This window comes from Grampus griseus (genome assembly GCF_964374135.1).
Source record: "Grampus griseus genome assembly, chromosome: X".
Lineage (NCBI taxonomy): Eukaryota > Metazoa > Chordata > Mammalia > Artiodactyla > Delphinidae > Grampus > Grampus griseus.
The window spans coordinates 116,973,615-117,117,793 of record NC_138999.1 but is presented as its reverse complement, the minus strand read 5'-3'; positions in this window follow the sequence as shown (position 1 = coordinate 117,117,793).

Genomic DNA, 144,179 nt, shown 5'->3' with positions numbered 1-144,179 from the left:
AGTAGTGATCATTTAGCTCTTCTTTAATGCAGTCCCCAAACTTCTATTAGACTGAAAAATAAGGGAGATGAATATTTCCAGTTGATGACAACTGTAAAAAGAGCTAGTATTTAAGTGTTCACTATGTTCCAGGCTAAGAACTTTACTTGTATTTAATTATTTAATCCTCATCACAGCCCTTTGAGAGAGGCACTGTGTTCACTCCCATTTTATAGATGCATAAACTGAGGTTCAGGGAACCTCTGCTATAGATGGCAGAGGACTTGAGCTTATGCAGTCCTCCTCCAAAGCCTGTGCCATTAACTACTGGCACAATACCACCAAGTTTATACTTAAATCAGGATTGTTGGGGCCTGCCTGTTTGAGGGTTCCCAGCTTCAGGGGAGAAGAAAAAGAATTGTGGCCCTGGAGGCGAGGACCTCTCCCTGAAGCTCACTTGGCATGGCTCCCATGTCAGGTCCCTAGGCCCAGCATGTAGTGGCAGTCTCCTTGGAATGGGCAAAGGCATGTTCCTCTAGAGGCAGCAGGGAAAGGTCTGGCTGTCCTCTGACCCAGAGCAGTCACGGGACAGGAACTCCTAGACAAAGGTGGTCCTCTTCTCCCCAGCCTGGAGCAGGGGAGATGGTTTGATTTTGCTCCCTCTTATTTTTTATCTGGAAAGTGAAGATGAAAACCAGATCTTTTCCGTTAGGTCCTGTGTCTCATAAACATCTTTCTGTCAAGGTCACAATCAAATTAAGGTGTTCATGGATCTTCATGGATCCTCCACTCCTGGAATTTCTTTCAACTAAAGACCAGAGATAGCTTCAGACACTCACAGCTGACAGAAAAGAATTCAACAGTTTAGAGGAGATGTTTTGTGTCTGAATACCATTGTACCTAAGCAAATAAATAGAAAATGTAGGCAGTCATATGTTAAAGCAGTCCTGTAGTCCCCTGGGCTGCTCTCTAAAAGTAGAGTGCTCTCAGAGCCTGCATGCAACACAGCATCCACTGTTCGTTATTAGGCTGGCTCTGCCGTAAGGGAAAGATTAATTAATGACCGCTACAGTTTAATGTATAACTATCATTCAAACGTATTCACTCATCCTTTACTTCATTTTCTTTGTTGCTTTCCAATAGAAGCGAAAACAGGGTATATATATTCCTGTATAACAATAGATTATTATCCTAATTATAGTTGCCTGGTGTTTTCTACACTTTTACCATTTTATTAAAAACAATTATCTGAGAAGAACCAATTTTTTGTAATACCTACCCTATTGTTCTCATTTCTCTCTGATTCTGATGAGGTCTTTTCAAAGGGTATTTTATTCATAATTATAGACTATAAGGCAATTGCTCAGAAACTGAGTCCAGGAGATATTTTGTTGAGATTAATTTTTTTCTTTCACTTCTTGATCCAATTATGTCTTTAGGTTGTTTCGTTTTGTTTTTTTAAAAACGGGCCACTTAATAAACCTATGCCTTTTCTGTAAGTCGAATATTATCTATTAGGAACGATCAACATTAAAGCCTATAGAGAGAATATTTTAAAGACAGAATATTTTAGAAAAGTATAAAACTTATAAAAGTATAAAACTATAAGTATAAAACTAAAGTATAAAACTTATAAAAGTATAAAAGTATTTTAGAAAAGTATAAAAAGTCATAGTAAGTATGACTTTTTTTGTTTCATAAAATGAATCTAGCCTCTGCACATGAGTAGGTGGGAGAAAAAAGTGCCTTAAATTCAAGCATGGTTCCCTGACTAAAGGGTATTTTTGATAGGTATTTTTATACTGATAGTTATTTTTACGTAGGCTTTTGGTCATCTTGGAAAAAAAATTATGGCATTGGGACTGTATTTTTTAAAAGTCAGGCTCAGTTAGGTGTACAGCAAAATGAATCAGTTATACATATACATATATCCATTCTTTTTCAGATCCTTTCCCCATATAGGTTACTGACACAACATTGTAAATCAACTATACTGTACTCCAATATAAAATAAAAAAATTTTTTTAAAAGTCAGGCCCAGTCAAAACATATCTGGGTGAAGAGGTTGATGAGTCCAAAGCAGCAAACAGGCAGCAGACGTGGGTTGGGGGATTCAAGTGACGATGCCCTGTGGTGTAGTGGGCAGAAGCATCCAGACACAAAACCTCTAGTTCTTCAACTTTCCAACTTTTTGACCATGTCCCAGAGTAAATAATACATTAAATATCACTACCAGTACATACACACACGTACAGGCACACACACAACATACTTGTTCTCTTACTACCCAGGAGGCACTTTCATAGCGTCTGTCCTATATTTTCCTATTCTATCTTAACCTGTATCATTCTGTTCTACTGCATATTTAAACATACTGGTTGTGATGTCATGACCCACGAATGGGTCATGAACAGCAGTGTTCACAACCACAGCTTTTAGTAGGATTTGGGGTGAGAGGAGCATCGTACTGAGGATGACTGATGACAAAACTCCTTTTGGTCACCCTTCTGCATTGCCCTAGTGCCCTGGTCCAGCTGCGTTGGGCTGGGTGCCTCATGGCTTATTGGGAGACGGCAGCTCTCCCCACTACTGGACAGTCGTTCTTCAGGTAGGCTTAAGAGACTCAATTTCATGAAGTCCCCTCAGCAGCTCTGCTGACTCTCAAAGATGTCCATATGTCCATGTTTTCCTCTGCCCTGCCCTGTAAGCTCTGGGGCTCCCCAGCGAGTAGTCTGATGGTGGGACAAGTCAGTAGGATGGCTAGGTCATCTAAGTATGAATGGGATCTAAATATGAGTGTCCAAATAAAATGACAGGACTAGTAACTGGACTTTTCTCTCAGCCTCCTGCCCTTATATGTCAAGCGGATAAGCTAGAAGGATTGCCAATGTAACATCTTTTTAGGTAGAACACAAGGGCTCAGCTTCCACTTCTTTTTTTTAAATCGATGACACTTCATCTCTGTTCCTTAGCCACTTACGATAAGTCCCATTTCAAGAACAAACTGTAACTGCCTTGCATTTCACTCTAGGGCTTCTCTGTGCTCTGAAGATCGGCACGTTAGACTAATAACAGGGCACCTCCTCCTTTAGGTCTTTATCCTGGCTGATCTTTCTTTAGTTTTTGAAAGAATTACTATTTTTAAAATTTTCATAAAAATTCATAGTCATTATAGAAAAATATGAAAATGTGAAAAAACAAAAGTAATTTAAAAAAGCCTCTCTAATCCTCCCATGCAAGGACTAGACCCATCTATCACACCAGACATTTTCCTATGCTAAAAAATCTATGCAGACATATATTTTGAAAACCAGGATCCTACTATACACACTAATTTTTCATTTAACAATATATTGTTAACACCTTTGTAGGTCCACAAAAATAGACTGAAATAACATTTTCCGTGGTTACGTGGAATCCCACTGTACAGATTGCACATCATTTCTTTAACCGGTCTTGTTGCCTATGTAGGTTGTTTCCAGTTTTCACTATTACAAGCAAACTTGTGACAAACATTTTTGTGTAAACATCTGTTCACACATTTAAAATCATTTCCTTTGAATAAATTCTTAGAATGGAATTTCTAGATCAGCAAGTAGGCACACGTTTAAGGCTTTTGATTATTATTTCCAAAATGCCCTCCAGAAAGGATATACCAAGTTTAACCTTATCATCATCAGTAAACAAAAGTGCCCACTTCCTTACAATCTCACCAGCAATGGGTGTTCTCATTCTTTACAGCGTTAGCCAATATAATTGGCAAGAAAAGGTAGGAGATTGTAATCTTGACCTGGTTTTAGGTCATTTCCGCTGAATTTCCAAGTACCCCACTTCGCACCTTCCCTGCAGGACACATATTGCCAAAATGCCTTCTAAAAATTAGTCTTCATTTATTTTCTCCCCAGTGGTGTGAGTGTCCCCTTCTCTTCCCCTCAGCCGCCCTGGGTGTTACTATATTCATTTTCATTTTTGTCAATCTGATAACTGGCCACTTTAGTTGAATGCTTAGTAAAATCCTGTACTTGACAACAATGGATGGGACATCTGAACGTTGCCACTTTCAACTGCTGTGAGTGTTTCCTAACATGGTGACTAGAATTTCCTGCCAAGCCTTTTCCTTGCTCTCTGGCTCCAGGGTACCAGGCTTGGGAGAAGCCTTCAGGTACCCGTGGCTGCCATTGTCCAGGGAGGTTTTGCCCACAGTGACAGGTGACAGGGTCTTTGACTCCTTCTGGCCCTGGTTTGCTTGCAGTGGCACCTGGCATTCAGTCTAGGTGGAACAGTCTGTGTTCTAAGAACACCGAGATCCTGGAGGAGGTGGGTTTTCTCCTCTTTGAGGCAGATGGAAAATGCCAAAAAGAGAATGGATGAGTACTTGACCTAGGATTCTCTGGCGGGCGCTGGACTGTAAGGAAAGGGCAGCTTTGAGTCCTGATTGGTGAGGCCTAGTGTCTACATTTTCCATGAGCCTCTCTTTTGATAGCTAGGTCTCAAATCATGATTGACACCTACCTGTTCAGCAGGCTTCTGGGAACTGGCAAGGAACTCAGTTACCATCTGTGGTGTTGTCTCTATTAGCAAGAAACTGTTCAAGTTTGAGCCAACTTTCTTGGAAACTTTCAAGTCCAGCCTTATTACAATCCAGATTCCCAGCTCTAGAATTTTTGAATCAGAACCTCTGAGGTAAGACCCCCATGCATTTGCAACTGTAAGGATTGCCTCGGGTGATTTGGAAGCACTTTTAAATGTGAGTAAGAGCTCTCTTAAACCTCATCTTAATCTTTCATGTGCATGGGTCACCTTGGAATCAAATTAAAATGCATATTCTGATTCTGTAGGTCTGGGGTGGAGCCAGTGATTCTTCATTTCTAAGCAAACTCTCAGGCAATACCTATGCTGCTTGTCTGTGGACCACACTTGGAGTAGCAAGGCCCTAAGTCATGCTCTACTACTAACTAGTTGGGGTTGCTTTGATCTTGGAGTGTGAGGTACAAAAGGGACCAGAGAATGCACCACAGAAGAGGTGATGTGGCAATTAGGCTCGAGGTTGAGTAGAGTAGAGGAGAGATGGGAAATGGTGTTTCTGAGAGGCTACCTGCTCTTATGAAATTTAAATGTATAACTTACTCCCGCTTAGAGCCTCTGTAGGACTCAATGTTTTCTGTAGGCCCAAATTCCTGGATCTGAATCTTCAAATCATCTTGGTTGAACATTTCTTAAACTGTGTGTAGATCCTAAAGTGCAATCATTTTTTTCTTAATCTTAGGAGGGTTTTTGTTGTTTTTGTGGTTTAGAGATACAGGCTGCCCTCAGAAGACACATGGAGAAATTACTTAAAATATTTTGAAAGTCTGGTTTCTAGGAACTTGGAAGGAAGGTTGTTTATTTATTTTTTGTAATCGAGGTATAACACACATACAGTGAAGTGCATCAAGTTTAAGTACAACTCAAGAAACTTTTATACATACACATATCTATGTAACCACTCCCCAAGTCAAGATAAAGAACATTTTCAGCACCCCAGAAGCTTCCTTCAGTGTTTCCACCCAGTTAACCCCCCTCCCCCAAAGGTAACCACTATGCTGACATCTAAAACCATAGATAACTTTTACCTGTTCTTAAATCTCGTTGAATGAAATGATACAGGATGCATTCTTCTTTGTGTGGCTTCTTTTGATCAACATTAAATTTTTGAGATCCATCTGGGTTGTTGCAGCAGTCTACCCTCAAAGAGATGCCTTTAATTCTCTTAAAATATTTTGAAAGTTTTGTTTTGGCAAGATTGCGGGAAGGTTGAGGCTTTTTGAATGGAGACAACCACAAAGGAGGTGAAGCAGCTGATGGGAACACTTGCAAGTGAATGAGGCAAGATTGTCATTGGAGCCTCTTTCAGCCTCCTCTTTTGCTCCTTCCTGGATTGCATTTATTGGCGCGGCCTAGACCTATGGAGACCGCACCTTAGAGGCGAGACCTGGGGTTGAGCAACCCCAAAACCTGCAATTCCCTTCATTCAGCGACAGAGCTGAATAGAAGGCATGGTTTCTGTGTGCTCCTGGCGTTTTCTATTTTGACTAGAAGAGATGCTCTTGCAGGAATAACTGTAATATAGGGAGTGTGAAAACATTATAAGATTATTAACCACAAAAGGATATAAGAGATGGGAGGAGGCAGGGATAATTCTAACTGAGAGACTTGAGGAAGAGTTCAGAAAGAAGTTGATATGTCAACTGGGCTTGGAAGAAGAAATAAATCAGCCAGGTGAAGAAAGGAAGGAATTTCCAAGCAGAGGGACCAGTGGAAGAAAAGAGAGGATGAGGTGTGGCATTTTCAGAGAATGGCGAGTCAGCCAGCATGGTTGGAGCATAAGGCAGGATGAGGTGAGGTGGGACACGGGGAGATGAAGCTAGTAATAGAAAATGGATCTAAAGAGTAAGTTGAGCCAAACTGAGATGACCTTCAATACCATCCTTAAGATCTTGAACTTTGTGCTAGAAGCAGAAAGACAGCCACTGAAGATTTTGAGTAGAGCTGGCAATATTAGCAAGATGGTAACTCTGGGGGCGATGTGAAGAATTAATTAAATTGTGGCTAGAGAAGCAGAGAGAGACTTTGTCCTGCCTCACTGGGACAGGTAGCATGACAAAGTGGCTACCACATAGACTGGAGTCAGAGAAGCCTAGGTCCCAGCTCTGGTTAGAATTCTGGCCCTGCCATTTACCAGCTGTGTGGCCTTGGGCATACTACCTAACCTCTCTGGACCTGAAGAATGAGGAAAACAATAGCATCTACCTTCTGGTGATATTGTGGGGATCAAAGGAGATTATACATGTAAAGTAGGGGACACCGGGCCTGCCACAGAGTAAGTGCTCACTAACTGGCATCTACTACTGTTATTAAAGGCATTACCCCCGGTTGCCTTTGGGGTGCTGAGGCCTCCGAGAAGGAACACTTTTTGCTAAGGAGGCTGATGCCTAAATTCTTTCTCTGTTGGGTCTGTAACAATTCTTTCTGCTTTGGCACATGTTCTCTTTGGGGCCTTGGACTGTGCTTGCTGGTGCAGAGAGATTCCCTTTCTGTCTGCTGGATTGCTGGCTGCCTAGCTTGGGATTCCCAGCTGTTTCCCAGAGAGCCCTAGGACTGAAGGTTGTGCTTCAAGAATATCTTTCTCTGCTCTCCTTTGTCAAGTTCACTATAGGAATCCCATCCCTGGGGGGCCCAGAGCCCAGACAAAGGGCAGTGGAACCGAGTGGAGCTGTCCCAAAAGCTCAGCCCCGAAGCTCCCTGCAGCTGCTCAATCAGGGAACTCCTAGGACTTCCTGTGGGGTTTCTCATTTACCTAACCCGGCTTTTCATTATTGTTGCCTAAGAAAAATCTGGAGTCCTTTTTCCTCCTGAATATAAGTGACCTCTCAGGGACAGAGGCCCTGTTAGAGGTATTGAGAATTCTCCTTCCCTGCCACTTCAGTGATGAACTTCTGACAGGCACAAAATGCGTTCTTAATCACCAGGACTGAACTGCATTCTATCACTCTTAACAGACAGAAAAGACAGCTCTGGGAGGTAGTGAGTTCCCCATTCTTAGAGGTGTTGAAGCTAGACTACAACTGGTTGTGGTGGTGGTGTGTGTACGTGGGGGGTAATTTAGAGGTAATTGTTTTATGGGTTGCTAGACCAGATGATTCTCTAAAGCCCCATCTAGCTCTGAGATTCTGTGATGTACCTAAGCTCGCCTGTGGGTTTATTTGCTCACCCAAACCAATCAGCCAATCTCTGCACTGTTCAGTCGACAACACTATCTTATATCAGGTCTCCTGTAGAGACTGAACCCCTCTGGTTTATGAAGCTTGTACTACATTACTCAAATTGTAATGATCCTTACAGAAAATTTGATGAGGCAAGTCTGCTCATCTGCTATCCACTCATTAACTCTGCCGTGTGCCCATCAGAGGGCACATGGTGGGGACAATGACCTTCTCCATATGGAATGTGCCCATAGGGCCTGCCACAGAGCAGCTGCAGGGGCCTCTCCTACTGATGTCCACTCACTGACTGAGCTCCGTGGACTGCTCTCAATACCAACAGGAAAGACTCATGGAGGGACCGAGAAGGGACACAGGCAGAGGCAGTAAGGCTTAAGCTCTAGGGCAAGACTTCCTGTGTTTAAAACTTGACTGTATTCCTTACTAGCTGTATGACCTTGGGCAAATTATTTAATTTCTCTGAGCCTCAGTTTTCTCATCTGGAAAAGGGGCTAACAATTTTACCTGTCTCACAGGGTTGATGTGAGGCAAACATTGTTAAGTATTTACTGTTATTATTATTAAACAAGGTTTAATATTTATTTCATTCACTTACAAACTGAAATTAAATCCCAAAGTACTTGGTTTCTTTAGGCTTCCTGGCCTCCTCGTGCTCCTTTCCCCTCTTCCACAGTCACGTCAGAGAAATAGCTGAAGAACATTGCGCTGACTTGCCAGAAAGTCTATGGCTTACCTTTCCTTGAAGAAACTAGTTTAACAGGGAATAACGTTAAGTTAAAGGAATAAACTGGCAATGACGGAATTCTTGGCATCAACCAGAAGATAATGGAGAAGTTTGGGGATGCAAAGGGCTTGCCTGTCGATCAGAAGAAACAAAGTTGCCAGATAAGGTTGGTTATATGACAACTCCAAGGCCCCCCCACTGTGTTTCCTTGACACTGAGTTCCTCCAGCGTTGGGAAGAGTTCTGTCTGAAGCAGGGTCTTGGAAAGCAGGGCTGCATTTCCACACAAAGGGGCTTGGCCGGGTGGATATTGGCGCTAGGGAGGGGGGACCCTAGGAAGGTTTGGGTCAGGGGTCAAACTCTGCTGGAGGTCTTACAAGCTTCATTGGAGTCAAGCACGAAATTCCCTCAGAGTGAGCCAAACAGCCCTTCCAAGGGGGCGTGACCAGGTCTGGAGGCAGTAGCCAAATTTCAAACAAAAGAGCCCAGCGGCAGGCACCTGGCCACTTAGTGAAGTTCTCTGAATAGCATGTTTGTTGCCTTGTTGACCATACTGAGAGGTGTGTGTGGTGCCTGAGAATGAGTGGCCACAGAGCAGGAGGGGAGAGGGTGACCTCTCCAGTTAGCCTTATGCTCCCTGATGAAATGAGTACAAAGTACTTATTTCCCTGAAACAGAAGGTGGGTAACTAACAAGATCTCTGCCCTTTAGTATTTTTTCCTTGGCCCAATAATGTTCACCCTCATTATCACCAACCTATATGAGGAGTTTGAGGGCATGAGTATCTGATTTGCAATGACACAAAGATGGTGGGGGAGAGTCTATATTCTGGATGATATAACCAGGATTTCCAAAGGCTTCTTCAAATATTATCTTCAATAAGTGTAAAGTGAGCGCCTAGGTTCAAAAAAGCAACTGCACAATTTCAAGACTAGGAGAATGTGGATTAACAGTAAGCATAGAGCATAGGAAGAGTTGTAAGTTTTAGTTGACTAAGCTCTATATTAGTCAACAGTATGATGCTGCTGCTGAAACAGATAATTCCCAAAACCAGACAAGGATGTCACAAAGAAAGAAAACTACAGGCCAATATCACTGATGAACATAGATGCAAAAATCCTCAACAAAGTACTAGCAAACAGAGTCCAACAGCACATTAAACGGATCATACACCATGATCAAGTGGGGTTTATTCCAGGAATGCAAGGATTCTTCAATATATGCAAATCAATCAACGTGATACACCATATTAACAAATTGAAGGAGAAAAACCATATGATCATCTCAATAGATGCAGAGAAAGCTTTTGACAAAATTCAACACCCATTTATGATAAAAACCCTGCAGAGAGTAGGCATAGAGGGAACTTTCCTCAACATAATAAAGGCCATATATGACAAACCCACAGCCAACATCGTCCTCAATGGTGAAAAACTAAAAGCATTTCCACTAAGATCAGGAACAAGACAAGGTTGCCCACTCTCACCACTCTTATTCAACATAGTTTTGGAAGTTTTAGCCACAGCAATCAGAGAAGAAAAGGAAATAAAAGGAATACAAATCGGAAAAGAAGAAGTAAAGCTGTCATTGTTTGCAGATGACATGATACTATACATAGAGAATCCTAAAGGTGCTACCAGAAAACTACTAGAGCTAATCAATGAATTTGGTAAAGTAGCAGGACACAAAATTAATGCACAGAAATCTCTGGCATTCCTATACACTAATGATGAAAAATCTGAAAGTGAAATCAAGAAAACACTCCCATTTACCATTGCAACAAAAGGAATAAAATATCTAGGAATAAACCTATCTAAGGAGACAAAAGACCTGTATGCAGAAAATTATAAGACACTGATGAAAGGAATTAAAGACAACACAAATAGATGGAGAGATATACCATGTTCTTGGATTAGAAGAATCAACATTGTGAAAATGACTCTACTACCCAAAGCAATCTACAGATTCAATGCAATCCCTATCAAACAACCACTGGCATTTTTCACAGAACTAGAACAAAAAATTTCACAATTTGTATGGAAACACAAAAGACCCCGAATAGCCAAAGCAATTTTGAGAAAGAAAAACGGAGCTGGAGGAATCAGGCTCCCTGACTTCAGACTATACTACAAAGCTACAGTAATCAAGACAGTATGGCACTGGCACAAAAACAGAAATATAGATCAATGGAACAGGATAGAAAGCCCAGAGATAAACCCACGCTCACATGGTCACCTTATCTTTGATAAAGGAGGCAGGAATGTACAGTTGAGAAAGGACAGCCTCTTCAATAAGTGGTGCTGGGAAAACTGGACAGGTACATGTAAAATATGAGTTTAGAACACTCCCTAACACCATACACAAAAATAAGCTCAAAATGGATTAAAGACCTAAATGTAAGGCCAGAAACTATCAAAGTCTTAGAGGAAAACATAGGCAGGACACTCTGTGACATAAATCACAGCAAGATCCTTTTTGACCCACCTCCTAGAGAAATGGAAATAAAAACAAAAATAAACAAATGGGACCTAATGAAACTTCAAAGCTTTTGCACAGCAAAGGAAACCATAAACAAGACCAAAAGACAACCCTCAGAATGGGAGAAAATATTTGCAAATGAGACAACTGACAAAGGATTAATCTCCAAAATTTATAAGCAGCTCATGAAGCTTAATAACAAAAAAAACAAACAACCCAATCCAAAAATGGGCAGAAGACCTAAATAGACATTTCTCCAAAGAAGATATACAGACTGCCAACAAACACATGAAAGAATGTTCAACATCACTAATCATTAGAGAAATGCAAATCAAAACTACAATGTGATATCATCTCACACTGGTCAGAATGGCCATCATCAAAAAATCTACAAACAATAAATGCTGGAGAGGGTGTGGAGAAAAGGGAACCCTCTTGCACTGTTGGTGGGAATGTAAATTGATACAGCCACTGTGGAGAACAGTATGGAGGTTCCTTTAAAAACTACAAATAGAACTACCATATGACCCAGCAATCCCACTAGCAGGCATATACCCTGAGAAAACCATAATTCAAAAAGAGTCATGTACCAAAATGTTCATTGCAACTCTATTTACAATAGCCCAGAGATGGAAACAACCTAAGTGTCCATCATCGGATGAATGGATAAAGAAGGTGTGGCACATATATACAATGGAATATTACTCAGCCATAAAAAGAAACGAAATTGAGCTATTTGTAATGATGTGGATAGACCTAGAGTCTGTCATACAGAGTGAAGTAAGTCAGAAAGAGAGAGACAAATACCGTATGCTAACACATATATATGGAATTTAAGAAAAAAAATGTCATGAAAAACCTAGGGGTAAAACAGGAATAAAGACACAGACCTACTAGAGAATACGGGGAGGGGGAAGGGTAAGCTGTGACAAAGCGCGAGAGAGGCATGGACATATATACACTACCAAACGTAAAATAGATAGCTAGTGGGAAGCAGCCACATAGCACAGGGAGATCAGCTCGGTGCTTTGTGATCGCCTGGAGGGGTGGGATAGGGAGGGTGGGAGGGAGGGAGACGCAAGAGGGAAGAGATATGGGAACATATGTATATGTATAACTGATTCATTTTGTTGTAAAGCAGAAACTAACACACCATTGTAAAGCAATTACACTCCAATAAAGATAAAAAATAAAACAGATAATTCGATTGTGGATTGTATTAATGAAATACAGTAGATCGACCAGTTGAAGTTGCTGATGCTTGACGATTTTTGACTTACAAAATGGCAATTGTATTTGGTTAAAGAGAACACCAAGCACAAGATGAGGGATCCTAAACCCGGAGGACATTATACTAAGTGAAATAAGCCAGACACAGAAGGACAAATACTGTATGATCTCACTTATATGTGGAATCAAAAACGTCAAATTCATGGAACCAGAGAATAGAATGGTGGTTAGGGGCTGGGGGTGGGGGAAATGGGGTACAAACTTTCAGTTATTAGATGAATAAGTTCTGGGAATCTAATGTGCAGCATGATGACTGCAGTTAATAATACTGGATTTTTAAATGAAATGTGCTAAGAGAGTAGATCTTAGATGTTCTCATCACACACACAAAAAATGGTAACTATGGTTTAGGAGGTTATAGATATGTTAATTAACTTGATTGTGGTAATCATTGCACAGTGTATTCCTATGTAGAATCATCACATTGTACACTTTAAATGTACACATTTTTAAGTTGTCGATTTTTTTTTTTTTTTGGCTGCACAGCAGGCAGGATCTTAGTTCCCCGACCAGGAATCTAACCCATGTCTGCTGCAGCGGAAGCGCGGAGTCCTAACCACTGGACCAGCAGGGAAGTCCCTAATTTGTCAACTATACCTCAATAAAGCTGGAGAAAAAAAGAAGATGAATATCCTTTGTGCTCTGCACTGATTAGACCGCATTTAGAGGACTGTGCTTGGTTCTAGGGGACACTTTATAAAAGGAATTTTGATAAATATGCACAGAGAATTCCTACTATAATTTAGGGATTCAAAACTGTATTACTGAGGGAAAGGATGAACAAACTGCTGACAGGCTGGGGGCTTGTGAGCTGTCTTCAGATATTAGAGGCGCTAGGAAGTGGGAAAGGATTGTTTTCTGGATAGTTTTGGAAAGCAGCAGAAAGACAAATTAGCAGGAGTTACAGAGCAGTAGATTTGTATTCAACTTAAGGTTTCTCATGATTGAGGCTTCTCTGGGTAGCGAGATCTCCATCAAGTGTTCAAGCAGAAGCTGCATGTTGCTGAGGGCATTTACGTACCAGAAAAGATTTGAACAACTTTATCACTTGGTTCCCTTGCAACTCAGAGGAGACTCTGTGATTCAGCTCAAAACGGAACTAAAATCGGTTCAGTCCCACCACAGGGGGTAGCTTTCTTACATCTTAGCATTTTGTTTTAGTGTCAAGCAAACAATAGTAATGCATCAGTAATGCAACTCCACTGGATTCTTCCAAGTCTTCAGCATGTTTTGTTTGAGCAAATTTAAAGTGATCTTCTCGAGATGCATTTTTAATCTATACTGGAGAATCTGGTTTAGAAATTCCATTGCTTAAATTTCATACTGTGTTGGATTTTTGAACCCACTTGAGAACTAGTAGCTAGAAGTGCTGAAAAGAACTCAAATAGGTTGGGGTCGGATATTATTACATTATACTAGTGGCAATGACTGTTTCTAAGGAAAGTAAATTTGAGTGAAGAACCAGAGGATTCTTAAATATCAAATTTTTTTATGAGATAACATTTTGATAAACTAAGTAAAGATGAAACAAAATATTTCATTTCTCGCAAAGTGCAGAAGAGTTTAAAAACTAAGGCACTGTACACTTAAACTGGATGCATTTTATAGTACCTAAATTATACCTCAGTAAAATTGTTTAAAATAGACAAAGGTATTTGGCAAAATATACTTTAGGTTTTCAAGGTTAAAGCCCTTGAAAGCATGCTCAACGAGCACAGTATTAGGCCAGTATAAGAGTATTTGCCGTAAAGTCAAACTGCTTTTGCATTTGTTACCTGGTTCCTCCACTTACTAACTAAGTAAATTTGGTCATTTAACTTCTCCAAGCCTCAGTTTCCTTATGTGCCAAGCCAGCTTACGTGGAGGAGGTGGGGCTGGATTGATGGCTAGGAATTTGATCAGGGTAAAAGAGAGGAAGGCTATTCCAGGCAGAGAAACAGTACGATTAAAGGGCTGAATTTTTATGTCCATGGGACAGAGAGAAACTCACCAGAATGCAGTTGGTGCCGCAATACCTGATGTATACAGAGTCTCCTGTTTTCACGCCTAATGGACTACTAAAAATCCATGTAGAAGTTTGAGAGTGTGGAAAATTGTCTTACATGATATGGGATAGAGTGGGGTGTCCCATTCCCAGAAAATGAAAAATAGTATTGAAAAACCCACATGAACCTGAAGGATACATTCACAGCCTTTTGTACACATTCTCTGTGTCAAAAAACTGAATCTAAAGACTAAGATTAATGAGTCTCTAATTTTCGACCGTGTAATGATTTCCATCTTTATCTTAATCGTATTATGTCTAAGAGACCCGAGCTTCTTCTCACTAGTACCAACACTTTTATTCTGTTTTCTACTTTCCATTCATTTATTACTTGGAATCTGCATATCACTTTATTATTCTTTCCATTGAAGTATAGTTGACATACAGTATTGTGTTAGTTTCTGTTGTACAACATAACGATCCACCAAACACATTATGAACGGATCACTATGACAATTCCAGTAATAATCTATCCCCACACGAAATTATTACAGTGTTATTGACTATATTTCTCATGCTTGTACATTACATCCCCGTGGCTTATTTATTTTATAGCTGGAAGATTATATCTCTTAATCCCCTTCACATATTTTGCCCCTCCCCTCTGGCAACCACCAGTTTGCTCTCTGTATCCATTCACTTTTATAAAGACTGGATGCAAAATGAGAAGTTGCCTGAACCGCTGTATCCAAAAAATTAACGCTGCTGAAATAAGAGGCATCCTCACGAGACACCCCCAAATTCCCGTTCATTCAGTGACTGCTCAGCAATCCGCAGTGGGTGTAGAGATGGCAGCTCTAGGAGACCAATGCAGAATGGCAGAAGTGTTGAATGTGTGAAGGGGAGGACGCTCATGCCTGGAAAGAGGTGGGGTCTGAGGGTGCCATGTATTCTCGAATGTGCGATTGCAGAACAACAGAGCCAGTCATTTTGAAGAAAGCCTTACTAAGGTGTTTGAACAAAACTTTGCCAAGCAGGCCTACCATTTCATTTCGATTGTGAATGGAGTCACCCAGCTTTGGAGAGCTGATATTCCTTAGCAACTGAGTAGCAACCACTTGAGCTCATGATCTTAATTGCAAACTGCCTCAGTTCCAGGGGCACCCCAGCACTTGCCGAAGAATATTTTAAACAAGATTTTGGTATAAAGATTTATATTTATCTAATTACCTTTTGCCAAAGAAAATGGTATCCAAGCCTCTTTCCTCTCCCCAGGCATATTTTTCCAGAAGTAACTGGTGATGACAGAGCCCATTTTCCACTCCCTCCTACCCATGCTGTTCCCCATTCCTCCCCTTTGCCTAGGCTGATCTGGGGGCTCCCTTGGTCATTTTTTTCCCGCCTCTGAAGCACCAAGCTAAACCAAAGCTTCAAGAGTGACCAACTTGGGAACAATGTGAGAACCTGTCTAAAGGACAAACATTACTAACACTTTGGTTAAAGTCACTGGAAAACTATTTAACTTTCAGCAAATACCTACCAAAATGTAGAAATTGTCTAATTCAACACTCTACCTGTAGCATAAATACTATTAAGACCTCAAAGGAAAAGATGGCCATCACAATTACTTTCAATTGTAGTGTGCTTTTAACTTTTTTCAAAGCACTTTCACATCCTTGATCTCATTTTATCCTCATAAGAACCCTATGAGGTGAATACAAGAAGTATTATCTCCATTTTATAGTTAAAGAAACTTAACCATCACACACACACACACACACACACTATCTGTGCATGTGAAAAGGCAAAGATGATGAACTTCTTTAGAACCTGAGAGAGTATGGGAGGAGGGAGAGACAAAGGATAGAGAATAAAAACCAGTGCTTTGTTTAGGGTCAGGGGACTGATTGGTGTCTACTTCTTTATTCCCTCATTTAAAAAAAAATCACAAAATAGACAGAATCACTGCTTGTTCAACAACTAAGAGGAAATCACACTGCATGAACCTCCAACGGTGGCTAAAAGAGGAGAAGCTAGACCTAGCCACTTGTCTTTAAATAGATCTCATGCTCACAAATACAGTCAAAGCACTTAGGCTCCTTAGAGCTCTAGGTTTCTTGTAGCACCAGAATTCTTTCTATTCCCCAGGGGGCAATGGGGGAGGGAAGAGAGGGAGATGCAAATAAAAGGGATGTGCTGTTTAATTAAACTGGTAAATCTTTTTCCTTTGAGAAAAATACGGCTTCTTAATATTTGATTTTGCAACTTTAATATCAGCACAGATGCCAGAGAGTCAGTCTGTGTGTCAGCAAGGGCACTGCTTTTAAGGCTGAGGTAGCATATTAACACCTCCCAGGGGGTGTCTGTTTTACATGTGTCCTGCTCACAGGAACACAGTATAGGCAGCCACCATTTTGCTGTCGTCCCTTTGCAGCAATAAAATGGTGGCACAAATGAAAACTTTCAGATCAAACACATTTCGGCTGTCCGTCATCACCTTTGGCTTCTTCTCAACTTGCATGTTGATTGATATTGAATGTCGTGATACCTAAAATAATTTTAAGGGATTTTCACCCTGGATCTGATCCTGTAATATTTAAAATGCTACAACAGCCACAGGCATGTGATGCTCCTTCTTCCAAAACACATTATATCCTCCCTTCTCAATTATAATTGCATCTGTAAGAAATACTGAGAAAAAAATCGGCAACAATGAAGGCTAATTTTAACATAGAAAAAAGATTTAAAAACATCTTTGAAGATGTCCTCCAGCAAACGTTTAGGACTAAGTCTTAAGGCAATGATTGTACTTCTTTTCTTTTTTTTTTTTTTGTACTTATTTTCTAAGACCCTCCCCCGTTTAGTGGCAGAGGTCATGCTGTAATACGATCCAAAACTAATGCTTTCTAATTTTCATTACTGACTAATTTAAGCCACAGAATCTGGAAGGTGTGCTGTAAATGCCCAGAAATCAATTCGAAAGGTTTTGGCATGCTGTTTTCTGCTGGGTGATGGTGAATTCTGCAGATGCTGATTTTTTTTCTTTAATGGTGACATCATCACTTGAAAAGTGGTTTTCTAAGGAACACTGCTGGTCGCGGGAAGTTGTCTTTCCCTGTAGGAGTCTGAACACATCTTGGGCATTATGGCTTCCAATTGTTGATCCAATGCTGCAAGGCATTCAGAAAGGATCTTGTTCCAAATAAATTTCGACTTTCTATTTAGGCATATAGACTTGATCTAGATGTTCCTGAGTCTTTCTGATTTTCCACTTGTATTTCTCTCTGATGTTTCTTAATCAATGAACATCCCTGAATAAAAGAATGTTTTAAATAGTAGTCCCCCTTTGCAGTCAGCAGTTTCCCCTCCCTTCCTCCCTCCCTCCCTTCCTTCCTTCCTTCCTTCCATGTGTTACACATTTAACGATCCACAAGGCTGAAAAGGAATTCAGTGAACTTACAACTGTGTTTATATCACTCTAGATAACTTTCTGACCCTTTTCAAAATACCAGGTATATTTTTGCAGAGTTGTAATCACTGGGCACATGATGCTTTGTGTTCTGCTTTCTCTAATTACCATTATTTCATGCAGACATTGCCACACGTTGGAACTAACCACCTGCTCGATGCTCTAATGGCTGCGCGGTGAACCACTGAGTTGATATGCTATTCTTGGCTTAGCCAATCCCCTTACTGTTGGACATTTGGGTTGTTTCCAGTTTTCCTCTATTATAAGCGGCTTTGCTATAAATATCCTTATAAAATTAGGTTTTGCCTTTTGGCTTATTTCCATGGGATATAGTCCCATACGTGAGATTATTAGGTCAAAGGGTAGTTGGAGACGCATGGTTTGAGAGGTCTCGTATAAAGCTTTGTACCATTCAGCAGCTCCTGCCTGAATCCGTCATCTACAAGGCCACCCAATAGTTCCACTTGAGTCAATCTGTCTTCCTGCTTTTCCTAACTGAAACATTGTTATTTATGGTTTTAGAGAATTTTTTAACAGAGGTTTTTTACTTTCTTATCCACAAATAAAAATACGAACTTGTGAGTGCTGGGGAGATGAGCATATCTTTTGAGAAAAAACACATTAAAGACTCATTTGAAATGAGTCAACCAATAGCCTCTGCTCATCGCACGTGGGATTGAGCTCAGTCAGAGCCCCACTGAGCTGCTAGCCTCCTGTGTGCTCGTCTGGGACTGGGCTGATTTAGTTTTTCTTTTTCTTTCTTTGGTGAGAAATAAACCTTTACTGTGGTAAGATTGATTTCTTTTGGTCCTCACTCATTCATTTATTCATTCGTTCATTCTACAAACATTTGTTGACTAATCCCCGTTTGCCAAGCATGGTGCTAGATGCCAGGCGACTTATACAGCATCCCCAGGTTACACATGGCTGGTTGGAGGCTCTGGGGCCAAACAGTGTCTGAGATGCACCTTTGGGCACAGCTGGCCAAGTGCTGGCAAGCACAGACTCCATCCCAAACAGTGCATATTTTATAGGAAATTTTAAAATTGCACACACAATTATTTACAAGCTGAGCTGCATACCTTCATGAGGGCTCAAGCTGTCAGCATAATATATCTCATTACAACCATCACTGGGCATGGAAAGGATTATTTTTCAAGGCTGTGAGTGCAAAACATCAATTAGTCATAGGAGAGAACAGTTAGCTGGCATGCGTTCGAGATTTTGCACCTTTGGGAAGGAGGGGAAATGCATTTACTTAATCTTTTATAGCTGAATCAAATGAAAAAGGAGACAACAAAACCACTCAATGTGGGTTAGTTGATTCTTTAATCAGCTTCTCAATTAACTGCCGATGCACACAGTGAACAGAGAACAGAGACAGCTAGGAAGGTGGCCTTTTCAATATGCCTGCAATATTCACTAGGAGAATTACCGCACTTGGGCAGAAGGCTGCAGAAATCAATAGCAGCTTTCTTGGGCTTCAATTCCAGGAGCTGCAGCTGCCCTGGCAAAACTACCTTTCCTTGTGTCACCTTTGATTTCTTTCCTCAAACAAGAGAAAGGCTAGATTCAACAAACAAGTTGAATCTAGGGTGTGGACTGGAAGGGTTGTTCTGTATAGAAAACTTGGTAAGAAGCTCTAACCCGATGTTCCTCCTTGCTCTCATAGAGGAATGATTAAATGGAGTGGTTTGGATTTGGAGGAAACCTGGGAAACGTGAATATGAATTGGGTATTACATGATGACAAGAAATTGTCATTAATTACATTTGCTATGAAACTGGCATTCTGGTTAACTTAGAAAATGCCCATATATTTTTAAAACGTATCCTGAAGTACACAGAGGAGAAATGACACGATTCTGGCATTTGCTTTAACATAATTCAGCCCAACACAGGTAGGTGGTGAAGAGATGAAGCAAGGATGGCAAAATCATAGTTCCTGCTCAGGCTGGGTCAATGGGGCTTAACTGTACTATTCTTTTCACTTGTATATTTCGAAAGTTTTCCTATTAAAAAGAGTTTTAAATGAGTGGCTTAATTGGAACACAGGTATATTTTTCTTATTGAATTCATAGGATTTTGGAGGCAGATCCTTTGCGATGGCTAGTTTCAAAGAATTAAGAGCAACATTGCTTGATGTTATACGACTTTACATTACTGTCTGCTTTAAGCAAACTCACAGTTCTAGAAACTCATCCTTGCAGCCAGCCCACTTAAGAAATGCAGACTTATTAGAGATATACAGGTGCAATAAACGCGTGAATCACAGTATAACACTGCAATACTGGGGGGAGTGGAATGTGTAGGAAATACCAAGTCTTGCTAAATAAGGGATAACACTGAGACCCGCTAAAGGTAGTGGCAAAGATTAGCTATGATTATACCCTTATTTTTGCATACAATGGCAATACCATAGCAACTGTTAAATCACAGCGTAATTAATCTAAAAGAGTTCCTGGTTTAACAAGTGTATTTGTAAATATAATACGGTAGTTCTTCACTTTGGCAAGAAATTGGCATGAGTGAAAAAGTTAAAAACCCCTCTCGGTGACATGGAATACATTCCTTGGGGTCCTTTATAAAACTGTTTCCCCTTGGATTTGGAAGAGTGTTTATTGTTTTTATTTTTTAAATATCTTTATTGGAGTATAATTGCTTTACAATGGTGTGTTAGTTTCTGCTTTATAACAAAGTGAATCAGCTATACATATACATATATCCCCATATCTCTTCCCCCTTGCGTCTCCCTCCCTCCCACCCTCCCTATCCCACCCCTCTAGGTGGTCACAAAGCACCGAGCTGATCTCCCTGTGCTATGCGGCTGCTTCCCACTAGCTATCTGTTTGACATTTGGTAGTGTATATATGTCCATGCCACTCTCTCACTTCGTCCCAGCTTACCCTTCCCCCTCCCCGTGTCCTCAAGTCCATTCTCTACATCTTTGTCTTTATTCCTGTCCTGCCCCTAGGTTCTTCAGAACCTTTTTTATTTTTTAAGATTCCATATATATGTGTTAGCATACAGTATTTGTTTTTCTCTTTCTGACTTACTTCACTCTGTATGACAGACTCTAGGTCCACCCACCTCACTACAAATAACTCAGTTTTGTTTCTTTTTATGGCTGAGTAATATTCCATTGTACACATGTGCCACATCTTCTTTATCCATTCATCTGTCGATGGACACTTAGGTTGCTTCCATGTCCTGGCTATTGTAAATACTGCGGCAATGAACATTGTGGTCCATGTCTCTTTTTGAATTATGGTTTTCTCAGGGTATACGCCCAGTAGTGGGATTGCAGGGTCATATGGTAGTTCTATTTGTAGTTTTTTAAGGAACCTCCATACTGTTCTCCATAGTGGCTGTATCAACTTACATTCCAACCAACAGTGCAAGAGGGTTCCCTTTTCTCCACACCTTCTCCAGCATTTATTGTTTGTAGATTTTTTGATGATGGCCATTCTGGCTGGTGTGAGGTGATATCTCACTGTAGTTTTGATTTCCATTTCTCTAATGATTAGTGATGTTGAGCATTCTTTCATGTGTTTCCTGACAATCTGTATATCTTCTTTGGAGAAATGTCGATTTAGGTCTTCTGCCCATTTTTGGATTGGGTTGTTTGTTTTTCTGATATTGAGCTGCATGAGCTGCTTGTAAATTTTGGAGATTAATCCCTTGTCAGTTGCTTCGTTTGCAAATATTTTCTCCCATTCTGAGGGTTATCTTTTTGTCTTGTTTATGGTTTCCTTTGCTGTGCAAAAGCTTTTAAGTTTCATTAGGGCCCATTTGTTTATTTTTGTTTTTATTTCCATTTCTCTAGGAGGTGGGTCAAAAAGCATCTTGCTGTGATTTATGTCATAGAGTGTTCTGCCTATGTTTTCCTCTAAGAGTTTTATAGTGTCTGGCCTTACATTTAGGTCTTTAATCCACTTTGAGTTTATTTTTGTGTATGGTGTTAGGGAGTGTTCTAATTTCATTCTTTTACATGTAGCTGTCCAGTTTTCCCAGCACCACTTATTGAAGAGGCTGTCTTTTCTCCATTGTACATTCTTGCCTCCTTTATCAAAGATAAGGTGACCGTATGTGCATGGGTTTATCTCTGGGCTTTCTATCCTGTTCCATTGATCTATATTTCTGTTTTTGTGCCAGTACTATACTGTCTTGATTACTGTAGCTTGGTAGTATAGTCTGAAGTCAAGGAGCCTGATTCCTCCAGCTCCGTTTTTCTTTCTCAAGATTGCGTTGGCTATTCAGGGTCTTTTGTGTTTCCATACAAATTGTGAATTTTTTTGTTCTAGTCCTGTGAAAAATGCCATTGGTAGTTTGATAGGGATTGCATTGACTCTGTAGATTGCTTTGGGTAGAATAGTCATTTTCACAACATTGATTCTTCCAATCCAAGAACAAGGTATATCTCTCCATCTGTTTGTATCATCTTTAATTTCTTTCATCAGTGTCTTATAGTTTTCTGCATACAGGTCTTTTGTCTCCTTAGGTAGGTTTATTCCTAGATATTTTATTCTTTTTGTTGCAATGGTAAATGGGAGTGTTTCCTTAATTCCTCTTTCAGATTTTTCATCTTTAGTGTATAGGAATGAAAGAGATTTCTGTGCATTAATTTTGTATCCTGCTACTTTACCAAATTTATTGATTAGCTCTAGTAGTTTTCTGGTAGAATCCTTAGGATTCTCTATGTGTAGTATCATGTGATCTGCAAACAGTGACAGCTTTACTTTTTCTTTTCCGATTTGGATTCCTTTTATTTCTTTTTCTTCTCTGATTGCTGTGGCTAAAAATTCCAAAACTATGTTGAATAAGAGTGGTGAGAGTGGGCAACCTTGTCTTGTTCCTGATTTTAGAGGAAATGATTTCAGAGTTTCACCATTGAGAACGATGTTGGCTGTGGGTTTGTCATATGTGGCCTTTATTATGTTGAGGAAGTTCCCTCTATGCCTACTTTCTGGAGGGTTTTTATCATATTGGGTTTTTTTTTTTTTTTTCCAGTACGCAGGCCTCTCACTGTTGTGGCCTCTCCCGTTGCGGAGCACAGGCTCCGGATGTGCGGGCTCAGCGGCCATGGCTCACGGGCCCAGCCGCTCCGTGGCATGTGGGATCTTCGTGGACCGGGGCATGAACCCGTGTCCCCTGCATCGGCAGGCAGACTCTCAACCACTGCGCCACCAGCGAAGCCGTATCATATTGTTTTTTTTAAGTAAATGACAGAGCAGCTTTGTTTATCCAGCTGCAGCCCTCTGGAGTCTACAGCTGGATTATCAGGTGAGTTTGCTGGCATCTGAGTAACTAACTCTGTGTCCTACAGGACCTTTTTTTTTTCTGAGATGATCCCGTCCCAATACAACGTCTCCTGAACTGAGAAAGGTCTCCCCTGCATAAGAGATAGTGCCCGACAAGGATAAACTCTGACCAACAGGCATCTGCAAAGTAGGCATGTGTCTTTACGAATTAAAGTCACCGTGCTACAACCACGAGTTGGGTTGTAAACTATTTTTCGCCTGGGCTACTGTACCTGTGCTGATCTGGCAGGATATTCAAATGAAGTTTTTCTTTAACAAACTTCTAAGACTGTGCTGGTGGAGGAGGAAAAAATCGGGTCCCTGGGACCATCCATGATATTAAGGGTCATTTCTAAAATCACAAGCTGAGAAGCCTCTGAGTTTGATACGGAATTACATCTGAAGGAGGAATGTCCTGTGTGTTACCTTAGTTGTTAAATGTGTTCCATTGCTCACCTCTCCCTAGATAAATATTTTCTTTGAAAACTCAAAGCATTTAGCTGCCCCTTCTGTAGAGAGGTTTGTCTTATAGGAAATCCCTTCACTGTTTATTTAATTACCCTGTTCAAGGCTGCCAGGAGTTGCAATGTTTGCTCAATGCCCTTTTAAGTTCAGTAGAGAGAAGACATCTTACCTTTTTGCATAGTTGAGGCATCAGATGCTGGCTGAAGGATTATTACCATACTTTGTTACTTCTGTAAGTATATTCCACCTAATGAGTTGTGTTTAAATGGGATCTACTTATATTCGGAAGATATCCATGACCATTCTGACAGTGAAAATTTTCTTAATACTACTTTTTCTCCTCAACCTGCCCCCATTTGTGGGGTATTACCTTACTACTAGTAGGCACCTTTTTCTTATAGCTGTTTCTGAATAATAATGGAATTTAAGTCTTTAGACACTTCTCCTTAGGATTAAAAAAATGTTTAAGTTGTATGTCATGGAAGAACCATGCAAAATTCTTCAGGGTTAGTTCTCCAATCTGGAAGTGAATATAATCTATTATATCTTTATTTAGTGTTTACCCTAGCCTCCCACAACCTCTGCCCCCAAGCTGTATTTTCCTCCAGGTTTCCAACTTACCTGAAAATAGCTTTAATTCGTTACTTTATTTTTTTAAATATTTGCAACTATATTTCAGCTAAAAAATACTCAACAAATAAAATGGAAATGAAGGTATCACTGTAACGTTACCCATTCTCCAAAGGGTGTGTTGTCCTTAGTGTCATACGGAGGCTAGTCAACAATTCTCTAAATCCAGTTTCCCATTTTTTCTTGAAAGTTTGAGCTCTGAAAAACCACATAAAATGAATCAATAAAAAATAATAATCACAATCTAAGAAATATTTTCAAAGAAAAATTCAACAATGCAAATAGGACTCATTCATAGGAAACTTCTCTTTATTCCTAAAAGGTGACGTTTTTCACATCCCGATGTTTGAGAAACCTAACATGAGTCTTTATCTGTGTCTACATCACGTTAAGCATCTGGACTTAAATGGAAAAATATGTATTTCCTAGCTACAGAAGAACAAACATTTGCAAATATCCATAGCATTGACTGTTCCAGTCAACTGAGGTTATGTAGAAAGAGCCAGTGTCACATGTACCAATATGCCAACTATTCAATAACAACCCAGATTTAATTTCCTTCTGAATTAACATGATATTCATTAATTTGACGGTGTATCTGTTGCTGCTTCCAGTGAAAACACTATGCAAAAGACTCCTGGCTGCATTTTAAATGAAAACCTGCAGCATATTAGAATCAATCATTTGCCTAATGTTGGCAAATTCATTGTTTTTCTTTTATTTCAAAAATTTTACTCTACTTATAGCATGGCCTTTCCCTGGGAGTCTGCAGGCACATTGTTAATAAATGCTTTTGCAAATATGATTATGCAAAGAACAAATGAATATTGATTAAACTGAATAATGCATTATTTTCTAGGATAAGTATATTAAATTAACTCTCAGTGAACAAACAGCATGAATTAAACTAGTTAATTTTTTGAAGCTGTAATTAGCTTATTTTGCACTGCTATGAACTTTCAGATGGAAGTTTAAGACAGCATTTGCACTGCTTTTTCTCTTCTTTTTACTTGTAAGTTTTAAAACTGTGTATAAGTAATATAAGTTCCTTAAAGGAAAGTCAGAAAATGCAGGTTTGTTGAAAAAAAAGAAAGAACACCTACGCCCTCATCACTCAGACACAACCATTGTTAGTGTTTGTGCTTTCTAGTTTCATTGTGGATGGCACTGAGTTTGTCTTTCTAAACGTTTGCTCCTTTTCTGCATTATGATACAAACTTTAAAATTTGGTCTTATTGTTTTTCTCCACTTTTTCGTGTTTCCTTAGATTGAGCAAAATCAATCACGTTAGAAAACAAATCAACTCTTTCATAGCTCCAAGCATTGGCTTTTAGGCTAATCTTGTTTGAGACTCTTTATTCCAGAGTATTTAAGGAAGTCTCTAAAAGTGTTTGTTTGCAGCATAAGAAGTAAGATAACAAACACTGGGGGTGGGGAGGGAGTTTGAATTGCCAGATGGTTTCGTTACAGGTTAATAGTAAGTATTCAATAACTACTATTAACATGATGTACCAGGTACTTGGCATGTGCCATCCTGTTCTACCCTCACAACAATCCTGTGAAGTCGGTAATATTAGCATCCTGATTTTCCAATGGGTAAACAGAGGCTCCCAGAGGTTGTGTTAACCAGTGTCACCCAGCTAAGTGGCAGTGTCACGTTTTGAATTCAGGCAGTCTGACTCTTGAGCCTGTGTTCAAAACCTATGCCATGCATAAGGATATGACCCCATGAAGTATTTCCAATGCCCTGAGCAGGTTTTGGACAGAGTCTCCAACCTCCGGACGCTAATAAGCCCTAAAGCACAGGAAACCGCAGAAGGGATTTTGAAAGCATTATTGTCTCCAAAATCTACCCCTATGACTACTCCGCCAGTTAATTATAAACCAGAATCAAATGCTACATTCTTCCTATACCTCCCAGTCTTGAGAGAAATCCTTTGTGTCAACTCGAGAAGATCCAAGCCCTCTCTCTCTGTGGGTCCCCTGACACCCTCCCCCATACCCCGGGACCATCCCATTTCTCCGCCTCCTGCCAGGCTGATAGGAGAGTGGCCCGAGAATGCCATACTGGGGCTTGCAAGCCCACCACTCATCATCCGCAGCAGTAAGTGCTTCCAAGTAATTCAGAAGGTCAGGCTTAGAGGGTTCCGAAGAAAGGTGGGGTCTAAACACATCTTTTTTCCTACGGAGCAGGGACATATTCTCTGGGACGCAGTCTCTTTTCTGTCAGATGCCCAAATGGGCTACGGGCAAGAAAGGATGAGTTTTGGCCTCTTGGCAAAGAAAAATAAGCCACTTTCTGTTGGTAGAAATGACTGTGGTTTCAAAAGGGGCTTAAGGTAGAGTGGGAGGAAGGAAGCGGCAGGTCCCTCCTCCTGCACGCTCGCCGGTCCCTGGGACGGTTACAGCAGGAACAGGGCCGCCTGCTCTCCTCTCAGCCCCTACTCCAACCATGCTGCACCCAGCAGTCAGTGCTCTTTCCCCAGTAAAAATCTGATCACGTCCTGTCCCCCTTAAAACTTCTCAGTGCCTTCCCATTGAAGCTTTACTGGACCTACGAGGCCCTCTCCCGAGTATTCTCCCTTATACTCCCTGGTCCCCTCACCCCAGGCCTTTAGACATGCTCTCTCCCTGCCAGACACACTCTTCTTCCCTGTCCCCCTCCCCACCTGCCCCATGCTGTTTCTCTTTCAGTTCTTGATGTCCAGATCCTGCTTGCAGGAACTCTCCCCTGATGGACTTCGCCACCAGCACCTATGATGAGGTTAGATTTCTCTGTCCCCCAGCACCCTGCACTTCTTTAAGGCGCTCATCCCACTTGATGGTCATTCCTTGTTTGACGTCTGTATTTCCTGGCTAGACCATCAGTTCAAGGAGGGCCTGGACCAGGTGTATATTTCTCATTCAGGGAAAGGCACAGAGATAAGAAATATGATCGGAGGTTAGTTAAGCACCAGGGGCACGAGATGAAGGGAAGTCCTTCCGGGTGGCCGGACTTCACGAGCAAAGGCTAGGATGTGCGAAATTGCTGAGTAGGTGCAGGGCTCTGCATAGAGTTCAATAGCATTACAATATGTCTTACAAGAGGGAGTATCAGCCCTACTGTGTGTGTGTGTGTGTGTGTGTGTGTGTGTATGTGTGTGTCTGTTTTTTTTTTTCTGGGGAAATCAATAGTTTTGATCACAATCCCAAAAGGATTCAGGTGGAGGGACATTTAGTGATGGACTTTCAGGAGGTCCACAGACTCCCCTCAAGCATATTCATGGACCCCAGTTAAGAAGCTCTACTGGAGACCACAGTTGAAATGAGGACAGGGACTGTACCTATTCTTGTCCATCACTTAACCCCCAGTGCCTAGAACAGATATCTCAAATTTAACGTGGCCTGCCCCACCCATGGCTCTCACAGCACACCCCAACCTACCCCACCAAGCTACTCCTTCACCAGATTCTCCTTCTGAGGAATGGCTCCGCCCCCCCACAGTTCCTCTGACCACTGATTCCTTGCTTTTCACTACTCCATCCTCAGTGCATCAGCGAATCCCGAATCTGCCCACCTCACTCTGCCTCCAGCATTGGCAGCTCCAGTCAGAGCTACTTATTTCGATGGCTGCCTGACCCTCTACCTGCTTCCAGCCACTCTTGTTCCCTGCAACTTATTCCCCACCTTTTGGCCAGATCATGTGACTCCCTGTTTTGTCACAGGGCCCAGCAGCGAGGCCAGGGAAGGACCACAGGATTGGAGATATACCAAATGTAGCCAATATTCAGTTCACAGATCACTCAGCTGATTGCACCCAATTAGCACACAACATAGGTTGGTCAGAGTAGGGAAAACAGAAAGGGGGCAAGGGAGCACTCCAAGGAGGAGTCCAGGGAGGAAGCATCTCCGCACGAGCAGCGAGCGGTCTCGAGTCCAGCCACAGGTCTGGCCATGGGTCTCACGGGCGTGAGCTGGAGTCAGCCTCTGCTCCCAAAGAGCCTCGGGCAGTGACCCTCTGCACAGCTCCGAGCAGCAAGCAGCCAGGCCCTCCAGCGAGGAGCCTTCAAGTCAGTGGCCTCAGTGGTCCCTCTTTATGGGTAAGAGTTACTTCAGGGGAGGGGGCCTTGGCTCTATCAGTTGCTCTAGCTGTTCTAATGACATACGTTGCCCATCAAACTTCTTATCTCACATAACACTCTTAGTTTATCACTCTAAGACACTCGCAGTCCTACAGTGGAGGTTTTAATATTTATTTATTTGGTTGCGCTGGGTCTTAGTTATAGCAGGCAGGCTCCTTAGTTGCAGCATGTGGGATCTAGTTCCCTGACCAGGGATCGAACCCGGGCCCCCTGCATTGGGAGCATGGAGTCTTAACCACTGCGCCACCAGGGAAGTCCCCCAGCGGAGGTTTTAAAACAACTAATATGGAGGATCACGTTGGCTACTGTGATAGTTTCCCAGGGTACTTTATAGAATAAAATGCAAATTCTCTACACTAGTCTACAAGGCCCTCCATGTTTGCCTCCCGCCGATCTCTCTTGGATCTCCTCTCCTTTCATTCTTCCCCCCTCATTCATGACCCTCCAGTCACACTGGTCCTTGAACACGCTCTCCTCCTGTAGGGCTCAGTCCTGCCTTAAGGCCTGTTCACTTGCTACTCCCTCTGCCTGGAAACTCTTCCCTTCCTCTTTATCACTCTGCATGGAAACTCTTTCTCTTTTTTAAAAAATTTATTTTATTGAAGTATAGTTGATGTACAATGTTCTGTTAATGTCTACTATACAGCAAAGTGATTCTGTGAGACATATATATACATTCTTTTTCGTATTCTTTTCCATTCTGGTTTATCACAGGATATTGAATACAGTTCTCTGTGCTATACAGTAGGACCTTGTTGTTTATCCATCCTACATATGTTAGTTTGCATCTGCTAATCGCAAACTCCCACTCCACCCCTCCCCCACCCCCCTCCCCCTTGGCAACCACAGGTCTGTGGAAACTCTTCCTCTTCATCCCTCTGCCTGGAAACTCCTTCGCCTCATCTATCACGTGGTATCAGCTCAACAGCCATGTCCTCCTCCTTCTCCTTGGAAAGGTCTTCCCTCTGTTATTGTCTTTCTGACCCTTACTTCTATGGGAAATTAGCTTGTTCATAGCTTTCTGTGCAAGTTAATTTGTTTTCTCCCCTCTCTAGAAGCTATGTATTCTCTAAGGGCAGGAATTTTGGTGACTTTTGTTGTTGTTATTCATCTATGCAACCCCTTCCCCTAGAACAAGTCTAGCTGTTTGTAGGTGTTCAATAAATATGTGTTGACTGAATAAATACATTTCAAAAACATCGTTTGGATACTGGAAGGAAAATACCATTGACTGTGACTTCGAGCACGTCTTCGAAACCTCTCTAGGCTCCAATCACTTCATCTGTAAAATGGGGTTAATCATAATTGTTCTTCCTTATGGGGATGGCATGAGTTAAAAGTTGATAACAATCCTGACTGTATGTTGCATTCTTGGAGGAAAACAGCCCTGAGTACTGAACGCAGTGGGGCTGACTCCAGGCGCTGGATCTCTTGGACACCTGGGCATTCTCAGAAGGCAGCCTGAGAAAATCAGAGTGTAGGACAAGATGAAGCGCACACCCCACATAAGGCCACCGGGAGGCTGTGGTCCTGAAGCCTGCTTGGCCAATTGCCCAATTCTGCCAGGTAAGCCTCTTCCCCGCCAAGAGCCCTGGCATCCTCTCTCTCTCTCCTGCAATTCCTGCTGCCATTTCTGCCTTGAGTAGGTAACCAGTTGGCTCTCTCTCAGGTCTTTCCTTTGGGCAGAGAGAAAAATGACAACAGAAATATTTATATTTCTGAGTTTACAGAGCACTTTTACATCAGTCATCTTGTTTAACCATCCCTCAAAGCCTCCATTATTGGCTTATTCTCACTTTACTGAAGAGGAAGCTGAGGTTCAGAGAGCTTGTGCGACGCGCCCAAGGTCGCAGAGGTTGAAGGCAGTAAAGCCGTGATCTACCAGGTCTGCCTATGGACTTTACATAACACAGCACTGGATTTCCTAAGCGCTGCAGGGTTGGGCTCTTACGGTGAAATTCTTATCAGAAGTCTCACCTCCCTCTCCAGACCCCTCCTTCTGTAGCTCCCAGGGCGATAGGGCAGCAGAATGCGGGGGTGGGGGGGTAGGGGGGTGGGGGGTGGGAAGACAGCCCGAGGCTGCTGGCCACAGCAGCTTGAGGACCCAGAAGTTAAGCTAGGAGCAGGTCACAGCAGGCTGGAATGGCTATTTCTTTGGAGGCCTCTTAACATCTTTTAAATGCAGTAAAGTGAACCAGTATTTCTAGTAAATTGCCCTAAGCCATGAATTTTGTGGTTTCAACTTTTTGGCTGGCTGCCAAGGCCATGAAAAATGTGGTCACCAGCCAGAGGCCTGGCTAGTCGCTGCCCCTGGAAATTTGCACAGGCCTGTGCAAACAATATCAACAGAGATAAGTAAGGTTAGCAAGAAGTGTGTGTGTGTTTGCACATGCACATGTGTGTGTTCACAAGCTCCACTTGAGGACTCCTTGGAGCAGGGACAAGAGCTATTTACTTTTCACCCGTTGTGTTAGGGGAATCTGGTGAAAACCTGTAGTAACTAGAACCATATTTGGATTCCTTCAGGGGTATTTGGTGCCCCTTTGAGATTGTTGCCAGCCAGGAGAAATAGGGCCTAGATAGGCTCTCTGCAGTGGCAGCCTGGGGTCCTCTCCCCTTATCGTGCTTTTCCTGATTTGCTCTCAGGACCCTCCTTTCCTCAGGCTACAGCTCAGTCTCCATTAGCTGGGCTGCACCCATGACCCCTGAGGCCCCATCTTTCCCGAGCCCCTCAGCTCCAGCCCCCATCTCGCCTGCTGTCTTGCTCTCCGGGCCTCCTGGGTCTCACGAAAACCCAATTCCCCTGTGATCTGGCAGACTCCCCCTCACAGCTTCAAGGCCGCTTCTTCCGGAAAGCCTTCCGAGCCTTCTTTAACTCTCATCCAGACTAGGTGGGGATTCCTACCCTGTGCTTCTTGAAGCCTGTGTCTCTCCCAATGGGGACTGTCATTGTCCCTCCACTTGACAATTTCCTGGGCAGGACAGTGAGTTCTCTGAGGGCTGCTGTCCTTCTCCCTGCTTCTGGTGCCCAGCACAGAGCAGGTTGTCAGTAAATAGTCCTTCACTGAATGCATGAAGGAACATATAATCTCTGTGGGACATTTGGGAAGTATGGAGTTTTGAGACTAGCTGTTGAGTGAGGGACTGTATTTGTATTCCCTTAGCACTGGCCATACTTCTGGAGTCCCACGTGCTTGTCTCACTCCTCCAATTGATGACTCTGAATTCTGTGATCAAGGATTTTAGTCACCTTGTACTACGTCACCTGGACAACAGTGCTTAATAAACATTCGATGAATGAATGAATGAACAGGGGTCGGGGGTGGGGAATGAGGTACCCCAGCACCAGTCTCCCACACTCACACTCAGGGAAGGCTTGCTGTGTGTTGGCCTTAATGCCTCAGACTTTCAGCATGAATTGCAAACTGTACGACCTCAGGGGCTTAACTCCAAGCAGCCTTATGTGTCCAAGCTCAGCAAAGACGTTGGCAGGGAAGGGAATGTCACCGCGGAGCCCAGTTCATTGTGCGTGCCCCACTCTGACTGGAACATTTGTTGGGAAATTTAAGTCTAAGCCCCAAAATCTTAGGTCTTAAAGCTAACATTGGGGGTGAGGGAGGGTGCTGGGTTTTTCATTCTTCTGATTTTATTTTGTCATTGAATTCAGTGTCTCTGAAGCCTGCTGACTTTTCACACCTGGAGTTTGACAATCTCTGTTTTTATCTAGCAAACCAGTTCAACCTCAGTCCCCATGATGGATTTAAGAAAGCTATACTGCAAGGACAGATTGCTGAAGAGGCTAGCACTTTGGCCCAGAGAACAAATAAAAATGGGGATCAAATGGAAAGTGATAACTCAGGCAGGTCTCAGGGACTTCTGTGTTTGCAGAAGGTAAGTTGGGGACAAGACAGCAAAGTGATCAATGGCAGCAGTTTAGGACTCATAGAGACTGAGGTCCTTACTTGGACACTTACAGGCTGTGTGTCCTTGGGCAAGTAAATAAACTTCTCAATGCCTTGATCCCTTTATATGTAAATTGTAGATGATGATAACATCTTCACAGAGTTTTATTATTGGTGAATTCAAATAATGCATGTAAACAACTTAGCAAATGGTCTAAGTGCATAATAAAATTAGCTATCATTATCTTATAATGAAAATCCTAACGTTGCAAGGTCAAGGTCCTTACGTTATGAGGTCAACCTTGTGCAATCAGGCTCTGTGGCTTGGAGAGATTGACAAGGTCTCTGAGAACAGGCTGAATTTTTCAATTGCTGTCTGCCCCACATTCTGCCAGAAGGGAGAAGTGTAAGATTACGTAATAGATTTGAGAAGAGCCAGGGAAGAAAGATTTGTAAAGTTTTACTGAAACATAGGAACCCATAGGTCCATCTTTAAATAAATAAGTAAATAGGGAGAAGGAAAAGCTTCTTGCATAAAAAATCTACTAATAAATGTTTAAGGGATGATTAAATTAGGAAAAATATCACCATTTGGCAACCGTCATAGTAATAATTAATTTAGCCAAGAAACATCAATGGATGCTAAAATTAGTGGGTGGAAGTTTGATGAGGAATGGGATATTGGCATAGTCTCAGAGTACCTCCCCTCCCCACAGAATACTTATTAATTACAAAGGGAATAACTTTACTGTGGAGAAGGCTGGCAAATACTGCCACCCTAATGAAGTGATCAAAGTGAACATCATTAGTAATGGGACAAATTGAAATCATGGGCCACCTGATAGGATGCAATGAGAACACAGCATCGCTTCCGTGCTATTCCTGCAAAAGACACAGAACTTGGACCTAATCATGAGGAAACATCAGGCAAACCGAAACTAAGGGGCACTCTGCAAAAGAAATGGTCTGTAGTCTTCAAAAATGTCAAGATCACGAAAACCAAGGAAAGACTGAGGAACTATCGCAGACTGAAGGAGACTAAAAAGACAAGAAAATTCAATGCTACCCGTGATCCTGGATTGGGTCCTTTTGTTATAAAGGACATTCATTGGGGAATTTAGAGAAACTTGAATGGAGTTTTTGGATTCGATGGTAGTGATGCCTCAGTGTTAACATCCTGCGTTGAATGGTTATATTGTGGTTATAAAGGAGAATGTACTTCTTTGCAGGAAAATACACCAAAGCATTCAGGGGTGATAGGGCACCATGTCGACTGCTTACTATCAAATGATTCAGGAAAGAAACATACTGATACGAGTCTTGCAACTTTCCTACGAGTTTGAAAATTTTCTAAGTATATGTTTTTGCATTTCAAATAATCTTATTGAAACATACATTGTATTTACAATTAATTTCCTGAGAGGTAGAGTTACAGATATTGGGTGTACGTATTGAGAGGGGGGCTAGGTAGGGCAGGTTCTAGGAGAAGAGGAAAAGTGTGTTCAAACACAGCCACTGAGGTCTCCACATCCACTTCCAGGAGGCTCACACTTGCCTCAGGAGTTAGGAGAGAACTGGGGCAGAAAAGGGGACCGATGTATTATTATCTCCAATGTATAGCTGGGTAAAATAAAGCTACTCAGAATAAAAGATGATGCTGGAACCAGAAGGCACCACCTATTCTTTTATGGGTGAGAAAATTCATCCAGGAGCTCGGGACTTGCCCAGTTCTCACAGTCAGAGCTGAAATGGAATCCAAAGGCCACCACCACATGGCTCGCACCAAACTGTGTCTCATTAAAAATATGTGAGATATATATATACACACATTTATATGTATATAAATATATATATAGTAAGCACTCTAGAAATGTTTGCAGTTACTCCCACATCACTGGGAGCTTGTTAAATCCCAGGCTTGGGCGTAGTTCACCTCACAGTATTCTCTCAGACTGCCCTCTGGCACATCCACCATCAATGTGTCCTGCTTGCGTGGATTTCAGGGGCAACGTCCAAAGGAGGGGACATTTGAACTAGGTCTTGAAGGATGAGTAACAGTTCACTAGATGGAAAAAAGGCACTGGAACACCCTTCAAAGAGTTCCCAAGGAGTCCAAGTCTCACAGGCCACATGTTCCTGGCCCCTGGGGGCCCAACCTTGGCTGAAAGTCATTTACCAAGAATGGACAGTGCTGTCATCATTTCTATTGACTCAGTGCTTGGGCACACTCTGTGGTTGGCAGTTTTATGTGACTTAAAACAGCACTTTGAAAACCTTCAGAAGCCAAACTAATGAAGTGACTGACAGAGACAGCAGAGTGCAATAGGCTTGAGCAGGGATTGCCTGGGGAAGGATCTCAGCCCCATCATTCCCAGCTGTGCAACTCTGGGCAAGTTCCTCACCTCTCTGTGCCCTAGTTTCTTCGTCTCTTAAATAGGGAGGATGATGAGAATGATACCTGCCTCATGGAGTTATTAGCAAGAGGAAATGAGTTCATATTCGTAAAGTGCTTAGAACAGTGACTGGTACAGAGTACGTGCTGTGTACGTGTCTGTTAAATAGTACATAAATAAATGATGGCAACACTCAATATCGAAACAGAAGCTGAGAGGAACTATCCATGTAAACAAACATTAGAGAGATAAATTAGTAAAACCCTGTAAATGAAACTTCAGATGTCTTCACTGTCTTTCCCCCTCTCGGTGCGGGTGAGGATGGGGGATAAAACCTCTCTCATTACCAAGAAGACAGAATTATTTTTAAGTAAATTATTAGTTACATATTACAGATCTAAGAAAGTTAAATCAGAGGGAGAAACGTCTTTATTGCTGCTACTATTGCTTACAAAGTGAAGACTCATCTGTGTGAATAGGTTTTGGTGACCAATCCACTCGTTTTTACCTCTTTGTAAGCAGCATTTTAGAAACCCTAGCACTGAGTAGAGAAAATCATTTTTCTTAACCATGGAAAGATCAAAATGAAAGGAATGGAAAAATAAATAAAAGCACTAAGTGTATTTTACCACCATCATTACCTCTTAGGAGGAGGAAGAATGCTTTCCAGTAATCGGTATGGCATGAATAAACACCTGTTTCATTTGCTCACATACTCCCAGGATGGCCCAGCTGAGTCAAGATGCTGTGGATTCCAGCACATGCATGCGTGTGCTGTTAGGCCTCTGACGCCACTGGACAGGGCCCCAGGTTTTGTTTCTTGCCCTCCCAAACTGATGCAGATTGGAAGTCACTGTCTGAAGCACAGCAGGGTGGGTTGGGACGGATGAGCTGACTGGCAGCTTCTGCACAGCCTTTCTGGAACCCTTGGTTGTCTGAGGAATTACGTGCCGAGTAATTGCCTGGGTCAATTAGGAAGACTCTGAAAGTCAAGCTTCGTAGGCACATGCCAAAGTGTGCCCACAAATGGGTAGGCTCCGTTGTAGCCTTTTGCAGATGTCACCAAAATGCAGAGATCTTGGGAGAGTTTTCTTTCCAAAGCTGGCAGAGATATCGCTGGTATCAAGTGTTCTGCCCATAAAAATGATAAAGTGTCAGTTAATGTCAGTCCTTTGCTAAGAGCAACAGCTGGGGCCTCTGTGCTGGCAGAGGGGGGTGGATTGTATAATCAAGCCGGGCTTTATCCTCAGGAGCATGACAATATGTGGCTCTCAGTACATTCGCTTGTGACGATGTGTTCGTGCTGCACTGGGACACCCCTCCCCCCGTTACAACTCCACACCCCGCATGGAGTCCACACACCTTTGCCATACAAGGTTTGTGGAACCAGCTTTGTACTTTATGGTCACATCTGTCTAGCTCAGTTTTTATTGTGCCAGCAGTAAGTGTTGTGTCACAAGAACCAAGTTCATCCCATTACGAAGACATAAAGATGGATCTTGCTTCGGTGGCGCCTGTCAAGCCTACTTCACAGGAAGTGAGCGTTCACAGCTATCACATGAGAAGGCTGTGGCCAGGTGCACATTGATATCCAAGTACGAAAGGTGATGGTTATTATCACTTAGTAGGTTCTCAGCAAGAACGGACCTAATGAAGATTCATAAATCTCTGCATGTTTAAGTAATGTCACTTCAAATAGTCCTGAGGCTACAGTAAGTCTGTGTAATCCTAATAGTTCTAAATAAGATTTTAATTGATTACGTCCGTTGGAAAATCAGCTTGGGGTAGTAAATACCGCTTTCTTCCTTCCCTTCACCATTGCACCTCTTGGAAGGGTTGTTTGGATTTCCTGCCTGCGTCTCTTTACATGTGCTCCGTAATCCCTTGTGCTTTGGCTCCTGCCCTCAGGACTCTACTCAAAGTGCAGTGTGTTAGTTACCTATCGCTGCATCACAAATTACCCCCAAATTTAATGACTTAAGACAACATACATTTATTATCTCACAGTTTCTGTGGCTCAGGAAATTGGGCATGGCATAACCGGAGCCTCTGGCTCAGGGTCTCTTCACAGGTGGCAATTATGGTGTCGGCTGGAGCTGCACTCTTTTCGAAGCTTGACTGGGGAAGGATTCAATTTCAAGTTCAGTCATGTAGTTGTTGGCAGGATGCAATTCTTCATGGACGCGGAATGAACGAGGGCCTCAGTTTCTTGCTGGCTGTTGGCCAGAGGCCACCCCCAGTTCCCTGCCCCATGGGCCTCTCCAAAGAGCAGCTCATAACATGGCAGCTGGATTTATCAGCGTGAGCAAGTGAGAGAGCAAGAGAGATAGAATGTAAGATGGAAGTCACAGTCTTTTTAAACTTAATCTTAGAAGTAATATCCCATCACTTTCACTGTATTCTGTTCGCTAGAAAAAAGTCACTAGGTCCAAACCATACAAAAAGGGAAGAGCTTACAGAGAGGCATGAATTCCTGGAAGCAGAGATCACTGAGGGTCATCTTAGAAGTCTGTCTACTACATGGAGATCACTTGAGACCTCATTGCCAAACCCAATGAACTCTTTTATTTTTTTTGGCCACACCGCGTGGCTTGCGGGATTTTAGTTCCCTGACCAGGGATTGAACCCAGGCCTTGGCAGTGAGAGTGCAGAGTCCTAACCACTGCACTGCCAGGGAAGTCCCCTCAATGAACTCTTTATATGTTTTATCCTTTCCAACCTTTCTGGAGCCACTCACTTTTGCAACATCCCCAGCTTGTAATGCTCTCTTCACTGCAACTGCACGGCACTTTACCTTCCCACCTCTCTATCACTACTTTCTTGTCTCCATCTCCCTTCCTCTTCCTCCTCCCGCCCACTAAATAAGTGGCCTAAGTCAAAGTAGGCACACTAACAAAAATCGGCAGACTGACGGAATAAATACAGAGTGTCTCAAGGGTCAGTCCTTGACTCTCACATTTACTTCTTCCCCTTCTACTGTTTTTGCCATGGCAATCCCCTCATACCTCCCCTCTCTAGTAATACCCGTTGGGTCTCATCTTTATAGAAATACGTCTGAAATCTTCACCTACAACTTTGGTGCCTTCCTGAACTTCACTTCTGACTAACTGCTGTGAGACATCCAAAAGGATGTCTGCTCCACCACCATTCCCAATTTCTGACATTGCCATTTACCCAATTACCCAGACCTAAAACCTCAGCATTGTATATGATTCCTCTTTTCCCTCCATCTGTCACATCCAATGAATTACTAAATTGTGTCTATTCTTAAACCGGCATCATCTGTCCTCTCCTCTCTGTCCTTATAGACCACTGTAATTGGTTTCCCTGCCGTTGGGCTCTATCCTTTTTCATGTCTCCTACACATTCCTTTCAAATGAATCTTCCTGAAGTACATCTCTGAACATTCCACTCCTTGCTCAACCACCATCAATGGTTGTCCATTGTTTACCGAATAAAGTTCAAATTCCTTAGCTTGTCAGTCATTCAAGGCCCAATATGAACTGGTCCCATCCTTGGTCCCTACTTATTTCATGCACTTTGTCCTCCAATCATGTGGGGTCTCTATCTGCTCTTCCCAGAGCTCTCATGGTTCCCTGCCTCAGTGGCTTTGTTCCTGCTCTTTGTTCCCTCAGCCTGAAATTCTCTCTTCCCACTCTTTTTTTTTTTTTTTTTTGCGGTATGCGGGCCTCTCACTGTTGTGGCCTCTCTTACTGCGGGGCACAGGCTCCGGACGCGCAGGCTCAGCGGCCATGGCTCACGGGCCCAGCTGCTCCGCGCCGTGTGGGATCTTCCCGGACCGGGGCACGAACCCGCGTCCACTGCATCGGCAGGCGGACTCTCAACCACTGCGCCACCAGGGAAGCCCTCTCTTCCCACTCTTTGCCCCAGTTCTCCACAGGCAGCTCCTACCTGTCCTCCGTGGCCTGCCTCACATGACATTGCCTACGTGGAAGTTTCCCTGAGTGTTCCACCTTCTCCAAGGACTAACTTGAAGTTTATACTTCTGTACTGTGAAATCCCAGAATCCTTTACTTCTCTATCTTATGGCACTTTCTCTAGGTATTTCTGTTCAAATTTGCTTTTTCCTACAACACTGGGAGCTTCTTGATGGTAGGGTACGTGTTTGATTCTTTTTTGTCCTCTTCGTCCTATAGTGTTTTACATATCTGTAGCATCAGTAGATTTTAAATCTTTTTATAAAACCCCCATTATATATGTATGCCCATTAGCCTCATGGTCACAGAAAAAGAGGGCAGATTTAGTTAATGCAGTGCCATTGCTTAAAGGGTAATATTAGATTTGGATGACATCATATAGCTCATTATTTCCTTTTATGTTCTCCTTGATTACATCTGAATTTGTCTTAAAAGGGTAAATAACACGTTTTAATCCTAAGAAATGATGTCTACATTTTCCTGTTGGAAATACTAAGTCAATAAGTGTATCAGTCAAACTTTTTCATGGGAAGACAGTCCTAGTATCAAGTTCTACAAATAGTCATCAGGCATCTACAATGGATGACAGAGAGGTAAGACCTAATTCCTCCTTAGAAAAGCCTTTCAATGGGGGATGGAGATATAATACAAAACAACAAGTAATGTAACAGGCTAAATTTCTCCCCTGCAGTGTCCAAACAGTGCAGCCATCAATTAAGTGCATAAACTCATGTGCTACAGTGTGGGAGAATCTCTAGACAAGAATCAGTCAGTTACAGAGGTAAGTGCATGGGCTCCCGAGATTCACGTGGTTTACCTTAGAGCAGTGGTTCTCAGTGTGGTGCCGGCCCAGCAGCCTCATCACCAGGAGCTTATGAGTGATGCAAATTCTCGGGCCCCAACCTAGACCTACTGAGTCGGAAACTCCATTGGCGGGGCTCAACAATCTGTGTCTTAACAAGCCCTCCCACCCGGGTGATTCTGATGCACATTACAGTTTATGAAGCACTGATTTAGGACATTACTCAGTCTCTCCAAGTTCTTCCAGTTAGACTTGCCCCTTCTTTAAAGAGATTCCATTGGTCTTCAAACTGGGGTCTGTATTTTCCCTGGGAGAACATGAAGACTCTCCCTGAGGTTTTAAGGAAACCAAGTTTCAGATCCTCAATTTCACTACGTACTTTCTCCTAAAACCTATCTGCTTGAGAAAGTGTCCGTGGTGGAAGCAGGGAGCCAGTTTTACATTTCTACCTCTTTTTACCACAAACTTTCTCTCGGTTCACCAAAGAAAAGCTAACTTTTACCCATCCTAACTCTCACTATGGTGCATTGACCCAGGAATGTAAACACCTCTGGGAAAACAAACAAGGAGGCAATTTGAAATACTGTGCCAGTGTTTAAAAAGTGGATGACTCTAATCAAAACTGGGTAACAAGTCTCTTTTCAAGTAGGTGGTATCTAACGCTTCGTTTTTAACAAAATTGAAGAAGGGCCTACTTGTATTGTCAGCTGACTGATCATTAAACAGATTTTTCAATGGAACTCTTGTGCATTGCTGGTGGAAATGTAAAATGGTGCAGCCACTGTGGAAAACAGTATGACAGTTCCTCAAAAAGTTAAAAATAGAAGTACCATATGATCCAGTAATTCCTCTTCTGGGTATAACCCCAAAGAACTAAAAGCAGGACTCAGACATATATGTGTATACTCATTATTCACAATTGCCAAAAATAGGAGCAGCTCAACTGTCCACTGATGAATGAATGGATAAACAAATGTGGTCTATCCATACAATGGAATATTATTCAGCCTTTAAAAGGAAAGGAATTCTGACACATGATACAACATGGATGAGACTTGAAGACACTATGCTAAGTGAAATAAGCCAGATACAAAATGAAAAATATTGTGTGGTTCCACTTACCTGAGGTACTTACAGGACTCAAATTCATAGAGACAGAAACTAGAATGGTAGTCGCCAGGGGCAGGAGGGATTGGGGAGTTAGTGCTTAGTGCTCACAGGGTTTCAGCTGGGGAAGATGGAAAAGTTCTGGAAATGGATGGTGGTGATGGTTGCTCCACAATGTGAATACACTTAACGCCATTTAACTGTACACTTTAAATGGTGGAAATGGTAAATTTTGTGATGCATATTTTGCCACAATTTTAAAAGTTTTCAGTGATAATTATTATGTAATTTGGGGGGCATGTAACACGAAAAGAGGTTTAAAAAATCAGCTGACATTGAACAAAACTTCACTCGTCCTAACCTAATATGCTTACTTATGTGAATAAAGTTGCTTTGAACTTACATCTATAAAAATGAAAAACAGAAATAAAATCAATGTTGATTCCTGTCTCATTTTAGCATTAAATAATAGTTATCTCAGGTACATGAACTAATTTCACAGAAAAACCTCATCAATAATTGATGACAAGACAGTGGAGAGAAGGGAACCCTTACGCACTGCTGATGGGAATGCATATTGGTACAGTCACTATGGAAAACAGTATGAAGGTTCCTCAAAAAATTAAAAATAGAATTACCACATGATCCAGCAATCCCACTTCTGGGTATATACCTGAAGTAAATAAAAACAGTATCTTGAAACAGACATATGGATCAATGGGACAGAATAGAGAGCCCAGAAATAAACCCACACACCTATGTCAATTAATTTTCGACAAAGGAGGCAAGAATATACAATGGAGAAAAGACAGTTTTCAGCAAGTGGTGTTGGGAAAGCTGGGCAGCCACATGTAAATCACTGAAGCTAGAACACACCCTCTCACCACACACAAAAATAACTCAAAATGGCTTAAAGACTTAAATATAAGACAGGACACTGTAAGACTCCTAGAAGAAAACATAGGCAAAACATTCTCTGACATAAATCATACCAATGTTTTCTTAGGTCAGTCTCCCAAGGCAATAGAAATAAAAGCAAAAATAAACAAATGGGACCTAATCAAACTTATAAGCTTTTGCACAGCAAAAGACACCATAAACAAAACAAAGAGACAACCTATGGACTGGGAGAAAATATTTGCAAATGATGTGATTGACAAGGGATTAATTTCCAAAATATACAAACAGCTCATACAGCCGAATAACAAAAAAAACCAAACAACCCAATCAAAAAATGGGCAGAAGACCTAACTAGACATTTCTCCAAAGAAGACATACAGATTGCCAATAGACACGTGAAAAGATGCTCAACATCACTAATTATTAGAAAAATGCAAATCAAATCTACAATGAGGTATCACCTCACACCAGTCAGAATGGCCATCATAAAGAAGTCTACATATAATAAATGCTGAAGACGGTGTGGAGAAAGGGAACCCTCCTACACTGTTGGTGGGAATGTAGATTGGTGCAGCCACTATGGAGAACAGTAAGGTTCCTCAAAAAACTAAAAATAGAGTTACCATATGATCCAGCAACTCCACTCCTGGGTGTATATCAGAAGAAAACCATAACTTGAAATGTTACGTGCACCCCAATGTTCATTGCAGCAGTATTTACAATAGCCAAGACATGGAAACAACCTAAATGTCCATCGACAGATGAATGGATAAAGAAGATGTGGTGTATATATACAATGGAATACTACTCAGCCATAAAAGAAGAATGAAATAATGCCATTTGTAGCAACATAGATTGACCTAGAGATTATCATACTAAGTGAAGTAAGTCAGACAAAGACAAATATGATATGATATCACTTATATGTGGAATCTAAAAAAATGATACAAATGAACTTATTTACAAAACAGAAGCAGACTCACAGACATAGAAAACAAACTTTTGGTTACAAAAAGGGAAAGGGGGGAGGGACAAATTAGGAGTTTGGGATTAGCAGACACAAACTACTACATATAAAATAAACAACAAGGTCCTACTATATAGCACAGGGAACTATATTCAATGTCTTGTAATAAACTATAATGGAAAAGAAAAAAACCACTATCTTGAAGAGATATCTGCACCTTCATGTTCACTGAAGCATTATCTACAATAGCCAAGATATGGAAGCAATATATATATTAATACACACACACACATACACACGCGCACACACTCTGTGGTAACATGGATGGATCTTGAGGGCATTATGCTAAGTGAGATAAGCCAGACAGAGAAAAATAATTTGGTATGTTCTCACTTATATGTGGAATCTAAAAATGCCAAACTCACAGAAATAAAGAACGGTGGTTGCCAGGGGCTGGGGGGTGAGGGAAATGGGGTGGTGTTGGTCAAAGGATACAAACTTACACCTATAAGATGAATAAGTTCTGAGAATCTAATGTAGAACACAGTGATGATAATTAACAATACTGTATTATATATTGATCGTTGAAAGTTGTTAAAAGAGTGGATCTTAAATTTTATCACCACAGGGCTTCCCTGGTGGCACAGTGGTTGAGAGTCCGCCTGCCGATGCAGGGGACACGGGTTCGTGCCCTGGTCCGGGAGGATCCCACATGCCACGGAGCGGCTGGGCCCGTGAGCCATGGCCGCTGAGCCTGCGCGTCCGGAGCCTGTGCTCCGCAACGGGAGAGGTCACAACAGTGAGAGGCCCGCGTACCGCAAAAAAAAAAAATTCTAATTATGTGAGGGGATGGAGGTATTAACTAACATTATTGTGGTAATTATTTTCCAGTATATTTATGTTTCAAATCATCACATTGTACACTTTAAACTTAATAGGTTATGTGTCAGTAATAGCACAATAAAGCTGGGAAAATGTGAAAAAAAAAGGATATTGTGCTCCATACCCCAATAACCTAAAGAATAAATAAATAAAAACAAAATGTGTGTGAGGGATTCTTATTTTTTCAAAATAGTTTTAGAAAGGCACAGGGGCCAAAAAGCTTGAACATCCTTGCTTTGAGACCTTTCTTGCCACTTTCTCCTCACTTGCACACTGTACACACTCCCAGTCCAAGACTGAATTACTTTTCTCAGTTCCCTCTAGCCATGGAAAAGCTAAACTTTTCCATGGCTAGAGGCGCACTTCTTGATTTCAGATTGAAACCACCATTCTTGGGGAATCATAGTGAAACTCTTGGATTCTGGTACAAGTGTTCTCAACCAGAGACGACTTTGCCCCCCGCCCCCACCCGGGGGACATTTGGCAACATCTGGAGACACATTTGGTGTCACAACTGGGAGAGGTCAGCTACTGATATCTAGTGTGTAGAGGTCAGGGACCCCCTAAAGTTCCTACAATTCACAGGACAGCCTCCCACAACAAAGAATTATCTGGCTCAAAATAACAAGGGTGCTGAGGTTGAGAAAACCTATAAGGCATGTATTCCTGAATGAATGGACAAAAGAATGAATGAATGAGAAAAGAATGAATGAATGAATGAATGAATGAATTCTAGCTAGCTCAAGTTAAGTCTTGAATCAGTACTGTGTGGCAGGTACTGTGCTAGGCTCTCAGAACATACTGGTGAATGTGACAGACCCAAGGCCAGCTTGAATGGAGCTTAGAAGTGCCAGCCCAACACAATGTCTTTTCTAAGCCCAGAGCACCTTTTGCTCAAATAGCAAAGCCTCCCCCTCTATCCAGACTGACATTTCTCTTGCCTTTGGAGTGCTCTAAAAGCCCTCAACTTTTTCTTTACTTGGGTTAGGGGTTTCCATGTCTCATTTTGAGTCACCTTTCCTCAGATAGTCACCTGAAAGCTCTCATCACTATAACACTTCCTCTTTTTTTTTTTAACTGAAATACAGTTGTACAATATTACGTTAGTTTCAGGTGTTCTACATAATGATTTGACATTTGCAAATGTTATGAAATGATCACCACAAGAGTCTAGTAACCATCTGTCCCCATACAAAGGGGGGACATAAAAAATAACTATTTTTATATTTATTACTATATTATTGACCACATTCCTTATGCTGTATATTACATCTCTGTGGTTTACTTATTATATAACTGGAGGTTTGTACTTCTTAACCCTCTTTACCTATTTTGCTCTCCCATCCCCCTCCCCATGGGCAACCACCCATTCATTCTGTGTATCTGTAAGTTTGTTTCCATTTTGTTTTGTTTGTTTTGTTTTTATACATTCCACATATAAGTGAAATCATACAGTATTTGTCTTTCTCTGTCTGACTTATTTCACTTAGCTTAATACACTCTAGATCCATCCATGTTGTTGCAAATGGCAAGATTTCATTTTTTATGGCTGAGTAATATTCCACTGCATCTATTTCTATATCTATATATCACATCATATATATATCCCACATCTTCTTTATCCATTTGTCTATTGATGGACACTTTGGTTGCTTCCATATCTTGGCTGTTATAAATAATGATTTAATGAACACACAGCTGCATAGATCTTTTCAAATTAGTGTTTTTGTTTCCTTTGGGCAAATATCCAGAAGTGAAATTGCTGGATCATACGGCAATTCTATTTTTAATTTTTAAAGGAACCTCCATACTGTTTTTCATAGTGGCTGCACCAATTTAAAATCCACCAACAGTGCACGACGGTTCCCTCTTCTCCACATCCTTGCCAACACTTTTTATGTGTTGTCTTTTTGATGATAGCCATTCTGACAGGTGTGGGATTATATCTTATTGTGGTTTTAACTTGCATTTCCCTAATAATTAGATGTCGAGCATCTTTTCATGTGTCTGTTGGCCACCCGTATGTCTTCTTTGGAAAACTGTCTATTCAGTTTCCTCTGCCTGTTTTTGAACTGGGTTGTTTGTTTGATGTTGAGTTGTACGGATTCTTTGTATATTTTGGATATTAGCCTGTTATCGGATATATTGCTTGCAAATATCTTCTCCCATTCAGTAGGCTCCCTTTTTGTTTAGTCAATGGTTTCCTTTGCTGTGCAAAAGCTTTTTAGTTTGATTAAGTCCCATTTGTTTATTTTTACCTTTGTGTCCTTTGCCTCAGGAAACAGATCCAAAAAATATTGCTAAGACTGATGTCAGAGAGCATCTTGCCTATGTTTTCTTCTAGGAGTTTTATGGTTTCAGGTCTTACACTTATGTCTTTAATCCATTTTGAGTTTATTTTTGTATATAGTGTGAGAAAGTAGTCCAAATTGATTCTTTTGCATGCAGCTCTCCAGTTTTCCCAACACCACTTATTGAAACACTTCCTCTCCTTTAAAACATCCTCATGACTCAACAGCATGACTCCTGAGCAGTTGCATTCCCATCTCTCTGGTTTCACTCAGCTGGCTGAGAGCTGAGATCACTGTGCTCACCCCAGGAAAGGGTTGTTTGCCCCAAGTATCTCTTAAGAAGTAATATGTACTATATACAACCTCATTTACATACTTGATCCCTGTGTTTTTCATCTATGCTTAACTAGTGGTATCTGAGACTGCCCTTTCTTCCAAATAGTTGGTAAATAAGGTTAGCTGTTTGAACAATGATAACTACAAGCAGTCACTTCACAAAGGGCCCTTAGAGGTTGATGTTTCCTTTCAGTCTCCTGTTCCATCCTGAGTTCTTAGGGACCGAAGATTCTGTAGGAAGATCTTCACATCTAGGAGCCTACAGATTCAAATCTTCAGTAATGCAGCCTCTTGGCCACATCTACAAATAACAATAGCTAACGTTTATTGAGTGCGTTATTATATGCTAGGCACTGTGCTAAGCTCTTTCCAAAGGCCAGACTATTGTGAGTGTCATGCAAGAGTGATAGTCACAGACCAAGGAGATTCTCCTTCTCCAGCCCATACAAGTTCTGATGATCTTGAACTTTAAGGCTATTGAGTAGGCCCATAAAAGAAAAAGCTCCTCTAAGACATAGTCATGACTTTCTGATGCAGTAAACATTTAGTAGGTAAGTTTGAAGTGCCTGCCTCCCCACACTTTCTCTGAGAACTGCTTCCCATCCATAATCCCTGCCGAAGAGATGAGCCTAAGCTGCCCAAGTTAACCCATGCATCCTGCTCTCAGCTGACTGAGCCCACCTAATTCAAAGCTGGACCAATTCAATCCTCTTCCTGGGAATCTGGAATTGAGGTCCCAGGACACTGAGCTGTTTATCTATGGGCAACTGCTGCTTGAGGATGATCACGATGCTCCATATGCAGCAGGTGAGTGAATTGAGAAAGCAGGTCGGCAATGAGACAGAAGAGTAGATCAGAGATGCCACGGGAGAGAGACTGGGTGGTCCCATGTAGTGTCAATTCCCGATGGCTTTGCGGCCCCTATGAGGCCTGGCTTACTTTGTTTACTGACCCTGAGTTCTGTGACAATCCCCTGTGTCATTTATTTTCAATAAACTCTGCTTTGTTTGCGAACTAGGTTGGGTGAGTATCTGTTCCTTGTAACCAATGACTAATGACAAATAAAACCTTTATTGAGAAGCTACTAGACCTTACTAACTCTGGAGTATCCTGGTCCATTGTGATTGACTCTCTGAAAACTTATGATGCTTCCGTTTTGTAATACCCACTCTAGTAGTGAGTTATCTGCTGATTTCATTCATTTATCTAGTCATTGAACATTTATTGGGTGCCTACTATGTGCCCAGTGTTCAGAGGATCACATAAGGACAAAATATGAACTCTGCTTTCAGCAAGCTTACAAATCCATTAGGAAATTGAAAATACAAAGCAAAAAAAGTTACTATAATAAAATGCACATAAAACATGAGATTTCAGAGAAGGGAGTAATTAATTTTCATTGTGAAAACTTGGGAAGGCTTCATAGAGGAGGTGTCATCTGAGCTGGAGTTTGAAGGTTGAGTAGGATTTTGGCAAGCAAAGAAAATAAGGAAGAGTAGATTAGTTAGCTATTGCCATGATCATATGCTGTGTAGCAAACCATCCCAAAGCTAAGTGACTTTAAACAGCAATCATTTATTCTTACTCATACAACCATAGATTGCCCAGAGATCAGCTGCTCTAGGCTGGGCTCCACTGGGGCTTGGCTCCAATATGCAGGGGTTGTGTGTATGTGTGTGTGTGTGTGTGTGTGTGTGTGTGTGTTCCTTCTGGAGCCCAGGCTGAAAGGGCAGTAGCTGCCCAAAGAAAGCTCTTCTCATGGCCATAGCAGAAGTGCAAGAGAGCAAGTCCAACTACTCAAGCACATTCAAGCCCTTGCTTACATCACAGCTGCTAACGTAACTATTGGTCAAAGTAAGTCACATAGCTAAGTCCAAAGCTGAAAGATGAGAAGTATATTCTGCCTCTAGAGGAACTGCAGAGTTACATGGCAGAGGGTGTAGATACAGGGAAGATGAACAATTTAGAACAACCACAGAAATTCCAGGCAGAGAGAGAGAGTAAAAAGATGATCAAAAGCATGGAAGTATGAATGTGTATGGATTGTTCAGAGGGACGTACTAAGAATGAAGAATGAAGTTAAAAAAAAAAGAATGAAGTTAAAAAAAAAAGAATGAAGTTAAATTTTAAAAAGTTTCTAGCAAAATTATGGAGAGCCTTGAATGTCATGCTAATGAATGTGGGCTTTATTCTGCAGGTTCCAGAGAGCCACTGGGGTTCACATGATTATATCTGGGTTTTAGAAAAATTAAAAGTAAGGAGACAATTCAGGAGGCCAGTATAACAGTCTAAGAATGCATTGAAGTTGGGTGGATATGAGATGTTTAGGAGATTTTAAGATATGTCCATAAATTATCTGATACGCCTCCTTTCCAAAGGACTTTAGTTGTCCTCTCTTTTAGTGTGTATTCAGTAACTTGTCTCTATTGAATAGAATATGGTAGAAGTGAGGGTGTATAGTTTCTGAGACTAGGTTATAAAAGACATTTGGTCTCCTCCTTGCTCTCTTGGATCACTCACTCTGGGGAAGCTAGCTGTCATGTCATGAGGTCACTCAAGCAGCCCAGTGGAGAAGCCCATCTATTGAGGAATGAGTACTTTTTGCCAGTAGCCAATGAGGAAGTGAGGTCTCCTGCCAATGGCCACGTAAGTGAGCAATTTTTAATACTGATCCTGCAGCTCTAATCAAGCCTTCAGATGACTACATCCTCAGCCAACATTTTGACTGCGACCTCATGAGAGACTCTGAGCCAGGATCACCCAGTTAAGCTGTTCTTAGATTTATCACCCAGAGAAACTGAGTGAGATAACAAGTGTTTATTGTATTAAGATGCTAAGTTTAGGGATAATTTGTTACACAGCAATACATAAATACTACAGCTTAGATGTAGAAGGTGAGGGAAAAGAAAAGGCAATGACGATTCTCAAGTTTCTGGCTTAAGCCACTGGGTGGTATGATTTACTGAGAAGGGAAGAGAGGGTAAGGGCAAGTATGAGGGACAGTGATAGGAGAAATAGAATAAAGAGTTCATTTTAGGACAGTTTTTGGACTGAATTGTGTCCCCCGCCTCCTGCAAAACAAAATTTATATGTTGAAGCCCTATTCCCCAATGTGACCATATTTGGAGATAGGGCCTTTAGCGAGGTAATTAAGGTTAAATGAGGTCATATGGGTGGGGCCCTATTCAGATAGGGCTGGTGTCTTTATTAGAAGAGGAAAAGATACTAGAGATCTCTCTCTCTCTTCATCTGTGCACGGAGAAGAGGTCGTGTGAGGACACACCAAGAAGGCGGGAACCTTCAACTCAAAGTGAGAGAGCTCTCAGCAGACACCAACCCTACTGGCACCTTGATCTTATAATTCCAGTCTCCAGAGCTGTGAGGAAATAAATTTCTGTTGCTTGAGCTGCCCAGCCTGTGGGATTCTGTTATGGTAGCACAAGCTGACTAATACAGACAGGCTGAATTTGCGACAGCAGGACACTTATGTTGTGGATATCTAGTGGTCAGTTGGAAATACACCTGGAGCTCAGAAAAGAGATGTAGCTTTTGGAATTTGGAGGTGGGTGGGATAGATCATCCAGAGGGAAAAAGAACACAGAAAAGAAAGAGAAGGAGAGGGAATTCCCTGGCGGTCCAGTGGTTAGGACTCTGAGCTTTCACCGCCAAGGGTGCAGCTTCGACCCCTGGTCAGCGAATCAGGGAACTAAGATCTCAGAAGCCGTGCCGTGTAGCCAAAAGAGAGAGAGAGAGAGAGAGAGAGAGAGAGAGAGAGAGAGAGAGAGAGAGAGAGGGAGCTAGGATGCAACAAGGGGGTGGGGACAGCACCTATAATTGAATGGTTCACTGAGGAAAATAGAGTGATGACTTCGAAGGAGTTTCAGAAAAGTAAAAGTGAACTACAGCAGAAGTGAAGGGAGGTTTCGAAGCCAGAGAAGTTGATCAACAATGCCAAGTGCTAGGAAAATTCATGTAAGAAGAGGATCAAGACAAGGCTGTTAAGCTTTCTAATGAGGGGTTCATTGCTAACCTTGGCAAAAGGGATTTAGTTGGCTTCCGAAAAGCCACCTTACAGTGGGTTGTGGTAGCCACCGTGATGTACCACCCAGTTGTCCCTTCAATGCAAAATCTGTCGCTCAGCTGCTGGGAGTACTACCTGCACAGGGTCTTCAGCAGCCAGCCCCTTCAGAGATGGCCTCAGCTTCAGAGACACCCCTCACCTAAAGGTCACACTTCTTTTCAGGGTGGCACACATCTAATGACTGATTTACGTGGGCGCATAAAGCCCCAGCCATCTCAGTCTAGCTCAGGGCAACTCTGAAGGACCACCTCCACCTGGAGAGCCCTGTGAGGTTGGCTGAGCAATCACTGGGCCTGAATAACGGCCCATCTTTTCCCTCGGCCTAAGCCCGTCTCCTCTCCTTCCCTTCCACAGATGTTAACCCCAAGGGAACTCATTCATAAATAGCCTGCATTCTAACTCTGTCTCAGACTCTGCTTCCCAGAGAACCCAACCTGAGACATGGGTCGAAGGAAAGAAGCAGAGGCTTCAAGTATAGACTGCTCTTCCAAGTCCTCAAAGAGCCAAAGGAAGATGAGCCATAACGTGAGGGTGAGGACTTTGTCCTCCAAGTCTCTTCTCTACCAGGAACAGAGTTGGACAGAGTAGGTGTTTTCGCCTTGGCTGTACATCTCCGACTGGCAACTGGATGACTAATTCTTCAGAGTTTTTCTTTTCAAATATTTAAATGAAAATATGGGGCCAGAAAATCTTAGATTGATTTGTATTCCCTCCTCCCTGCCCACCACACACACACACACACACACACAGACACACACACACACTTTCTCATCTCCTAGAACTAACTGATTCTCTTTTAGCTTTTCCCTGGCCGAGGTCAGACAGGAAAAGTGATTATGCTGTCTCTTTCCCCTAGCCGAGAAGGTTATAGGGAAAGGAAAAGAGACAAGGAGACAGATGAATGGCTGGAAGCACTTCTAATTGCTGATAACAGGAGCAGCCCTGTCAGCCGGGGTCAAGCCAACCACTACACTTCAGACTTGAACCACTTTAAACGTACTCCTCAGATGACAGGAACTCAGTCCACTGGGAACAAACACATGGCTGGGTTGAAATGTCTAGGAGAATCATGGGGCAGGCCCAGAAGGAAGCTCTACCATTCTCAGCAGCCCTCCAACATGACAGGCCCCAAGCCTCCTCTCTGGAGAAAATGGGCCAGAAAAGAATGCTTACTGAGTGCGTTGTGATCACTGAAGCTTCCCCACTAAGGCCCCGACCCTCAACTCAAAGGGCTCCTTTTTCCATACAGTGCTCTGACTGGAAGCCAGTGAGGGCTCTATGCCTGTGTGCAAGAGACATGCAGGGGAGACAGGTGGGGACCGTGGGTATCGTGATGACCCAGCACCAGAGCAGCAGAATGCAGGCGCTGGGGCATTTTAGGAGGTGCAGATGCTGACTGCCTAAGCCCAAAGTTAAGGGCTACGAAAAAACGCAGAATTAAAGGGATACATGTAGGAAAGAAAACAGGAAGTGTTTTACAGAACATTTGGCATCACCCAGGTGAAATCATCAGTCTTTGGAAGCTTATTAAGTGAATGATAGCAAGGCAAGAGCTGACGTATGAAAGGCTGGAAGATGAGGGTGCATTTAGTTTAAAACAATTCCCCAGGAAATGTTAGGGGAAAAAAGGACATGCTTCAAACACTGTCCCAGTGTAAGGGACTTTCCAAAGTGTCTTTGATGGCGTTTTGTATTTGAGGTTAAGAGGGTGCTACTCCAGAAAATACAGAGGTGCAATGGGCAGAGAAAGGGCTAGAAAATAATTCAGAAAAGCTATAGAAAAAGGAATTGCAACACAGGAATCTAAATGGCTGGATTTTTTATATCAGTACAACTGGAAACATAATGCTCAATTCCCCAACAATTACCTTTAAGTAAAAAAGCTTCACACAATTTTGAAAGAAAGAAAGAAAGAACGAAAAAGAAAAGAAAAAATTCAAATCCAGGAAACAAAATACATGTTTTGAAGGCACTCACTCCCACTTCCCACATGCTAACCTCATATGGTTTAGTTTCCCCACATTATTCTTTTTCAGCTTCAAAAGCATTTTAAAATCCTAAGAGCAAAAGAAAATTGAAGATAGAAAGATAGAGATATCGATCTGGATATGGATTATAGACTTAGTGTCTTTCTCTATATATGTAGCAGGAAGGGTGAAAGAAATAGACTCCAAGGATATTCTTAAACTTCTGCTTCAAATTAACATCTCCTCCAAAATCCAGTGGTCTTCCACTGAACTACAATGTTACAGTGTTTCATGTCACTCTGAAACGGAATGCTCAGATGAATGCAGTGGGAGCAGATTCCAGCACGGAACTTCCATCACCCCAGAGCCAAGATGCTCTTTTGTCTTCTAGTAACCCACTCACTACTTTGTGTTCGACCTCAACTACAAATTGTTCTGACTCCAATATCCTTAAGTCTCACTGGTCATTTTCAAACTCTGTATAAAATTGTCAATTCTTCATCCACTAAGTCAGCACACTTTGATTGTGTGCCACTTCTATGGCAGGAGCCAAGTTATGTCCTGGGGATGCAGCAGTGATGGAACCCAAGTCTCCAGACATGAGCAGCCGAGAGTCCAGATTGGGAGAAGCAGACAGCCAACTAAAACACGGAACAACAAGGTCTGTGGCGAGGGGCACACAAATTACTAAAGAGGCACAAGGGAGGAAGATGGGGAGCGTGGAGGCTCTTCCTCCAAGAAGCGACGCCTGAGCTCCACTAAGGCCCAGCCTCTGCCATCGTCCATCCTGAGCTCTGTGAGAGTGGGGACTGTCATTTCACCAGTGCGTCCTCGGTACCTAGAAGAGTGGCTGGCACTCAACAAATGATACTCAGGATGTATGCCTTTCTTTGAAAAGCTTACAAGGGAAAGAATCTGCTTAAACATTTTCTCCTTCCATTTTCATAGCAGAAAACATATTTGCAATGGATGTGTGCTAAATAAATAAATGAACAGTGAAAAAGCATATTTAGGGAAGGAGCCAGTTCAGCTCCATAACAGTCCAGAAGGACAGTTCAGTTCAATAAATTCTGAGTGCCGGACTTGGGTGCTGGGGCTACAGGATGGCTTAGACACAGGCCCTGTCTTTAGAGTGCTCAATGCAGGATGACAGAGGAGTGATGACTGTGTATTTAGGTCATTTGGGTGTGAAGGCATCTTTTCCCCTCAGTAGGTAGAAAGATGCATTAGCGAGGCAGATGTGGCCTTGGCAAGATGTGCTCTGAGACCTTCCAATTCCATGACAGCCTGGACAGTTTCAGAGTAACTCTTCCCATCAGAAGAAATGCCAAGTTATCAAGAACTTCAGCTTATGTGTATATAAGTACTAGTATTTTAAGTATTTGGAGAAATCTGCTGAAAATATATAATCATATCTCAAAGAATGCAAATCTCAAAAAGACACTTTGCTTTGCTTTGAAGTTGAAACATAACTAATGTTCAAGCAACGCTTGAAAGCAACAGAGGACCCCAGGGTGGAGATGAGTATGTTTCTAGGACGAAAGAGTATGGGAAGGAAGGGAAGGTTTGCATATGTTCATTGGATATAAATATAGACTACGAATTCTAAAGTTATTTGTCTTAGTATGTCATCCACCATCCTAAAAAAAATCTAGAAAGAATCTAGCCAAAACCTAGACAATAGATAAGCTAGGCAGGATGGCAAACTTTGAAGTACATTGGATGTGAACCAAATTCAGGCTAGAGTTGTGTTTTGCTTCGTCACCACAGCACTTAAAAATCAAAAGGAACTCAGCCATAAAAAGAAACGAAATTGAGTTATTTGTAGTGAGGTGGATGGACCTAGAGTCTGTCATACAGAGTGAAGTAAGTCAGAAAGAGAAAGACAAATACCGTATGCTAACACATATATATGGAATTCAAGAAAAAAAAATGTCATGAAGAACCTAGGGGTTAGACAGGAATAAAGACACAGACCTACTAGAGAATGGACTTGAGGATACGGGGAGGGGGAAGGGTAAGTTGTGACAAAGCGAGAGAGAGGCATGGACATATACACACTACCAAACGTAAGGTAGATAGCTAGTGGGAAGCAGCCGCATAGCCCAGGGAGATCAGCTCGGTGCTTTGTGACCACCTAGAGGGGTGGGATAGGGAGGGTGGGAGGGAGACGCAAGAGGGAGGGGAACATATGTATATGTATAACTGATTCACTTTGTTATAAAGCAGAAACTAACACACCATTGTAAAGCAATTATACTCCAATAAAGATGTAAAAAGAAAAAAAAAAAGGAAGAAGACTTTGAATGCCTTTAGCCAGAACAAGCCCTCTCGGGTTTGCCATGGCTCCCACCATTCCTTACTGTCTCACACTCACCCACCCTACCCACTGATGCTCCCTACCTGACCCCTGAGAAGGCATTTGGGTTTATGACCTAGAGGATTTTTGTTCCCATTCAACAGCTAGATGAGCAAATGCTTCAAACTGGCACTGTAGGACCCCTAACTTTAGGGGAAACTTTAAGAGCGCCAGCAGGGAAGCAAGTGTCAGCTGAGATCGTGATGGCCTCCTTGAAAAGTCTCGGCTGCAGTCTTGCTCTAGCTCCTGACTGCTCTAAACCCTGGGCCTCTTGTTGGCCAGTACTGTCCCTTACCGCCGCCGCCAGAGTACTAAAAGTAAAGGTACGTGAGGAGTTCCACTCCCTCCAAAACCTGCTGTCGTCACTTCCGGGATGGGAAAGGTTTTCTTTTCCTTCCTCATTTTCCATCCCCAGCAACTGGCGACGCAGAACAATACAAAAGCAGGAGAAAGACAGTACTAGCATTGCTTGGGGGGATGGGGGGAGAGAGAGAATCAAGAGCACAGAGTGTAATGGACAAAGGTGAAGAGGAAACGAGGAAAAGCAAAGCAAGCAAGAGGGAGCCCAAAGAGAACTTGAGAGAGGCATGGTGATTGTGAGTGGGTAAAGGTTTCTCTCCCCCTCCCTGTTCAAAGAGCCAGAATATCAGCCCTGGAAGGCACCTAGGATATCTATGCGGCACAACCTTCTTACTACACCGAGGAAGGGAAGGAGGTTAGGAGACAAGTGACTTGCTCAAGGTCACACAGTGAGTGAGTGACTTGCTGAGCTGAATCTTAAACTAAGGTCTGCAATTTCCCAAGCTCTTTTTACTCGCAACCATGCAACAGCAGGGTGGAGCTGCCTGGGGGAAAACATCTCCTTCCTGGCTGTCTCTTCCAAAGTCAGTGTTTTCTAGGTCTGGAGTATTGGAGGGAGCGTTCATTCAAGTGTAAGCCCCGACTATCTGTCAGGCACTGTACTTGACTCTGGAGATATATCAGCAAGAAAATATGGTCTGTTCTAGTGCTGGGCACTGAGTAGGTGTTTAGGAGCCCTTTCCCAACTGCCTAGGGAGTGCTACCCAACAGAGTCAGAATCTGAGGCACAATTGTGAACCATATGTGTAATTTTTATTTTCTGGTAGTCCTATTTAAAAAGTGAAAAGAAAAACAGTTGAAATTGTTTTAATAATATATTATATTTAATCCAGTATTATTTCCACATGTAAAATATGAAAATTATTACTGAGATATTTAGCATTTTTTTGTACCAAGTCTTTAAACTCTAGTGTGCATTTTCCACTTACAGCACACCTCAGTTTGGCCTAGCCACATTTCAAGTGCCCGTGTGGCTAGTGACCACAGTACTGGACTGGGCAGGTCTAAGGCGAGTGTCAGCACTTTCTCCCAAACACTTAACTTTGCTGAATGCCAGACTAGTCTATCTGGAGCTTCAGAGTCTATGAGCCCACAGCTTGGCCACATAAAGCTGGGAAGTGAGGTGGAGGCGACAGAGGAAGGCAGATTCCAGAACACAGTCGACTTTAGGCCTTCAAGGATGTCATGATTTTTCCTATTCACGACACGTTCTGAGCTACTCAGCCAGTGAACAAGTGCACATCCACAGCTGCAATGGCTTTGTTGTTGTCAGTTTTAGAAGCTTCATGCCAATTAAGAGTGGAATAACAAAATCAGCAGTGGCCCTGCTCTTTGTGTTAACCAATCTACTATACACTCTAGACAGAAACAAGAAAGTCCAATTCAAGCAACTGCCTCAGGTATTCCCATCAGTGTAAAAATTGCTCACCAGAGGAAAACCAAAACTTCACTGTGGGTTGAAAAGGCCTGAGGAACACAAATCTGTCAACGGACATGACAGTGGCCTTCTTGAATCTGATGGTTCCCCAAGGTCACTAGACCGAGGCCAGGAGAATGTTAAGGGTCCACTCAAACTTTAGCATTCTGGCCTGACCCCGAAATCTCAGCCTTCCCCTGGTGGACAGTGCCCCAGTCTCAGGGCTTTTTTTTTTTTTCCCTCAAGAATTTCTACTTACAACTCATTTGCTGTCTGGGTCCATCAGCCTGAGAGCATCTTTGTTTCTACTGTTTCTAGCACACAAGTTAAAGTGTTGTTCTCAGAACAGCTCTCAAGCTGGATAATGCAAAAAGTTAGCATCACAAAGTAGTCGTCAGTATTGCTTGCTACCTTCATCCCTGCCTGCGTACTACCATCTTTTCGAAACCAGGGTTTGAGGATCCTAGAATAGGAGGATTAAATTCTAAGTGGGCTCAGATCTCATTTTGTTCCCAGGACCCCATCCTGTTAGAGCAAGAAGGGACCTTAGAGGTGAGCTACTCCTATTACAGATGAAGAAACTGAAACGCAGAGAGGGGAAGTGACTTGACTAAGAACTCACTGGAAGGTACAAGGACCAAGGGCTTTCACTGTCATATTCAGTGATCTTTACAGCTGCTTCGTGGTTTTGAGAAGGCATAAGTGTTTCCAGGTATCATGGGCATACAGCAAACATCAGGTCTTTATTCGGTGGATACTCTGAACTCAACCTCAGAGCGGTCAAATCAAGATTTTCAAGGTCTGTTTTTCCAGTCCTGAGATACTTTTACTTTTTGAACTCTCTTTGGGTATAAAACTTATCAACATGTCCTCTCTTGCTCTCTTTGTTTTTACTTTCAAGAAATAGACATTTATTCTCATTTTCTAGATCTCCACTGGAGCCCCATTCCAACCAGATTGCATCCACCATTCTGACCCCTACCTACCATTGTCACCTCCGAATCTGGAAACAGGGTTTGACAGTGACGAGTCTGCCCTCTGCTGACTGGATGTCTGCTCTGCAGTCATGTCTGCATAATTCACATTTGCACATTGGAGCCTCAGGCACCTGAGATATACATTAAACAGAAACAAGACATGAATGAGAGTTTCCTTATTTCTTATAAAGAATCCATAAATTTTTTCACAAATCAATGTCTTTGCTACTCCTAATCAGTTCTTATAATGAGAAAACTATTACTGAAGAAGTTGCCAAGTTTTGATTTTCTACAGATTTTGCCAGAAAAGTACATTGATAACATTTACCATCCTTCTACCCTATACAGAAAGTTAAAATGTATAAACGGCGCTTTCAGAGCGTAGACTATGACTCAGAACAATAACCAGCTTTTAAAATAGAACTTAAAAGGAGCCTCTTTCTTGGGAGCATGAAAAGTAATTAGAAATACATTTTGAGTCCTTCCTAGATCCCCAGCTCTCCTGGGGTGTGCTTTAGGATGTGTCACTTTTCTCACACGTCTCCTCCTGCCCTCCCCCCACCAGAGTTGCCTTGGGAGCCAGGAGCCTCTCATTCTCTAGCCTTTTCAGCTGGAGGCCTCCCAGAGCTCTCCCAGTATTGCTTTCTACTGGGGCCTCTCCTTTCCCTCTCTCCCTCCCTTCCTTCCTTCCTTCTTCTTTTTTCCTTCTTTCTTTTTCTTTCCTTCCTTCCTTCCTTCATGAGATCAAGAGAGGCACTTCCAAGGCAACCGTACAGGGTTGGACACCGGAATGCATTTGCTACCTGCAGCGAAGTGTAGATACCACTGAGGAACAAACACCAACCCACGTGGAAGTCTCCAAGAGTTCACTGACTAAGGCATAGATCTAGTTAGGGGTGGGGGTCTGAATCTCATGATTGTCTGCACATTCTCTCAAACCACCGGGGGACTGGCACATCCAGAGTTCTGCTTGGGGTTCTGACTTACTGTAGTTTGATTCTCTGTGAAGGGTCAGGGACGAGAGGACAGGAAAGCTGTCCCAGAGAGCTCTTAGAAGGAGAGGGAGAGGTCAAGGGATGTCTCAGGATAAACTTCAGGTTTGGGCAGGAGAAGAAGCAAAAGGAAACCATCAGAGCAAGAGGGTGAAATAAATCCAAGAGGATCCATGGGGAAGAAGGCTGCTGAACAAAACCCGACTTCTCATTCAACCCTGAAAGGTCTTGTGCAGAGACAGGAAAATGAGGGCCTTCCCCAGTCGCTACCCCAGCTCACACCTTTGCTACAGGTGGCAAATGTCGGCCACCTTTAATTCCTAGCTAAGCAGCCTGTGGCCACTGCTTCTGAATCTAAGTGAGGGAGACCCAGAAACCTGGTTAGAAAGGGCAACTGCTAGAATTCATGTTGACAATAATTCAAGGTATAGGCTCAGTTTGTGTGTGTGTGTGATGGGGGTGTGTGAATCAAGATACATTAGGAGATGGTGGACAAACTCTTGAATACAATGGCTAACACAGATTCTCCTTCCCCTTTAATTAGAAGCTGGAAAAGGTCATCAAGAAAAAGTTTAGCATCACCAGTTACTGCTGAGAAAAACTTAGCCCTGGGCTGAAGAAAAGAGCAAGTTTGGAGTGGGGTAGGGAGTATGGGGTTCATGGGCTAGAGGTGGGTGTGAGGTGAAGCTGAGAATTGGTGGCTGCTGCCCAGTCGCCGGAGGTGGTGGAACCTTATCCCAGCCAGAGATGCTCGGAGACTGTCAGAGAGGTAGCACCCCACTCCACCCCGCCCCCAAGACGCGGCACGCCTAAACTTTTTACTTTTGTTCCTTTGATTAGAGGTTTCCTGGATTTGGTGACAAGTGGCGACCCGGGGGTGCCGTTGGGGCGTGTACTTGTGGGCCCTGGGAATATGTGTGAGAGCAAACATCCCAAGCTACTAAGACATGAGCGTGTGTCTTCTCAATTTGTGGAGATGGGATTGAATCGTGACCGGCGAAGTTGTGTCAACCCGATCAGTTTTTAACAGCTTTCTGGGGTGTCGCTGGAAACTTCGGGTCCACTTTCTTCACGAGAAACAGTGAAGCGTGCCAGGCGCTGTACCCAGCGCTGGAGAGCTCCGGTTACCGCGTTTGGGTGGGGCTTAGGTCAGGTTTTTTTCGGTGCCATGCTTCCCCCTCCGCAGACCTGCTCCCCTAACTCTCCACCGCATCCCCTCTGCCTGGCGGTCGCCTGCGTGGTCCCAGACTTCAAGCCCAGCACCCTCTCCCCCGCCCCGTCTACCTGTAGCTCTGGGTCCCCGGAACCCCGGGCTGGTCCGCATAATGAGTGAGTTGTGCAGCTCTTTCTGTTGATTTAATACAAGTGCACCGTGAATGCGGAAAAATAAATAGAAGGACCGAACATATGACTCTCCGTAGTGAAAAGTCTTTTCGAATAAATAAAAAGAGGCTGAGTTTTCACTGTTGAATGTAAATTCCTTTGAAGTGGAACTAATCATTTCAAGGATAGTTCACGTTGTCCTAACAACGCGGGTGAATGGCAAGGGCCCTTCTTTTTGTTAAAAATATGTTTTCTTTCTTTCAGTCAAAACTGATGATGATACCCCTTTCACGCTCTGTCCTCTAGGATCGTAAATCTCCACTCCCAGCTACCCGTATCGCACTTTCAGATGCCAAGCCCCCGCGGGTGACCGCTTCCCAGGCGGGGCCCGCGCACACCCCGCTTCCCGCCCCCCATCCGGACCCAGCCCCCGCCCCGGGGCTCCCCGCCCCCGCCGGGTCCCACCTCCCGGCCTTAGGGGGCGCCGCAGCGGGGCGCCCGGACCAGGGGTGCAGCCACGTCCTGGGGTCCACTGAGCCCGGGAGGGGCAGGGCCCTGGGGCGCACAGGCTGCAACTTCAAACTAGGCGGGATACCGCGAGTCCCATACCTTCCAAGGCCCCTGTCAATCTTGCCCAGGTCCCAGGAATGTGAAAAATGTTCACAAAGACTGCACGCCCCTCGCCCGTGATTATCAGCTGCTGGTGCCCACTTCCTGGGGAGAAAAGGTCATCCGAAACAATCCTGGCCCGCCAAGCCTCTCAAATCTAACTTTTCTCCCCCAACCGGCGCCTCCCTCCGCAATCCCGAAGACCCTTGCGGCCCAGGCCCCCCGACTTCCCGGCCCCGCGACGCTAGAGCCGACCCGCGTCCTGACACCCTGGCCTCCGGGCCGGCGTCAGTGCTGAAGCGGATGGGGGAAAGGGGCAGCCAGGGCTTCGCGGCCCCAGAAAGTGTGCTTGTGACCTTGGGCTGGAGAAGGTTGCTCCTACTTCACCTACTCCGAGGCCCACAGGTGGTGGAGGGGGCTCCAGACGTCCAGACCCCCTCTTGGGTCGCGGAAATGCTGAGCCTGGGGCAGGGGCGGCTAGCTGGGGTCCCCCGTACCGGGGCGAGGTGGCCTAGCCCCCCCATTCCTTTTGCGTCCCGGAAAAATAAGGAGGAAAGGGCTCCACCGAGACAAAAGGAGAGGTGCTTCGGTCCCAACAACGAATGGGGCCGGCCGAGAGCCCCCGAAAGGGTGGGCCTGCGCCGGGCGAACCCCGACAGAAGTGTGGGGAGCAGAGCTTCCCGGGAAGGAGCAGGCTGAGCACTTGGTGCCCAGTTCCGCCCCGGGACAAGCTGGCACTTATGGCGGCCTGGCCCAGGCGGGTCCCACTCGCTTCTTGGGCGCTCGGGGCCGGGCGTTGGAACACCAGCCAGTCGGAAATGTCGAAGGGGAAAGCAAGGGGCTGATTCCTTCGCCTGGTTTCGCGCCAGGGCTGGCCCCTCGGGGAGAGAAGGTGGACGCTGTCGGACCCCAGCGGTGACCGTTTGCGTTCGCCTGAGTTTTAAACTCTTTGCCACCTCCAAGGAGAACCGGCCTGCACGCTGCGGGCGGTCCAGTCCCCGTGCACAGTGGGCGCGGCTGCCCCGAAGTGGGTGGAGGCGGCTGGGAGGGCCCCCTTTCGTCCCTCCACCCGGGCTCGCGGGTCCGGGCAGCAAACGCCCGCGGTGCAGAGTCAGCACCTCCCCCAGCCCCGCTGGGCCTTGCGAGCGCTCTGGGACCCAGATTAGCGGCTCCCGGACCCGGGAGGAAGCAGCTCGGGGAAAGTTCATCAGCAGGGCAACTCCGAGGAACTTGAGTCAGCCGCTAGCTCAGCTCAGGCTCTGATTATTCAAACGAGCTCCTCTGTCTTTAAAACAAAACGAAACAAAAATTCCAAACTCGAGCCGCCGGCTGTGCGCAGCCAACCCGGAGACATGGGCCGGGCCCTGTGGCCGGTTCTGCCCTGGCCCCCACGACCTCCAGACTAAGTTACCCAAGAGAATGTTGGGAGGGCTCTGGGGGAAAACTGGGGAACGTTTTTCGAGAACCTCCAAGGGTCCTTCCGGCCTCAGTGTCTGCATCTGTTAAAGGGGAGTAATAATACCCTCTGCTGGGAAAAAGGGAGCTAATTGTGGCTCAGCAGGTGTTCAGAAAATTCTTACTCCGTTTCTGCAGCCCGCAAGCCCCAGCCCCTTAACTTGCCAATTTGGTCAGAAAGGTTGAAAAGGAAAATCGGCGTGAGCGCCGAAGGCGGCCTCGTTGTCCAGATTCTCGGCTGCGGGGTGGGCCTGGGCCCCCAGCACCCCGGAACCCCCGGGCCGCATGGGGTGGCGTGTACCAGCTACGGCAGCTTTCTCCCCGGCTGCGGCCTGGGGGCCGGGACCGGGCGAGGAGCCACCTGGTGCCCCCTCCTTCTCGCTCAGCCTCCTGGCCTCTGGCCTTTGGGCCGGGAAAGTGGCTTAGAGGCCGGCATCGAGACTTCGGGAAGCGGAGGAGCAGAACCTAGAGGCAACACCCGATGCGACCTCAGCAACTCCGAGGACGCTAGCGACCGTGTCTGCCGCTGAACCGCGCGTACTGGGCTGCCGGGGCCCAGTCGGGGCGCGGCCGCCTGCGCTTCGTTTGGCGGGACTCGGAGCTCGCGGCGGGCGGGCGGGAGGCGCGATCCCGGAGGCTCCTTCCCGCCACCGCGTCGACTGCGGAGGTAACATCTGTGCCGACCCCCCTCCTCATCCCCCCTCCACCCGCCACGCCACGTGTGTGTGTGTGTGTGTGTGTGTGTGTGTGTGTGTGTGTGTGTGTGTGTGTGTGTGTGTGTGTGTTTTAAGAAAGAAAGAAAACGAAAAACCAACCTTCCTTTCCCTGCACAATAGACGCCCCAGGGGGCCTTTCACTTGGCCAATCTCAGGAGTTTCATATGAACTTCATTAAATCAATTACTCGGTGAACACATCACAATTTATTTGCAATTAGTATCAAAATGTCTTACTTTTCTTAATAGGTCGGAGCAGATGTAGCTACAGAAGGGACAAGGCGTTTTCGTGAAATCTATCTCTTGCAACATATTAAATCTTCTGGTCAGAAGAGAAGGAGAAATTCAAAGGCAGTTTAGAGGAGGAGAGAGAAACCACGCTGGAGACAAATGCGATCCGTGCAGGTGTTGGAGCAGCCTGCGTTATAATTGTATCTAGCGAAAAGGTTGCCTTTATTATCCGTAATGATCGAACAAAAGTCACCATAATTAAACGTCTGGTTTTCTCCGATGACTGAGAGGTGCGTGTCTGAAAGGCGCCGGGTACAGCGAGGGACTTCAGAAATGGTTAACAAGATGCCCCGTTCTTTGAATAGTGGCTTTGTCTTATGGGGGTGGGGGGTGGGGGAGAAGAGACAGAGAGAGAGAGAGAACAGTTATCTAATTTTCATTGCCCCAAACCAGAGATTTATTGATTGCGACAACAGTTTTATTGTACTCGGGGAGGGGATTGCTGCAGGTTTATAGAAACTGATTTACTTTCGTTTGGAAGTAAAATCATATGCAACAGTCTCCCGTTGGAAGGTTGGACCTTAGCTCCTGTTAATACCATTAGTGACACAGGATCGAATTTCAAATGAAGCCTGGTGACAATTACAGACGGAAACAGATGCCCTTGGAAATTTAGGTCAAGTGTTCAAGATTCTGGTTTCATGGTCAAGGTTGTCTTGAGGGTAACCTTGAGGAGACGCTCATAAATCTGTCCTCCTCTCCGAACTGGGGATGCGCCTTCGGGGGGTGGGTGATACGGAGAAGGGGGGGCAGAAAATTTATTTAGAGGGCCCTCAGGTCACCGAAAGCAGAAGAGATGCCGGAGTGTTGTAAAACTGGGCTAGTGTGCTGGGCGGGCAGCCTGAGTTGTCTGGTGGGGGGCACTAGCCTGGGGGCGCCGCGGGGAAGAACGACTGCTCGGGCCGGAGCTGCAAAGACCTGGACACTTCCGTCATCCACTTAACCTGAAGGCTGGCCCTTAGCCTCAGAGCGTTTTTTTTTTTAACCCATCTGCAAAATGGGAATCATGGTCCTGGCCTGATCTTTCTGGAAGGGTGGTGGCGAGGATTAAGTGTGATAACGAATTTGAAAGCGTCTAGGCTTTCAAATGGAAGGTATTATTCTGAAAGTGCAGCCTCCTTCCTTTGCATTTTAATCACTTGCCCCTCAGCTCAGTGAAAGAGACGTCGGGTCTCTTCCCTCCTGCCCGCGGAAACCTTCCCTGAAAGCAGCCGGCTCCGGCTCTGGCAGCACCAACGTCTTCCCTCAGGGTATAAAAACATGTTGTCTTTTCCCCGGCTCTCCATCCCAACCGGCGTCTTTAAGCGTGGCAATCTTCGGGGTTTACATCCCTCTGGTGGGTGTTTTCCACTTGACAACTCTTTTAAAGACATAGAACCATATTTTATTTACTGCCTACTATAAATTATTTACTAGCAGGCTGAGGTAATTCCATTAAAGCCTCACGGTTTGTTTATACTAAATAGTTATCTGGGGACTCCTTGCTCGCCTTAGAGCGGCGAGGCTCCGGGGATGTGGGGACGGTCCGCGCGGGCAAGAGAGGCCCACGGAAAGGAAAGGGGTCCAATGGAAACGAAAATGGTCCTATTTGTCTTAATGATTCATTAGAAATTAAATACAATCTGATAATCGTCGTTTTTGTTTGGTGTGAGGTGTTGTTACCGCCCCCGCTGCCCCTGCCCATGCCCCCGTGTGGACGGGCTCACACTCCATAGCAAGATGACTTCTTCCTAGGAGCTAACTCGACGGTGGCGTCAATCTGATTTGGGGGAGGGTGGAGGATTTGGCTGGGGGGAGATGCAGGGGGCCATTCTGGGATGAAGGGAGAGGGAGGGGAGGGGAAGTCTGGAGCTCCTTGCCCGGGTTGCTGCGGAAAGAAAGCCCTGCGAAATATGCCCCTGGTCCCTTCCCCCAACACGTGTATCCGGGCAGAAAAGAGGGAATAGAAAACCAGTCTGAGGGAAGGCACCAGGCTTTATAGATTGGCTGCGCGCGCGCACGTGTCTCTCTCGCAAGGTTTTAGCACTGGCCCGCTGAGTTACTTCTTTCTACTTTTCTGACTCTGTGTGTGTTATGTGTATATAAAACAATTTACTTCTGTCTCTCAACTTAGGGACCTCTCTGGAAATACCCAACACCCCAGGAGATATATTGGCCTTTGGGGGAGGGGGAGGGGATTCGGCCAACCAACCATAAATGAATTTTTTGTCTGATCTCGCTGCCTTGAGTTATGTTGGCCTTGGAAGGAGGGGGGAATTTATCTATTTCTGTTGAAGCCTTTTTCAAAAGGGGCTCTGGAGGCATGGAGTAATGGTGTGTTAGTTTCCCACCTGGTTTTGCAGATGGGGAATTCAGAATGGTTGGGTTATTGCCATAACACAGGGAGAGATAAACAAGACACCTGGACAAAAAAGCCAGTTGTCTGAAGCAACTCGGAAGTGATCTACAATAAATAGAAAGGCCACTATTTCATAGAAGATGTTTTTCTCCTTTTCTTTCAGCTGAAATAGAGATGCAAGGTAGGAAAAAAATCATATTGGTCTCAGTGAGTGAAAGACCTACTGCTGTTCATTATAGAGCTGAAGAACTGGAATTGACAAACATTCAGGACACAGCTTCCATTCTCAGTAGTTAGGTTCCCCAATAATATAAAATTCAATGACATATTTTTAATATTCTTGGATTATATTTCCTGGTAATTTGGTTACCTTTATTAGCTGAAATCCTGTTTTATCAAAAAGGAGGAGAAAATTATAATATGTACAAATACCGTAAGTATGCAAACATGCAGGAGGCGTTTTATGATGTTGGAGATGCAGGTTAACCCTCTGAATGTCAAGTTGAATGTGCGTTATATAACCACTATATTTCAATAGCCACATGCATACATTTTTTAGAACAGAGGTACAATTTACGTAACAAAATTAACCATTTTAAGGTGAACAATGCAGCGATATTTAGTACATTCACAACGTTGTGCGACCACCAACGCTATGTAGCTACAAAACATGTTCATCAAGGACGGTGATGATGGTTGCACGACCATAACGTGAATGTACTTAATACCTCTGAACTGTACACTTTAAAATGGTTAAGATGGTAATTAAAAAAAATTAACTTACTTTCATTACTAAATTCAGTCTTAATCCAATCATATGAAAACAGCCACTTAAAAAAAAACAAACAACAACCCAAACCAAACCAACAAAAAAATATTCATCAACCCCAAATAAAACCCTGTACCCAGTAAATCATTATTCCCCATTCTCCCCAACTCCAATCTCCTGGCAGATCTTTTTACTGGTGCTTGTATTTCTTAAAACAAGTATTTTCCTCAGCAGCAAAATTTCTGTCTGCTACTATTTCCTTAAAATCTATTTTATCACATTCTATTCCATACGTCTAACTACAGATACAAAGAGAGAGGGGATAAACGACATAATCTGCTTATTTGTATTTGTTCTAGAAGCCAATAGAAGGTTTCTAGATTGGTATTTGCAACATGGGTCTTTTTAATGAGCGGGTAGATCCCTGGGCAACACATACAAATACTTTGTTAGTCATTGTGGGAAGGACATGAGTTTGAGGCAACAGTTAATCTTGCTGTCATCAATAGAAAGTGGATTAGAGTGGTATTTTCTCTTTTGAAATGTAATTCATAAAGTTTAACAAAGCAATAGTTATCATCAACCTTTTGGGAAAAAAGAGTGCTAAGATGAGTTTTTTTGCAAACCATTTGTTTCTGGGCATAAAAACTGTGCCCTGAATTCACAATTATGGAAAAACTTTGTGAATAGCTTACAATTGTCAGAGTCCCATCTCCTTGCTCTTGTGTGTGCTGACACATTCATCTATTTCACACGGTTTGCCGCAAAGACGAAAGGAAATATGACTGTGGCTAAAGAATTTTAATCAAAATGGAAGCTACCATTCATGTAGCTAGGACCACAGGGTCCGAGGCCATTGGAGAAGCTATTTCCGTAAGATGGCAGCAAGAGGTCAGGACTGGCCCAGAGTTGTGTGCTCAGAAAGATTTTTGAACCCTATCCACCACCGTGGATTAATGGGAATTAAAGGAGCAAAGAATGTGTTGGTGGACAAAATCATGGGTGGTCAGTTCTGCAGTTCAACACTGTGCTTTATTCTATTTGAAGAATGATAACTTTCAGAAGCGCTAGCTAATTTTGACCTGTATTGATAAACAGCGAAAGGCATATTTTACATTTAATCCTCAGATTAGTCTGTCATGAGGGGAAAACAAAACGTGGCACTTAAAACAATTCCATTCCTCCTAATACATTCTTCCAGTGAAACCTGTTTCCCTTTTTGCCTTCAACATTCTTCCTGCAACAGGGTTTTTCGACCTAGCACTATCGACATTTTGGACTGCATAGTGAGTTTAGTGTCTGTGAGCTAGGTACTGGTATTATTTCCATTTTACAGAGAGGAGAAATTGAGGTACAGAACCCTTAAGTAAATTGCCCAAGGTCACAGAGTTACTAAACGGTTGAGCCAGAATTCAAGTCCAGGCAGTCTGAGTCCAGAGCCCAGACTCTTAACCACTCCACTACCTTGCCCGGGGCATGGACAGAGCAAGGGTGAGCGTGGGGTGTGAGGGGGCTGGGGAGGCAAGTGGGGGCCAGTCCATGTGAGGACTCTGTAGGTCTCAGGAAGGAATTTGTCTTTATCCTATGACCGGAGAGGAGCCCCTGAACTATTCTGAGCAGAGGAGTGACGTGATCTGGTTTACATTTTCACAAGATCACTCCGGCTTCTTGTGAGGATAGACTGTAGGAGTTGGAGTGTCAGCAAGACCAGCTAGAGGCTATGGCAGTTATTCAGGTGGGAGATGAGGAGAATCTCAACTAGGATGGTGGTGATGGAGAGAAATGGAGGGATTTAGTAAATACGTTGGAGATAGTGTTGATGGGACCTCCTGGTGAGCCAGATTGGGAAAGGTTAAGTGGAAAGACAGGAACAAATCGGAGATGATTGATAGGTTCGTGTTTGAGCAACCAGATGGATGGTGGTACTTAGCTTCTTTCCTGCTCTTTACCCATGTGGATTCTGGATGCCATCTTGCCTTCCTGACCTCTAGGAACTATTCAGCCACTACCTCTTACTCTTTTCTGGGACAAATGTCAATGCTTTATTTCCAGAACACTCAGAATGCCCCAGGTTCTCCCCACTCAGTCCTAGTGTTCAGTATGAACCAACGGTAGTTCAGAGCCAGTTTGCATGGCAAATATCAGTGTTTAACACCATTGAGAGTTCTCAGTTCACCCCTTATGCATTCTGGAATGAATCCTTCAGGTAACTCCATTTCCCATGTATGGGCAGTATGGCATAAAGAAAAGATAGTATAACATGGAAGATGAGGTCACTGGCTCTGGAGTCAGATACATATTCAAATTCCTGCACCACCACTGATTATCTGTGTGACCTTAGGCAAGTTACCTAATCTTTCAAAGCTTCAGTGTCCTCATGTGTAAGATGGGTATAATAATATATTTTCCATTATTAAATGAAAGAATGTATGTAAAGTGCTAATTATAAGTACCTGCCACATCATGTATGGTAAAATTGATCTTTATTATTGCTTTATTTATATTTCTTATTTTTTATATCACTACTATTATTTTTTACCTACTAGTCTTAGTTCTGCCCTGGAAAGCAATATAATAAATACGATTCCTCTTCCTCAAGGCAGAATTTAGCCTATGTGAAGAATTTCCACCTAACTGAATCTACCCTTCAAAAAATGCCTGTCTTTGAATTGTTCATGGGGTGAAACATTTCCAGATCTCTCTACAACCTTAGCTTGTTCATAGGAATATTGTGAAGAATGAATGAGGTAATGTTAGTGAAAAGACTTTGTGAATTGTGGAAGAGCTAAATAAATATTTTTATTCCTTAAAACATATATATATATGATATATAATGATAAGCTATCCTAATTTGCGTATGAAAAATCAAGGCACCAAAATTCAACTGAGACAAACTGCGAATTTCTAAATTTTTATCTAATGTTATTAAAAAAAGAAACCTGGAAATCCATTGTGAGCAAAGATAACTGCATTGCAGGAAACGAGTTCAAATGTATGGTTAACTCCCAGGATATATATGCTGTGGTTTGAAATGTTTATTATCTAGCCTACAATTCAACTTTGACATGCAGTGTACAAATATCATACTTAATTCTAGATTTACAAATTGAACTCTCCTCTATAACACAGGTAAAATAAAAAGAACATGGAATGCTTTTGTGCCAGGTTCTGTGCTAAATCATATATTTATCTTCTAAAAATCAAAGTAAATATATACCACCAATCAAAAGACTAATATAGATGTTACACTTATTGGTCAAAATTATTCACAGATTTATAACGAAAAAAATTCATGTTTTAATTTAAAAATATATCCATGCTTTAAGTGAATGTCTAAAAAGAACTGTTTTAATTACACTTGTCTCAGGTTGATTTAAAATTGTGAACTAAAATAGGCCTGGCAGTCTCTTTCATCAAGGTCTTAAAGTCTTAGAAATGTTTGAGGTTTTACTTCATCATCAGAGTTGATGAAATACCCTTTCTGCTTTCTACAAAAAAGCTTCAACATTCTTTGTATTATTGAAGTGGCTCCAAAAGGAATTTTTTTTGCTATAAAATAAATTTGGCAAAGTATTAACAACTGGTGAATTTAGGTGACGGTTATATTCTTTAAATTTGTTTGTAGTTTGGAAATTTCCAAAATGAAAAGTTAAGAAAACATATTAAAAAAAAGTTTTCATGAGCCATAAAGAGTTCATTGCATGTTAAAATAATTAAAAAGCTAATATATAGATAAAATAGAAATTATTTGGCAAAATATAGAGTAGATTTACTTTGAAATGTATGGATTTACAATTAACCTAATATTTGGAAAATGCATTTTAAATTTTATTAAACTTCATTTCTTACTCCTTTTAAAAAGAATATCCCTCGGCTTCTGCAGTCATTCCTTCCACAGATATTTATTGAGCACCTCCACTGTGGCTAGTAATTGTCTAGATGTTATGTGAGATACAAAGATCTATAAGACACGGCCTGTGCCCTCAAGGAATTTACAAGCTAGAAGTAGTATCATATTCTTCAAAAAGCTTTGACAGTGTAAACAGAAACTATAAGCTTATAAAAGAAAGCAAGCAAATCTACTCCAGAAGTCCATTTTGTAATATCACTACCCTGATTCTGAAGTTGGCGTCTTTCTCTAAGGCAGAGATGGTTCCTATCATTGTCTCTTCATCCTTTGTCCTTCTCTTTCTCTTCTTCCTCTTCCTTCACCTCCGTTTTTTTCTTCCTTTTTCTTCGTTGTTCACATCATCTTCATTCATACTTTTTCAGTGCTTGCAAACAATTTTTGATCCTTAAAGTTAGTTATTGTTTTTATGCTTTTAAATGGTAGGAAAGACAGAAGCATAAACTATAATTGACCTAGGAATATTAGAAAATTTTTTCAATAAAAACATTAGCTTCACATGATCAGTGCTTTTTCCATTAAATAGTGTTTTATTACTTTAGGTAAATTGATCCAATAAGACATCTTTAAAAATCCCATAATAGAGAACTTTTGCGTGAAAAGAATGCTTCCTTTATGGTCTCCATCACCTGCTCTCCTCGGTCCCTGCCTTAACTCTGTCTTCTGTACTTTAAAATCCTCAGAAATGTGGGTTGAGAGGTGTGACATTGTGTATTAGCAACAATTACCACAGGATAGGACTTCTTTCTTTGGCCTGCCTCTTTTCACTGCTCTGGGGCCTTTTTGATGGCAAAGGAAACAAAATGATCTAATACCTGCTTGCTAGAGTTTGCATTTAACTATAGAGGGATGTTCACTTTGTCTCAGCAAAACATGGGGGTCTGTGAACAACAGCAACAAGAGGGGGTGATGAGGGGTTTAGTCTGATTACAAGATTCAAAGCTGAGGACTTTTTAAGGGAGGAAGGAAGAGAATAGCAATGAGAAGAAAAACAACATCTACTCCATCTCCTTATAAGCCGAGGGCACCTTTCCATGTGGACTAGTATAGAACTACTTTATTTTATTAATCCACTGCATACTATTCCATAATGTGGGTGGGTCATAATTTAGTTAACCTTTCCAGCAGCTAATGGATATTTAGGTTATTTCTAATTTTTCTTGATATCACATGCAATCTCATGCAGTTTTTTTTTTTTCTGTGGTTCTTATATAGAAAGAACTTACTTCTCCCTCCAAGGGGAAAAAAGTGCAGGCTCTTCTGTTTTTTATCCTGTGCTTCAAGATCACAGAATGTCAGAATTGAAAGGGGCTTTAGACATCTTCGTCTCTCTACTCAAGCCTCTACTACCTCCTCTCCCATCCCCATTCTCAGCTAATGACCTTGTTTCCCATTTCCTCCAGAAAATAGAAGTAATCAGAAGACATCATCCACAAGTTCCCAGTACCATGTGTTCACACCTACCTGGAGATTCTGAACCCCTGGCCTTGTCCTTCTCTCCAGTTATTATGAATGAGCCACTGTGCTACTGGCTAAGGATAGCGTCTCGTCTTCTTGTGTACACAATAGAGTCTACTCTTTTTGCATACTCAAAGACATGAGCTTAACAATTCTTCTTTCTCCCTTCTGCATCATCAAATTTTCTCTCTCTAATGGATCATTCCCATTACCATACAATCATGTTGTTATTTCTCCTGTCTTAAAAAGTATACTCTTTCTTGACCCTACTTCCTCTCCTAGATACCGACCTACTTCTCTGCTCCATTCTGCAGCAAAATTCAAGAGTTGTCTATACTCATGGATTTAAATTCTTCTTTCATTATATTTTTTAACATCTTTATTGGAATATAATTGCTTTACAATGTTGTGTTACTTTCTTCTGTATAACAAAGTGAATCAGCTATATGTATACATATATCCCCATATCCCCTCCCTCTTGTGTCTCCCTCCCACGCTCCCTATCCCACCCCTCTAGGTGGTCACAAAGCACCGAGCTGATCTCCCTGTGCTATGCAGCTGCTTCTGACTAGCTATCTATTTTACATTTGGTAGTGTATATATGTCAATGCTACTCTCTCACTTCGTCCCAACTTACCCTTCCCCCTCCCCATGTCCTCAACTCCATTCTCTAGTCTACGTCTTTATTCCTGTCCTGCCCCTAGGTTCTTCACTGCCATATTCTTTTTTTTAGATTCCATATATATTCATTAGCATACGGTATTTGTTTTTCTCTTTCTCACTTACTTCACTCTGTGTGACAGACTCTAGGTCCATCCACCTCACTACAGATAAGTCAATTTCGTTTCTTTTTATGGCTGAATAATATTCCATTGTATATATGTGCCACATCTTCTTTATCCATTCATCTGTCGATGGACACTTAGGTTGCTTCCATGTCCTGGCTATTGTAAATAGTGCTGCAGTGAACATTGTGGTCCATGTCTCTTTTTGAATTATGGTTTTCTCAGGGTATATGCCCAGTAGTGGGATTGCTGGGTCATATGGTAGTTCTATTTTTAGTTTTTTAAGGAACCTCCATACCGTTCTCCATAGTGGCTGTATCAATTTACATTCCCACCAACAGTGTAGGAAGGTTCCCTTTTCTCCACACCCTCTCCAGCATTTATTGTTTGTAGATTTTTTGATGATGGCCATTCTGACTGGTGTGAGGTGATACCTCATTGTGGTTTTGATTTGCATTTCTCTTATGATTAGTGATCTTGAGCATCCTTTCATGTGTTTGTTGCCCATCTGTATGTCTTCTTTGGAGCAATGTCTATTTAGGTCTTCTGCCCATTTCTGGATTGGGTTGTTTGTTTTTTTGATATTGAGCTGCATGAGCTGCTGTATATTTTGGAGATTCATCCTTTGTCAGTCGCTTCATTGCAAATACAATGGAGAAAAGACAGCCTCTTCAATAAGTGGTGCTGGGAAAACTGGACAGCTATATGTAAAAGAATGAAATTAGAACACTCCCTAACACCATACACAAAAATAAACTCAAAATGGATTAAAGACCTAAATGTAAGGCCAGACACTATAAAACTCTTAGAGGAAAACATAGGCAGAACACTCTATGACATACATCACAGCAAGATCCTTTTGGACCCACCTCCTAGAGAAATGGAAATGAAAACAAAAATAAACAAGTGGGACCTAATGAAACGTAAAAGCTTTTGCACAGCAAAGGAAACCATAAACAAGACGAAAAGACAACTCTCAGAATGGGAGAAAATATTTGCAAATGAAGCAACTGACAAAGGATTAATTTCATTCTCTTTTGAACCTGATTCGCTGAGGCTTTTCTCCCCACTACCCTGCCAAAACTTTTACCAAGGTCACAAGGGAATTCAGCCAACACCGGTTTTGCATCCTCATTATTTCTTGACCTAGCAGCAGCATTTGGTACAGTTGATTACTTCCTCCTGCCTTGACACGCTTCCTCTTTGCCTTCCAGGATACCACTTGTATCATGTCCCCTCTCTCACTCTTAACATTGGTAATTTACGGTGTTTTTTCTTTCTTCCTGATCAGTCTATATAGAGGTTTATCAATGTTATTGGTCTCACCAGTGAACCAGCTTTTGGTTTCTCTGATTTTCTCTATTGATTTTATACTCCCTATTTCATTGACTTATGCTTTCTTCTACTTACTTTGGGTTTTGTTTGTACTTCTTTTTTTTAGCTTCTTAAGGTGCAAATTGAGGTCATTCATTTCAGACCATTCTTCCTTTTCTAATAGAGGTATTCAGTGCCATACATTTCACTGCAAGTACTGCTTTAAGTGACATCCCATAAATTCTTTTCATTATTAGTCAGTGTAAAAAATTCTACTTTTTCTTTTGATTATTTTCTTTGACCCATGGGATATCCAGAAGGGTGGGGTTTTTGTTTTGTTGTTTTACTTTCCAAATATTTGGGAATTTTCCAGTTAACTTTCTGTGACATATTTTCCATTTTAATTCCATTAAGTAAGAGAACAGACTGAAAATCAAAACCACAATGAGATATCACTTCACACTGGTCAGAATGGCTATCATCAAAAAGAACACAAAAAACAAATGTTGACGATGATGTGGAGAGAAGGGAACCCTCGTACGCTGTTGGTGGGAATGTAGATTGGTGCAGCCACTGTGGAAAACAGTATGGAGGTTTCTCAAAAAACTAAAAATAGAACTACCATATGACTCAGCAATTCCCCTCCTGGGTATATATCTGAAAAAACCAAAAACACTAATTTGAAAAGATACATGCACTCCAATGTTCATAGCAGCATTATTTATAGTTGCCAAGGTATGGAAGCAACATAAGTGTCCATCAACAGATGAATGGATAATGAAGATGTGGTATGTATATACAATGGAATACTACTCAGCCATAAGAAAGAATGAAGTTTTGCCATTTGCAGCAACATGGATGGACTAGGAAGGCATTGTGCTAAGCGAAATAATTCAGACAGAGGAAGACAAATACTGTATGATGTCACTTATATATGGAATCTAAAAAGTACAACAAACTAGTAAATAAAACAAAAAAGAAGCAGACTCACAGATATAGAGAACAAACTAGTGGGTACCAGTGGGGAGTAGGAAGGGGAGAGGGGCAATATAGGAATGAGAAAGTAGGAGGTACAAACTATTGGGTGTAAGATAGGCTCAAGGATATATTGTACAACACGGGGAATATAGCCAATATTTTGTAATAACTGTAGATGGAAAGTAACCTTTCAAAATTGTATAAAAAATTTAAAAAACCCAGAAATACAATTAAATGTTATTATGGGATTATATGAAATCATGTGTGTGAAACTTTCAAAAATTATAAAGCACTATAGAATTTAAAGAATCATTCAATAAAAAGAAAAATTATTGGCACTTGTTTTATGGCCTAGAGTGTAGTGTATGTTGGTAAATGCTCCATGTGCACAAGAAAAGAATGTGCATTCTGCTGTTGTTGGGTAGAGTATAATAATGTCATTTAGGTCAAGGTAGTTGATAGTGCTTTTCCAAACTATTGTATCCTTGCTGATTTTCTGTTTACTTTTTATATCAGTTATTGAGAGCAGGTTATTGAAATTTCTGACCATAATTGTGGGTTTCTCTTTTTCTCCCTGCAGTTCTATCCTTCTCCAACTTTCTCCTCCACATTCTTTTTCTAAATTGTCATGACTATGCTTGATCAGTTATTCTTATATATGGATTGTAGATTAGCTTATTGAGCTCTATGAAAAACCCATGTTTGGAATCCATTTAAATTCTAGATTTTTGGGGAGGAGGAATTCTTATCTTTATGATACCATGTCTTCTTATCTATGAATACAGTATGTTGCTCTGTTTACTTGGGTCTTCCACTTGCTTTTCTATAACTTTTATTATTTTTTTTCTGTAAAGGCTGTACAAAGGAAATACATTAATCAAATATGTATTGAGTCCCCATTATGCATCAGGAACTGCTCTAGGTCCTGAGGATCCACTGACAAGTAACCAAAAGTAGACATGGCCCCTGTCCTCATGCAGCATTGTATTTGGGGGGTGCAGTGAACAGGCACACAGTGAAGAAGTAATAAATAAATAGAATAATTGCAGAGTGACACATGTTCTGAAGACAATAAAACAGAGTAATGTTACAGAGAATGATGGAAGAAGGTTTCATATATTGAGTAGTCAGGAGAGTCTCTCTGAAGAGGTAACATGAACAGACTCAAATGACAAGAAGAGGCCAGCCACAAGAAGTCCTAGAAGAGTGCAAGCAGAGAGTCCATCAAGCACAAAGGACCTACTGAGGGAATATAATAATGTCAATACTCTTAAAAATAATAGCTAATGTTTGTTGACTATGTCACTTGTACTGTGCCAGGCACTATTTTAAGCACCTTTCATTATATCATTATTAATCATTAATGAAGCAGATACCAGCTAGTAAGTGCCAGAACAAGACTTTAAACCCAGGCAGCCTGGATCTCAAGCCCTTTTTCTTAACCACTATACATTACTAATCTCCCCCCTTAAGCACAGATCAGTGTGGCTGAATTGTATGGGTAAAATCGTATGAACTGTATGGTAGAATTTGAGGGTAGGGAAGGAGCATTTTAATAAGACCCCTCTCAAGTGATGCAGATACTCCAGAGACCACACACAAAAAAGAACATAGACTTTAGAAAATTCATTCAGAAAAGTCACTAAACAAACATATTACAACAACAAACTCTGGGAAAGGAAAGAATATGATTTCCAGAGCTGCCACATTATATTATTTAGAATGCTCATTTTGCAACAAAAAATTATGAGGCATGCAAAAAACCCAAGAAATTATGGTCTATACACAGGAAAAATGTAATGAAGAAAAACTGTGTTTGAGGAAGTTTGGATGTAGTATTTACTAGACAATGACTAAACATCAGCCATTTTATATATGTTTAATAACTAAAGGCAACCATGTCTAGAGAACTAAAAAATGGCATGAGAAAGATGCCTCACTAAAGGGATATAAATTATAAAAAATGAATCAAATGGAAATTCTAGAGATGAAAAGCAGAATAACTGCAATGAAAAATTCACTACAGGAACTCATCAGCAAATTTGATTAAGCAGAAGAACCAGGGAACATAAGTAAATTGAAATTATTCAGTCTGAGGAACAGAAAGAGAAAAGAATGAAGAAAAATGAACAGAGCTACAAAGAACTATTAAAAATTCAACAATAAGAAAATGAACCACCCAACTGAAAAATGGGTAAAAGATCTGAATAGACACCACACCAAAGAAGATATACAGATGGCAAATAAGCATCTGGAAACATTCTCAACACTAGAGAATTGGGTCATTGGGGAATTGCAAATTAAAACAACGAGATACCATTATATACTTACTAGAATAGCCAAAATCCAGAACACTGAAACACCAAGTGCTGCAAAAGATGCGGAGCAACAGAAACATTCATTCATTGCTGTTGGGAATGTAAAATGAGACGACTTTGGAAGACAGTTTGGTTGTTTCTTATAAAACATTCTTTTACAACATGATATAGCAATCACCCTCCTTGGTATTTACCCAAAGAAGTTGAAAACTCATGTCCACACCAAAAACCTGCACATGGATGTTTATGGCAGCTTTATTCATCATTGCCAAAACTTGGAAGTAACGAAGGTGTCCTTCAGTAGGTGAATAATTAAACGGTGCAATGGAATATTATTCAGTGCTAAAAAGAAATGAGCTATCAAGCCATGAAAGGATATGCAACAACTTTAAATGCATATTACTAAGTGAAAGAAATCAATCTGAAAAGGCTACATGCTGTATGATTTCAACTATATGACATCCTGAAAAGGCAAAACTATGGAGACAGCAAAAAGATCAATGGTTGCCAGGGGTTCGGTGGGAGGGAGGGAGAGATAAATGGTTTACGTAAAGCACAGGGAATTATTTTAGGGCAGTGAAAATATTCCGTACAATATTATAATGGTGGATACATATCATAATACATTCCTCAAAACCCATAGAATATACAAGAGTGAGCCCTGACATAAACTATGGACTTCGGATGATAATGATGTGTCAATGTAAGTTTATCAATTGTAACAAAATGTACCACTCCGGTGTGGGATGTTGATAGTGGGAGAAGTTGTTCAGGTGGTATGTGGGAACTCTGTATTTTCTGCTTAATTTTGCTGTGAACCTAAAACTGCTTTGAAAATAGCGTATTAAAAACATAAAATAAAATTGGTGTTTTGGATCTCTCTTGTTAAGTGTATATATGTTTATAGGTTTTTTTGAATGATTGACACTTTTAGCATTATGAAATGTTCCTTTTGTCTCCAGTAACAACTTTTGTCTTAAAATCTATTTTGTCTCATATTAGTAGCCATTCCAGCTCTATTCTGGTTCCAGCTCTATTTCATGGTATATCTTTTTTCTATTCTTTTACTTTCAACCTACCTGTGTCTTTGAATCTAAAGTATGTCTCTTGTAAACAGCATATAGTTATATCATGTATTTTGTATCAATTCCGCAAACCGTTGCCTTTTTAAAAATTAATTAATTTATTTATTTTTGGTTGAGTTGGGTCTTTGTTGCTGTGCTCGGGCTTTCTCTAGTTGTGGCAAGCAGGGGCTACTCTTTGTTGCGGTGTGCGGGCTTCTCATTGCGGTGGCTTCTCTTGTTGTGGAGCATGGACTTTAAGCACGCAGGCTTCAGTAGTTGTGGCTCACGGGCTCTAGAGCGCAGGCTCAGTAGCTGTGGTGCACTAGCTTAGTTGCTCTGCAGCATGTGGGATCTTCCCAGACTAGGGCTTGAACACGTGTCCCCTGCATTGGCAGGCGGACTCTTAACCACTGCACACCAGGGAAGCCCAAACCGTTGCCTATAATTGGAGTGCTTAATTGATTTACATTTAGTGTAATTAGTGATAAGGTAGGATGTTCATCTGCCATTTTGCTATTTGTTTTCTATATGTTTTACTTTTATTTTGTTCATTTATTCCCGCATTAGTGCTTTCTTCTATGTTAAATAGATATTTTCTCATCTACTATTTTAACACCTGTGTCATTTACCTTATGGCATTTTTTGAGTTACTTTCTTAGTGGTTACCTTGGAATTGCAATTAACATTTTATCATAACAATCTAGTTTAGATTAATACCAACTAAATCTCAATAATACATAAAAACTTTGATCCTATATATCTTCTTTCCCTCCCTCCTTCCCTCCTTTTTTTTGTGATGTTCCTGTCATACAAATTACAACTTTATCTACTGTGTGTCCACCAATATACACTTATAATTTATTACTTTATGCAGCTGTCAATCAGATAGGAGAAAAAAGTGTTAACCAACAAAAAATACAATTCAATAATAATACTTGGAGACTTCAATACCCATATTCAATAATGAACAGAACAACCAGACAGGAGATCAAAAAAGAAATAGAAGACTTGAGCAACACTATACACAAACTAGAATTAACATTTGTCTATAGAACAGTTCATGCAACAGTGGCAGAACACAAATCCTTTTCAAGTGCACATGTAAGATTTTCTAGGATAGACCACAGGTTAGGCCATAAAACAATAAGTGTAAAAGGATTTAAATCATAAAGTGTACTCTGACCACAATGGGATAAAATTAAAATTCAATAACAAATATGTAGAAATTAAAGAACACAGTTTGAAATAAGCAACAGGTCAGAGAAGAAATTGCAAGGGATATTACAAAATACTTTGAGATGAGCAAAAATGAAACACAACATACCAAAATTTATGGAATGCAGCAATAATAGTGCTAAGAAAGAAATTTACAGCTGTAATACCTATATTATAAAACCTCAAAATCACTAACAAACTTCCACCTTAAGAAACTATGAAAAAGAAGATCAAAGTAAACTCAAAGTAAGCAGAAGGAAGACAATAATAAAGATTAGAGTAAATAAAATAATAGAGAACCGAAAAACAATAGAGAAAGACAACAAAACTGAAAATTGGTTCTTTGAAAAGATCAACAAAATTGACAAATCTTTAGCCATATTGGCCAAGAAAAAAAGTGAGAAAGCTCAAATTCCTAAAATCAGGAATAAAAGAGGATATATTACTACTGAGTTTACAAAAGAAAAAGGTTTATAAGGGAATATTATGAATATTTGTATGCCAACACATTAGATAATCTACCATATGACCTAGCAATTTTCTCCTAGTTATATAGTGAAGCGAACTGAAACAGAAATGGAAACAACCCAAAAGTCCATCTAACTGATGACGGGATAAACAGAATGTGATATATACATATAATAGAATATTATTTAACCATAAAAAGGAATAAAATACTGATACATTCTACAGCATGGAAATACATTAAAAATATTATGCTAAGTGAAAGAAGCCAGACACAAAAGGCCACATACTGTATGATTTTATTTATATGAACTCCTTAGAAAAGGCAAATCCATAGAGACAGAAAAAATACTAGTGTTTTCAAGGGGCTAGAAGTAGGAGGAAATGGAAAGTGACTGCTAAAGATATGCTGTTTCCTTGGGCTGATTAAAATGTTCTGGAATTAAATAGTGGTGATTTTTTGTGAATATACGAAAAAGCACTGAATTGTACACTTCGAAAGAGTGAATTTTATGGAATTTGAATTATATCTCAAAAAACTTTTAAATACAAATGTATAAAGCCAGCCTGCCTGGATTTGAATTTCAGCTGTTGACACTCTCATTCACCTTAGCTAAATTATGAATTAGTAACCATGTTAGATTTAATAATTGGTCCCAACTCTTCACTACATCCATGCCCTTGTCATTGCATTATGGAGAGCAGATTATTCTTCCCTAACTCTTGACTTTGGTCTTGGCCATGTGACTTGCTTTATCCAATAAGATTTTAGAGGACATGATGCCACTTGAACAGTTTAAAATATGAGTTGGACTTGCTCTCTTGTGATTCTGCCACTGCATGAAAAGCCACTGATAGCTGATGGCCCTCCACCTTGGGCCCTTGAATGAGACACATGGATCAGGGTGTCCCACTGACCTGCCAACTTGAAAGCAAGAAATAAATATAAATGTAAATATAAATATAATAAATAAATGCCAATGAGATCTGGTGGTTGTATGTTACACTAGCAAAGATTACAAACATCTGAACAAATAACCCAAGGATTTGGGTGGTTCACAGTCACAAAGGTTTAGTTCTTGGTCATGTTATGTGTACTATGTGGGTCAGCTCCATCTGCTCCATCTGTATTCATTCTCCAATCCAATATGAAAGAATGTCCCCTCTCTCACACTGTTGGCCTCATGGATAAAGAGGAAAAGAACACGGTGAACTCTGAGCTGACTTTACGGCTTTTGTTCAGAACATTTTACTTCTGTTCATATGTCATAGGACAATGCAAGTTACATGGCCAAGCTGAACGTAAATGGAGAAAGGAAAGCAACACAGTAACATAGCTAAGACTGTTGCCAACAGGGAGGAGCACCTAATATTTTAAACACTAATATAATCCACTACAGTGACCTTGAGCATGTTATTTGACCTCTGTGCCCTGGTTCTCTCATTTTTAAAATGGGAGTAATAGAAACTACCTCACAGTAATAATAGTACCTTGTTATAAGGACTACAAGACTTATTCTAGTAGAGCACTTAAGACAGTGACTGACACATACTAAACACTATATGCTTTTTAAATAAAAAAATGGTTCACCCATGCAATTGTTTCCTCTTGCCATGGTGAAAATCATATATTCAGCCCTTCATCATCACATGACAAAGAAAAGTACTTTATTTACAGGCATTTAAAACAAGACATTTCTATTTTAGAAGTCTGTGCTTTTAAAATTAAGTCTTAAAAAGTTGTGTCATTGCTTAAACTCAGTTAAAGATGCCCCTATCATGGGCTTGCAGTCAGATTAGTTCTTGTCTGGAAAAGGGGAGAAGAGTTTCTGTGTGGTAGGAACAGGACAGCAGGTGGTGGTAGCATAAAACAGAAGAAAAGCTTCTCGGCTGGAAAAGAACGGCAGCCAAAAGGTCCAAAAAGCTGTTTACGGCTGTGATGGAAAGAGCATCACAGGAACCCAGGTGTATAAGCTGCTGTCTGAGTTTCCACTACCCTTGGAATAAAAGGATTTCTATTCACATTATGCTTTTCCCTCTTTTCCTGCTATACTCTGAGTGCTCAGTGTATATTTTGATTGAAATACTCTGCTCACTCAGCATGCCTGTTAATCCCATCCAGGAACACTGAACACACACCTGTGATTTGCTAAAAGCATTCAAAGTTTTTTCCTCAGTCACTTTCTTCCTGAGTTTAAAAAAAAAAGCCAATAATTGATACACACCTGAAAATAAATTGGGGAAAAAATGTAACTACAGACAAATGCAGCCTGTTCAGTACAACGTCCAATTTCTACCAAAATAACAACTACTTGTGTGAAGACTGAGAAAGGAAAGGTCTGAATATATTTTCTTACTGACCCTGCCCTGCACAAAAGAGAGCTCAATAAATGCCTATGATATTATACTTCTCATTAAGTACTTTCTATATCTTTTCTTTGTATGTCCTGGGAATTTTAAGGTGGCTTCCAGTCCTGGAGATTCTACACTGGGTATAAATATAATATAAAGCTTCACCGTGGGAGTGGGAGGGGGGATCTCAAGTTCCTCTGTCTCTAATCCTGTATGTTCTACAGTCTTAAATTAGAATGAGTTGACTCATTTTCCAGCTTAGCTGGAAAGGATGTCTCTATTTCTATAGACCAGATTCATATGCCACAGACTCTACCGATCTCTCCAGCCCAGAGAGCTGATAGTAAGGCTACAGTAACTGACATAGCTGACATCCATTGAGCACTTTTACCATATGCCAAGCACATACATTATTTCACTTAATCTTCCCAATGAGTTAGGATTCATCATCTCCATTTTACAAATGAAGAAACCTAAGTCCCCAAAGCTAATGTAAATTGTTCAAAGTTGGCATATGGCATTGATTGAGTACACAGATTCTGAAATTAGACAGCTTGGTTTTAATTCTGACTTTGCTACTTCCTAGCTGTTTTAACTTGTTTAATTTATTTGCCCTTCCCGTGCCTCAGTTTTCTTATCTTTGAAAAGAAGATGCTATTGATAGTACCTAACTCTTAAGATTTTTATGATAATTAAATGAGCTAATCAAAAGAATTGTGAACTTTGTATAGCACATAGTAATTATCATAAAAATGTTTCCTAATTCAATGCCAATTCAAACTCTCAGCAAAGTAGGACTGGAGAGGGAATCCTCCAACTTGATAAAGAATATCTACAAAAAACCTACATCTAACATATTTAATTCAGTGAAAGACTGAATTCTTTCCCTCTAAGAATGGGAAAAAGGCAAGGATGTCTGCTCTCATCACTCTTTTTCAACATAGTACTGGAAGTCCTAACCACTGCAATAAAACAAGCAAAGTAAATTAAAAAGTATGCAAATCAGAAAGGAACAAATAAAATTGTCCCTATTTGTAGATGACATGATTGTCTATATAGGAAACCCCTAAGAACACACAAAAACTCCTAGAACTAATAAGTGAGTCTAACAAGGTTGTAGGATACAAGATTAACATACAAAAATCAATTGAATTTCTGTATACTAGCAATGAACATGTGGACATGGAAATTTTAAATGCAATACAATTTATAATCACTAAAAAAGTAAAACGCTTAAATGTAGATCTAACAAAACACATACAGGATTTATGTAATGAAAACAACATAATGCTGATGAAATAAATCAAAGAAGATCTAAATAAATGGTAAGGCATACTATTTTCATGAATTGGAAGATTCAAAAGAGTAAAGATGTCATTTCTCTTCCAAATTTATCTACAGGTCGAATGCAATTTCTATCAAACTCCCAGTAAGTGTTTTGTGTAAATAGACAATAAAGTTCTAAAATTTATAACAACAATCAACAAAATGAAAAGGTAACCTAAGGAATGGAAGAAAATATTTGCAAATCATGTATCTGATAAGGAGTTAATATCCAAAATATATAACATACAACTCAATAACTCATACAAAACAACAATAACAAATAATCTGGATTAAAAATGGGCAGAGAAACTTAATAGACATTTTTCCAAAGAAAATATACAAACGGCCAACAAGTACATGAAAAGGTGCTCAACATCACTTATCATCATGGAAATGCAAACCCAAACCACAATGTGATATCACCTCACACCTGTTAGAATGGCTATTCTAAAAAAGACAAAAGACATGAATATTGGTGAGGATGTGGAGAAAAGGGAACCCTTGTACACTGTTGATGGGAATGTAAATTGGTGCAGCCACTGTGGAAAACAGTATGGAAGTTCCTCAAAATATTAAAAATAGAATTACCATATGATCCAGCAATCCCACTTCTGGGTGTATATCAAAAGGAAATAAAATCAGGATCTCAAAGAGATATCTGGACATCCATGCTTATTGAAGCATTATTCACAAAAGCCAAGTTATAGAAATGACCTAAGTGTCTGTCAATGGATGAATGGATAAAGAAGATGTGATATATATATATGTGACAACATGGATGGGCATTGTGGGCATCATGCTAAGTGAAATAACTCAGAGAAAGACAAATACTGTATGATATCACTTATATGTGGAATCTAAAAAAGCCAAAGCCATAGAAACAGAGGAGAATGGTGGTTACCAGGGCTGGGTTGGTGGAAAGATGCTGGTCAAAGGGTACAAACTTCTACTTGTAAGATGAATGAATTCTGAGGATAATGTACAGCATAGTGGTCATAATTAATAATACTGTATTATATACTTGAAAGTGGCTAGGAGAGTCAATCTTAACTGTTCTCACCACACACACAAAAAATGGTAATTATGTGACATGATACAGATGTTAGCTAATGCTATGGTGGTAAGAATTTTGTAATATATAAGTGCATCAAATCAACAAGTTGTACACCTTAAACTTACCCAAGATTTTATGTCAATTATATCTCTATAAAGCTAAAAAATAAAAATACAATTTATATGGAAAGGCAAATTCATATGGAAGAGCTAAAACAATTTTGAAAAATAAAAAGTGGGAGAATCATTCTAGGCAATATTAAGATTTGTTATATAGCTACAGTAATCAAGACTGAGTGGCACTGAGAGATAGACATATAGATTAATGGGACAGAATAGGTAACCCAGTAATAGACCCACACAAATATACCCAGCTTATTTTTGACAAAGGTACAAAATCAACTCAATGAAGTCAAGACAGCCTTTTCAACAATTGCTGCCTAAGCAACTCGATATCCATAGGCAAAAAGAACAATGATCCTTCTACTATAATTGAAAAATCAACTTGAAATGGATTATAGACTTAAATGTAAAACATAAAACTATAAAAACTTAAAGAAAAAATAGAAGAAAGTCATTAGGACCTAGAGTTAAGTGAAGAATTTTTAGACTTGACACAAAAAGTATGGTCCACAAAAGGAAAAATTGATAGTTTTGACCTCATAAAAATAAAAAACTATTGCTATATGAAATACTCTATTAAAAAGACAAGTTATCGTTTATATATTTTGGATATTAACCACTTATTGGTCATATCATTTGCAAGTACTTTCTCCCATTCACCAGGTTGTATTTTCATTTTGTCAATGGTTTCTTTTGCTGTGCAAAAGCTTTTAAGTTTAATTAGGTCCCATTTGTTTATTTTGCTTTCATTTCTTTTGCATTAGGAGACAGATCCCCCAAAATATTGCTATGATTTATGTCAAAGGGTGTTCTGCCTATGTTCTCTTCTAGGGATTTTATGGTTCAGGTCTTACATTTAGGTCTTTAATCTATTTTGAATTCACTTTCGTATATGGTATGAGGAAATGTTCTAATCTCATTCTTTTACATGTAACTGTCCAGTTTTCCCAGACAATCTCTTATTGAAGAGATTGTCTTTTCTCCACTGTATATTCTTGCCTTCTTTGTTGTCGATTAATTGACCATAAGTGCATGGGTTTATTTCTGGGCTCTCTATTATATTCCATTATCTGTGTCTGTTTTTGTGCCAGTACCATGCAGTTTTGATTACTGTAACTTTGTAGTACAGTCTGAAGTCAGGGAGTGTGATACCTCCAGCTTTATTCTTTTTTCTCAAGATTGCTTTGGCAATTCTGGGTGTTTTGTAGTTCCATTTAAATTTTAGGATTATTTGTTCTAGTTCTGTGAAAAATGTTGTGGGTATTTTGATAGGGATTGCATTAAATCTGGACATTTTAACAATAGCCATGAAAAAGAATGAAATTCTGCTATTTGCAACAACATTGGATGGACTTAGAACTTAGTGAAATAAGTCAGACAGAAAAATACAAATACTCTATGTTATCACTTAAACATGGAATCTAAAAAATAAAACAAACAAATGTATATAACAAAACAGAAACAGACTCACAGATATAGAGAGCACACTAGTGGCTACCAGTAGGGAGAGGGAAGTGGGGAGAGGCAAAACAGGGGTAAGGGATTAAGAGATACAAAGTACTTGTAGAAAATAAATAAGCAACAAAGATATATCATTCAGCACAAGGAAATATAGCCATTATTTTGTAATAACTTTAAATGGAGACTGATCTAGAAAAATATTGAATCACTATGTTGTACACCTGAAACTAATATAATATTGTAAATCAACTATACTTCAAACAAACAAACAAAAATAAGTCAAGCTACTGAATGGGAGAACATATTTGCAAGCCTCTATTGGCAAAGAATTAGTATCTAGAACATACAAAGAACTCAACACTCTACAGTAAGAAAACAAACAACTCAATTTAAAAATGTGCTAAGGAGCTGAAGAGACACCTTACTAAAGAAGGTATGCAGATGGAAAATAAGCATATAGAAAGCTGTTCAACATCATTAGCCATTAGGGAAATTAAAACCACAATGAGATATCACTACACAACAATCAGAAGTGCTAAAATGTAAATAGTGGCAAAATCAAATGCTGATGAGCATGTGGAGAAAGTGAATCATTCATACATTATTGTTGGGAAAGTAAAATGGTACAGCCTCTTTGGATAATAGTTTGGCAGTTCTGGTCAAAACTAAAAATAAGCTCACCACATTATCCAGATATTGTACTATCAGGCATTTATTCCTAATGAAAATTTATGGTCTATGTCCATACTACTCTGAATGTGCTCAATTTCATCTAATGAAAACTTATGTTCACAAAAAAACCCTCTATACAAAAGTTCATAGCAGCTTTATTCATAATAGCCCAAATTGGAGGTAGCCAAGATATCCTTCAATGGGTATATAGCTAAACAAACTGTGGTACATTTAGCATGGAATACTACTCAGCAGTAAAAAGGAATGAACTATTTATACAAGCAACAACTTGGATGTATTTCCAGGGAATTATGCTGAGTGAAAAAAGCCAGTCTCAAAAGGGTGCATACTGTATGATTCAGCTCATATAACATTCCTGAAATAACAAAATTATAGAGATGTGGAACAGATTACAGTACTTGCCAGAGGCTAGGGATGGTGGGAGGAGTGCTGTGTGTGTGGTTATAAAGGCATGAAGGAGATTCTTGTGGTAAGAGAATAGTTGTATACTTTAATTGCAGTGGTAGCTATATGAATCTACACATCATAAAATGACATACATATACATTGTACAATGTCAAACTTCTGGTTTTGATATTGCACTATAATTATGTAAGATAAAACCCTTGGGGGAAACTGGGTGAAAGGTGTATAGGACCTCCATGTACATTTTTTGCAACTACAATTATTGCAAAATAAAAAGTTTTTTAAAAGTTTGTTAAAACATTGGGAACAAAGCTGGAATTTTAATGTCAATTTTTCTGATTTTAAAGTTAGGCTGTATAATAACAGTGAGCAATTGTTAAGTGTTTAGGCCAAGTTCTGTTAAGTAACTTGCCAGACATCACACAGTTAGAAAGTGATAGCGCAGGACTACAACCCAACTCTGACTCCAAACATGCATGTTTAACCACTGTGCTGACTCTCTGAATCATATGGGAGGGGGAGGAACACGGCATGAATGGAGGAAAAGAATTGGATATGAGAGAAACTAAAAGAGAGAAAAGGACAAAGTGACAAATTTAATTTATCGTAGTCAGGAAAATAAAAATTAAGTCCACAACGAGATGCCATAACCCACCCACCAGATTGACAAAACTAACAAGTCTGACCATACTAACTGTAGTCAGGTTGTGGAGTACTGGGAACTCTTTATTATTATTTATTTATTTATTTATTTATTTATTTTTTGCGGTACGTGGGCCTCTCACTGTTGTGACCTCTCCCATTGCGGAGCACGGGCTCCAGACACGCAGGCTCAGTGGCCATGGCTCACAGGCCCAGCCGCTCCACGGCATGTGGGATCTTCCTGGACCAGGGCACGAACCCGTGTCCCCTGCATCGGCAGGCAGACTCTCAACCACTGCGCCACCAGGGAAGCCCTGGGAATTCTTATACACTGGGATGGGAGTGTAAATTGGTACAGTCATTTTGGGAAATAAGCACTGGCTAGTGAATTTGAACATGTGCAAAATCTACACATAGCAATACCACTCCTTGGTATATGTCATGAGAAACTTGTGCACCGGGAGATATTTTTCTACTTCTTTGTTTATAATAGCAAGAAACTATAACCAATGCAATTGCCCAGCAGTAGTAGAATGGGTAAATAAAATGTGGTATAGTAAATCAGAGGACTTGAATAACACTAAAAACCAATGAGATCTATCAGACATATATAGAAGAATCCACTCAACAACAGCAGAATAAACATTCTTCTCAAGTGCACATGGAATATTATCCAGGATAGACCACAAAACAAGTCCCAATAAATTTTAAAATATTGAAATCATGCAAAGTACCTTTTCCAACTACAGTGGAATGAAGCTGTAAATCAATAACAGAAGGAAAACTAGAACATTCACAAATATGTGGAAATTAAACAACACACTCTTTAAAAATCCAAATGGTCAAAGAAGAAATCACAAAGGAAATTAGAAAATAGAGACAAATGAAAATAAAAACACAACATACCAAAACTTATGGGACTCAGTGAAGGCAGTACTTGGAAAGTTATAGCAATAAATACCTACATTTTAAAAAGAAAGATCTTAAATCAATAACCTAACTTTAGTCCTTGAGGATACAGAAAAAGAGTAACGTAAACCCAAAGCCGGCAGAAGGAAAGGAATAATAAAGATTACAATGGATATAAATAAGAGAATAGAAAAATAATAGAGATAATCAACAAAAACAAAAGCTGGTTCAATGAAAAGACCAACACAATTGGCAAACCTTTAGATAAGCTTTTAGACAAAGGGAAAAAAAGAATATACAAATAACTAAAATCAGAAATGAAAGTGGGGACATTAAAGGATTAAAGAGAATGCTATGAACAAGTTGTTGTACACCAATAAATTAGATAACCTAAGTGAAATGGACACGTTCCTAGGAACACACATATTACTTAAACTGACACAAGAAGAAATGAAAATCTCAACAGACCTGTAACAAGTAAAGAGATTTAATCGGTAATCAAAAACCTTCCAAAAAAGAAAAAGAAAAAAAAATGCCTTCAATGATGACTTCTACCAAACATTTAAAAAATAAACACCAATTCTTATCAAATTCTTCCAAGAAACAGAAGAGGAGGGAACACTTCCTAACTCAGCATTGCCCTAATACTGAAGCCAGATAGAGATATCTTAAGAAAGGAGAATTATAGGCTAATCCCTTATGAATAGAGGTACAAAAATCCTCAACACAATACTAGCAAAATGAATCCAACAACATATTAAAAGAGGTGGTTCAACATAAGAAAACCAATCAATTTAATACACCACACTAATATAATGCAGAAAAAACCCCCACATGATTATCTCAATTGATGCAGAAAAGGCATTTGACAAAAATCCCACACCCTTTCATGATAAAAACACTGAAAACTATGCATATAAGGGAACTTCTTCAACATGGTTAGGGGAATTTATTAAAAAAAAAACAAACCCACAGGTAACATCATACTCAATGGTGAAAAACTGAAAACTTTCCCTCTAAAATCAGGAACATTACAAGAATGCCCATTTTCACCATGGCTATTCTACACTGTACTTAAAGTTCTAGCCAAAGCAACTAAACAAGAAAAATAAATAATAAAAGGCATCCAAATTGAAAAGAAATAAATAAAACTATTTCTATTTGAGGATAATGTGATCCTATACATAGAAAACTCCAGAGAATCCACAAGAAAGATACTAAAGCTAATAAATGAATTCAGCAAAATTTCAGAGTACAAGATTAACACAAAAATCAGTTCTGTTTCTATACACCTGCAGTGGACAATCAGAGAAGGAAATTAAGAAAGCAATTCCATTTACAATAGCATATAAATGAATAAAATACCTATGAATAAATTTAGTCAAAGAGGTGAAATACTTGTACACTGAAAAATGCAAAACATTGCTGAAAGTATTTAAAGAAGACCTAAAAAAATAGAAAGACATTTGTTGTTCATGAGTAGGAAGACTACATTGTTAAGATGTTAATACTACCCAAAGTAGGCTACAGATTAAATGCAATCCCTGTCAAAATTCCAACAGCATTTTTTTTCAGAGATGGAAAAGCCAATCCTCAAATTCAAATGGCATTGCATGGGACTCCAAATAGCCAAGACAATTTTGTTAAAAAAGAAAAAAGTTGGAGGTCTCACACTTCTTATTTCAAAACTTACTGCAAAGCTAAAGAAAATTTTTTAAAGCATGGTACTGGCATAAGGATAGACATATAGACCAATGTAGCAGAACTGAGAGTACAAAAATAAATCCATACACCTATGGCCAATTGATTTTTGACAAGGGTGCCAAATTCATTCCATGGGGAAAGAGCAACCTCTTCAGCAAATGGTTCTGAGACAACTGGATTTCCACAAGCAAAAGAATGAAGTTGGATCCCTACCTCACAATACATATAAAATTAACTCAAAATGAATCAGTGACCTAAAGATAAGACCTAAACTATTAGAAGAAAACATAGGGGTAAAAATATTCATGGCCTTGAATTTGGCAAAGGATTCTTAGATATAACAACAAAAGCTTGAACAACAAAGGAAAAACAGATAAATTGAACTTCATCAAAATTTAAAGCTTCTGTCCCTCAAAGGACATTATCAAGAAAGTAAAAAGAAAATCTACAGAATGGGAGAAAGTATTTTCAAATCATATATCTGATAAATGTCTAGCATCAAGAATATATAAAGATCACATGGTAGTTCTATTTTTAATTTTTTCACAACATATATCAAACATCAAGTTGCACACCTTAAACATATACAATTCCTATTTATCTGTTTTATTTCAATAAACCTGGGGAAAAAAGAATATATAAAGAACTCCTAAAACTTAACCAAAAAGACAAAGAACTCAAATAAAAAATGGGCAAAGGACAAGAACAGAATTTTTCAAAGAAATACAAATGGCCAATAAGCATATGAAAACACGCTCAATATCATTAGTTGTTAGAGAAATGCAAATAAAAACCACAATGAGGTACTACGTCACACCTATTAAGATGGCTATAATTTTAAAAAATCAGAAAATAAGAAGTGTTGGCAAGGATGTGGAGAAATCAGAACCCTCATTCATTGGTAGTGGGAATGTAAAATGGTGCAGCCACTGTGGAAAACAGTTGGCAGTTGCTCAAAAAGCTAAACATAGAATTACCATATGACCTAGTAATTCCATGCCTAGGTATATAAACCTGAAAGAATTGAAAATAGGAACTCAAACAGATACCTGTACACCAATATTCATTGCAGCACTATTCACAGTAGCCAAAAGATAGGAAGAATCCATCAACAGATGAATGGATAGACAAAACGTGGTATATATACACAATGGACAATTATTCAGCCATAAAAAGAAATGAAGTTGTGATACATGCTACAACATGGATGAACCTTGAAAACATTATGCTAATTGAAATAAGCTAGACACAAAAGGACAAATATTGTATGATTCCACCTCTATGAAATATCGAGAATAGGTAAATTCATAGAAATGGTAAGTAGATTAGAGGTTACCTGTGGCTGGAGGAAGAGGTGAATGGGAGCTATCACTTAATGGTTACAGAATTTTTGCTTGGGGTTATAAGAAAGTTCTGGAAATTGATAGTGGTGATGGTTGTACAACATTGTGAATGTAGTCAATGCCACTGAATTGTATACTTAAAAATGGTTAAAATAGCAAATTTTATGATCTATATAATAAAACTTAAAATGTGGAATAATTTTGCAAAAGAATACCATACAATAGTAAAAAAGGATGAATGGCAGCTATACTCATCAACATGGATGAATCTCACAAGTATGAGAGACAGGCAAATTACAAAGGAACATGCATATTACAATTTTGTTTGCATAAACTTCAAACACAGTCAAGCATAATAAACCACATTGTTTAGGGACACATACATAGATTCAAAACTATAAAGAAAAGTAAGGTAGTGATTACCACAGCAGTCAGGAGAATGGTTAACTCTGAAAGTAAAGTGGAATGGATTGATGCCATTATGCCATGCTGGCAATGTTCTTTTTCTTGATGTGGATGGTAACTACATAGATGTTTGATTTATATTTATTGTTTCAACCCTTGTGGCAAGTGGAGAATATCAGACTTTACCCCAAACATGCATTTTAACAGATCCCCATGTGATTTCTGTGCATGTTAAAGTTTGAGAAGCTCTGTTGTGAACTTTACACGTTTTGTGCACTTTTTCTAAGGGTGTGATATACCTCATGATTTAAACATATGGTCCTAGTTTGATTCAGATTCCATCAGGCTATCAAGAGAACAGTTGTCCATCTCTGATCTAACTCCAGTCACATGTACATATCATATATAATAATAATAATAAAAATGCTAATAACGAGCATTTCTATGCCAGACACCATACATGTATTACTTCACTGAATCTTAAAGCAACCTCAAAGTAGGTTCTATAATTGTCCTCTTTTTACAAACAAGGAGACTGAGATGCAGAGAGGTCAGGTGGTATATCCGGGATTCGAAAAGCTTCTGTTAATCTCCAAAACCCGCATTCCAAAGCTTCACATGATTAGTGAATCCCCGGGTTTCTGCAATAGTAGGAAGGAGGACCCTGGGCAGCTGCCCTGAACATGGAGGGCGCAGGCCGCCGGAGCAGTAGTGGCCGGAGCAGTCGTTCCCGGGGGAACAGCCCTTGGACCGGTCCTCAAGGCCACGCCATCGGTTGCCCTTCCCCTCTGTAAACTGGGCCTACTGCTCCCATGTGGCTTCCAGGCGCGTGATAGTGGTGGTGGGGTAGTTGGTGGTTACCGGGCCTGGCCTGCCGTTGAGCCATCCCTACTCCGCACCGCTCCTGGGTTAGAAGGACACACTCCCGAGAAGGCGATCAAGGTCCTGGACTCTCCTGTGTCGGTGCCACGGGAATTCCGGAGCCCTTCGCAGCGCGCGGTTACCCAGGGACGGGCGGGTCTCTCCGTGGCCGCACTGGGACGATTTGGAGAAGGAAACAAAGGCTAGGCTCGCCAAGGGCCGCTGGAGCGCGAGGTCCAAGGCGCGGCCCAGGAGCCGCTGGGGGCTCTCGGCCCAGCAGAGGTCCCAGAGCCTGGCCCTTGCGCACCCCGCCTGGGCTCGCTGTTCCCAGTCCTGCTACTCCTTCATTGAGATTTGTGCTTTATTGCCACCCCTCAACAATAAATAGATTTAAACACTGTATTTTTCTGATATTTCACTCCCCCAGTTTTTTTTTTCTTCTGCACAAACTCTTTGAACCAGAATCATAATATAACGAAAGGCATCTGGCATTTAAAGACGCTTTGAAATTTACCTTGGGTTTCCACTTGAGGCTCTTGGTTAACTGACAATACAGAGTATTATTTGCAAAGCGTAAAATTATTTGCGGTGAGATGGAAATGAGACGACATCGTTCTTGGGGAAAGCCATAAGCGCAAAATGCTTTTTTAAAACCAGTACTATGGATGGTAACCTACTACAGGAAGTGATATTTTTCCAGTGATTCATTACTCATTACAGTTATAATGAAAGATGCATGATATTAGGATTTAAAGTAGAATGAAATGTTCTTTCTTCAAGCTTTACAAATCGAGCTGTTTGTTTTCCATATTTGTGTATACCTATTAGTTTTAATTACACTAATAATTTCCCTGGGTTCTTAAATTTACATTAGCTTTTAAAGTATAGAGAAAACATTCCTCATATAATTTAATCATTTGTGCAAATGGCAGACAAGGAAGTTATTGGTTTGTATTGTAATTATTGTAGTTCATGTTTTGAGCTCATTTGTACAATTGCTAAATTAATAATTATCATTTACGTAAGCAGATTAGGTCATCTGCACTCATTTACAATTATAATTCAGAAATGATTAGATGTTCTTCAAATTTCCCAGTTTCTTTAATGCCCTTATTAAAACTGTACATTAAAGAATTTTCCAATTAAGTCTATTATCATAAGTAAATCTGGCTTAGGACATATAATTCCTCCCATGCTATTGCATATAAATTTTCAATTAATCCATCTCTTCCAAAATGTATGGCAAAACAAGTTGATAAAAGCCATCCTAGTTAAAATTCACAAGGCCAAACTATTATGAGTAGTATAAAATAGTATATGAAATTAATCTATATAAAAAACAGGTATTACATCAGGTAAAACTTGAATGTTCCTTGCTCTTTACTGTGATGTATAGTTTGTGGGAAGAGAACTTTTGACTGACTGCATAGATTCTTCAATATCATAGAATGCCAGGAAATATTTAAAAGTCACACATAGTTGAAACACATTGACTTTTTTTTTTCAAATTATAAATGTAATGCATATTTGGAAAATACAGAAAATCATGAGGAAGGAAAAAATATCATATATAATTTTGCCACCCAGAGATAGTCTTTGTTATCATTTTGGTTTTTATCTTTCAAGACCTGTCAATGGATTTTTATCAATCCATCCATTTGTGTGTGTGCTATGCAGTAACAAAATTGGAGTTGTATTATACATACTGTTCAAATTCTTCTTTTTCATGGCTGTAATAAAAAGAATGATGTTTTGTTCCATTTTCTTTGCCACAGAACTGACTGACAATTGTATTTATTATAAAAGTTCTATACTTTGAAGAACAAAGTTCCTTGTAAACAAAGGTAATTGAATCCCAACTCTTACACTTACTAGTTGTGTGACCTTGGATAAGATACTTAATCACTCTGTGCATCAGTCTCCTCCTTAGTAAAATTGGGATAATGATGGTGTACCTATTTCAGAGAGTTGAGCGGATCAAACATATTAATTTAATATGAAGCTCACAGAACAATGCCTGACACATAGTAAATGCTATGTAAATGTTTGCTATATGAATTATTTTACTAGCTTTCTGGGGGTTAAATAATTAGTTTGCTGCTAGGGTATCCAAATCTTGGAGAATTTTTCTTTTAGGTTAGTGATACTATTACTGTGTGAGAGTAATACCACCTTCTCAGGCTGTTCATAAGAACAGCATGTCTACTCTGCACATACCGCATGAAGACAGCCAGGATATGGAGAATGAGAGGCAGGGGAGGAGAGACAAATAGGAAACCAACTTAGAGACACTGTAGAAAAGGTAAGGATTAAAGGATACATTTTTAGTTAGAGAGGTATTAACAATGGGCTCTCTCTGAGTGCCAGAACTACTCCTGTTTAATGTTTTTATGAATGCTCTGACAGTAAGAGTACATATATAAATGTCTGTTTCTGCAAATAACATTACGTTTTTCCAGTGGTGAAAAGTCAAATTAATGGACATAAACTAGAGGAAGATTTTACTAGTTAGTGGGCAAAAACTAGAAAATAAGCTTTTTAATGAACTTTATTGAGGTATAATTTACATACAATAAATTACACCCATTTAAAGGATACAGTTTGATGAGTTTTGATAAATATATTCACCTTCACCCCACCTCCCACCCTACTGCCAGACTTGGAGAACCATCGATCTTTCTGTCACCTAAGTTTTAGTTTGCATTTTCTAGAATTTCATATAAATGGAATTATACTGTACATACTCTTTTGTGTCTGGCTTCTTTCATTCTGCATGTCTTTGAGATTCGTCCATGTTGTACCATGCATTAGTAGTTTATTCCTTTTCATTGCTGAATGGCATTCCATTACACGGTATATACCACAACTCATTTATCCACTCAACCATTGATAGACATTTGGGTCGTTTCCAATTTTGAGCTAAAAATTACTGGTGTGCTGAAGCTGGCTCATACTGTCTTGTAGAAGCTGATGGTACACATCTCTTCTCAACTCCCTGTTTGGTGATGACAGGCTGGTAGCTTGAAATCAACCATGGCGGGAGTATTTCCACAAAGGAAATTGACAAATCAGAAATTCTTTTCCACCAGTGAGCCAGTTTTACCAGAACTGCACTGGCTATTATGAATAAAGATGCAATAAATATCTGTGTAGAAGTTTCTGTGTAGACATAAGTTTTTATTTATAGTGGGTAAGTACCTAACAATATGATTTCTGAATTGTATGGTTACTGAGTGTTTAATTTTATAAAAAACTGCCAAGGAGTTTTCCAAAGTGGTTGTACCACTTTACCATTCCCGCAAGCAATGTGTGAAAGTTCCATTTGTTCCACATCCTCACCAGTACTTGGTATGGTCAGTCTTTGATTTTAGCCATTCTAATGGTTGTGTAGTGGTACCTCATGTGGTTTTAACTTGACTTTCTATGAAGACAAGTAATGTAGAGCATTTTTTCAGAGGCTTATTTGCTATTCTTTTTTTAAAAACTTATTTATTATTATTTTATTTATTTATTATTTATTTAATTTATTCTGGCTGTGTTGGGTCTTAGTTGTGGCATGCAGGATCTTTGTTGAGGCATGCAGGATCTTTCATTGCGGCGCGTGGGATCTTTGTTGTGGTGCGCAGGCTTCTCTCTAGTTGTGGCGTGTGGGTTTTCTCTTCTCTAGTTGTGGCACGCAGGCTCCAGGGTGCGTGGGCTCTGTAGTTTGCAGCACACAGGCTCTAGTTGAGGCGCCTGAGCCCAGTAGCTGTGGCGTGTGGGCTTAGTTGGCCTGCGGCATGTGGGATCTTAGTTCCCTGACCAGGGATCGAACCCACGTCCCCTGCATTGTAAACCAGATTCTTTACCACTGGACCACCAGGGAAGTCCCTGCTATTCTTTCTTTTTTTTTTTTTCTTTTTGTCCCTGCTATTCTTATATCTTCTTTTTTGGTCTTTTATTCATGCATCTTGACCATTTAGGGGGGGTTGTCTGTCTTCTTCTTATTGAGCTGTAAGAGGTCTTTATATATTCTTGATACAAGTCCTATATCAGATATATGCATTACAAATATTTTCTCCTAGTCTATGGTTTGCCTTTTCATTTTCTTATTTGTGTCTTTCAAAGAGCAGAAACTTTAATATTGTATAAAGTCTATTTTATCAATTTTTTTTCTTTTATGGTTTATGCCTTTTGCATACTATATAGGAAATCTTTGCTTAATTCAAGGTCAAAATTTTTCCCTATGTTTTCTTCTAGAAGTTTTGGAGCTGTAGGTTTTTTATGTAGATATATAATTCATTTAAGTTAACTTTTGTGTATGGTGTGAGACAATGGTTGATGTTTATTCTTTCCCCATATGGATATCCAGTAGTTCCAGCACCACTTGTTGAAGAGTACCCATTCCCCAAATCAACTGACTCTATATGTGAGGGTTTATTTCTTGACTCTCTATCCTAATCCACTGATCTATATGCCTATCCTTGATTAATGTAGCATTATATAGGGTTGGCCAAAATGTTCCTTCTATAATGTCTTATGGAAAAACCCAAACGAACTTTTTGGCCAACCCAATAGAAAGCCTTGAAATCAGATAGTTTGTCTTCAACTTTGTTCTATTTTATTTGCTTATTTGTTAAATTGTTTTGGCCCTTCTAGATTTTTCCATTTCCATATATATCATAGATTCAGTTTGTCAATTTCTACAAAAAGCACGCTGGCATTTTCACTGGGATTGTATTGCATTTATAAATCATTTTTGGGAGAACTGATATCAATTCTTGGCCTTCTAGTCCATGATCATGGTATATCTCTCAATTTACATATTTTCTTTAATTTCTTTTGACAATATTTTATAGTTTTCAGTTTATAGGTCTTGCTCATATTTTGTTAAATTTACTCCTAAGCATGCCATGTTTTTGGATGCTATTGTAAATTCTATTTTTTAAATTTAAATTTTCAAATTTTTACTGTTAGTACACAGAAATACAATTGCTTTTTATATTGTCTGCGTATCTTTTTATCTATAAATTCACTTATTAGTTCTAGTAGCATTTTTGGAGATATTTTAGAATTCCTTAAAATGTACACAACCATGTCACGTGCCAATATAACAAAGACAGTTTTACTTCTTTTTCAATCTGTATACCTTCTATTTCCTTTTCTTGCTTTGCAATGACTGAGACGTCTAATATAGGCATAACTCATTTTATTGCACTTCGCAGATACAGGTTTTTTTTGTGTTTTTAAATTAATTAATCTTTTTACATATTGAAAGTTTGTGGCAAACTTGCAGCAAGCAAGTCTATTGGCATCACTTTTCCAATGGGATTTGCTCACTTCATGTCTCTGTGTCACATTTTAGTAATTATCACAATAGTCCAAACATTTTCAGTATTATTATATTTGTTATGGTTATCTGTGATCAGTGATCTCTGATGTTACTATTGTAATTGTTTCAGGGCACCACGAAACCCACCCATATGAGACAGCAAACTTAATCAGTAAATGTTGTGTGTGTTCTGACTGCTCCACTGACCAGCCATTCCCCCATCTCTCTCCCTCCCCTCGGGCCTCCCTATTCCCTGAGACACATTAATAGTGAAATTAGGACAATTAATAATCCTACAATGGGGGGGACCTTCAAGATGGCAGAGGAATAAGACGTGGAGATCACCTTCCCCCCCACAAATACATCAAAAATACATCTACATGTGAAACAACTCCTACAGAACACCTACTGAACACTGGCAGAAGACCTCAGACTTCCCAAAAGCCGTGTGGCTGACAGGGTCTTGGTACTCTGGCCTGGTGTCAGGCCTGAACCTCTGAGGTGGGAGAGCTGAGTATAGGACATTGGACCACCAGAGACCTCACAGCCCCTGTAAAATCAATCAGTAAAAGCTCTCCCAGAGATCTCTGTCTCAACGCTAAGACCCAGCTCAACCCCGTGGCCAGCAAGCTCCAGTGCCGAACGCCCCATGCCAAACAACCAGCAGGATAGGAACACAGCCCCACCCATTAGCAGAGAGGCTGCCCAAAATCATACTAAGTTCACAGAAACCCCAAAACACACCACCGGATGTGACCCTGCTCACCAGAAAGACAAGATCCAGCTCCACCCACCAGAACACAGGCACCAGTCCCCTCCACCAGGAAGCCTACACAAGCCACTAAACCAACCTTACCCACTGGGGGCAGACACAAAAATCAAAGGGAACTATGAACCTGCAGCCTGCGAAAAGGAGACCCCAAACACAGTAAGATAACCAAAATGAGAAGACAGAGAAATATGCAGCAGATGAAGGAAGAAGGTAAAAACCCACCAGACCAAACAAATGAAGAGGAAATAGGCAGTCTACCTGAAAAAGAATTCAGAGTAACGACAGTAAAGATGATCCAAAATCTTGGAACTAGAATGGAGAAAATACAAGAAACGTTTAACAAGGACCTAGAAGAACTAAAGAGCAAACAAACAATGAGGAACAACACAATAAATGAAATTAAAAATTCTCTAGAAGGAATCAATAGCAGAATAACTGAGGCAGAAGAACGGATAAGTGACCTGGAAGATAAACTACTGGAAATAACTACTGCAGAGAAGAATAAAGAAAAAAGAATGAAAAGAATTGAGGACAGTCTCAGAGACCTCTGGGACAACATTAAACACAGCAACAGTTTGAATTATAGGGGTCCCAGAAGAAGAAGAGAAAAAGAAATGGTCTGAGAAAATATTGGAAGAGATTATAGTTGAAAACTCCCCTAACATGGGAAAGGAAATAGTCAAGTCCAAGAAGTGCAGAGAGTCCCATACAGGATAAAGTGAAGGAGAAACATGCCAAGACACATACTAATCAAACTACCAAAAATTAAATACAAATAAAAAGTATTAAAAGCAGCAAGGGAAAAGCAACAAATAACATACAAGGGAATCCCCAAAAGGTTAACAGCTGATCTTTCAGCAGAAACTCTGCAAGCCAGACAGGAGTGGCAGGACATATTTAAAGTGATGAAAGGGGAAAAACCGACAACCAAGATTACTCTACCCAGCAAGGATCTCATTCAGATTCGACAGAGAAATTAAAACCTTTACAGACAAGCAAAAGTTAAGAGAATTCAGCACCACCAAACCAGCTTTACAATAAATGCTAAAGGAACTTCTCTGGGCAAGAAACACAAGAGAAGGAAAAGACCTACAAAAACAAATCCAAAAAAATTAAGAAATTGGTAATAGGAACATACATATTGATAATTACCCTAAATGTAAATGGATTAAATGCTCCAACAAAAAGACATCAACTGGCTGAATGGATACAGAAACAAGACCCACATATATGCTGTCTACAAGAGTCCCACTTCAGACCTAGGGACACGTGCAGACTGAAATTGAGGGGATGGAAAAAGATATTCCATGCAAATGGAAATCAAAAGAAAGCTGGAGTAGCAATTCTCATATCAGAAAAAATAGACTTTAAAATAAAGATTATTACTAGAGACAAAGAAGGACACTACATAATGATCAAGGCATCAATCACAAACACAGAAATATAGATCAATGGAACAGGATAGAAGGCCCGGAGATAAACCCACTCATATATGGTCACCTTATCTTTGATAATGGAGGCAAGAATATACAATGGAGAAAAGACAGCCTCTTCAGTAAGTGGTGCTGGGAAAACTGGACAGCTACATGTAACAGAATGAAATCAGAACACTCCCAAGCGCCATACACAAAAATATACTCAAAATGGATTAAAGACCAAATGTAAGGCCAGACAGTATAAAACTCTTAGAGGAAAACATAGGCAGAACACTCTATGACATAAATCACAGCAAGATCCCTTTTGATCCACCTCCTAGAGAAATGGAAATAAAAACAAAAATAAACAAGTGGGACCTAATGAAACTTAAAAGCTTTTGTACAGCAAAGGAAACCGTAAACAAGATGGAAACACAACCCTCAGAATGGGAGAAAATAGTTGCAAACCAAGCAACTGACAAAAGATTAGTCTTCAAAACATACAAGCAGCTCATGCAGCTCAATATCAGAAAAACAACCAACCCAATCCAAAAATGGGCAGAAGACCTGAATAGACATTTCCTCAAAGAAGATATCCAGATTGCCAACTAGCACATGAAAGGATCCTCAACATCACTAATCATTAGAGAAATGCAAATCAAAATGACAATGAGGTATCTCCTCACACCAGTCAGAATGGCCATCATTAAAACCTCTACAAACAATAAATGCTGAAGAGGGTGTGGAGAAAAGGGAACCCTCTTGCACTGTTGGTGGGAATGTAAATTGATACAGCCACTATGGAGAACAGTATGGAGGTTCCTTAGAAAACTAAAAATAGAACTACCATATGACCCAGCAATCCCACTACTGGGCATATACCCTGAGAAAACCATAATTCAAAAAGAGTCATGTGGGCTTCCCTGGTGGCGCAGTGGTTGAGAGTCCGCCTGCCGATGCAGGGGACGCGGTTTCCTGCCCCGGTCCGGGAAGATCCCACATGCCGCGGAGCGGCTGGACCCGTGAGCCATGGCTGCTGAGCCTGCGCGTCCGGAGCCTGTGCTCCGCAACGGGAGAGGCCACAACAGTGAGAGGCCCGCGTACTGCAAAAAAAAAAAAAAAAAAAAAAAGAGTCATGTACCACACTGTTCACTGCAGCACTATTTACAATAGCCAGGACGTGGAAACAACCTAAGTGTCCATCGACAGATGAATGGATAAAGAAGATGTGGCCCGTATGTACAACAGAATATTACTCAGCCATAAAAAGAAATGAAATGGAGTTTTTTGTAGTGAGGTGGATGGACCTAGAGCCTGTCATGCAAAGTGACGTAAGTCAGAAAGAGAAAAACAAATACCATATGCTAGCACATATATATGGAATCTAAAAATAAAAGGTTCTGATGAACCTAGGGGCAGGATAGGAATAAACACGCAGATGTAGAGAATGGATTTGAGGACATGGGGAGGGGAACGGTAAGCTGGGACAAAGTGAGAGAGTGGCATGGACATATATACACTACCAAATGTAAAACAGATAGCTAGTGGGAAGCAGCCGCACAGCACAGGGAGATCAGCTCGGTGCTTTCTGACCACCTAGAGGGTTGGGTTAGGCATGGTGTGAGTGACTTCCCATTGTACTTAAAATAAAATCTAGACTCCCTTCCTTGGTCTACAAGGATCTATATGATCTAGACTGTTCCCACCTGTCCATTCTCATCTTGCACCACTCTGATCATTGCTCATTTCTCTGCAGCCATACTGGCCTTCTCAATTCCTAGAATGTTGCCAAGCTCTCTCCCACCTCAAGACTGTTTACCTAGAAGTCCACTTTCAACTCTACCTCCAAATCCGTGTCCAATTCCTACTCATCCTTTAGGTTTTGGCTTAAGTTTCACTGACTCAGAGGAGCTGACTCTGAGGCTTCTATCAAATCAGCCTCTGTAGTTAGTCTTTTCCATAAAATCCTATTCTTTTCCTTCAAGGACCTATCAGAATTTGTAATTTATATATTTATCTGTGATGCTTTTTTTTTTTTATCTGTGATGCTTTTTAAAATATCTATTTTACTTATTAAGACCATGAAGGCAGGGACTGTGTTTGTCTCTTTCATTACTGTATCTTTAACACTACTACAGACCCTGGCACATAGTAGGCACTCAACGTAAATGCTTGTTGAATGAGGGACTTTTAGCTGTAGCAGAATGTCTCCTATTTACGTATCTCTAATGAAAACTGAATCCTACTTATCCTAAGCCATGAACTCCTTAAGCCCTCTATGCACTATAATCTTATTAAGTTGTTTTGACTGTAGGACTACCAGACACCTGCTCCCGGTTTTATCGAGTGTGCCAGTCATTTGTATTAATTTCCTGTAGTGTTTCTGAGAATGTCTGCTGGAAATAGGCTTTAATGTTTTCCTTTAATGTGCTTCCTGGTTGATCCCCACTTCACTCCACTGTCCAAGCCCCACCACTGTCACCCCTGTCCATGCCATTTTCTGAATTTTTTTTTTTTTTTTTTTTTTTTTTTTTTTGCGGTACGCAGGCCTCTCACTGTTGTGGCCTCTCCTGTTGCGGAGCACGGGCTCCAGACATGCAGGCTCAGTGGCCATGGCTCACGGGCCCAGCCGCTCCACGGCACGTGGGATCCTCCCGGACCGGGGCATGAACCCGTGTCCCCTGCATCGGCAGGCGGACTCTCAACCACTGCACCACCAGGGAAGCCCCATTTTCTGAACTTTTATGCTTTGACTGACAACAATCAAGACAAACTATGAATTAAAGATGTCAATCACTTTGAAAAACACTGAATATTTTATACTCAAGTATTCAAATTCATCTCTTTGGAAATTACACATTGCCCTTTTTAATAGAAGCCCCAAATGTAGGCATCTTGAGTTAGAGATGTGGGGAGAAGATGATCCACACAAAATTCTTCTAAGCCCTGCCTCTGGCAGGGTGTAATTATAGGTTATGAGTCAATTAGCATTAGAGGACTGAGAAGGTAATTTTCCTGATTTATTTGAATTATTCCTTCAGGCTCAAGCCCTTCCTCACTTGCCTTGTCTTTGTGGGTCTGCACTTCTTTGTCCACTCATAATATGTCTTATTTCAGGATGCAGTTTAGCATAGTGGCTAAGACTTTGGACTCTGGAGTCAGGTTTCCAGGGTTCGAATCCTTGAGCTTAATATTTATTAGCTGTGTGACCTTCAGTAAGCTACTTAACCTGTCTGCATATTAGTTTCCTCATACATAAAATGGGGATAATGAAAAATGATGATAATAGTATGTACTTCACAGAGTTATAAGAGGATACAATGAATTTATATTTGCACTATTTAGAAGAGGGCTTGGCACATGGTAAGTGTGCTATTACATTTTTTTTTTCATTTGGAATGAAGATCTTCCTCAAAAGGGATGTGTGCACATTTCTGTGTACAAGCACTTGCCCTTTCACTCTTATTGGCCACTTTTGAATTTAGAAGGCAAGAAAATGACTGCAAGAAGGCAGGGTGTCACCTAGAGTAATAGTCCATCCGATGAAATCTTTTATGGCCTCCCTACTTGTCGTTCTTCTTGTGTGTAGGGAGGGGGCTGATATAAGAGCGTTACTGATAGCTGGAACCCATGAATACTCCATTCTTCTCTGATGCTTTGAAGATCCCCAGGGGCTTGGGCAGATTCAGGCATAGCCCGGTACATGAGCAGTCTAGATTCATGGCATAGGCCCAACTGTTGTCTAGGGTGACCTACCATCCTGGTTTGTCCAAGATAATCCCAGGTCTAGCATCGAAAATACTGGATCGCAGGAAAATCCTGTCTCAGGCAAACTAAGACAGTTGGTCACTCTATTTGTCACTGACACTTACTTGCCTAGGCAGATCACTCAGAACACTCTGATACAAAGTCACTGATCTTACCTGTGATGTAGGTGGTAGTTAAACTCATTTTTTTTTTTTTTTTTTTTGCGGTATGCGGGCCTCTCACTGTTGTGGCCTCTCCTGTTGCGGAGCACAGGCTCCGGACACGCAGGCCCAGCAGCCATGGCTCACGGGCCCAGCCGCTCCGCGGCATGTGGGATCTTCCCGGACCGGGGCACGAACCCATGTCCCCTGCATCGGCAGGCGGACTCTCAACCACTGTGCCACCAGGGAAGCCCTAAACTCATTTTTTTTTTTTTTTTTTTTTTGCGGTACACGGGCCTCTCCCGTTGTGGACACGCAGGCTCAGCGGCCATGACTCACAGACCCAGCCGCTCCGCGGCACGTGGGATCCTCCCAGACCGGGGCACAAACCCGTGTCCCCTGCATCGGCAGGCAGACTCCCAACCACTGCGCCACCAAGGAAGCCCTAAACTCATTTTTTGATAGGCTTTATTTCATATCTCCTCGCCACTTGTGCCACCTACCTGCAATATATTGTTCCTTCTAGAAATAGAAGTCATACTGTGATGTAACTAGAGTTTATATTGTCTTGTACTGAGCCAATGGTAAAACTTTTTTGGTAAAACTTTTGAGTCCAACAAATGGTAATATAACAAAACTTCATTCTTCTTATTCTCCTTTTAACTCATTTCTTATTTGGATATAATTCACATGTCATAAAATTCATCTTTTGAAAAGTATACAGTTCTTTGGTTTTTTAGTATATTCACAAGGTTGTGCAATCATCACCACCCTCTAATTCTAGAATATTTTCATAACCCCTGTAAGAAACCCTGTATTCTTCATCAGTTAGTCCCAATTCCCCCACCCCCATACTCCATGCCCTGGAAACCACTAATGTACTTTCTGTCTCTACAGATTTGCCTGTCCTGGACATTTCATATTAATGGAATCATACAATTGTGTGGCCTTTTGTATCTGGCTTATTTCACTTAGCATAAGATTCTCAATGTTCATACAAGCTGTAGCATGTATCAATATTTCATTCATTTTTATAGCCAAATAATATTCCATTATATGAACATATTATATATTTCTTTATCCATTCATCAGCTGCTAGACATTTGGGTTGTTTCCAGTTCTTAGCTATTATGAATAATGTTGTTATGAACATTTGTGTACAAGTTTTTATGTGTACGTGTATTTTCATTTCTTTATGCTTAACTTTCTGAGGAATTGCAGACTGTTTTCCAAAGTGGCTGCTCCGTTTTACATTACTAGCAGCAGTGTGTGAGGGCTCTGATTTCTTCAACATTTACCTCACCTTTTGATTTATCCATCCTAGTGAGTACAAAGTAATACCTCATTGTAGTTTTTTTGTTTGTTTGTTTGTTTTTTTTGTAGTACACGGGCCTCTCACTGTTGTGGCCTCTCCCGTCGCGGAGCACAGGCTCCGGATGCACAGGCTCAGCAGCCATGGCTCACGGGCCCAGCTGCTCCGTGGCATGTGGGATCTTCCCGGACCGGGGCACGAACCCGTGTCCCCTGCATCGGCAGGCGGACTCTCAACCACTGCACCACCAGGGAAGCCCCTCATCGTAGTTTTGATCTGCATTTACCTGATAGCTAATGATTTCCAACATCTTTTTATGTGCCACTTGTATATCTTCTTTGTAGAAGTAGCTATTCAGATTTTTTGCCTAGTTTTTAGCCAGGTTATCTGTCTTTTTCCTTATTGAGTTGTAAGAGTTCTTTATATTCTAGCTACGGGTCCTTTAACAAATACATAGATTGCAAATATTTTCTACCAAAATGTTAACTGACTTTTCACTTTCTCAATAGTGTCCTTTCAATGCACAAAATTTTTTAATTTTGATGAAGTCCAGTTTTATCCATTTTTCTTTTGTTGCTTATGGTGTCATTTTTGAGAATTCATTGCCAAGTCCAAGGTCACAAATATTTGCCTCAGTTTTCTCCTAAGAGTTTTATATAGGTTAAGAGTACATAACCTGGGACTTCTTTGGTGGTCCAGTGGCTAAGACTCTGTGCTCCCAATGCAGGGGGCCGGGGTTCGACCCCTGGTCGGGGAACTAGATCCCGCATGCTGCAACAAAGATCCCGAGTGCTGAAACTAAGACCCAATGCAGCCAAATAAATAAATAAATATTTAAAAAAGAGTACTTAACCCTTTGATCCATTTTGAGTTAATTTTTGCATATGATGTGAAGGTAAAGGCACAGCTTCATTCCTTTGCATTTGGCTATCCAGTTGTCCTGACATGATTTTTTGAAAAGACTCTTTCTCCACTAAAGGCCCTTGGCATCCTTGTTAAAAATCAATTGACCATGGATACATGGGTTTATTTCTAGATTCTCAATTCTATTCCACTGTTGTATGTGTTTATCCTTAGGCCAGTACCACACTGTCTTGATTACTGTTGCTTTACAGTCAAGTGTTAAATTTGGGAAGTGTGAGTCCTCCAACTTTGTTCTTTTTCAAGATTGCTTTGGCTATTCTGGGTCCCTTGAATCTCCACATGAGTTTTAGGATCCGTTTATCAATTTCCACAAAGAAATCAACTGGGATTCTCATAAGAATTGCTTTTAATCTGTATATCAATTTGGGGAATATTGATATATTAACAATAATAAGTCTTCCAATCAATTAACGTGGGATATTTTTTCGGTTGTTTAGATATTGTTTAATTTCTTTCAGCAATCTTTGATAGTTTTCAGCGTATTAGTTTTATTATTCTTTTGTTAAATATATTCCAAAATATTTAAAAATTTGTGATGCTATTGTAAATAAAATTGTTTTAATTTTGTTTTTAGATTGTTTATTGCAGGTGTATAGAAACTGATTTTTGTATATTGATTTTGTATCCTGCAATTGTGATGAACTCATTACACAGCAGTTTTTTAGTAGATCATTTATGATTTTCTGTATACAAGATCATGTCATCTGCAAACAGAGATAGTTTTATTTCTTCCTTTCAATCTGGGTATCTTTTATTTTATTTTATTTCCACTATATGTTTTTGAATGGATTTCTTAGTGGATTACTTGGGAATTACAATTAATAATATCTTGGGAATTCCCTGGTGGTCCAGTGATTAGACTCCATGCTTCCACTACAGGGGGCTCGGGTTCGATCCCTGGTCGGGAATTAAGATCCTGCAAGCCATGTGGCGTGGCCAAAATAAAATAAAATAAAATATTAAAAATGATAATATCTTAATTTATAACAATCTCATTCAGATTGACACCAAGTTAATTTCAATAGTGTACAAAATATTTGCTCCTATATAACTCCATTCCCTCCCCATTCTTTTGTGCTGTTATCCTCATACAAATTGCATATTATGCATTGTGTATCCATTAACACCGATGTATTTATGTATCATACAGTTGTCTTTTAAATCAAATACAAGAAAAAGTTACAAAAATAGATTTATACTATTTTATATTTAATTATGTAGTTACCTTTACCATTGCTCTTTACTTTTTTCCTGTGGATTTGAATTAATGTCCTTTCATTTCAGTCTGATTTCTTGTAGGGCAGGTTTGCTAGAATTGAAATCTCTCAGTTTTTGTTTACCTAGGACTGTCTTAATTTCTCCTTAATTTTTGAAGGATAGTCTTTTCTGGATATAGAATTCTTTTAGCACTTTTATAACTTTGACTATGTCATCCCATTCCCTTTTGACCTCCATGTTTTCTGATGAGAAATCAGCTCTTATAATTGTTGTGTATCTCTTTTACACAATGAGTCATTTCCCTCTTGCTGCTTTCAAGATTCTCTCTTTGTCTCTTTCTTTTGACATTTTGATTATCATGTATCTACGTAAGAATCTTTCTGAGTTTATTGAGCTTCTTGGATATGTAAATTAATGTATTTTTTCAAATTTCAACAGTTTTCAGGCATTATTTCTTCAAATATTCTTCCTGTCTCTTCTCTCTTTTCTCTCCTTCTGGGATTTCCATATGATAATATGCTTGATGGTGCCCCACAGGTCTCTGAGGCTCTATTCATTTTTCGTCATTCTTTTTTCTTTCTGTTCCTCGAAGTGGATAATCTCAATCGACCTATTTTCAAGTCCACTGATTCTTTCTGCTGACTGTTCAAATCTGCTGTTGGGTTCTGCAAGTAGATTCTTCATTTCAATTATTGTGCTTTTCAACTCCAGAATTTCTATTTGGTTCCCTTTTATAAAGTCTATCTCTTTACTGGTATTTTCTATTTGGTGAGACATCATTCTCATGCTTTCTTAGGTTCTTTAGAGCTGCTTTTATTTGGTTCTTTGAACAAGTTTAAAATAGCTGATCTACAGTCTTTGTCTAATAAGTCCAAAGTCTTGGCTCCCTCAAGGACAGTTTTTATTGATTGCCTCTCCCCGCCCCTGGGGATATATTTTCTTGTTCTTTTTTTTGTATACCTCATATTTTTTGTTTTAAACTGGACATTTTACATAATATAATGTGGCGAGTCTGAAAATCAGATTCCCCTCTCCTCAGGGTTTCTTTTTGTTGCTGTTTGTCGTTGTTGTTGCTGCTGTTTGTTTAGAGACGTTTCTGAATAAATTATGTAAACTCTGTATTCTTTATTGTGTGTGGGCACTGAAGTCACTGCTTGGTTAGCTTAGTGGTCAGCTAATAATTGGACAGAATTTACCTTAAATTCCTGGAAGCAGTAAGTCTCCCAGCCTTGTCAAAGGGCTCTATATGTGTGTCGAAGCATGTCTTCAACACTCAGCCTTGTGTTGCTAACCTGGCTGGCCTAGCCTCAAACTCATAATCACTCTTTGGTTGGGAAAATATACACTACACATGTTATTATTGATTATTTTCTGGCACAAGTTATTTACTTGCTCTGAACTATAATGGAAAGATATAAATGGATGAAATGAACATTAAAAAATCATATTAAATTCCCCAGGTGTTTTATTGACTGGAAAGTAACAAAAACTATGCTATAACTAACTTCTTATTGTTTCAACCTATTTTTGCACTAAATTCAAAGCTTTAGGAGAAATAACTCATTATGGTTTGCTATGCTTGGAATTCCAAGTTTTGTCCTTTAACTGTACTAAACTATCTTTTTGGTTATATTTTTATTTTTTGCTCATTAAACTACTATCTTTTCTAAGATGATCTTAAGAAATGACCCAGAGACATGTTAGTGAAGGGTCACTTTGATTTTGACTACCTATGATGCTGTCAGTATAAATACTTTGATTTTCTTTTAGTGAAGGATAAGCAGGTTATGAAAAAACCATATACTTTTAAGCAACCATGGACTTAGTGATAAAAGTGGACTTTAAAATCTGGCAAACAAAACTGTTTGATAGTCGGAAATATTTTGGAGAAAACCTTTCCTTGCTTTAAAGCTGAGAAGTCATTTGAGTTAGTCTAGCATGCAAATTAATGTGCTTGAGTTTAGTGAAGAAAGATATGTGACTGTCTTGAAGATTAGCAGTTAGGATTATAAGTGATAAGGAAGGATGGCAAAGTACAAAGAAAAATGATTGAATTTAATAGTCCCCAAAGAACAATGTTCCAAATCTTGCTCAAAATTTTTTTCAGATTGCATGTTTTTGGTACTGTGATCATTTAGAACTGTTGGAATAGCAAATGAAACAAGAATTGATCTAACTGGAGAAGAGTCATTCTAATGGAAGGGGAAGGTACACAGGGAACAGTAAAATGCCAACTCTGGAACAAATCTACTTACAAGTTAAGTTAAATACCTCTTTAGAATAAGGCCTGGCACACAGTAGGCACCCTGCCAGTATCTGTTGAATTTGTTGAATGAATTATACTAAAATTTATTATGATGAGAACATACTGAGCTGAAGCTTATTTTTACTGAGCATAGGGAAAAAGATTTGCTAAGCAAGCATGCATCCTTAACACAAAGAAATGTTAGCCTCATTGAGAGTGTAGGCTGACTATGGAGTATAGAGAAAATATTTTTGTGTATCTGCAGAGACTGGGGACTTATAAATAAATGTTGTTGAAAACTTGGGATCTTGGGCTAAGAGTAAGCCTTGGGAAGGTAATTTACAACTGTATAGATAGTGACAGAACTCCAGGGGGATTTATCTAACTCTGGAGGTAAATGTTTACATTTCAAGGAAAAGCGAGGCCAGGGACCTTGGAGACATTTCTAGGTCATAAGACTTAGAGACACATCTAGTCCTTAGAAAGATGAATTTATAGTCCAAAAGGCTGGAGTAAGAAGCCAGAATCCTTTCCATTTTGTCTCCAAAGAGAAAGGTTTCACTCCCTCCTTTCAAGAGGGAAGCAGGAGGTAGCTGCTTCTTTCTTCTGTATTTAAAAAAGAGAAAACCCATTTTCCCGTTCCTCCCCTGTGATACAGACCTTGCATGCGTAGGAGATTTGACGTGGCTTTCATCGTGTTACTCCAGGGCTAAAAATCAGGGTATGGGGAATCGAGGTCATTATTTGCTTTTTAACTTAATAACAATAAGCTGTCTCTGATCCAGAACACTCCCTGTGCGCATTCAGAATAAAATTAATAAATATGAATATTAAAAACCCAATACAGACCAACTGTTTTCAAGAACTGTAGTTACAGCAGCATTTGCATTCAAACAAGAATGTGCGTTTTTTTTTAAAGCACTTACAGGAGTCTCAAGTACAATACTTGAAAATAATAACATTGCAGGTTATTTTTTTAAAAGTCCATAAGTCTGCATTCTCCCCAAATCTGATTGACCATCTAATTAATAAGGCCAATTATGGGGATTTTACAAAAATTAAAGCTCATTTGAATTGTATGACTAAAGAGATGAGAGCTTTTCTTTAAAAATCAGAACCAAAACAATGCTAAACTCTGGAAGGTTTATATTGTTGTTGTTAAGATGATTCCATTTGCTTATAACTTAAAAAGAACATACCATATCAACTGGGAGACAGGCTTTCTATGAAGGAACAGCTACAGATATTATTTCATTTCCTGTCCACAGACATTTGAAATAGCTTAGAAAACACATAATATTGTTCAATTTGTGGTAAATGGTAAAACTCTTATGTTCGATTTTTTTTTGTTACATTCGGATCAAAATGATAACAGATATAGAGAAATCAGATAATGAGATTCTGGAAATTAAGCTGACTTTGTGGCAGCAGAAAATAACTGATCTCTATTTTCATTTTGTTTTTGCTATGAATGACTTCCAACTCAGATGCAAGGATTGTGTAGGCAAAGCCAAGGGCAGGAATAGAAGGAAGGCACATTCATGCCCAGCTTCCTGGCATCCATAAAGGTTCAGGCTCCTTGGAATGGCCACTCAAGATCTAGCCCAGTTTCACACTTTCTTCCTCATCCCATCTCCTCTCCCCTATCTCCTGACAGACGTTATGCTCCAGCAATGACGAGTTACCTAAAATTTTACAAACTTGCTCCATGTCTTTGAACATATTTTCCCCCTCATTTAGAATGGTCTTCCACTTCCCTGGTGGCGCAGTGGTTGAGAGTCCGCCTGCCAATGCAGGGGACACGGGTTCGTGCCCCGGTCCGGGAAGAGCCCACGTGCCGCGGAGAGGCTGGGCCCGTGAGCCATGGCCGCTGGGCCTGCGCGTCCGGAGCCTGTGCTCCGCAGCGGGAGAGGCCACAGCAGTGAGAGGCCCGCGTACCGCAAAAAAAAAAAAAAAGTAGAATGGTCTTCCCACCTTAACCACCATGCTTTCCGGGCAAATTCCAATGAATCCCTTCAGATTGTACTCAGGCATGACTTTCTCCTCCGTCAGATCTTCCTAGATTCCACTTCCCCATAACATCTCCATGACTCTTTCTGTTACTTATACATCTGTCTTTGCACGCATCATCCTATACTGTAATGACCTATCAATATTTACATTTCTGTATCATACATTTCTGTGTCATATATCTTGTGCTTAACATAGTACCTGGCACATAGTAGTCACTCAAGAAGTGTTTTTTAAATAAATTAAAGAATGGACACTTGGACGGATGAATGAATGAAGGTATATGATTTTATTTTCCTAGTTCTTGATCAGCATCATAGAAAAAAGTAATTTAGAGTATGAAAGGGATAACTTTAGAGATTACTTAACCAGTCTCCCACTCATGCAGCATCCTTTCTACAGCATCTCTACCAAAGGCTCAACTAACTTCAACATCTCTAGGAAGCAGCCGCTACTTTCTGAGTAAATGTATTCTATTTTTCGATAGTTTTCATTTTTACAAGGTTTTGTTTATTTGTACTGTTTATCTGAAATTTGCTTTCTTGCAATTTCTATCTATATATTCTAGATTTTGCTTCTGTAGGTACACAAAACAAGTGCACTGTCTCTTCCATTGTCAAATCTTGTAAGAGTCAGCATGGGTTGGTTTAGTCTTCTCTCCAGGCTAAACATATAGTTACTTCAGCCCTTTCTTGTTCGTTATGTTTTCTAGACCTCTCTTCAGCCTGGTCGCTTTCCTAGGTATATTCTACTAACGTTACTCCTAAGATGCAATATCTACACTTAAACCTGAAGAGTTATTACTTACTGCACATGTACACTATTAGTTTGAGAAGCTAATGTCACAGGAAGCTGTCTTCCCTATCACTCCTACCACTAATTCACATTTCTGGAGTTCCCACTGCCCTCAGAGGGAGATTCTACTTTTTATTTCATATCTAGAGGGTGAGCTGTTCAATATGGTAAGTATGGGTTTATGGTCTGATGAATAAAAATATTTCACAAAGGAAACAATAAACAAACTGGTGCAAGAGATCAGGACAGCATAATCTTAATGCACAAATTGGGTCTTCCAGGCAAGCTGACAATTACTTTCTGAACTGTCACTAGCTCAGTATATATAATAGAAGATGCGGATGGGGTGAAGGGCAAACCTTTTAGCAATGTTGTTATGTGCAGGTTCAGTCTAAAGAGACAACTCCACCTTGCACCTCCACACGCGTACATACAAAATGATTGCTTCAGTCCTCTTTGCCAGAGAGCACTGGTAAATGATGCGAAGTGCTACCAAGGTCAGATGAAAGCTAAGAAACAGTTGGATCTCAACCGGATCTGGCCATCCTGTCCTTGTAAATGTTAACATGAGCAAGAGGCTCTTCAGCAACAGATTAAAAGACAATTACTACACAGCTTCTTCTTTTAGGAGACACATTACATAATACCCACCTAGGTGGGCAAAATGAGATCTCCTGGCACCAACCCTAGATCTCGTCTTTTCATGTCGAGTTCTTCCACAATCTCACATGGCCACTTTGACTTCAACTTTGTTGACAAGGAAAAAACAGGAACGTCCCATGCAGAGAAAGACACAGACTCCTGTCTTCTCATAAAGCACTTTTAGTTAGTTACCTGAATCAAAAAATAATTCTCACAGTCCTATTCTATATTCTATGCATATTGACTATTAAAGGTCTACATAGGAAACATTAGCCTGAATTCAGTAATCTCTCACACACACACACATACGCACGGACATGCGTACACGGGCTCAGCATTTTAAAACAATATTGGGTTTGTCTTGAGGATTTTTTTTTTTTTTAGCTGTACGCGGGCCTCTCACTGTTGTGGCCTCTCCCGTTGTGGAGCACAGGCTCCGGACGCGCAGGCTCAGTGGCCATGGCTCACGGGCCCAGCCGGTCCGCGGCATGTGGGATCTTCCTGGACCGGGGCACGAACCCATGTCCCCTGCATCGGCAGGCGGACTCTCAACCACTGCGCCACCAGGGAAGCCCGAGGATTTTTATTCTAGGAAGTTCCATAGGCTTGCCTCAGTCAATCTATTCTCCCACATATGTAAGATGAATGTCTTCCAAACCACACACCACTCACTGAATACTGATAAAACAGCCATAGCTCAAGGCGAACTTCTATAATCTTACATTTACAAAGATCACAGAGAAAGGTCTTGGATTCCTCACAAACACAGTAAATCCTTTACTCTCTTCTTTCTTATGGGTTAAAGTATCAGTTGATATGAGAATCAGTGGCCTCTATCTGCTGGTATTTCTTCTGTAGACATGAAGTATTAAATACCTGCTTTCTCATTCTTTCAGTTTCAGGGAGAAGAATTTTTTTCAGAAACAATTCTATGAAATAACGCAAAGGAGTTACTATTGATGAGATTTCACATTAATCAACTTGTAGCAATTGTTTAACATGCTATGGCCAGTTAATAAATGCAATAATCAAAACATGAAGAAAAATGTTCACTTAAAATGATACTAAAAATTTTACTGATCTTAAGTGTTTACAGAAACTTAGAGCCAGAAGGGGCTATCACGATTTAATTTAACCTGGAACACTAACAATTGCTTATATTTCCCAATCACTATGTGCCAGGCACTGTACTCATCATTTACATGTATTTTCTTATTTAATCCCCATGAAACACTGTGAGATAGATACTGTTATTATCTCCATTTCTCAGACAAGGAAACTGAGGCCTAGAGAGGTTAAGTGACTTTTTCAAATCCACATAACTGGTAAGTGGAAGAACTGCCTCTTAACTTCTGTCCTGTCTTGTCTTCTTAATTCTAGAGAAAGAGAAACTGAAGCCCAGAGATGATCAGCTATTTTTTCCAGGTCGTACGGCTACCCAGTGGCAGAGTCAGGGCTATAAGCCTAGCCTCCTGACACCTAATCTAGTGCCCTTTCTATGGCTTCCAGCCTCTAAGCTCTTCAGGGACATAGAACATGTTTCTGACAGTTAAATCAATGTTCTTTGTTCAACAAAAACTAAAAACAAAAGCCAAGCACCTTGTTTTTGTCTTGCAAAGCTTATTCATTAAAAGAAAAAAGGAAAATCTTCTGTCCCTTAAAATAGCCCTTTCTGGGTACACTGCTGCATAATGGGCATACTCAGGCAAATGGAAGCAGGTCGATAGTGGGGCACAGAACAGCCGTCTTTGTGCAGAAAATGATTCAACAGACTTGAGTTCATTGGCTGCTTTAGGCACTGGTTACATGGTACATCCATTACTAGGGAAAAGCTAAGAGCAGTTTCAAAAATCATTCTCAATAAACCCAGAAAAAATATCATCTATTAAAAATAAGAAAATGTATTTTGGCTGCTGTTCTACATGCTTGAATGCTGGTCGATATTTAAGTAAGGCAGAGTGAGGTTCTTTGGAAGGGATTCGAATACGTGTTTCACATAAGCCTGAAGTCAACACTTTGTTGCTGGGTTTATCCAAGGTTGGTGCAGGTCTCGAATGAAAATCAATGAATTGGGTTTCAGATTGAATATCTAATGGTTTCATATTGTGCTGGATTTGTCCTCCCATTTATCTCCTGGTCCGTGCTTTGCAGTCTCTCAGCACCAAACACAGATCATAGCATATAGTAGGTGCTCGATAATTGCTGATTCAATGACTGATGGGTGGGTTTGGCTCAAATTACCAAGGTTCAAAGGCTGGACCCCACTTTTTGGAAGGACTTAAGAAACCTAAAACAGGACATAAAGGAGATATCTGCTCTTCTGTGAGGCTCTTTGAATGAAACAGAAGAAAGTTTGCAAGTATTATTTGCTTTATTTTGCATTGTTTTTTCCCTCCATACACTGGGTAACTGCAGCTCCAAACAGATCTGTGTATAGTACTCTGTCCTTGGCTCCAGATATGAAATCCTGAGATTTCAATTATAATGTGTGAGATAATTAACCCTATGTCACAATATGGTTTGGGGAAAACTGTAGCATGCACTTTGCCAAGTTCACAATGATATAGAAGTGCTCGCCACCCACCCCCAACACATACACACACACACACACACACGCGCGCGCGCACACACACACACATACACATACTGCCTAGCTATAGAGCCAGCAGGGCCATAGGTAGTCCTAATTAAGGAATGAAGCCTCTTCCAACTAATGTTAATCTGTCTTCACTCAAGGGCAGAAAGCGGTCAGGGAGAAGCTCACCTCCTGAGATAGATGGAAACAGCAACTGAGGCCTTTGGCACCATCCATTCTTCATCTAGATGTCCCCTTGGTTCAGTCTTTCATAAAGACATTTCCTGCACATCATTTATAAACTTGAAAGGGAGGCTATTGATCAGAGGAGTTGTTCCAATATTCCAGGGAGGACAGCTGGATTTAAAATAACCTTAAAATCTACCCGCAGCTGCCCATTTCTCAGGGCTGTTTTGAGAAGAAAAGGTCAGTGATGAAACCTTAAAGCAAGTAAATATTACCTTGCTTCCAAAGAGTTCATATATTAATTCCCTGAATTTTATTGCACAGAAGCAATAAAACAATGCTTAAAAAAAAACTAGTAAATGTCAGAAGTACAGACTTCCCTGGTTTTCCTGGCACTCCTCTCCCAGCCTCTTTAGACATTAACCCAGCAAAGCATGCTTTGAGGCTTTGCCCTTTAAACTCTATACAGAAATGAAGAAAATCTCTGGGTTCTTCGGGCTACCAATTTAGGGACAAAGGGCCAGCTTATAAGGAGGGGTTGGTAGACTGAAGGAAAGTGTGTGAGACTGGGGATTAAAAAGGGTCAGTCTTGGGTTTCCCTGGTGGCGCAGTGGTTGAGAGTCCGCCTGCCGATGCAGGGGACACGGGTTCGTGCCCCGGTCCGGGAAGATCCCACGTGCCGCGGAGAGGCTGGGCCCGTGAGCCATGGCCGCTGGGCCTGTGCGTCCGGAGCCTGTGCTCCGCAGCGGGAGACGCCACAACAGTGAGAGGCCCGCGTACCGCAAAAAAAAAAAAAAAAAAAAAAAGGGTCAGTCTTGGCTCTGCCACTTTCTACTGTGTACTCTTCAACAGGGTAGCTGCCCTCTCTGGGCCCCAGTTTTCTCTTCTATAAAAGGAAGGAGGTTGGGATAGATGCTTTCTGAGGTCCCTTTGAGGGTCAACAATTTATGATTCGTCATCATTTCTGACTTTCTTACGATGATGGAACGAGAAAAGCAAATGAAATAAAAATAGTTTTATTTGTAGCAAGATTACCAATTTCCACAGAGTTGGATATGAACCAGCACTATCAAAAATTTCTATGAGAAAAGCAGAAGCTGTTTGTTTGGCATTATAACCGCAAAAACATGTGCTAATCAAAATGTCATTTCCTCTCAGTAATTAAAGCCTTGGCAAAAAAAATCCAACTGCAGCCAAAATTGCCTGGCATCAGAGAGTGTGGGTTGGAGTAGTGGAAAGACTAGATAGGGTTGGAGTTTGGAGTTCATAGTTCAAATTATGGCTCTGCCACTTGCTAGCTGGGTGACTTTGGAGAAGCTGCTTAATCCCTCTAGGACTCAGTTTCCTCATCTTTAAAATAATGTCCATATGTTCAGATTGTTGTAAGAATTAAATCAGATAATGTACCTAAATACCCTGGCAAGTAGCAGATGCTTAATGAATTCGTCTCTTCCTACCTACTCCCCCAATATAATTCATAGAAAACTCAGTTCCTGCTCTTCGGAAATGTATAATCTTGTGATCAAATCAGCAATAATACACTGGAGAGCAATTAGATAAGAGTGTCAGACAGCAGATGAACGGTAAAGACCCGAAGGGGTTCCAAAAAGGCTAACATGGTCATGTAAGCTTCTTAGAGGAGGTAGGATTTATAGACGATATCTCATTTTCATCTTTGCATTTTTAAAATGTATGAAGAGGGATTTTTGTTCTAATGTACTGATGAGGAAATGAGCTCAGAGAAGGTAAGTGACTTGTCTGAAGTCACACAGCTTATAGTGAGAAGAACTGGGACTTGAATCCAGGTTTTCTGGTTCCAGGTGCAGTGCTTTTTTCAAAGCAAAGAGGCTAAGCCTGGATAGGTAGAGAGGATTTGGTTAGGGAAAGAGAATATGAGGCAGGAGGTACAGAAGGAAAAGAGATACAGATGTAGCAATGTTTGCCATCAGAGCAGAACTACCTCACCTTCTCACCACCAATTGCATCAACCCAGATGCACCCACTCTGCCTTCCTTCTTGTAGTAATAGGTAATATGCTCTGTCTTTTATCCAAGTTCAAACACTAGATTCCAGCTCATCTCACCTTTTTAAGTGCTCTGTGCCTGCAACTTTCTTATTTCTCACTTCTTCTCAATTTCTCTCCCCAATCACAGAAAAACTTTTCAGAATGGTTGTCTCTAATTGCTATCTTTATTTCCTCACTTCCCTTCCTCTTTTCTCAGGCTCCCAATTCCACCACTCAGCTGAAATGGCAATTATCAAGGCCAACAATGGCCTCTATCTTTGCCAAATTCAATGATCCTTCTCAGTTCTTATCCTTATTCATGTCTCAGCAGTATTTGACATGGCGGATTACTCCTCCCTTCTGAAACCTCTTTCTTCCTTAGTGCTCTAGAAATTCATGTTCTCATGCTTTTTCCTTTATTTGGCTGCTACTTCTAAGTCTTCTTTGCTGGCTCCCCTTTACTCTTTGCCTGACTTCTAAATGTTGTAGTATGAAGTCTCAATTCTTGGCCCTTATGATTCTGAATTGTGCCCTCTCAAATTCATATGTTGAAGCTCTAACCCCCAGTACCTCAGAATGTGACTGTGTTTGGAGATAGAACCTTTAAAGAGGTGATTAAGTTAAAATGAGGCCTTTGGAGTGGGCCTTAATCCAATCTGACTGGTGTCTTTATTAGAAGAAGAAATTTGGACACATAGAAACACCAAGGGCACACATGCACAGAGGAAAGGCCATGTGAGGACACAGCAAGAAAGTGGCCATCTACAAGCCAAGGAGGGAGACCTCAGGAAAAACCAACCCTGCCGACACTTTGATCTTGGGCTTCTAGCCCCCAGAACTGTGAGAAAAGCAATGTCTGTTATTTAAGCCACCCAGTCTGCCATATTTTGTTATGGCAGCCCTAGCAAACTGATACAGACATCTTCTCTTCTCTGTTTTCAGTGTCTATATTCATTATCTTTCTGATTTCATCTAGTCGTATGGCTCTAAATACCATCTACTTGCTGACAAGCCCCAAATTTATATCACTAGCCTACCCATTTCTTATAGCCAACTATCTATGCCACATCTCCAGTTGGAGGTCCAAGAGGGATCTTTAACTTAACCTGGCAGAAACAATATTTTCTTACTCCAAGACCCATGCTTTTAACCATTGTATTAAATTAGAGCTATTTCCTCATACACCTCTATTAATGTGAGCTGTGACTGCATTATTAGTGTTTCCTTTGGTCTATTTGTTTTTGTTCTTATCAAAATACTGGTGACTCACACTATACTTGAGATATTTTTCACTTGGAGTGCTGTCAGGGCAAATATTCCTCGTGATGTACTTTGGCCATTGACTTTTTAAAACGTAAATGCAGTTCTTTCACTTTATCCTTGTTAAATTTCATCTTCTTGGTTTTGACCTATCCTTATAGCATGTCAAGATTTTGAAACTCAGTTCTGTCATCCGTTATGTTACACTCTCCCTTATCTTTGTGTTATTTACAAGCTTGACAAACACAACTATTTTCACCCAAGTCTTAAAAAAACAAGTTGAACGGTGCAAGATCAAGAAGAGAGCTCTAGGGCGCTCTAATAGAGAGCCTTCCTCCAAGTTGTCCTCCATTGAATATTGTACACTCTGGCCATAGCTACCTAAGCAGTTGTAGATATAGCTAACTAAACCACCATTTAGCCATTATATCACCATCTTGTTCTCTAGGATGTCATATGAAACCTTGTCCAAATGCCCTGCTGGAACCAAAGTATCACCAAATGATGGCAGAGGGTAGCAGTGAGAAAGAAGAGAGATGAGATCTCTCAAAAGAACATGAATTTGATGGCACTTGGGTATGAGGAGAGAGGAGAGACATTCAAGCACAGTGCAGGGCTTGCACCTTAACACCTCATGGATTGCAAATGTGGGTTTTACTTTCTGTTCTACACAGAGATCTTTAAAAATGTGATAGGTTGCCTGACAACACGAATAACTCTCAATAGCATTATGCTGAGTACAAAAGAGTATATACTGTATGAGTCTATGTACATGAAATTCTAGAATATGAAAATTAATCTATGGTGGAAAAAAATCAGATCAGCGCTTATCTTGGGTGGAGAGATTTGACTAGGAAGAAGCACAAAGGAACTTTCTGAGGTGATGGAAATGTTTTATATCTTCTGCAAATATCTTCTCCCATTCAGTAGGCGGCCTTTTCATTTTGTTGATAGTTTCCTTCGCTGTGCAAAAGTTTTTCAGTTTGATGTAACCCCATTTGTTTATTTTTGCTTTTGTTCCTTTGCCTGAGGAGACATATCCAAAAAAATATTGCTAAGAGCATACTGCCTACGTTTTCTTCTAGAAGTTTCATGGTTTCAGAGCTTACATTTAACTATTGAATCCATTTTGAGTTTATTTTTTATGTGGTATGAGAGAGGAGTCTGGTTTGATTTTTTTTTTGCACATAGTCAAGTTCTTAATAAATAATAGAGTTCATTCTCAAGGGCTTGAGTGAAAGTTGTCGTCAAGATCAGTAGTGTTGATGAATGGTAAACAGAAGAACGGTGCTAACCTTGACAGACACAGGGAAGTTGAACCGGGATTTGGGGAAAAGAGTAGTCAGAGAGTAAGATGTGTCCAGTTGTAGGCAAGTAGAGTAGAGGTAATGGCTGGACATTTGAGTTGCAGCATGTACTAGGCATCTGAAGACAGGAAAGTGAAGTTTACAGTAGACGTCAGGGCTGGACAAAGTTTAGAAGAGTCCCCTTTCAATGGGTGATAGGTGGAACCATAAGAGTGGGTGAGAACCTTGAAGCAGATAGTAGAGAGGTGAGCAGATGTTCAAGGCGTGAACCTCAAAGACTCTCCACAAGTTGGAAAGAAGAGAAAAAAGATATAGAGAAGTAGGGGTATGTCTCCCAAAACAGGAGAAGAGAGTGTTTTAAGGGAGAGAGGTGTGAATAAACAAAAGCTTGTGGAAGTATAATGTAGAAAAGTGGTCTCCACCTGTTTGTTGAGCCATAGAGAGACCATGAGATGCAAGCAAGGGCTTATGGCAGCCTTCCTTCAACCTGCTTGCTCCTCTGCAGGCAGGTTTTTATATGGCAATCAGGCCACAGTCTATCATGTGTAAACCAAGTGTCGTGTTCTTTAGGCGACAGAATCATCTGGTTGCAATCATAGTTCCGGTAGTCCTACTATGGTTGAAGCAAAATATACTACCATAGGAAAGACAAATAAAATGTCTTCTTCATACCAGGCAATATTAGACCCTGGGGGAACTGGGAGGGGAGATAAGTGGTAAGCTTTTATTTTTTCATTTATTTATTTTATTTATTTATTTTTGGCTGTTTTGGGTCTTCCTTGCTATGCGCGGGCTTTCTCTAGTTGTGGCGAGTGGGGGCTACTCTTCGTTGTGGTGCGCGGGCTTCCCATTGCAGTGGCTTCTCTTGTTGCAGAGCACGGGCTCTAGACTTGCAGGCTTCAGTAGTTGTGGTGTGCGGGCTCAGTAGTTGTGGCTTGAGGGTCTAGAGCGCAGGCTCAGTAGTTGTGGCGCATGGGCTTAGTTGCTCCCCGGCATGTCCGGGATCTTCCTGGACCAGGGCTCGAACCCGTGTCCCCTACATTGGCAGGCGGATTCTTAACCACTGCGCCACCAAGGAAGCCCAAGTGATAAGCTTTTAAACTTTTCATATTTCTTTTCATTGTGACTTGGTATGACACTGATTTTGAAATCAATATTATATTTGACATTAATTTATAAATATGGGACTCAAATAATATTTAGTCATATTATATTATATTGCTAAAATCCATGGCTGAGTTACATTAAATCTCCCAACATTCCACAGTAAATGAAAATGGTCTAAAACAAGGTAGCACTATGATTTAAAAACTGTTTATTTTCAATTTTTTATTTTTTTAAATTGAAGTATAGTTGATTTACAATGTTATGTTAAAAACTGTTTTATTTTAAATCACTACTTTAAGACAATGTTATACTGGAGACATATCGTTACTTTTTATACACATATATTAACGTGAATAGTTGTACTGGGAAAAAATAGGATCCTTATCTTAGCTCAGTGTCAAATTTTCTGTTTGACACTAGTTGTACATTGATATTAAAGAAATGGGTAAGAAAATGCACTCAATCTTTAAAAAAGCTACAATATTAATTCCCCAATCATCATTATTTCCCAAAATTTCTCTTAAAAATGCTCTTAGCAAATGTATTTCCAGAAACTCATGAAATTGCACTTGGGATTTCCTCTGTTCATACATTTAGCAAGCTACTGGTTTAACCGCTTAGCAAATAAAGCCACAGGAAGGGTTTTGCAAGTTTCATCTATTTCTGCTGTTACCATTTTCCACTAGGCTGCCTAGCTTGCTTCTTTAAGCCTAACTTAAATGTTCCAAATGTTAGCAGTTTTCATTTACAGCTTCCAAGTGATAAGATCTACAAAAATTTCGGAATTCATATATGGAACCAAATTCTTAAGACGCACCCAGAGACCAAGCTATTCAACTTTTCCAAATGCCAGGCACAAGGATCTGTTTACTCACTGACAAATTTCAGTCAATTGTCCAGGTATCTTTTGTTTTCCTTCTAAAAGGTGGGTAAATATACCATGAGACAAAGAAAATCTGTGCCTTAATCACTAATGTGCTTACACTTTATTTCTCCTGGGCACTATTTTAGAACTGAAAGTAACCGGTTGTATTTAAATAAATAAAATTGATCATTGTTACAAACAGTATGTCTTGAGATAGACCAGAATTCTCCTTCAGCATGTTTCAAAATTAGTTATAAACTAGTAAATGATGGGGGATGAAAAGAAGTGACAAAACATCAAAAAGCTTCATCACAAACCTGAGTCCCGCCACCGAAGTATTTTGACGTGAGCTGACATCTTTTTCATCTTGAATAGTATTAAAAATTGTTTAATTAGGATCGCACAGTTTGCTTCAAATTGAAATCCAGTGAAGCTCTTGTTGTATATAACTTGTAAAAGATTTTCACAAGGTAAGCTGTAATCACCCGATCTTGAAAAGGAAGAGATTTCAAGAGAGTCTTCTATTCTCGAATGAAAACATAAATTATATTCTTTTGTATTTGAATCACCCATCTTCTTTTAAACTTCATTTATGACACACTCTCTAACCTACTGTACTAGTTAAATCTTTCATGGACGTCTTTGTTTTCACGTACAGTCAACTCTTGATTACCTCAGTTCAACAATACAATTGAACAAATATTTATTGAACATTTGTAAATGGTACAGCTAATCTAAAACAGCAAACCATTTAAAAAATAATTCATATTTGGTTTAGGAATATGTTATGATTTTATTGTAAAAATACCTTGATTTGTATAGTGCTTTATAATTTTCAGAGTACTTTCACATACATTATCTCATTTGATTTTATGCAGATTCACTTCCCTGCTTAGGAGAGGCTGACTTGGCTTAGGCTGATTGATATTAATATTAATTTGCATTCACTAAGCACATACTGGCTGAACAGCAGGAGCAGGCGGCTGCTGGAGTGCGCTGGGGAGAAGGGGCAGCTCGTCTGCGATCACAGCTCTGAGGCGGACAATGGCACTGATGCACATAACAAGGCGGTAATGACCACACATACACACTGGCATATATGATTTAATTTATTTTTCCATTGCTATTAACCACTGAAACAGGCATTTTGGAGGTTTAAAATGGATAGGTAATTATGATGGGCAAATAGGATGGCATAATCATTGTGTTTGGATGAGTCACTCACTCGAGATCTACTAGTTGAGGAAACCTCTGGGACTCTCAGTATTGACTCCAGAAAAAGAATTTAAATGGAAATGAACGAAGTAACCACAGATAAGACTTCCGCATCAGCTCAGAAAGTGGGGGCTGATGGCAGCAAATCCATTAGCAGAGGAGCTTTAGATACTGATTTTAGCCAAACAACGAGCAGCAGCCATTTTACCTTTGGTTTCACTGGGAGGGCAATACGAGGTGTGCAGAGAATATAAGCACTGACTTTGGAGATTGGGTTTGAATCCCAGCTCTTGTACTTGTTAACTATGAAATTCAGCTGTACTAGCTGTAAAAACAAACAAACAAACAAACAAAAAAGCAGTCACCTCCAACCCCAGAAGCCTAGAATGGCAGGAGAGGACCACAGGGGTCTAGGCATGGAGAAAAGAAATTTTTAAAAGGATCCAAAGCAGCAAGGCAGTCTGACTTGACTGATCAGGGCTTCTTTCAGGAGAGGAACACACACAGGCGACATGGACCACACATATGGCCTCTGTCAGGAGAGGAACACACACAGGTCTCTTAGAAACAAAGAGGCCATTACGACCAGAAAAAATGGCATATGCAGCAGTCATTCTGGATTAATGCAATGCCTTCTGAACAGAGACAAAACATGATGGGGTTAGTTCAAGTTTCTTCAGACGGCAAAGTTCCTGTTAGTCTCTTCATGGCCACAGATTCTTTTGGAAATCCAATGAAAGCTATGTATTCTCCCAGGAAAGAAGCAGATGTACTCCTACCCACAAAATGTTACATGCAATTTCAAGGGGTTTATGGACCACATTAAGCTCAGATTAAGAATCTCTGCTATCCAAGGAGATAGGTTAGAGTGGAATTGGTATCACAAGATGTGCTGGGAGTTCCAAATCTCAAGAGATAACAAAATAGCTGTCCAGTGTTTAGCTCAGTATTGAATGAAATGGGAAGCAGCCAGTTAAACTTCCTCATCAGTACCTGGGGCCTAATCGTCCCAAGCAACAGTGCTATTTCATTACCAAACAACCCCTAGTTTCCACCAAAGGAACCATATTATCTCTAGTGAATGCCTCGTGGGTCCTAAAGGCCATTCTAATAAGGAGGCATAAAAGAAGAGTGAAACTCCAGAAAAGTCATCTTCCCTGTTGGGCAAGAGATGGTTTCAGAATTTCAGCTCACAATCTATCATTTACCTCTTTATATCTCCACAATTTGCACTAAGAAGAATTAGTATTGGGCCCCAGAGCCACTATTTATTTTATCTACTACCTTTTCCTTCCTCAGCGCTGCCGCCAGCAGACTCTATGGGAAAGATGAAAGAGACTAGTTGAGCACTTCAATGGTCACAAATGGAGTCACCACCATAAATAATGGAATATTTCTTGTTTGGACACTTTCAAGTTCTACAACTCCAGAAATAGCAATTTGAATGACTTAATTTTCTTCTCCATTGACTTTAATGAAGATTTCCTTCGATTCAGCCATCCGGCAAACGTAAACTCTCAAATAGTACTGTGAGTGTTTGACTTAGGCCAGGAATGTCTGAGCAATGGACTTTGGTTATGCAACTGAAATGTGAATTTGGATTAAAAGCTCTCACGACAAAGCCCTAAAAGGTTAGGTGCTCATTTTAAAAGTTAGCACACTCCAATACAACTGTAGTTGCATTTCAAATGCTGCAGCTGATGGACCTAAAGCCCGCGGACATTTACACTTCTTTTGATTTTGTTTTATTGTTCCCTCAAGGACGCCTTTAGCATCCAACTATCACCCTAGGATGCTTGGATACTGGACCTCTCCCCTTCTCTCTCTTGCCCCTGGTGGCCGAGCAAACCAAACACAGCCTCAAGTGAGTCTTGATAGGCGTCATGTCTGAGTGCCAGCACTGGGGAGACCCTGGAGACCCTCTCAGCCACATGACCTCATTTTATGCTGGAGGACACCTGAGCTCGGAAATGGGAAGCACAGACTTTGAGATATCTGGAGGCTGGACGTGAAAGGGCTAAACAAGAGTAGGAGAAAGATGAGGGTGGGTGTCAGAAAGCACCCAGGACATAGGGCTTCCCTGGTGGCGCAGTGGTTGCGAGTCCGCCTGCCGATGCAGGGGGCACGGGTTCGTGCCCCGGTCCGGGAAGATCCCACATGCCGCGGAGCAGCTGGGCCCGTGAGCCATGGCCGCTGGGCCTGCGCGTCCGGAGCCTGTGCTCCGCAACGGGAGAGGCCACGACAGTGAGAGGCCCGCGTACCGCAAAAAAAAAAAAAAAAAAAGAAAGCACCCAGGACATAGAAATGCAAGTTCTCATCCCAGAATCATAGCCTGATTTTAGATTAAGATGAGGACGTCAGTTTTCTTGGCTTGAAGACATCGATAGCTTAATAATCCAAAATTGCCTGGGATGGGCATGAGCTTTGTTAAAGGCACCTTCCTTCCTTTGCATTTCCTGTGTTTTCTATGTTGACCTTAAGATGACATTAACAAAACCTTGTCGTGTATTTAAATGTAAGGACAATTTAGATTAACTATTGTTAAATATTCTCCTTTAGTAATTGTAAAATGAATTGTCATTTAATCACAAGTTTGTCCTGGGGCTAACCTAATAATTATCATACCCTGAAAATCCCCCTCACTTGCAGGCATTCTCAGGACATTAAGCCACTAGTTTCAAAATTAATCTCCCTGACCGGTGTCAACAAGAGTGACATAATTGTCAGCATGGGCCAGCACCAGTATACCCTGACACATCAAGATTAAACTCAGAAGAGCCCAAATGTCTTGTCTGGGTAGGAATGGTCTGGAACACCCAGAGAGAATGAGGTGAGACCAAACACAGACTTGCGTACTTTCAGGCTCAAAACAGAACCCCCTTTTGTGCATTGAACTGATACCTTGACTCCTGTGAGTCTGCGGGCTTTTGATTTGGCCATGCTTATTCTACTGCTCTATTCACCTCTCCCACTACAAACACTTGAGTGGTTACACACTGTTTGATTTTTTTTTTAAGCAAAAAGACAAGAAGATCCAATGATGTGTACAATAGCTTATGTTTACTCAGCCCTTACTGTATGTTGGGCACTGTTCTGCTTGCTCTACATGCTCACATCATTTAATCCTCGCAATAACTCTTTGAAGTACGTACTGTTATGACCCTCATTTTACAGCTAAGAGGCACCAAGGTTGTCACCAGTCCAGGGTTATGCACTTAGTAAGGGGCAGACCCAGGGTGTGAATGTGGATCTGGCTGGCCCCCCAGGCTCAGGTGGCAGGGTCTTCTGCCTCCTAATCCACAAGTGTATATATAAGTGTTGCCTTGATAGGTTCATGTCAGCTCTCAAGATAACAGAGCATCACAATACTAGGAGGTCACTGGCCTGAGCATATGGTGATCCCAAGGGCTTAGAATTTGAATGCTCATCCCCGTTTTACACCATCTACCTTTTTTGTCCTCACCCTCATGCTTGTGCCCCTCTGACTGAAGTGTCTTCATTTAGGATCTGGAAAATCCAGTCCACCAGTCTTGAGGCTTTTCTTCCCTTATGAGCTGGGGGGGGTGTGGTGTGGGGAGAGAAGAGAAAGAAGACAGGGCCCAGTCTTTGCCCATGAAAACTCATGTTCTGTCTTGTCTGGATTCTGTGAAAGCCCAATGGGTTGATTGTAGAAGCCTGTCTCCAACACCACTGGATAGCTGTACATAAGAGTCTGCAGGAACAGGGCAAAGTGAAAGAAGTTTGAAACAGATGAACTATAGAGTCAGCGGCCCAGAGACAGCCCAAGGTCATGCAGTGAAAGGCACCAAATCCAACTTGACTGTTTAAAAGCTTTTTATTTTTTTTAAAAAATAAAGGGTATAGGGATTTTTGCCTTCTCCTTCTAGTCCACACAATTAGACAATTTAAGCATCTTGTCCGCATGCTTAAAACCATCAAATAGGTCCTTTGCTAATTGTTATGTTTTAAGATGTGGAGATGAGCCTCAAGAGAAAGTGTGGGTCTTGGAAACTTGGTCACAAGTCAAATATTCCCCCAAAATGTCTGTAGCTAATCAGAGAAATTCAAGTACAGCCCTTGCTGATTGATAGCCGTGACCAAGCAATTCCCCACACTCTATAAAGCAGCCTCCATGCAACCACCCACATATATGCTGATACCTGGGAGAAGCACAATATAGTTCAAGCTCTGATGGAAGTGAGAGAAAGCTTTGAAAAGGCTGTTTTTTCCACTCCAGAAATAATATATTGCCCATGATCATCATTTCTCTATCTCCCTAAAGAATCAGCCTTCAAAGATTTAAATAACTACAAGGGGATTTAGAAAGTCAGACCAGAAAGAGCCACAGGCAAAGATTAGTGTCAGGAAGGCTGACAGGTAAATTGTCATTATGGTGTGCTAGGTGGAGAGAAATGTGTGTAGCCCGTCACGAATTTCCCTCACTAATTTCCCCTAACGATGGGGTGGCCCAACTCACATGATCCAACTCCACGGATTAGGAAGAGGGCAAAAATTATAATAATGAGTATAAATCAAGCTTGCTGCGTCACCAAACATATGATTATTTAACACTTAATGAGCACCCACAGTATTCTGGAAGTGGGTTCATCTCAACAATAGCAGCTTATTTTTTTATTCATAACACTTCATGGAAAGCGAGTAGCACAACATAAGAGTTCAAGTTCACTTCAGGTTTCCAGTTCCTCAGAGGTAGGGAATGATGTTATTGGGGCCAGGCCAGATTTGTAAAGCCAATGAAAAAATTATTCCTTTTGGCTGATCTTTGCTTTGTTGTGACTAAAAAATAAAAGAAGGAAAACAAGAAAAAAAAGAAGAAGCAAGCCTGCCACAGAGCAAAGCAGATCAGGGGAAATGCATACCACATTCAGAAGTGGGGAAAACCACCCCCATAAAGAAAAATAAGGCAAATGCTTTGATTCTGTGTGGAGAAATGTTCATCCAGTGATCATGCCTCTGTCTCTGACACTTGTATCAGGACAAGTGTGGAACGGCGGTCCTGAATGGAGGAGTTCCACCATTTCTGCCCCCAGGGAGCCATGCTGCTCTCTTATCCCCACTGTGCCCACATGCCTGCCATCCCTGAATTTTCACTGCTTCAAGCCCAGCACAGGGTCTGGCCTGCAGTGGGAGCTCGCGGGGTTGCTGTTTATATATCTCCTACTTAGACCGCGAGCAGACCCAAGATGTGTACAGAATCTGAAAATAGGCAATATCATTGGGTTTGGGGGCTGGTTTTAATTAAGTGTGGGAAGGAGAGGCTAGAAACCATGGAGTGGGGAGCCAATACCTCTGAAAATGGAGAATAGTCACCTGCAATTCCATCCAGAAATCACCACTCTTCACATTTTAGAATAGTCTTTGTTTTTCTCTTGATTTTGATGGTCTATTGGACCATATCTGTCTTTTTTCACTTCTCCCTTTTTCATGGGACAGTGCGTCAAGACTCCACAGGAATAAAGGAGCACCCATTTCTTTAACATCTCATAGAACGTCTAGAATCCTCAGAGCGGGAAATGACCTAAGAGGTCATGTCATCCAACTCTGTAATATTTCAAATGAGAAAACTGAGGGCCAGAGGGTGGGAAGTGACCTCCCAAGGGTGCACAGCTACTAAGTGGCACACCCAGTATTTGAGGCCAGGTCAGGCCAAGTTCAAAGTCAGATGCTTAGCCACTACACTGTACATATGGAATAGGTCTCCTTCCTTTCTCAGGGGAAACAAGACCTGTTTATGAAAATATGACTTCTAATATTACACAGTAGCACATAAATTTAATGGAGAGAGAGAGAGAAGGGCCAGTCAGGGAGAGCTTGGGCCTGGCAGGTTGGGGATGAGTTAGTCCATCCATTTAATGGGCAGGTGTTTTCTGAGACAGGTAGTGCAAGTATAAAGCCATTGGGCTGAGACATTTCAGACAGGGAATGAGGTAGAGGAAAGGCAGAAGTGGATATGATAAGCCTGTGTTTTTCTAGGGCAGAGTGAAGGTGGGTTGGCTGAAAGACAGTATAAATTGGTAAGTAGGAGCATTCATGTCCTCACTCCCTCATTCAACTCACACTTATTGAGCAGCTACTATGTCTAAGGCACTGTAATAGTCAGTGGTGAGCAAAAACACACACTTTTCAGCCTTCAGGGAGCTTACAGTCTTGTGGGAAAGACAAATTTCAGACAAGCAATCCCAATAATGTAATAATACCTTGAGATAGCTGCTCTAATGGGGAAGAACACACAGCTTTATGAGATCTGGCTGATGACAGGGGAACAGACAAGGAAGACTGCCAGAGGAGACTAATGCTTGAGCTGAGATCTGAGAATGAGTAGTCCTCCTCTGGCTTCCACAGTCACCTGGCTTACCTCTGTCCTAGCATCGGGTTGCAATTGCCTGTTTACTTCTCTGGCTCTCCAGCTAGATGGGAAGCTCCTGGAGAGGAGGGACCAGGTCTGTTGTGTTTGCTGTTTTATTCTCACTCCTAAGAATATCTGCTCAGTAAATTGCTCAGTAAATACTGGTCCAGTGAATTTGTGTCTGTACACACATGTGCAAATACACAAGTGCATATGCATGTAGGGGATGGCAGTTGGTAAGAAGAGCCTGGAGGAAGGGCTGGATGGTTACGAGAGTATTTACACATCTCCATAAACTACTGTGCCCTCCTAAGATGCTACACTGAATAATAATGATAAGAGCTACCATTTGCTGAGCACCTACTCTGTGCCTGGTACTTGGTGTATGTGTCACCTCCTTTAATTCTCATGAAAACCCTTTGGAATAGGCATCCCAATTTTATACATAAAGAAATAACTAGGTTCAGAAAGATTAAGTAACATGTTCAAAGTCATTCAGCTAATAAATTGCAAAGATAGGACTTTTGAACAAAATCTGCCTGAGTCGAAAGCCTGAGCTTATAGCCACCATGCTGAAAAATGCTGTGCTTACTTTAAGTTGGGTGCTTATTGCTTTTTGGCAGTCTCTCTGATGCCTATTCCAAATGTCCCTGTGATCCAGCCACACCCGGCAGAAGCAAGAGAAGTCTGGACGCAGGAGCCAAGGAAGGACAGAGGTACGCCTGTCTCCCTGCTGAAGGACCACACCTCAATGGTAGAACTTCAACACACTGGTGTTTTGATCTTTTTCTAGAATTTCTTCTAAACCCTCTATAACCATGGTTCTCACACGTTTCTGTCTCAGGATCCCTTTACACTCTTAAAAATTATTGAGAACCTCCAAAGTGTTTTGGTTTTTGTGGGTCGTATTTATTGCTATGTATCAGATTATAAATTAAAGTTGAAAAATATTTATTATTTCATTTACGAAGAAGATCAGAAGTCCATCACAAATATTTTTATGGAAAATAATTGTATTTTCCAAAACCACACTAAATTTAGTGAGAAGAGTGGTATTCACTTACGTTTGCAAAGCTCTTTAATGTCTGGCTTAACGGAAGACGGCTGGATTCTCATATCTGCTTCTACATTCAGTCTGCAGCTATGTTGTTTGGGATGCAATATATGTTGAAAAACCTATCACACACAGGTATGTAGTTGGGAAAAGGAGGAAAGCATCTCAGGGATCCCCAGGGTTCCTCCAATCCCACTTTGAGAACCCAGACTTTGAGACTTGCTCTTCTAAAGTCTCCTTGTTACCTGGAAACATTATATTAGGGCCACATCTATGCCAAAGGAAAACAAAAGAGTGCCGGCCTTTTCAGGAAGAAAAACATTTCAGAACTGCCAGACCACCACAAAAATAGACTTGGCTCCATTGACATATATACACAACCAAATGTAAAATAGATAGCTAGTGGGAAGCAGCCGCATAGCACAGGGAGATCAGCTCCCTGTGCTGACCTAGAGGTGACCACCTAGAGGGGTGGGATAGGGAGGGTGGGAGGGAGACGCAAGAGGGAGGGGATATGGGAACATATGTATACGTATAGCTGATTCACTTTGCTATAAAGCAGAAAATAACACACCATTGTAAAGCAATTATACTCCAATAAAGATGTTTCTTTTAAAAAAAAAAGAATAGCCCTCCATGAACTGAATCAGTCCAGGAAGCTAAACAGCCTGATTGCCCAGGCTCAGAATGGGCTAATTTAAGGACTGGCAGAGGGACATATAATGCTGTTCGGGAATTGGTGGCACAGCTAAATTCTTCCCAAAGTGCCCAGCTGGAGAGGGCCTTCCTTAGCAGTCTTTTTTTTTTTATCTGAGATTTTGAGAATGGCAGGGCCAATTAAACACCCACTCCAGTGTTCCAGGCTAACTCATTACGTTTCCATTCATGCGTCATTATTATTAAAGGTAATTGTAGGCAGATGAGAAGAATCCAAAAATGCCCGTTGAGGCCCTCACGCCTTTTTTAGAGAGAACAGAATACATTTTGACAGGAGAGAACCTTGCTGAGTTCTGGGATTCTGAAATTGGAGGTCGCGGGGGGGGCGGTGTTCATTTATGAGTTGGCAAAGTACAACTTCCTGACTCCTAGCAAGTAGAGGAAGTTTTCTCCACACTGATTACAAAATAACACTGAATCTGACTGCCAAGAAAATCCAACAGCTGTTTAAGATTCTCTATGATTGGTGGGTTAAGACTGGGTTGGGTGGTGGGGAAGCATGGTAGTTCCTGAAGGCCCAGGTTTGCGGGGAGTTTAAGGCCTTGCTCCCAAATCTGGGAAACCCAATCATCCACTTCTAATGTCATTGTCAACTGATGTCTGGAGTCCTGTTTTAAAAGGATAAAATGTGAAATATGACCTGAAAAACAATGGCACTTAAAAGCAAACAGGAGAGAGAGAGGGGGAAGGTGGTGGAAGAGTAAGACGTGGAGATCACCTTCTTCCCCACAGATACATCAGAAATATATCTACACGTTGAACAACTCCTACAGAACACCTACTGAACACTGGCAGAGACCTTAGATCTCCCAAAAAGCAAGAAACTCCCCACGTACCTAGGTAGGGCAAAAGAAAAAAGAATAAACAGAGACAAAAGAATAGGGACGGGACCTGCACCAGTGGGAGGTAGCCATGAAGGAGGAAAGGTTTCTACACACCAGAAGCCCCTTCGCGGGCGTAGACTGCGGGTGGCGGAGCGGGGGAGCTTTGGCGCTGCGGAGGAGAGCGCAGCAACAGGTGTGCGGAGGGCAAAGCGGAGAGATTCCCAAACAGAGGGTCAGGGCCGACCGGCACTCACCAGCCCGAGAGGCTTGTCTGCTCACCCGCCAGGGCGGGCGGGGCTGGGAGCTGAGCATCGGGCTTCGACTGGGGTTGGCGGTGTGAACACAGCCTGCAGGGGCTTAGTGAACCACGGCTAGCCGGGAGGGAGTCCGGGGAAAACTCTGGACCTGCCAAAGAGGCAAGATACTTTTTCTTCCCTCTTTGTTTCCTGGTGCGCGAGGAGAGGGGACTAAGAGCGCCGCTTAAAGGAGCTCCAGAGACGGGCGCGAGCCGTGTCTAAAAGCGCGAACCCCAGAGATGGGCGCGAGCCGCGGCTAACAGCACAGACCCCAGAGACGGGCATGAGATGCTAAGGCTTCTGCTGCCACCACCAAGAAGCCTGTGTGTGAGCACAGGTCACTATCCACACCCCACTTCTGGGGAGCCTGTACAGCCCGCCACTGCCAGGGTCCCGGGATCCAGGGACAACTTACCCGGGAGAACGCACGGCGCGCCTCTAGCTGGTGCAACGTCACGCTGGCATCTGCCGTCGCAGGTTTGCCCCGCACTCCGTACCCCTCCCTCCCCCCGGCCTGAGTGAGCCAGAGCCCCCGAAGGAGCGGCTCCTTTAACCCTGTCCTGTCTGAGAGAAGAACAGATGCCCTCCGGCGACCTACATGCAGAGGTGGGGCCAAATCCAAAGGTGAACCCCAGGAGCTGTGCGAACAAAGAAGAGAAAGGGAAATCTCTCCCAGCAGCCTCAGGAGCAGCAGATTAAAGCTCCACAATCAACTTGATGTACCCTGCATCTGTGGAATACCTGAATAGACAACGACTCATCCCAAAATGAGGAGGTGGACTTTGAGAGCAAGATTTATTATTTTTTCCCCTTTTCTTCTTTTTGTGAGTGTGTATGTGTATGCTTCTGTGTGAGTTTCTGTCTGTATAGCTTTGCTTTCACCATTTGTCCTAGGGTTCTATCTGTCCGTTTTTTTCTTTTAATTTTTTCTTAATAATTATATTTTTATTTTAATAACTTTATTTTATTTTACCTTACTTTATCTTATTTTATCCTCTTTCTTTCTTTCTACTTTTTCTCCCTTTTATTCTGAGCCGTGTGGATGAAAGGCTCTTGGTGCTACAGCCAGGAGTCAGTGCTGCGCCTCTGAGGTGGGAGAGCCAACTTCAAGACACTGGTCCACAAGAGACTTCCCAGCTCCACATAATATCAAATGGCGAAAATCTCCCAGAGATCTCCATCTCAACATCAACATCCAGCTTCACTCAATGAAGAGCAAGCGACAGTGCTGGACACCCTATGCCAAACAACTAGCAAGACAGGAACATAACCCCAACCATTAGCAGAGAGGCTGCCTAAAATCATAATAAGTCCACAGGCACCCCAAAACACACCACCAGACGTGGACCTGTCCACCAGAAAGACAAGATCCAGCCTCATCCACAAGAACAGAGGCACTAGTCCCCTCCACCAGGAAGCCTACACAACCCACTAAACCAACCTTAGCCACTGGGGACAGACACCAAACACAACGGGAACTACGAACCTGCAGCCTGCAAAAAGGAGACCCCAAACACAGTAAGATAAACAAAATGAGAAGACAGAAAAACACACAGCAGATAAAGGAGCAAGATAAAAATGCACCAGACCTAACAAATGAAGAGGAAATAGGCAGTCTACCTGAAAAAGAATTCAGAATAATGATAGTAAAGATGATCCAAAATCTTGGAAATAGAATGGACAAAATGCAAGAAACATTTAAAAAGGACCTAGAAGAACTAAAGATGAAACAAGCAATGATGAACAACACAATAAATGAAATTAAAAATACTCTAGAAGGGATCAATAGCAGAATAACTGAGGCAGAAGAACGGATAAGTGACCTGGAAGATAAAATAGTGGAAGTAACTACTGCAGAGCAGAATAAAGAAAAAAGAATGAAAAGAACTGAGGACAGTCTCAGAGACCTCTGGGAAAACATTAAACACAACAACATTCGAATTACAGGGGCTCCAGAAGAAGAAGAGAAAAAGAAAGGGACTGAGAAAATATTTGAAGAGATTATAGTTGAAAACTTCCCTAATATGGGAAAGGAAATAGTTAATCAAGTCCAGGAAGCACAGAGAGTCCCATACAGGATAAATCCAAGGAGAAACACGCCAAGACACATATTAATCAAACTGTCAAAAATTAAATACAAAAAAAAAAAAATTAAATACAAAGAAAACATATTAAAAGCAGCAAGGGGAAAATAACACACAAGGGAATCCCCATAAGGTTAACAGCTGATCTTTCAGCAGAAACTCTGCAAGCCAGAAGGGACTGGCAGGACATATTTAAAGTGATGAAGGAGAAAAACCTACCACCAAGATTACTCTACCCAGCAAAGATCTCATTCAGATTGGATGGAGAAATTAAAACCTTTACAGACAAGAAAAAGCTGAGAGAGTTCAGCACCACCAAAACAGCTTTACAACAAATGCTAAAGGATCTTCTCTAGGCAAGAAACACAAGAGAAGGAAAAGACCTACAATAACAAACCCAAAACAATTAAGAAAATGGGAATAGGAATATACATATCGATAATTACCTTAAACGTAAATGCATTAAATGCTCCCACCAAAAGACAGAGACTTTTGGTCCATTTTGGCTGAATGGATACAAAAACAAGACCCATATATATATGCTGTCTACAAGACACGCACTTCAGACCTAGACACACATACAGACTGAAAGTGAAGGGATGGAAAAAGATATTCCATGCAAATGGAAACCAAAAGAGCTGGAGTAGCAATTTTCGTATCAGACAAAACAGACTTTAAAATAAAGACTATTAGAAGAGACAAAGAAGGACACTACATAATGATCAAGGGATAGATCCAAGAAGAAGATATAACAATTATAAATATTTATGCACCCAACATAGGAGCACCTCAATACCTAAGGCAAATACTAACAGCCATAAAAGGGGAAATCGACAGTAACACATTCATAGTAGGGGACTTTAACACCCCACTTTCACCAATGAACAGATCATCAAAAATGAAAATAAATAAGGAAACACAAGCTTTAAATGACACATTAAACAAGATGGACTTAATTGATATTTATACGACATTCCATCCAAAAACAACAGAATACACATTTTCCTCAAGTGCTCATGGAACATTCTCCAGGATAGATCATATCTTGGGTCACAAATCAAGCCTTGGTAAATTTAACAAAATTGAAATTGTATCACGTATCTCTTCCTACCACAACGCCATGAGACTACATATCAATTACAGGAAAAGATCTGTAAAAAATATAAACACATGGAGGCTAAACAATACACTACTTAATAATGAAGTGATCACTGAAGAAATCAAAGAGGAAATCAAAAAGTACCTAGAAACAAATGACAATGGAGACACGACGACCCAAAACCTAAGGGATGCAGCAAAAGCAGTTCTGAGAGGGAAGTTTATAGCAATACAATGCTACCTTAAGAAACAGGAAGCATCTTGAATAAACAACCTAACCTTGTACCTAAAGCAATTAGAGAAAGAAGAACAAAAAACCCCAAAGTTAGCAGAGTGAAAGAAATCATAAAGATCAGATCAGAAATAAATGAAAAAGAAATGAAGGAAATGATAGCAAAGATCAATAAAACTAAAAGCTGGTTCTTTGAGAAGATAAAAAAATTAATAAACCATTAGCCAGACTCATCAAGAAGAAAAGGGGGAAGACTCAAATCAATAGAATTAGAAATGAAAAAGGAGAAGTAACAACTGACACTGCAGAAATACAAAAGATCATGAGAGATTACTACAAGCAACTCTATGCCAATAAAATGGACAACCTGGAGGAAATGGAAAAATTCTTAGAAATGCACAGCCTGCAAAGACTGAACCAGGAAGAAATAGAAAATATGAACAGACCAATCACAAGCACTGAATTTGAAACTGTGAGTAAAAATCTTCCAACAGGTCTTCGCTGGTGGCGCAGTGGTTGAGAGTCTGCCTGCCGATGCAGGGGACATGGGTTCGTGCCCCAGTCCGGGAAGATCCCACATGCCGTGAAGTGGCGAGGCCTGTGAGCCATGGCCACTGAGCCTGCATGTCCGGAGCCTGTGCTCCTCAACGGGAGAGGCCACAACAGTGAGAGGCCCGCATACCCAAGAACAACAAAAAAAATCTTCCAACAAACAAAAGCCCAGGACCAGATGGCTTCACAGGGGAATTCTATCAAACATTTAGAGAAGAGCTAACACCTATCCTTCTCAAAATCTTCCAAAATATAGCAGAGGGAGGAACACTCCCAAACTCATTCTACGAGGCCACCATCACCATGATACCAAAACCAGACAAGGATGTCACAAAGAAAGAAAACTACAGGCCAATATCACTGATGAACATAGATGCAAAAATCCTGAAAATAATACTAGCAAACAGAATCCAACAGCACATTAAAAGGATCATACACCATGATCAAGGGGGGTTTATTCCAGGAATGCAAGGATTCTTCAATATACACAAGTCAATCAATGTGATACACCATTAACAAATTGAAGGAGAAAAACCACACGGTCATCTCAATAGATGCAGGGAAAGCTTTCGACAAAATTCAACACCCATTTATGATAAAAACCCAGCAGAAAGTAGGCATAGAGGGAACTTTCCTCAACATAATAAAGGCCATATATGACAAACCCACAGCCAACATCGTCCTCAATGGTGAAAAACTGAAAGCATTTCCACTAAGATCAGGAACAAGACAAGGTTGCCCACTCTCACCACTCTTATTCAACATAACTGTGGAAGTTTTAGCCACAGCAATCAGAGAAGAAAAGGAAATAAAAGGAATCCAAATCGGAAAAGAAGTAAAGCTGTCACTGTTTGCAGATGACATGATACTATACATAGAGAATCCTAAAGATGCTACCAGAAAACTACGAGAGCTAATCAATGAATTTGTTAAAGTAGCAGGATACAAAATTAATGCACAGAAATCTCTGGCATTCCTATACACTAATGATGAAAAATCTGAAAGTGAAATCAAGAAAACACTCCCATTTACCACTGCAACAAAAAGAAAAAAATATCTAGGAATAAACCTACCTAAGGAGACAAAAGACCTGTATGCAGAAAATTATAAGACACTGATGAAAGAAATTAAAGACAACACAAATAGATGGAGAGATATACCATGTTCTTGGATTGGAAGAATCAACACTGTGAAAATGACTCTACTACCCAAAGCTGTCTACAGATTCAATGCAATCCCTATCAAACTACCACTGGCATTTTTCACAGAACTAGAACAAAAAATTTCACAATTTGTATGGAAACACAAAAGACCCCAAATAGCCAAAGCAATTTTGAGAATGAAAAATGGAGGTGGAGGAATCAGGCTCCCTGACTTCAGACTATACTACAAAGCTACAGTAATCAAGACAGTATGGTACTGGCACAAAAAAACAGAAATATAGATCAATGGAAAAGGATAGAAAGCCAAGAGATAAACCCACGCACATATGGTCACCTTATCTTTGATAAAGGAGGCAAGAATATACAGTGGAGAAAGGACAGCCTCTTCAGTAAGTGGTGCTGTGAAAACTGGACAAGTACATGTAAAAGAATGAGAATAGAACACTCCCTAACACCATACACAAAAATAAGCTCAAAATGGATTAAAGACCACCTAAATGTAAGGCCAGAAACTATCAAACTCTTAGACGAAAACATAGGCAGAACACTCTATGACATAAAGCACAGCAAGATACTTTTTGACCTACCTCCTAGAGAAATGGAAATAAAAACAAAAATAAACAAATGGGACCTAATGAAAGTTCAAAGCTTTTGCACAGCAAAGGAAACCATAAACAAGACCAAAAGACAACCATCAGAATGGGAGAATATATTTGCAAATGAAGCAACTGAGAAAGGATTAATCTACAAAATTTACAAGCAGCTCATGCAGCTCAATAACAAAAAAACAAACAACCCATTCCAAAAATGGGCAGAAAACCTAAATAGACATTTTTCCAAAGATGATATACAGATTGCCAATGAACACATGAAAGAATGCTCAACATCATTAATCATTAGAGAAATGCAAATCAAAACTACAATGAGATATCATCTCACACCAGTTAGAATGGCCATCATCAAAAAATCTACAAACAATAAATTCTGGAGAGGGTGTGGAGAAAAGGGAACCCTTTTGCATTTTTGGTAGCAATGTAAATTGATACAGCCACTACGGAGAACAGTATGGAGGTTCCTTAAAAAACTAAATATAGAACTACCATTCGACTCAGCAATCCCTCTCCTGGCATATACCGTGAGAAAACCATAATTCAAAAAGAGTCATGTAGCAAAATGTTCATTGCAGCTCTATTTACAATAGCCAGGAGATGGAAGCAACCTAAGTGTCCATCAACAGATGAACAGATAAAGAAGATGTGGCACATATATACAATGGAATATTACTCAGCCATAAAAAGAAACGAAATTGAGCTATTTGTAATGAGGTGGATAGACCTAGAGTCTGTCATACAGAGTGAAGTAAGTCAGAAAGAGAGAGACAAATACCGTATGCTAACACATATATATGGAATTTAAGAAAAAAACAATGTCATGAAGAACCTAGGGGTTAGACAGGAATAAAGACACAGACCTACTAGAGAATGGACTTGAGGATATGGGGAGGGAGAAGGGTAAGCTGTGACAAAGTGAGAGAGTGGCATGGACATATATACACTACCAAAGGTAAAATAGATAGCTAGTGGGAAGCAGCCGCATAGCACAGGGAGATCAGCTCGGTGCTTTGTGACCACCTAGAGGGGTGGGATAGGGAGGGTGGGAGGGAGACACAAGAGGGAAGAGATATGGGAACATATGTATATGTATAGCTGATTCACTTTGTTATAAAGCAGAAACTAACACATCATCGTGAAGCAATTATACTCCAATAAAGATGTTAAAAAAAAAAAAAAAGAAAGCGAACAGGAGCTGTCTTTTTTTTTTTTTCCAAATTCGCCAAGGGGTCCAGAAAGTGGACGGGAGCTTTGGGAGAGAGGCAGGCTCTGCTTTGCCTGTTCTTTGAGGGGTGGGGATCCAGCTGCAGAATTGCCTTGTACTGACAGTAACCACCTTTCCTGCTCAGCAGTGCCTGGGTCCTTCTTTGGCAACATTCTTTCTCCTGCTAGTGCCATCTCTAGGAATACCTGCTGACTTGCTGAGAAGCAGAGAAGAAAAACACGTGAACATGTAAATTGCATGTTCTTCTGCTCTACAATGGCTGCAAGGGCTTTGTGCAGACAATGCAGGGAAATCATTAAAGGAGGGAGAGGTTCAACTATAAAATGTGCATCTCTCTGCCTTCTTCTTGTCTCCCACCCTCCCCCCCATCCCATACATGCAGATGCTTCCCCACCAGGGGTTGTGCGATGATATTTTGGAAGGTGGCAAAACTAGGTAGTCGGGTAAACACGAGTGAGCTCCGCTAGGACGTTTTTGTGGTGAGACAAAATTTCATGTTTTATCTAAGCATCTGTAATTTGGAAGCTCATTGCTGTTCAGGCTTTCTGGTTAGGGATGGCAGAAGGAAGGTCAGAAGAGTCTTCTCAAGGTCTGGGAACTCTCTAATGGATGGTCTGCATGGAGAAGTTGTCCTCGGAGTGAGGATTATGGCATTTCTGGGACCGTTGAAGTGCTCTGTGACATTCGCACTGACCTGCTTGGGCCGCCAAAGTGCTACCTGGATACATTCTGTTCCGCTCTGCCTATGTATCTCTCTGTCTCTGTCTTTCTCCTTTTCTCCACCTCGGTTTCACTCTCTCTGTCACCCCACACCCTGCATTTCAGCACCAGGGAGCTCCGTAGAGGGTGGTATCTACCCCACCCATCTGCCTACTTCTGTCCTTGGATCCTCTGTATCTTGGCCGCCATTCACCCTGCAGAATCTCTTGCCTGGCCTGGTTATCCTGGGGTCTGAAGCCCTGCTCTCTCAGCTCCTCTGCTTGGCTTCTTTTCCACTCTCCCTATCAGGCCCAGTCACTCCTTGGCATTCACAATTGCTAACCCAGCCCCTTTCACATGGCCTGGGCCTCTGAGAAGTTCTCCATTGGCCCAGACCTGGCAGATTTCGCCAGATGCTCTAAGCTTGTGATGGCTTCAGCTCAGTCACATCAGAGGTGTGAACAGGGCTCAAACTTCAAAATGGCTTCTTCGAGCAGCAAGATTGTTCACATAAGAATGTAACAGGTTGTGTAAAGGAGAAAGCATGTTTCTTGGAGGCTGCATGGTGTAATAGTTTTAGACTCTCCTAGACCTCTTAGTCCCCGCTTGGACACTCACTAGCTGCGTGATTTGGGGCATATTATTTAACTCTCTCATGCTTCGGTTTCCTCACTTTACAATGGGGGAAATATCCACCTCTACCTCCCAGAGTTGGTGAGAGGACTAGAAGAGATAATGTGTGTTGATTGCCAGGCACATAATAAGTGCTGAAAATGATGCTAGTTTTCTTCTCCTTGCGGCTGAATGTCTCCAAGGACACTTCTATTTTCTACTTGCTTTCTTGATCTGGAAGCAGTATTCCAATTTTCCTGATTCATTAACCATGAAACATAAGCCAACCTGCATATAATGAAGACATGCTCAAGAAATTCAAAGTCTGGAAATTTCCCAGTTTCCTCATTCAATTTAAACAAAACCAAACGCCAAACAATAAACAATCAAAATTATGATGAAGAATATCTCATTCAACTTTAAGAGCACCAACACACATGTAAATTTTCATATATATACTGTACTAATAGAAACCCCTTAGTTCCCAAAGCTCTATGACCTCTAAGTGTACTTACTTTGAGTGGAGGCCAAATGCACAGTAGATGATGGGATTCCAGCTCCCAGAAACCCATGTTCCAGCTAGCGGAACATACTGCCCCCAGTGCACTATGAAGGAATGGTGTATGTTGGGTGGGTGTGGTGGGCAGGAAGGAAAAGTCAAAGGTATTTCAGTAAATCAAAGGCAGAGACAAGACCAGAGCCCTCAAGATTGAAGCCCTTGCCATTAGATTTCACCTGTCCCTCCAACAGTCTTTATAGGATCTGCCATTGTCTTAGGAAGGCTGCCAGAGATGATGACAGCAGTAAATAACCAAATCCCTGTGGCCATTCTTTATCTACTGAGCATGCTTCTAATCTTGTCTCCCTCCTTTAAGCAGCAGTAGCTGCCTTGTCTTCCCACTCTTCTCTTATTTCAGGCTTTCCCCTTCTCCAAGCCTCATAGTGTCCCTGTAAACACTCATCCAGGAAGCACCAACCTGGCTTGGGGCCTGGAGTTGAATTCCCAGTCCTCAGTTGTGTGACATCTTGTCAGCTTTGGCGCTGAGGCCTAGGGTGGGAGAGAGAACTGGATTCAGTGTGCTCTTAGGACAAGAAGCAACTTAATGAGCAGAACAAATGGGAATGACTTTGAAGTCACTGGCCCAGGAGGACAAGAGGAAGTGGAGGACAAGAGGACAAGAGGAAGTGCCTTCAGTTGACTCTGTATAATCCCAGAAGTAGCCAGAGTGGGCATTTTGGGCACCTTAGTGAGGCCAAGGACAGATTCTGTGATAAAGTCAGGGAACCAGCATTCTTAAAGTGCTAGAGGAAAAGTGAGGTGGCTAAGACTGATGAAAGGATGAGGGCAGTATGTATGAAGTTTATGCACATTGGTCTCCTTTCCCCAATAATTCATCAGCTAATCACAATGTGGTATTAGCCTCAAGTGTCTCACAATTAACTGCTAATTCTCAATGAAGCTGATATTATAGGATAATAGCTCAAGTCAGAGTCCAGGATATCTCAATGTGAAGTAAAAGCTATTTAATATGTTAAAGAGGACAATCATCAGATAATGTCCATTTCCAATGAATTGATTCCTGCCGCATTAGTCATACCAGTGAAAACACTTTCTTTCCAAAACAATTCAGATGACTTCTGCAGTCATAAACACATCAGTGATACATTACTGATAAAGAACAATTCTTTTATCTCAAAAACACAAAATATGAGTAAGGAAGGTAACCAGTGGATTCTACTACGTTTACTATTTACTACGTTTACTATTTACTATTTACCACACCCACCCCAACATAAACCATTCCTTCATAGTGCACTGGGGGCAGTATGTTCCACTAGCTGGAACATGGGTTCAGGTCTGAAAGATGATAGTTATACTAAAGTACTTCCTAAATTTCTACACAGATTATTTTTATTTATCACACCCCTCCCTAGCTAGAAAAGATTACTACATAACAATGATCCATGTTAACAGTGATTATAGTTGTCATTATCCATCATGAACATAATTCTTCGCCCAACAGTTTCACAATATTTTTAGCAGTATTTTTAGAAGTCGCCCTTTTATGGACTGAATGTTTGTGCCCCTACAAAATTCATATGTTGAAGCTCTAACCCCCAATGTAATTTTATTTGGAGACAGGGCCTTTAGGGAAGTAATTAAGGTTAAATCAGGTTATAAGGCTGGGGCATTAATCCGATAGGACTGATGTCCTAACAAGAAGAGAAAACAAAGACCCCTCTCTCTCTCTCTCTCTCTCTCTCTCTCTCTCTCTCTCTCTCCATACATACACACAGAGGAAAGCCCATGTGAGCATACAGGGAGAAGGTAGCCAAACGCATGTCAGGAAGAGAGCTCTTACCAGAACTATAATTTATTTCTTAGTAATAAAGTGGTCAACTCACCAAGAACATTATCAATCTTAAAAACTTATGCAGCTAATAACAGAGCTTCAAAATACACAAAGCAAAATCAGAACTGCAGGGGGAAATAAATTAATCCACAATATTTGGAGATTTTGATACCTCTTTTTCAACAACTGGTAGAACAACTAGACAGAAAATCTACAGTGATATAGAAGAATTCAACAACCCCATCAACCAAAATGATTTAACTGGCATTTACAGAACACACTACCCAATGGCAGAAGAATCCACATTCTTTTCAAGAGTACATGAAACATTTATACAAAATATGTCCTCTGAGCACAAAGGAATTAAATTAGAAATCAATAACAGAAAGATATTTGGAAAACTCTCAAATATTTGGAAATTAAATAACATACTTCTAAATAATCCATGGGTCAAAGTCCTAGCAAACTAGAACTAGAAGGCAACTTCCTCAACCTGATAAAGGCTATCTACAAAAACCCCACAGCTAACCCCCCATACTTAATGATGAAAGCCTGTATGCTTTCCCCAAAGTTCAGGAAAAATACATGGATATCTTTCATCAGTTCTATTCAACATTATACTGGAGGTTCTAGCCAGTGCAATAAGGTAACAAAAAGGGGGGGGGGGCGCATCTAGATTGGAAAGGAAGAAGTAGAACTATCTCTATTCATAGATGACATTGGTTTTTTTTTGTTTGTTTTTTGTGGTACGCGTGCCTCTCACTGCCGTGGCCTCTCCGATTGCGGAGCACAGGCTCCAGAAGCACAGGCCCAGCAGCCATGGCTCACCAGCCCAGCCGCTCTGCGGCACGTGGGATCCTCCTGGACCAGAGCATGAACCTGTGTCCCCTGCCTCAGCAGGCGGACTCCCAACCACTGCACCACCAGGGAAGCCCGATGACATTGTTTTATGTATAGAAACTCCTAAAGAATCCATTAGAAACTATGAGAACTAATAAACAAGTTCAACAAGGTTTCAGGATATAAGGTCAATATACAAAAATCAATTGCATTTACAATGAACAGTCCA